Source organism: Natator depressus, chromosome 1 (genome assembly GCF_965152275.1).
Source record: "Natator depressus isolate rNatDep1 chromosome 1, rNatDep2.hap1, whole genome shotgun sequence".
NCBI classification, from domain to species: domain Eukaryota; kingdom Metazoa; phylum Chordata; order Testudines; family Cheloniidae; genus Natator; species Natator depressus.
Genome location: NC_134234.1, coordinates 105376568 through 105520746, shown reverse-complemented (window position 1 = coordinate 105520746; position 144179 = coordinate 105376568). Strand labels below are relative to the sequence as shown.

The following is a 144179-nucleotide window of genomic DNA, read 5'->3' as shown; positions in this document are numbered from 1 at the left end:
TAGACCCCAACATTTTGTATGTACAGTTGGGATTATGTTTTCTAATATGCATTACTTTGCATTTATCAACACTGAATTTCATCTGTCATTTTGTTGCCCAGTCACCTAGTTTTGTGAGATCCCTTTGTAACTCTTCACAGTCTGCTTTGGACTTAACTATCCAGCTCCACTAAAGTCAATGGGAGTCAGATCAAGGCCCTTACTGCTGGCTGTTTTTATGGCTCTGGAATTGTCTTTGATTGTTATATTGTTCTGTCTGTTGATCTGCTTTGCCTTTTCTAGAACATGAATGATCTCTACTACCATATAGGTGGAAGGCATTTACTCCATTTGATGTAGAGCCAAATTGCTGTAGAATCATAGAATCATATTGCTGTAGCATATGAGACTTTCCTAAAGCAGCTATTGACCTTTTAAAATACTTTTTGGGAGAGGGAGTAACCTACTTCTGATGGGTTAGGTACTAGTACAGTTGTTTAAAGTGGCTGCCCCCATGACCTAATGAATAATGATACATACCATGTGAGAGTTCCTGGCCCAAGAGACACTTGAAGATTTTAACAGTGAGGGCCCATCCTGGAGGTCTGTGGAAGTGATCTCCTCACAAGCTGGAGGACAGAGAGGAATAGGTACACTGAATTAGAATTAAATCTATTGAAAGCAATAGCACTGTTCTAAAATCAACCGAGTTGGATCCATTCAGACCAAGTCTGGACTGACCCATTGTTTTTTTAACTTCCACTCCAACTAGTCATAAATATAGTGAAGTTCTGAATCCAAATTTCCCCAAAGTTCATGGGAGTTCAGATCTGTTATTTGAGCTTGAGGTTCTCTACGTTTTGTATTAGAACTCATTTATCCAACCTAGCTTGATCAATGTGTGCCTAGTGTTTTGTCCATAAACAAAAATCTTGGTTATTGTTTTTAGAAAAAAAGCCAAGAAAAACTGAGCCATGTTTACAGGTATGACATGTTTCAGTGACCAAACATGGTATCTAGAGTCTTGAATTACACCATTTACAATAAAACCTTTCTTTTCAGTAAAAGTGAAAATACACCGTGTCAATTTTTGCATCAGAGAGTACTTAAAAATTTTGACCATGAAGCACAAACAGTTTGCATGGCATGCAAATTTCTTTCTGTAAATAAATTTAAATAAAACCTTTAAATCAATGTAGAGATTATGGCAAATTTATTTAATTATTTTCCATCAAGATTTAATTATCTTGTTGACAATTTTTTAAACCTGTTCTATACAAATAAAAAAGAATAATTTGTAGGTTAACATAAAATTTAATGAAGACTAAGGTCATTGTACAGCAGAACTTTCACTTAACAGCTCAAGGGAAATGTGGCACAAAATATACCAGAGAAGGAGTAGTGTATGTCTAAATGCTTTCATACTTGCTATTTTTATTCCACATAACACAATTTTCCCTTTTATAAACATGCTCATAGACTGATCCTGCATTTCTTAGGTACCTAAACTCCCATCAAAGTTAGTGGTGAATTTTGGGTAAACAAGAAGTGCAGGACCAGCTCTGCAATGTGCACCAGAGCTGGCAAATATAGAAGGAATGTTTATTTTTTCTGTACCAAATGGAAATCAGTTTTAACAGAGATTTAGATAAAATGTCTAGTCAGTAGTAGATTAAAAAGGCAAGCACACAGGGCTTGGAAAAAGTTAAAGGGAAAAATATTAGTGTCATCCCAAGGAAGTTAAAAGTGAGGAAGTTTTCTGGGGTCCGTGTATAATGTCATCTATTTAGTGTACATTGTCTTCTTTATATCTTTGTAGTGCATATTTGGACCCAGTCTTCCATTTCTTACTGCATCACGTAGAGCACTTGCACCAAATATAACTGATGGGACTATGTCGGATCTCTGTGGTACAAGATATACCTGGATGTGAACCACTATCAAGTGCCACCTAAAAAGGTTATTGCCATCCCCCTTTCTGCATTTTTTTAACATTTATTTTTGGAAAACAAGCTTTTCATAGAATCATAGAATATCAGGGTTGGAAGGGACCTCAGGAGGTCATCTAGTCCAACCCCCTGCTCAAAGCAGGACCAATCCCCAATTAAATCATCCCAGCCAGGGCTTTGTCAAGCCTGACCTTAAAAACTTCTAAGGAAGGAGATTCTACCACCTCCCTAGGTAACGCATTCCAGTGTTTCACCACCCTCCTAGTGAAAAAGTTTTTCCTAATATCCAACCTAAACCTCCCCCACTGCAACTTGAGACCATTACTCCTTGTCCTGTCATCTTCTACCACTGAGAATAGTCTAGAACCATCCTCTTTGGAACCACCTCTCAGGTAGTTGAAAGCAGCTATCAAATCCCCCCTCATTCTTCTCTTCTGCAGACTAAACAATCCCAGTTCCCTCAGCCTCTCCTCATAAGTCATGTGTTCCAGACCCCTAATCATTTTTGTTGCCCTTCGCTGGACTCTCTCCAATTTATCCACATCCTTCTTGTAGTGTGGGGCCCAAAACTGGACACAGTACTCCAGATGAGGCCTCACCAATGTCGAATAGAGGGGAACGATCACGTCCCTCGATCTGCTCGCTATGCCCCTACTTATACATCCCAAAATGCCATTGGCCTTCTTGGCAACAAGGGCACACTGCTGACTCATATCCAGCTTCTCGTCCACTGTAACCCCTAGGTCCTTTTCCGCAGAACTGCTGCCTAGCCATTCGGTCCCTAGTCTGTAGCTGTGCATTGGGTTCTTCCGTCCTAAGTGCAGGACCCTGCACTTATCCTTATTGAACCTCATCAGGTTTCTTTTGGCCCAATCCTCCAATTTGTCTAGGTCCCTCTGTATCCTATCTCTGCCCTCCAACGTATCTACCACTCCTCCCAGTTTAGTATCATCCGCAAATTTGCTAAGAGTGCAATCCACACCAACCTCCAGATCATTTATGAAGATATTGAACAAAACCGGCCCCAGGACCGACCCCTGGGGCACTCCACTTGACACCGGCTGCCAACTAGACATGGAGCCATTGATCACTACCCATTGAGCCCGACAATCTAGCCAACTTTCTACCCACCTTATAGTACATTCATCCAGCCCATACTTCTTTAACTTGCTGACAAGAATACTGTGGGAGACCGCGTCAAAAGCTTTGCTAAAGTCAAGAAACAATACATCCACTGCTTTCCCTTCATCCACAGAATCAGTAATCTCATCATAGAAGGCGATTAGATTAGTCAGGCATGACCTTCCCTTGGTGAATCCATGCTGACTGTTCCTGATCACTTTACTCTTTTGTAAGTGCTTCAGGATTGATTCCTTGAGGACCTGCTCCATGATTTTTCTGGGGACTGAGGTGAGGCTGACTGGCCTGTAGTTCCCAGGATCCTCCTTCTTCCCTTTTTTAAAGATTGGCACTACATTAGCCTTTTTTCAGTCATCCGGGACTTCCCCCGTTCGCCACGAGTTTTCAAAGATAATGGCCAATGGCTCTGCAATCACATCCGCCAATTCCTTTAGCACTCTCGGATGCAACTCGTCCGGCCCCATGGACTTGTGCACGTCCAGCTTTTCTAAATAGTCCCTAACCACCTCTTTCTCCACAGAGGGCTGGCCATCTACTCCCCATGTTGCGATGCCCAGCGCAGCAGTCTGGGAGCTGTCCTTGTTAGTGAAGACAGAGGCAAAAAAAGCATTGAGCACATTAGCTTTTTCCACATCCTCTGTCACTAGGTTGCCTCCCTCATTCAGTAAGGGGCCCACACTTTCCTTGGCTTTCTTCTTGTTGCCAACATACCTGAAGAAACCCTTCTTGTTACTCTTGACATCTCTTGCTAGCTGCAGCTCCAGGTGCGATTTGGCCCTCCTGATTTCATTCCTACATGCTCGAGCAATATTTTTATACTCTTCCCTGGTCATATGTCCAACCTTCCACTTCTTGTAAGCTTCTTTTTTATGTTTAAGATCCGCTAGGATTTCACCATTAAGCCAAGCTGGTCGCCTGCCATATTTACTATTCTTTCGACTCATCGAGATGGTTTGTCCCTGTAACCTCAACAGGGATTCCTTGAAATACAGCCAGCTCTCCTGGACTCCTTTCCCCTTCATGTTAGTCCCCCAGGGGATCCTACCCATCCGCTCCCTGAGGGAGTCAAAGTCTGCTTTCCTGAAGTCCAGGGTCCGTATCCTGCTGCTTATCTTTCTTCCCTGTGTCAGGATCCTGAACTCGACCATCTCATGGTCACTGCCTCCCAGATTCCCATCCACTTTTCCTTCCCCCACTAATTCTTCCCTGTTTGTGAGCAGTAGGTCAAGAAAAGCTCCCCCCCTAGTTGGCTCGTCTAGCACTTGCACCAGGAAATTGTCCCCTACGCTTTCCAAAAACTTCCTGGATTGTCTATGCACCACTGTATTGCTCTCCCAGCAAATATCAGGAAAATTAAAGTCACCCATGAGAACCAGGGCGTGCGATCTAGTAGCTTCTGTGAGTTGCCGGAAGAAAGCCTCATCCACCTCATCCCCCTGATCCGGTGGTCTATAGCAGACTCCCACCACTACATCACTCTTGTTGCTCACACTTCTAAACTTAATCCAGAGACACTCAGGTTTTTTTGCAGTTTCGTACTGGAGCTCTGAGCAGTCATACTGCTCCCTTACATACAGTGCTACTCCCCCACCTTTTCTGCCCTGCCTGTCCTTCCTGAACAGTTTATAACCATCCATGACAGTACTCCAGTCATGTGAGTTATCCCACCAAGTCTCTGTTATTCCAGTCACGTCATAATTCCCTGACATCACCAGGACCTCCAGTTCTCCCTGCTTGTTTCCAAGGCTTTGTGCATTCGTATATAAGCACTTGAGAGAACCTGCTGATCGCCTCTCATTCTCAGTGTGAGGCAGGAGCCCTCCCCTCACAGACGTTCCTGCCTGTGCTTCCTCCCGGTATCCCGTTTTCCCACTTACCTCAGGGCTTTTGTTGCATGGCTCTGGAGCTTGCAGCCTAAAATTAAGTTTTATTCTTCACTCCATTTATGCTGTATATGCACTTTCTGTGAATATTGTTACTGTAACTAATGAACCATGGCAACAGGAAAAGCAAAGTCAGAGTTGAAATTGCTTTTCCTGATGACTTTGATTTACTATGAAATTTGTACTGGGGCTAGAATGACACACAATTTGACTGGTAAATTTTAATTTACCAAGGGAAAAATAAGCAGTCTTTTTCTGACTTCTCAAAAATAAATGGGTCCATTTAACTACTTTTTAAAGGCCTCAAGGATTAAGAAGCTGAATTATTTCTATGAGCTCTTGAAATTGTGGAATATAAAATACATTAAAAGCTCATTTAATAACAAAAAACAGCCATCCCTGTTCATACTTAATAAGGCTCGTATAATGCCTTATTTATATGGAACTTCTTTAATTATAAGGTCATAGTTTTTGTGTTGTATACATCAAACAGAATATTCAATTTACATTATACCCTATTCTGAGAAATAAAAAGGAAACAGAATCCTTCTAAAAAAGGTTAATTTTCTGCCTGAATTAATATTAAAAGGACAACTGCAAAGCATTATCTCAGAATCAGTGAAGCTAGAAACAGAAAGAAAGCTATTAGCTCATCTAGGGACTGATCCACAGCCCACTGAAGTCAATACAGAGATGACACCCTCCCCCTGTGGATTTCACTGAACTTTGGATCAGGTCCCTAGTCTGTCCCCCTTGTCAGAGCAGATTTGTTCTCTACAATATATTTTCCAGCTTTTTGATGTAGATAATGAGGCCTGTTGTAGCTTTTGCTCTCCTTAAACATAACCCACCACATGCTCACAATTGGATTCCACATAACAGTCGTTACTAAAACGTACAGTGCCTAGATACACACATTTGCTCTGACTGGTTACTGGCAGTTTCTAAAAACAAAACTGCGTGCCACTAAAGGGCTCACAAACTATTTAGAGGGATCCTACCCTGTTCCTATACACTATGGATCTGAGCCAAAGCTCACCAGAGTCTTTTGATTTGATTCCCGTGGCCTTGGATGAGGCCTGTGGCAAATCTCCCCCCATCCAGCCTCCCCACTCCTTCTGAGGCTACTGCAGAATCACTCATCGTGAGAGCTTTGTGTTTGCATTCAACCTCAGTTTTCTCAAGCCAATCTCATCTCATAAACTTGTCCTATATATTTATGCCACCTTGAACAGACCCTGTGTTTAAGCTTCTGTGAAAATGTACCTCATATTTCTACTGTACGGAGGCCAGGCACACTAGCAGCCCTGGTGCTACTCAGGGATAGTTCCACTGCTACTCCTAGCCACTCTAACGGAGACAGGAGTAACTGGCGCAGAGAGGTGAAGGGTACTACATGCTCTTCAAGGGTGGAACAGAAGCCACACCCTTTGTGCACCCTGGAGTACAGGGAAGCATTCTGACCATTTCAGACACAATTACAAGAATCAGTCTCCTCCCCCAACACAAAGTAGTAATGTGAAATTTCACAGAATGCGTGCAAAAACTCCAGTTTATAGTTGGTCCTATATATAATGATCAGGAGTTGATCATGTTTCATAATTGTGTGGGAGGGGAGCATAGGAAAGTCTCAAACTCTTTCATAGGCCCATCCCCAAAATGCAAAAGGCATCTATGATCTTTCTCCTTCTTCCATCCTCCTGGAAGCTTTATTCCTTTTCAGAGATTTTCCTCCAGCTTGCAAAAATTTTTCTAACCATGTGGTACCGTCACAGGGTAGCTGGTCCCTGTGGATATGCTAAGCCCAGACCCCTGGATCAGAACACATTAGTTCAATCAGCCAAGTAAAGAGGGATGGACTACACCTGGAACTATAAAGGGCTGGTAGTGGGCAGTTGGAGGAGGAGGTGGCATTGATTGAGACAGACAGTGCACGAGGGAGGGAAAGCTGTACTGAAGTGGAGCTAACTCCTGAGGTGGATCCCCTGGTACAAAGATGCTCAGGAAGACAGAGAGGAAGCAACACTGGCCAAAGCTGGGAACCTGCCAGACACAGGTGACACATGAGTCTTTCATTTGGAGAGGCTACTCCCAGGAGCATTCCTCCTCCCGCTTCACCCCAAGGCCCTGTTACTTCTCCGCCTCTTCCCACCCTGCTCCACCTCTTCCCCCAAGGCCCTCCCTGCTGCTCACTCCTCTCCACCTACACCCCCTGTTGCTCGCCTTTAAGGGGAGGAGAGAGGAGGGGCATAACGGGGGGCAGGGCTATGGTCCAGGTGCCAGTGGGCCCCCATACACACATTTCTGGGGAACTTCCAGTGCTCCTGCTTCCAGGGCACAAAGGTGGCAGGCTGGCACACCTCCAAAGGGAGGTGATCTGCATCTAGCATTTGCCCCTTGCATGGCCGGTCTTTTTTATTTTGGGAAGGTTTAGCTTCCCCAGTCCTTTTATATGTACCACCCATGCTGACAGAAGCCCCTGAGAGGCTGGAACCTGAGGATAAGGACTGAGTTAAGACTGGTTTTCTGTTCGTTGACTTTCCTTTATTAAGAAAATCATCCTCCTTGAAAGAGACTGGGCATGGCAGCACATTCTTTGGAGATGGGGAGAGGCCTGGCTGGTGACAGGTATCCAGAAATGAACTCAACAAAATAGCTGGAGTTATTCCAGAGACAGATTACAGACCATTACCTGCTGGCTGTGCTATGGAATACTAAAATTAAAGATGGAAGGGACTTGCTAGATTATCCAGTTTCATCTGCTAGTAAATGAAGGATTCTTTCCTACAGTATGTTCTGTCCAGCCTAGTTGTGTGCTACACGCAAACTTCCTTTGGGAAAATTTTCCACATTCTAATGCGTCTTTCCTGTCAATAAGTTTTCCCAATAGCTTACATTCCCCCCTGGTTACTTCTAGTTATACCTTCATATACTGTTCTCAATTATTGCTCTAAACCCTTAGTATTACACCCTTCTATAATCTGTAGTTTGTCAAGATCTCCCTCCCATTGTCACAAAACAAGCGAATCGTTCATCTCAATCTTTCCTCAAATCAAGTTACCTGTCCCTTGAGCATTTCTTATTTTTCTCTAGACTCTTTATAGTGTCAGTCTCTTTCTGGTATCATTGTCCATAGAACTGAGTGGAATATTGCAGCTGCACAAGAGTTGCTTAGGAAAGGGAATATTACCTTCTTTGCCACACCACCTCCACTCTGTAGATGGTTAAATCAGCATAATATGCCCAAAATTGCATTGGCCTTTTTTCCCACCAAATCATCTTGAAAATCCATACATGTTTGCGGGCTATTATCTCTAGGTTTCAATACTGCTTTCCAGGTTTCTCAGTGAAACCCAGTGATACATGTTTTCCCAGCTCCCTCCCCCGAAATCCAGAAACTACTTGCTTTTGTTTTTCCAGGTTGAGTCCCTTGGTTTTTTATTCTCTCTCTAGGTTCCTGTTTTTATCTGTGCTCATTGTGTATTCAGCTCCTGCCAATGTAGTAACATCTATCAGTCTTATTAACATGCTGCTTATGGTTTCCGCTTCATTAATGAATATGTTAAATAAGACCAGTACTAACAGATTCCTCTGCTACTCCACTGGATACTTTCCCTCCAAGATAATAAACTGATATTTACCATTAATCTTAGTTTATAGTCTTAGTCCCCTAGATAGTATTGCTAATGTAGCCAATTTAATTTTTCAAGTAAGATTTTGTGCCAAATGCTTTCCTCACATATAGTGCCACTACTGTACAGAGGATACGTTCCACTAGCTCTTATTCAACTGTGTTCCCTCATTCTGAAAAACCCACTAAAATATTGTAATGGATCCTCAAAGGCAGTATGACGACTAAAGGGGAGATAAACAAGACCAGAAGCTCCCAGAAGTATTTGATGTGAGGGACATCAAATGCTTAGCAGTCAAAAGTATAAAGATGTTGAAGGCCAATCAATCCTCAGGCCCCGTCAAGCTGAGTTCAGTGTAGGGTGCAAGGGGTGGAGGCAAAGGAGGAGTTATACCTAGAGCTGTGAGAATAACCGAATTTTCTGTTTGGCCGAAACAAGAGCGGGGGAAATCATTTCAGTCTGAAAAAACATTGTTCGACCTGAAAGAAATTGTTTGGTTTCAGGTTTTTGTCTCCCTGCTTCCCCCTTGCCCCCCCCCTTTTTTTTTCTTTTTTTTTTTTTAATAAAAGGAAAGTTAAATTTGAAACAAAGTAATTTCAAATCAAAAGATGGAAAAAAATTAATTGACTTTACTTGTATTATTTCTCCTTCCCCCTGCCCCGACCAAAACAACTTGGCAAATATGATACAAATTTGCAAGATGTCTTGGCTGGCCCAAATGTGCATTTTTGGGGCAAAATTTTTTCCAGCTCTGATTATGCCACCTTTGTGCTCCTCTAATCCTAAGGGCTGATTCAGTCCCTAATGCAGGTTAATGCAGCCTTAGGGCCAGCTCTTAATGCCTCTCCCCAATGGCTAATCCACAGTCAGGGCTTCCAAGAACATCTTGTTAGGCATACTCAGAACCTGACCTGGCATCAGACACTCCAGTGTATTTCATTCTTTTATTTGCATTTTGGCTCCTGTACTAATAATTTGATACCATCCACCTTTTTTTAACTACTTCAATTCCTGTAACTTTAGATATAAAACAGAATCAAAATATTTTTTTCAGAATCATTTTATTTGTCAACGATACTTTGTTTCAATCCCTAACTTATCTGGCTGCTTTTCTTAGGACAGCTGATCACATGACTCATTTCATGCCGATTATGTTCTGGCTTTGGCCAGGTGGTGCTTTGACTTAGCAGCTGGGGCAATGTGTTTGAAGTCGCTTTTTAATTAGCAGAACTTCTGTTACTAGTATACCATGCACATCTTGCATATTGTGTATTAATATGAATAATCATAATTCAGTTCCTCATGTTAGCTCTGAAGTCTTCATTAACTTATATTAGTCAGTAGTAGTAAGTAGTTTTTTGTCCAAGTAAGTACCCTCCTAGCCTTTGCCATGGCCTCTCTGACATTAATGTTCTTGAATGAGTTATTTTCTTTGTATTTCAGTAGCTGTATAGTATCACAACGAATGGTTATGTCTGTTACTGACTTCATCCTAGACCACAACAAAATATCCTGTCCTTTGTTTGCACTTTGCAATACCTAGGTGACTGGTTATGTATCTCAGTGAGCATTTTGCATCTTCATGTCTGTAAATTATACCACAGCAAGAGGGCAGGTGTGGGCGAGGAACAGCTTTAGTAAAGATATATTGTAATTAGTCAGAATTTCTGGAAAGAGTTAATGAAACAGTATTTGAATGACAGACTTTGAAAAAAAAGGAGTACTTGTGGCACCTTAGAGACTAACAAATTTTTGCTCAAATAAATTTGTTAGTCTCTAAGGTGCCACAAGTCCTCCTTTTCTTTTTGCAAACACAGACTAACACGGCTGCTACTCTGAGACTTTTAAAAGACATTTCATTAAGTCCCTTGAGCAGCTGTACAGAAAACAACTGGTAAGAAGCAATGGCCCATAATAGATTAAAAACTGGTTAAGAGATAGGAAGTGAAGACTAGGAATTAATGGCCAATTATCACTGTAGAAAAAGGTTAATAGTAGGCTGACCCATGATCAGTACCAAGTCTGGATTTCTTCAATATCTTAATTATGAAGAGTGACCTCAAGACTCAGTAAGTAATGAATGAAGTGGACAGAATATGCTGACAACATTTTAACTAAAATATTAGTCAAGATTAAACAGGATTGTGAGGAACTCCAGCAGGAGCTAATGAAGCTGGGTAACTGGGCAATACGAAAGCAGATAAAAATGCAGAGAAATTCATATTAGAAGAAAAATCTTAGGGTACTTGTACATGCTGAGAGGTTCACAGTTAATCGTAACCTCTGATGGAGAGCTTAACATCTTTGGGAGCAACTCAGGGAAGATGCCTTTATGATGAAAAATTGCAATACAAGTATACAGAACAGATTGTGATACAGGAAAAGTTATATTATAAAAAATGACATAGCATTTTCTTCTTCTTTTGTTTACCACCTTGCTCATTTTAACCAACTTTATCTTACAAAAAGCACAGTAGAAATAGAAGAGGCCTAGACAGACAACAAAAGTGATGCAAAGGTTGGGCTTAGGACATTTATTTCCTGTGAGTGCTACCAGAGATATCTGAAGACAATGCATACCTTGAATAGACAGAGGTGATTTCAGTGACAAAAGGAGATACTTCTTCAGTGAGACTTGGGATTTCTGCCCCTGCAGTACACTCATCCCTTCCTGAGCTCACAAACAAGCTAGCGGTGCTTACAAATCAATTCCGGGTTTCATGTAACTGCAATGCACTAGCTACAGGGCTTCCTGACCTGACATTAAATAGTAATTTTAGTCAAATAACTAGAATGCTTACTCATCTTCCTATGTGTAGAGTACTTAGTAAATCACTAGCACTACTGAGATTGAAAAAAAAAATAGAGAGGACACTAAATTAACCGGACCATTGTTCTTGCCTAGAATGGCAGTCCAAATGCTCTAACTTTTTGCTTTTATTAATCTTTAATGTACCAATATTTTAGTGTGAAATTGAGTAATCAGCACTTGAGCAGAATTAACAGTGGCTCACAGAAGAAATTAATCAATGTGATACCTCATCATACCTCTTTACTCTAAATGCAATAACATTTCAACAAGATAGGATTAGACACAATTAGCTGAAGGTAAACACATTTGTACTCCCAGCATACTATTTCATATTTCATTAACAGTGCACCAATGCCTAGTAATAATTAGCCCTTGGGACTCCAAACTGAATCAATAGCTCCAATACCATAGAAGCAAAAGATAATAGCAACATCCGGATCATCCATGCTGTCCATAGAATACATGCTGCATGCATTTGCAGTTCAGCAAGGAAGACAGAGCCTTTAGGATCAAACTTTCAACCATGCCTCCACTGGTGAGCATGTAAAAATGGTTAACATTCATATGCCTCTGATAGCACTTGCAAATACCAGCACTCACTCGGAAAAAATTAAGATCAGCAGTAGCAGTAATTATCAAAATTTTTACCTGCCAGACCTATTTGTCCTAGTGGGCTTTACAAGTGCATTAGCGTTTTTCAAGTGTGCACACAAGTGTTTCCACCAGCAGAATGTGGATGTGGATATATGCACGTACAACTTTACATATCCACCTACATGGAACGTGGATGGAAGAGCACAGGTAGCAGGAGGGAAGAGTTCAGAGGAGTTCTGTGCGACATGACTAGGATGCTAGGTGCAGTGTAATGCTGACAAACCCTGGTTGTCAGTGGGTGGAATTGAATCTGGGACTTCTGGAGCTTAGTGCATGAGCCTCTACTGCATGAGCTAAAAGCCAACTGGCTGTTAGCTAAGCCTATAGAGCAAACTCATTTTATCTCTCTTTCTCTGAGTGGTGTCCGTGCCACTAGATGGGACAGAACACCACACCCAAGAGGTGTGTGGGTTACAGTAGCACCTCTGTAAAATGGTTCTTTTACAAGCATGGAGTGCTTGTGTTATTATGCAGAGCATTGTACATGGAACAAGGCACAAGTGGAGCCCAGGCGTTTACAGTTTTACACCTTAATGTCAACATCCTTAGGGCCTAACAGATTGTTTATTTTCAGTGACAGTTGATGCTTCAAACCATCTATGCGCACAAGAGTACCTAGTTGTTGAAGCTATTACAGGTAAAGACCTTGATTCAAAGCACTTAACAATGTGCTTTACTTTACACACATACTTAAGTCCCATTGACTTCTTTAAGTCCCATTGAAGTCAACTCATTGAAGTACTTGGCTGAATGCTTTGAAGGGGAGTATTAATTGCATGGTTATGACTGACTTCTGTTTTCCTCACGGGGACAAGCCAGAACATGACTGATAACCAAAACCACCAACTCGCCCCCTCTATCCCCCCCACATACATTTCCTATGTTCAGGGGTCAGCTGCTGCTGTCTAGCTGAGTATACAGATAGTTCACGGGAGAACAGCTGCCTGGGAGCCCACAATTCAGCTGTCAATGACACTTTTAGCAGTGCATTTTCCAAATAAATAAAGTGAGCTATATGCCAAAGTTAGAGTTTAATGTTATGACAGCGATGCAAGAAAGTGGTTGAATTTTCCCTCCCCTTTAAAGAAAAGGAATGCCTGTGCAGCAAGCGGAAAGCATTGTTGTGTTTCTGTATCATTTAATTTAGCTTTTGAAGCTTAGAGAAATGTAAGCCAATAGCCATAACCAAAACCAGTTTTTGTTTAAGGCCTGCCTGTATAACATAGCTGGAATTCTACTCTGCATTTTATTATCCTATGATTTCTCTTAAATGGTTCAATTATGGGAAGGACGATATCGAAGTTTCTGAATTCTCAGTGGAAAATTGTGGAATGAGGACTTCTCAAAGCATGCCAATAGCATTATGGGAAGACAAGTACATGGATCACCTCCAGGAACGATACCACAGCACAGCAGTCAACCTTCTTTTTATAGAAATTGCTTGAATTTTGTATATATTCCCACTCTGATAGATGCAACTTTTTATTATTCCTGTTGTAGTAGCACCCCATATGATGGGTGTTCTTCACACACCAGCAGCAAAAGAAAGGCACTTGCCCTGAACCAAAGCTACTTCAGGACAAGCTAGTCTAAGTGAGACAAGCCAATTAATTCAGCGCCATAATTTCGCCCATCATATCACTGAATCATCTTAAAGAGGAAAAAGGGTCCCTACATTATGAGCTTGTACTCCCAATCACTCATCTTCCATTTCAAAAGAGGCCCTGTTGGGCTATGTATACCTGTGAATGAACATGGGGTATTTTGAATCAGTTCTGTGCCATGTCCTATCCAAAATGGAGTGTAAAGTCAGTTTTTGACAGGAAAGGATTATCTTGTATTTACAGATAGTAATGTATAATAGAATCTAGTAGATTAATAAAGACCCTGGAGTGTCTAAGGGTATGTCTACACGGCAAGTTTCTGCACCACAAGTTAGACCACTTTTATTAAAACGCTGGAATTAAACCGCTGCGTGTCCACACTGTGCTCCTTGTGAAGCTGGAGCACATCCACATTAGCAGCTCTTGCAACGGCAAAGACAGCCGTGCATTGTGGTAGCTATCCACAGGGTGCTTTGGGAAGAGTTTGCAATGCCTCCTGGGGCAGGCAGATCATCACATGCTGCAGGTTTCCCAATCCCATTGTTCTATGAGCATCCCACTACATTGCCAGCTGCTTTTCAACTGAGGGGTGGGGTGGGGTGACAGGGAGTGTGTGTGTATGAAGGCAAGGAGAGAGACAGTGTGTTCTGGGGGACAGAGAGTGTGTCAGCAAGCTGTCTTGTAAGTTCAGACAGCAGCCGGAAGCAACCAGTCCTGAGGCAGGGGGAGGGGGAAACCCGGACATCAGCCCCCACCTCCCTCCCTGGGCTCTCTGCACAGCTCTCTCTCTCGCTTTCTTTCTCTCTCTCTCTCTCTCTCTCACACACACACACACACACAGAGAGATATACACACACCTCTGTGTTCAACAGCATGAGCATTCCACATTAATGGTTTGCTTTGTGTCCTGGAGCAGATCAGCACAGCACACAATGGCCGTTAGAAACAGTGCTTTGAAAGGGAAGAGGCGCCTGTCTCCAGGGCAGCCAAATTCAAAACAATGAGCAGAGCGGTCACTTGAGTCATTATGGGACAGCTCCGGAGGCCAATCAAGTGTTCATATTGGCAATAGAGCGCTGGAGCCTCTGCGCAAATAGCCTTACGACTCTCGTCAAGGTGGGTTTTTTGCAGTGTTGCAACTGCAGAGTTTCTGTGCACAAAGTGGCTTGGCAGTGTGTACACGTCTGTAGTTTGAGCGCAAAAAGCTGCTTTACCGCACAGAACCTTGCCAGTGTAGACAAGCCCTAATGAACTCTAGCTTATTTTTATCCCACTACTTAATTTCCTGATATAATTAAAAAAAACCTCTTAACTGGGAGGTGGTTAGATGTCCCATCATCCTGATTAAGTGCTTGACCTGATTAAGAAAAAAGATCATTTACAAATAAAACTCCAAAGAGACTTAGAAAAACATGGTATCCAAGTGACATGCTCTACATTTGCTCTTTTTCTTCTGTTAGTTTTAATATAGAAGTTGTTAGAGACTGAAACTTTTAATTCTACCCCAATTTAATAGATGGTTAAATATCACCACTTAAGCCCCCCCATAAGTAGCTGAATGCAGCTCCATTGAACAGAATGTTTACTAAACTCTCCTAGTTCACTGAGGCTCATTGTTAAAAGTGTGACGTTGATAACACTTGCAATTCGGTCCCAATAACTATGGCCCCAGTGCTCTTTATTTTGATTCCGTGAATTTGTGTGGGGTCAGACATCATGAATACAGCTAGTGCAGCTGCAGAAGAAAGCAAAGTTAGTCCTTTCATCTAACCCAGGCAGCTCTCTCACCTGGTTCTTCTCTCAGCCATGGCATACTAATTACAAGCAACTCTTCTTAAAGAAAGAGAAGCTTTCATCATCCCGTTGCCTGCTCACCTGACCCAACTACACCACCTGGCAAGCAGATAACTAGGAGCAGGTAGGGCTGAGCACAGCTCCCTTAAAAAGCCAGCCCAGCCCATAGGTGGTTTGGGTGCTAGCCTGGAAATCTAGATACCCTGGTGCAATTCCATGTTGTCAGAACAGTCATGTGTCACCTTGGGCAAGCCACTTGGATTCTCTAGCCCAGATTAAGGGGGTTAGGCTCCTTAATACTTTTGAGGCTCTGTTCCCCATCTATAAAATGACACTACCCTACCTCCCAGGAGTGTTGTGAGAAAAAATACATTAATGGTTGTGCATAGAGTTGAAGATTTTTCTACCAAAATTTCTAACCCCTACCCTCACCCCCCTCAAAAAAATGCCCTTTCTCCAGGACGGTTTTTCAGGTCCCGGATGGAATTCCTGGTCAAATCCAGAGAAGCCAATAGCCTTGTAGTCAGGGCACTCACCTTTGACATAGGAGACCCAGATTCAAGTCCCTGTTCCAAATCAGGCAGACCTGGGACTGAAACCTGGGTTTCCCATATCCTAAGTGAGTGTTCTAAGCAGCAGGCTCTTGGCTGGTCTGGAGTGAGGGTCTGTTTCATGGTTGGTTGGTTTGTTTCCAGCAAAAAAATAAAAAGGTCTCATTTTCATTCCAATGCAGAACAAAAATATTTTGAAACCTCAATTTTCTTTCACAAAATAGAAGTATTATTTTCCAGGCAACCCTAGCCCCAGTCTCTTAGCCCAGTCAGTCCCAAATTCCCCTTCCTGGTTCCTTGGCCAGTCTGTCTCTCCCCTTCTTTCCTCCACTCATTCCCAGTCGTAGTCTCCCTCTCCAGTCTCCTCATTAAATCTCACTGACACCTCCACCTCTAGATTCCCCGTCTCTCTGGCTCCTTGTTCCAGCCTCCCAGACAGTCCCAGTTCTCTCCCTGCACCCCACAACCTTGTTAAATCTATCTCCTCTTACTTCCCCTACTGGTTCCTAGTCCCAATCCCCTCACTTCTGCCTGGCTCTGCATCCAATCTCAGAGTCCCTCTCCCCCAAAACCAACTGGCTTCTAGTTCCCCTTCCATTTCCTCACCAGCTCCCAGTCTCCATGCCCAGCCACCAATGCCAGCCACTCCTCCCCACCCTCATCTGCGAGCCTCAGCCTCATGCCCAGCAAGTCTCAGTTTCTCTTCTCCTGCCCACCAGACACATCCCAATTTACAGCTTTATCCCCCTTCTGCATTCAACTGAGACAGTTTCCTCCCCCACACTGCCTGGGTGCCAGCAGGGGAGTCACTGAGAGGACAGTAGACACTGGCTCTCAGCTACAGTGCTCCACCCAGAGCAGCCACTGTAGGGAAAGTCTGGCTTTATCCCTGTAGCAGTTAGCACATGTGCAATCTGGTCAGAAGTAGGAGTTCTGCAGGAACAGAAAATGCTCAGTCAATCTGTGGGGATGGTACATAAGCAGTCTGGTCAGCACTAGAAGCTGTGAGAGACCTGAGCATGCTCAGTGAGGATGGAATCTTGGAAGATTTTAGCTGCTGAAGATCAAAGTACTCTCTACTGAGCATGTGTGAACTAACAATTTCCAAAAAAAAAAAAAAAAAAACAAACAAAAAAAAACAACCCAAAACAAAAAACAAACAAAAAAACCCATATTTAATGTGGCCAGATTTCACAGGGATGGCAAAACACACATCCCTTCCTTGACACAAAGGCCAATCTCCTGCAAAGGTTCAAAGATCCTAACCATGAGGGTGCAAGAGATGTTCAAAGAAAAGGTCTCAACTCTTTTCAACATGGACAAAATAATGTATTTTTCCATAGCCACGTTCTTGGAAATGGCTAAACCATTTTAACTCAGTTTTTCAAGAGAAATTCAGCCTGAGGCTAAGACCTGGAATCTAAAATTTCAGCCCAAAACAGTTAAGTTTGGCAAAGTTAGAAGCAACTGAACACAGGGTCCTATAATGGAAAGTGTCAGGCAACCTTAAGGATAGTGGTGGAACCTGTAATTAACTATTATGCCCCAAGTGAGAAACCACAAACCTTGTTTCCAACAAACGGGGAAAGTCATCACGTATGACAATGTTGGCATTGAGTCAAATCTAACTTTCAGTAGCATTTGCTGATGAACAAAGACTGAATGAGGATCTCCACCTTCTCCCGTGAGAATGGGTAGGCATTCAAGTATTTGAGAGAACAAGTTATTTTACTGCTTTTGGAATTTCTGGGTTTAACCCTAAACTTATAACCTTGGAGACCATTATACTCTATTTAACCTTAAAACAAATACAGAACAGGCAGTACTAGAGCTCTCTGTAGGAGAAATAGTGTTGTTCACTTTCCCCAGTTCATTAAGTTCTTAGCTTCTCTTCCAAGACTGTCAACAAGATTGCCAGTTAGTGCCAGTGGTTGTGGAGTTCCTGATGTGGCTGCCTACTCCTAGGTAATGGACCAAAACCAGTAACTCATTGCTCAAAAACAACTGACCAGACAGAAATGATTTTCAGTCTCCGTTTACCTTGATTAGGTTTGAACCAAGCAAGAAGTTACAGGCCTTTTAGCCTGTTATCAAGACCCTGAGCCATAAATAAAATGGGTATAAATCAGATGATTGAAATATGTTGCAATGTCTATTTTCTGGTAAGTAATGCTTTTGTGATAGTTGACTTAATCCCCAAGGACCAATACACACACAAACAATAGACACCATTTGCCACTATAGATACATATTTCCTTAAAAATAGTGTCCATATGTAGCTTATAAGTGCACAAAGGGTGATCCAAATGATAATTTGTGCTTTGTTTTAAAAAACATTTACTTGTTTAATATAGACCAACTACAAACAGCACGCACAGGTGTCTCCCATACATACAGAGGACTTGATTCTGCAAAGGTACTTACGTAGCCAGAGCGTGACGCTAGGTAAGCAGTGCCTGACCCTACAAGCTTAGTAAAATTAAGCCATCTTTCTCAGCAGCTGTGCCAATTTACAGTTTGGCAGAGCTCTTAAAGTGGCAAGAAATTTGATTTACTATTAGTAGTCCACTTCAGTTGTTTATACACTGTTTTAGAATTTTTAAAATAAAATATTTGCTTATGGCTTTTCTATACAACTGAGCAAGTGCAACAATGATTTACAAAGAAAATCAAGGGTATCAAAAGAAAAACCTTCCGTTTTAGGGTTCTCCATTTGACAGGCTCTTGATGAGAATAGCCTAAACAGAGGGGTATCCTACTGTCGGTACTAATTATAAATACATCGGGGGGGGGGGAATAAAGACAGTCCCTCTGGAGCATCACAAAAGGATTCTGGGGTCCAGAATCTAGCCCTGACAGTTTAACAGGCACATTAGTATCACCTACATAATTTAGTTAGGCATAAAGATACAAAGCTTACAAAGACAATAGCACTTTGAAAAAAACCATAAATACAAACCAAAGTCTGAGCAGCTTCAGCTGAAAGACTTCAGTCCAGATTCAAAAAAGGGACTTAGGTGCCTAAGTCCAAAAATTAGGTGTCATTGAGATGCTCAAAACCCCTGCTTGGCTGATGGCTAACTTTGTAGGTGTCCTGAATCCCTTTGTGCCTACATTTTTGTTTTGAAAGTTTCCTAGGTATCTAGGGTGAGATCCACAAAGGGACTTATGTGTTGCAGTTCTGAGCTTTATGGTGCTTAACTTTTAGGTGCTTGGAAAATCACAGGAACAACAGTGCAATCCCCAAAGCTTCACTTAGGTGCCTAGTCTCCCTACATAATGAATGGAGAGGGATAGGAAACAGACTGTGATCCACAAAAGCCAACTTGCTAGGCAGGGTGATGCCTATGCTAGCCAATGGGAGTTACTGACAAGAAGGGTGTGTCCTAAGCCCTGCCTCTCACTCAGAGATAGGCCCCCTAAATCTAGGCTGTAGGGAAGTGCTTATAACTCTACTTAGTGATCTACAAATGGGAATCAGCCACCTAGAGTCAGGAAGCTTAGAGGCCTAAGGCATTTCTTGCCCACCTTATAGCTTTTAGCCCAGTGGTTAGAACACACCCCAGGAATGGGTGAGAGTCAGGTGTGGTTCTTCCTTTTCTGCCAGCAAGGAAGAAAGCATTTGAAGATGGGTCTCCCATGTCTCAGGAGCATGCTCTAACCACTGAACTTTGGAATATTTTGATGTGGGGCTCCCTCAGTTGCTACTGTTAAAGCTATTCCAGTTAGGATTAAATAATGAAAAAGTCAGGGGAGCAAGAACCTGGGTCTCCTATCTTCTAGGTGAGTGCCCTAACCATCAGGCTATGGAGTCATTTGCATACCACCCCCTCCTCTGTCCAGCCCACCCACTATTTAAGTACTTATCCAAAGTGGAACAGCTTCAGTAGGAGAAACCTATGTCAGAACATCCTATAGCCCATTAGTTAGGGCACTTTCCTAAGAGGCAGGAAAACCCTTTTCACATCCTTTCTCCCCCTCGTGCAGAGAGGGGAATGGAACCTGTGTCTCCGACATCCTGGCTGAGTGCTCTAACCACTGGGCTAAAAGTAAGAAGAGGGGCAGCATTCTCACCTTCTTCTTTAGTATTTCTTCTAAGAAACACCTAAGAGATCTGACTCCAAGAAGAGGGAGATACCTAACTCCAGAAAATGGGCAGGGCTTAGGCTACACCCCTCTTATCAACATCTACTATTGGCTAGTTTAGGCAGGGAGACACTAGCACACCTGTTTTTATGGTTCCCATTCTCAGGTTACTCTCACTGTTCATCATATAGGGCGCCTGGACCCTTAACCCAATCTTTGTGGATTCCAGTGATTTTCTAAGTGCCTAAAAGTTAGGTGTCATTATGCTGAGCATTGCAATGCCTAAGTCCCTTTTGCAGATCCGGGCTGGCCTGCCTACCTTTTTGGCTTAAATAATTCTGTGAGAATTAGTTCCTGTGATTAGTGAACATAAGCAGAGCTTCACTGAGCTGTAAAGGGTACAGGAACTCTTCAATGGCCAGTGCAGAGGACTACAGTTATCACACTGGGTTTTCAGATTTGTAGCAAGCATGCAGAAGTTGAAGAAGGTACACTGAAGGCATACAGATTACTGCTCTGTATTTTCTAGAAGGGGGTGCGGGACTCAGAGCTGATGCTTGTAGATTTTTGTTCCTCTGACATCTGTATGATGTTTAAGTAATGACATTTACCTTTTTGGATGGTTTCCGAGAAGGAATGCATTGCTTATCTCTAAGGAAGAGTTCATAGAATCATAGAATCATAGAATATCAGGGTTGGAAGGGACCCCAGAAGGTCATCTAGTCCAACCCCCTGCTCGAAGCAGGACCAATTCCCAGTTAAATCATCCCAGCCAGGGCTTTGTCAAGCCTGACCTTAAAAACCTCTAAGGAAGGAGATTCTACCACCTCCCTAGGTAACGCATTCCAGTGTTTCACCACCCTCCTAGTGAAAAAGTTTTTCCTAATATCCAATCTAAACCTCCCCCATTGCAACTTGAGACCATTACTCCTCGTTCTGTCATCTGCTACCACTGAGAACAGTCTAGAGCCATCCTCTTTGGAACCCCCTTTCAGGTAGTTGAAAGCAGCTATCAAATCCCCCCTCATTCTTCTCTTCTGCAGACTAAACAATCCCAGCTCCCTCAGCCTCTCCTCATAAGTCATGTGCTCTAGACCCCTAATCATTTTTGTTGCCCTTCGCTGGACTCTCTCCAATTTATCCACATCCTTCTTGTAGTGTGGGACCCAAAACTGGACACAGTACTCCAGATGAGGCCTCACCAGTGTCGAATAGAGGGGAACGATCACGTCCCTCGATCTGCTCGCTATGCCCCTACTTATACATCCCAAAATGCCATTGGCCTTCTTGGCAACAAGGGCACACTGCTGACTCATATCCAGCTTCTCGTCCACTGTCACCCCTAGCTCCTTTCCGCAGAACTGCTGCCTAGCCATTCGGTCCCTAGTCTGTAGCGGTGCATTGGATTCTTCCATCCTAAGTGCAGGACCCTGCACTTATCCTTATTGAACCTCATCAGATTTCTTTTGGCCCAATCCTCCAATTTGTCTAGGTCCTTCTGTATCCTATCCCTCCCCTCCAGCGTATCTACCACTCCTCCCAGTTTAGTATCATCCGCAAATTTGCTGAGAGTGCAATCCACACCATCCGCCAGATCATTTATGAAGATATTGAACAAAACCGGCCCCAGGACTGACCCCTGGGGCACTCCACTTGACACCGGCTGCCAACTAGACATGGAGCCATTGATCACTACCCGTTGAGCCCGACAATCTAGCCAGCTTTCTACCCACCTTATAGTGCATTCATCCAGCCCATACTTCCTTAACTTGCTGACAAGAATACTGTGAGAGACCGTGTCAAAAGCTTTGCTAAAGTCAAGAAACAATACATCCACTGCTTTCCCTTCATCCACAGAACCAGTAATCTCATCATAAAAGGCGATTAGATTAGTCAGGCATGACCTTCCCTTGGTGAATCCATGCTGACTGTTCCTGATCACTTTCCTCTCATGTAAGTGCTTCAGGATTGATTCTTTGAGGACCTGCTCCATGATTTTTGAGTTGAGGAAGGATGTTAGTTTTGCAGACTGTGGCAGTCAATGAAGGCTGTTTAATTTTTCAGGACTGCGAGGCCAAGGGTTTGTGATATGACAGGTCTGTTAGCTCTGCGAATCCCATTTCTGTTGTGTGATATGTATTGCAGTATCTAGTGCCAGCAGAATGGAACACTTTATTGTGAATGAATACAGAATGCCTTGCGCTGGCACATTGCCTCTTACATAATGTTTGCATTTTTGTGGCTGAGGCTGTGTTTCTGTTTGAAACTTCAAACATACATATTTAAACATAGAAATAATAGTGGGGCCAAGCAAGCAGCTGGGTAGGTTTAAAATACTTTGCAATAGCTAAGGGTTGGAATGAGTCCTATGCATGACTTTCCTTATGAAAGTTTATTGTAACCTGTGCTGTGCAAAATGGCTATGTCCTATAGCTGAGCATGTCCTTTAGGAATTGGACAGTAGCTTAACTAGTTTAGGACAAAGGGATGCTAATCAAATTCTTTCCTTGTTTAAGAGGACACTTAACTACCCAGCTTCTTTCCCCCATCCCAAATCTGGGGTATTGAGCAATACTACTTATTTGCTTAGGGTAAGTAAAAGGAATCCTCACTTGGTATGGTGTGGAAAGATGAACCCTCTGTTTGGGCTGAGGAGCCACGCTTTGCTTCTTCAAAGTGCTGAGCAACTATGCTCAGCAAAACCTTTATTTTTCCCTTAAGAAATACATTGTAACTGTTCTGTCATGACAATACTGATGAAGATAAAAGCTTAATTTGTCAGATCTTTCATTGTGCCCTGTTTTCAGCCCAGTGATTTTTCAGTTACTTCTCCATTTGAGAAGATGACTACTGCCCTGTTTCCTGGCCATGGCCATTTCAAAATCTGGCATATATTTGCTCTTGTCTGTCTCTCCTTCTCTGTACTTGGTTTTGAGTACTTGTATGTATCAATTTGGACATAAGTGCTATTTCAAATCCAAATCCAAACCTTAATGCCTTGCAAAACATTGGATGAGGAAAAAAGAATGTTTTAACAGAGAGAGTTTTTATCATATTGTTCTCAACCTAAGCAGTAAAAGGAGGATTGATTAGGGAGCTTGCCTACCATATGGGAGACCTGGGTTCAATTACTTCCTCCCTCGTAGCCTTCTAGGCTGAGTCACTTAGAATTAGAGCCACACAGAGGGGACTTATTAAAGCCTAAGTGCCCTGTCTCCTTGTGGAATTCACAGCCCTGAGTTAGGTGCCTAGGCTACCCTTGCAGTGTAAGGGGAGAGTTAGTTCCCTAAGAATGGAATTTACAGAAGCCTGCAAGCTGAATGGGGAGCTACCTAGTCAGCAGGAGAGGCTGAAAGGGAGGCACCTCCTTCCACTCTGAACTCTCAGCTGTGAATCCTCTCCTGGGCTTAGGCACCTGAGCCGGGGAAGAGAGAAACAGGGTACCCTCCCCCCAACCATTTTATCCAATGGCCCAGTAGTTAGGAACTCACCTGAGAGGTGGGAGACCTGTTTTTCAAATCCCTGCTCTGATTTGGAGCAGGGACTTGAACCTAAGCCTCCCACCTTCCTGCTGAGTCCCCTAACCATGGGCTATGGAGTATTCTGCAGTGGGTTGTTCTCGATCTCTCCTGTTGAAGCTGTTCCATTTTGTATAAAATAATTAATACTTATTGGACAAGCAAGAGAGAGAGAAAAAGTGAGAGTGACTCTATAGCCTGGTGGATTGGGCATTCACCTGGGTTTGTGAGAGCCAGGCTCAAGTCCCTGCTCCAAAGCAGTGAGTGCCCTAATGACTGGGAAGGCTACTGGGAAACTGATATACCTAGACCCAAAAATTCCTGACCTGGTTACCATGGCTGTCTTTTTGCAGGTTAGGGATGTTGAGACCACACCTATGGGATGAGGGCCGTGCTGGTAAGATAGGCAAGGGAATGCTTAGCATGAGAATCCCGCTAGGACTTAGGCTTGAACTAAGGCAGCAAGCTGCTTAGCAGCATCAGTCCTTGGGTAGCTTTGCAAATGCTCAGCAACAGAAATTTAGATTCCATGGGGACTTTACTGGTGGGAAATGTAGGCACCTAGGAAATTTAGATGCCTACTGGGTTAGGTGGCAATTGAGCAGTGGTTCCATGAACATCTTAAATGTTGGACTTGATACCTTTGTGAATCTCTCTCGATTTCTTTTTCCTTCACTCTCCCATTTGTGTAATGAGGGTAACAGAGCTTCCCTACCTCACAGGAGCATTGTGAGAATAAAGCCATTAAAGACTGTGAGGTGCTCAAATACTACAATAAGGGGTGGCCATATATGTATCTAACATATGAGCACATTGTTACTTGCCACCATGTTAGTACCCTTGAGATAGGAGATCTATGAGTACTAGTCATCCTCCAGTGCTCTTGTTTGTATTGTCTCAGAATCAAACTCAAGACCTACATAAAGCAACCAGAAGAAATCATGAGACATCATGGACTTCAACTGGCAAGGTTGGAAAGAAATCCCATTTGTCCTTTAACAGGTTGCCGTCACCACAGCTTTGCCCATCCTCAAAGGTGTTTGCCTCCAGACCAAGCTGGATTGCAGCTTTGGGGTCCTGGCCTCCGCCTTAATTAAAAACCAACAAACAAAAACCATATATTGAAAATTTGCTAATTGTTTCCCTATATTTTGAAATGAAGCTCAAATTAATACAGATTTTATGTTTAGCCATTCTAGCCAACTGTATACATTCCTTTACCTTTCCTTTAACTCTTTGGAGCCTGTTCAGCTAGAAAGCTATGTGGTCTTGTCGGGCAGATGTGCTCTGTGATAACTTACTCAGTGTACATGCCCAAGGCATCTCCTGACATCATCTCCAAAAGACTAAGTCATAAGGGAGCAGGACTAGGTAGCTGTGAAAGGCCAATACCAGTTTTATCCAACTGCCACGGAGGACAAAGCATGCATTTACAGAAAGGAGCAGTTTCTGTGGCTGCTGTGCCACAGGAATACATGGAGTTTCCAGTGAGTAGGAACCATGGAAACAATTTTATTCATTCTGCTGATTTCTCATGAACAAAGGTACATGACAAGGTACATGAACGCAAGAAAAACTATTACAAAACTTATCAATAAATAATGAGCCGTACCTCACCCTGTCAGCCACTCAGTATCAAAAAGAATATGCCTCTTACTGCCTTCTACACTCCACTTCCCCTCTCAAAGCTTTTCTTTATTTTAATAGACCGGAATAGTTGACTATCTCAGTGCAGCTGTGGGAATAGTGTGCATTGACTGCTTTTAAAAAACCACCAGGGGGAAGCAAAAACCTTGTTTACCTTCTTCTCCCTTCCCAGCCACACAACTGGCCACAAACCAAACCAAACAAAAAACAAAAACAAAAAAACCTCAGTAATTAAAACCACTCATATACCATGGCAAATGAGTGCAGTATGATGGTACAGATTAAAACTGGTTGGAAAGTGGGAATTTTTCCTTTATAAAGTTTTGACTTTCTGTCCAAAAAAAAAAAAAAACAGCAACAAAAACCCCCCACTTTTTATGTTTTTGTTTTTTCAATGAAATGTCAAAATTTTCTGCAGAAAGTAGACACTTTGCATGCAAAATTTCATTTAGTCAAAAACCCGGTGGTCAGTGTGTGATGATGATGGGCCTGGAAGTGGTGCTGCCTAGTGGTTAGGTCATTATGTCCCTGCTGTCCCCTGTCTCTGGCATCCTTTGCCAGCAATCACCCCGATAGGTGTGTAGGTAGTGACTCAGTCCTCCAGCCAGGTCACCAATCGATTCCACTCCCTTATGAAGTAACAGAGTCCAACAAAATGTATATATCAGAGGTTCGCAAACTTGTTCCGCCGCTTGTGCAGGGAAAGCCCCTGGCAGGCCGGGCCGGTTTGTTTACCTGTCACATCCAGATTTGGCTGATCGCAGCTCCCTGTGACTGCGTTTCGCTGCTCCAGGCCAATGGGAGCTGCTAGAAGTGGCGCGGGCCAAGGGACGTACTGGCCGCCGCTTCCCGCAGCCCCCATTGGCCTGGAGCAGCAAACCACGGCCAGTTGTAGCCGCGATCGGCCGAACCTGCGGATGTGGCAGGTAAAGAAACCGGCCGGCCCGCCAGGGGCTTTCCCTGCACAAGCGGCGGAACAAGTTTGCGAACCACTGATATATATAGTCCACACCCACAAAAATCTTCAGCCCACCTCCACATCCCTGTGGTTCCACACCTTTCCTCAGGGCTCACAATGCCTCTACTCCCCCTTATCAATGTGGTGGGGTAGGGCTTGAAGAAGGGGTTTGTGCCTCCTTCGCCAGAGGGTGATTGTTAGTGGAGCCTGGGCATTCCCACTCCATGGGACTTCAGCCTAGAGCCCTACAGGAGACACCAGTAGCAAACACCCCAGGAGTGTTTTGAGGGTTCCAACCTGGCCCACTTCTTACCACTTACTTTCTCAGTCCAGGGCATGGCCAAAAGACTTGAAAATGATCCCACAGAAGTTAGAGTAAAAGGTTCCCTCCCCTTAGAGAAAGGCCAGTCCTTCCTCTAGGGTCTGAGGTAGCTGCCACTTGCAGACCTTTTCCCCCTCAGCCAGGACTCCTACTGTACCCTTACTCAGCAGCTCCCAAGATAGATGTGTCCTGTCTGGATCCTCCTGATTTTTTAAAAATTATATACTGCTAATTTTTTTCTAAAGAGAATTTTAGTTTTTAAAAAGGGTAAAATGAACACCTGTTAAAGTTTTAGATCAGGGATCAGCAAGCTTTGGCCTGTGGCCCGCCAGGGTAAGCCCCTTGGTGGGCTGGGCTGGTTTGTTTACCTGCCGCGTCTGCAGGTTCGGCTGATCACAGCTCCCACCGGCCGCAGTTCGCCACTCCAGGCCAATGAGGGCTGCGGGAAGTGGCGTGGGCCGAGGGAGGGGGTTGGCCGCCGCTTCCCGCAGCCCACATTGGTCTGGATTGGCGAACCGTGCCCAGTGGGAGCTGCGATCGACTGAACCTACAGAGGTAAACAAACCAGCCCAGTCCACCAGGGGGCTGAGCATGGTGGGCCGCGTGCCAAAGGTTGCCAATCCCTGGTCTAAAACTTTAACAGGTGTTCATTTTACCCTTTTTTAAAAGCTAAAATTCTCTTTAGAAAAAAATAAGCAATATATAATTTTTAAAAAAATCAAAGAGTCATTTTATAGGATTATTTTGGATTATTTGGCTATATTTATGAATGCATCACCAAATGGAAGGACTAGTAACTCTGAAAATAGATGCAGTATTAAGGTATAGAATAACTCATTAACTTTCTCTCACTCACACACACACACACTTTATCTTGTTATCATTACTATTTAATCTACATCAGTTTTTGTATTCATGTAGCACACTCAATTCCTAAAACTTCATCTACAGCATGGTGCAGTAAAAGTTTGCCATCTAGTGGCCATCCAGCACACACTTTGATCTTTAATGATCTTGTTTAAAAGTTTTTGGTTGTCAATTACTTCAAAACTCAGAAGTACATCTTGATATTTTTCACTACATAAGAACTTTTGTGAAAATATTTTCAAATATGAAGTATTTTTCCATAAAAAATTATTCAGGATGAAACAAAAACATCTTTTTTCTACCAAAACACATTGCTAACTAGCTCTGTGTTCTGTGCTGACAAACCGTGGGTATTTAGTTTTGCACTAAATGCAAACTAATGCATATTAGAAACATAATCCCAACTACACATATAAAATGATGAGGTTTAAATTACTTGTTACCACTCAAGAAAGAGATCTTGGAGTCATTGTGGATAGTTCTCTGAAAACATCCACTCAATATGCAGCAGCAGTCAAAAAAAAGCTAACAGAATGTTGGGAATCATTAGGAAAGGGATAGATAATAAGACAGAAAATATCATATTGCCGTTATATAAATCCATGGTACGCCCACATCTTGAATACTGTGTGCAGATCTGGTCCCCCTGTCTGAAAAAAATATATATTAGAATTGGAAAAGGTTCAGAAAAGGGCAACAAAAATGATTAGGGGTATGGAACAGCTTCCATATGAGGAGAGATTAATAAGACTGGAATTTTTCAGCTTGGAAAAAAGACGACTAAAGGGGGATATGATAGATGTCTGCAAAATCATGACTGATGTGGAGAAAGTAAATAAGGAAGTGTTATTTACCGTTTCTTATAACACAACAACTAGGGGTCACCAAATGAAGTTAATAGGCAGCAAGTTTAAAACAAACATAATGAAGTATTTTTTCACACAACATACAGTCAGTGTGTGGAACTCTTTGCCAGAGGATGTTGTAAAGGCCAAGATTATAACACGGTTTAAAAAAGAACTAGATAAGTTCATGGAGGATAGCTCCATCATTGGCTATTAGCCACGATGGGCAGGGATGGTATCCCGAGCCTCTGTTTGCCAGAAGCTGGGAATGGGAGACAGGGAATGGATCTCTTGATGATTACGTGTTCTGTTCATTCCCTCTGGGGCACCTGGCATTGGCCACTGTCGGAAGACAGGATACTGGGCTAGATGAACCTTTGGTCTGACCCAGTATGGCCATGCTTATGTTCTTATGTCACTACTACTGCAGTAATTCAGAGCTGTCATTTCCAGTGACAATGGCAACCAAGAGTTAAAACATGCCAAAATAGGATTTGCTTACATAGTGAGGCATGGAAAAAAGTGTCACACTCCCAGCCCTTGTTGTTCAATGGATCCTATAGGATCTTTCCCTGCTTCCAAGGCCTAGTCTCCTTCCTCTCTACTATGACCCTATTTCCCAGTTTCCCTCTGATGATAACAATTCTGCTTTTTCTGCTAAGCCCTCTCCTAGAACTGAGAGGGAGAAAAAAAGAACTCTTTTTTGGGACGTATTTGTCCACACCTGGTATTTACCACACTTTCCCACAGTTGAATGTCACTGTTATGTGAAGATAGTTTGTTAGGCATCCATCATTTATTTTTTAAGTTGGACAACATGGATTTCTCTGTCTAATCAAACATTCCCTTCCTCCCTCAAGGTATTGTAACCTATATATAACTACAAAGAACAATTCAGAAAGTACTCTATGAGTCTCCTAAGGGAATTATTAAATCTTCTTGTATTTTTTCCCTTTGAGCCCTGACCTTTCCATTTTTAAAAGAATCTTTTGCCGTTGCATGAATATAAAAATTATTTTCAGCCTCTAATGTAGTTTAAATACAAATTTAAAAATGTTAAATGTTATTAGTCCTCAGTTTTAAAATAGAGCAATAGTTACTTACATTGTAAGTTCTTCAGTTTATGAACTGTTATATATTGTTACATATTTTTACAGTGCCTAGAACAATGAGGTCCTTGCTTCTAGGTGCTATCATAAAACAAATAAATAATAATAATAATAATAATAATTAATAATGACAGCTGTGCTCCTTTTCTCAAAAGCTTTGTAAAATTCCTAGTATCTTGAGACTCAAGAGATGAGTCAATTCAAATATTACACACACGTTATCAAATTCTGAAGTGAAGGTAGCCCTTCCAATTAAATGAGAATGAGCCCTACTGTCACTAATTTTTAATCTGTATTAGTTGCAATTCACAATATGGCTAATTACATCCATAGCCCAGCATGATAATATGCATTAAAGTACTATTTGAAATAAAGAGCAGTATAAATAGGTTTTGCTTGTTGTTAGAAAGCTGAAGGAATATTCTTCAAGTCGGTTGTTTCTTAAAAATATTACTTTGTAAAATTAACTATTGCTTCACTTGCCCTGGAAGAGAGGGAAAATGGGACACAATTTTTACTACCACAAAGAATATTTAAATGTTTCAAATACTGAAAAAATGTTGTTAGAAAAAAATCATGTTGCCACAACTTCTATTGGCTGGAGCAGCGGCAGTGTGAGCACTAGGGCAGTGATTCGCAACCTTTCCAGACTACTGTACCTCTTTCAGGAGTCTGATTTTAGCCCCAGGCAGCAGGGCTTAAGCTTTGGCTTGAGCCCCAGGTGGCGCAGCTTGGGCTTGGGCTTCAACATCTATCTTAGCTTCATGGGGCCCCTGTTTGCACCCCCTAATGCCAGCCCTGCAGTTGCATCCCCTCTAAATCCATCCCATGATCCTCCTGGGGGTTGCCACCGCCCCATGTTAAGAAACACTGATATAGTATATAGAACAGTACAAACAAGTTATTGTCTGTATGAAATTTTAGTTTGTACTGACTTCACTAGTGCTTTTTATGTATCCTGTTTTAAAACTAGGCAAATATCTAGTTGAGTTGATGTACCCCCTGGAAGACCTCTGCATATCCCCAGGAGTACACATACCCCTGACTGAGAACCACTGGCCTAGGGTGACCCCATTACCCCACAGAATTAGATCATTCAACAGCATGAAATACTGTTTAGCTCATCCAAGCTGTCTCTCCGTTTGTCAATATTTCTGATACCTTAACTACTTTTCTAGTATGTGATAACAGAAAACATTCCACTCCTAGACAAGCCATATTCACCTTAGCTTCTGTTCATTCAGAGTTTAAACCAGTTCCACAGATCCTTATTTTGTTTTTCCCCAGCTTCCACATTTCCAGTGCATTTTTTAAACCCTCAACTCTCTGAGCAGTATTGTATGATGACACTTTGGCCAGGTCTTGTTCTTGGCATTCTCTTTCTCAGTGTGCTGAGTGTTGATTATGGGCCTTTGGATACTCCAGCTTGCTTCATTCAGGGGTTTTTTTTAAACCACACTTCTTTCTCTATATAAATACTTTCATTTTATTACACCACCCTTACCAAGAGCATGTGCAGGGATCGTGCCTTGGAGTAGCATAATGCATCCCAGGGCTCCCTGGAATGCTGAGGGTATACGCCTACTGATATAACCCTTATAAGATTGTACTCTCTCCTGTGTATCCAACAGTTCCAGTGCATGGTATGGGGGGTGGGGGGGACTGGGAAATGCCACATTTGGCATGTCTCATGCCCCTAGATTAGAAGAGAGCAAGTCCCTGTATTCAGGAGATCGTAGGAAATATACCCAGACACTAAGCAGGTGATATAGGAGGAGCTATGGGTGGAGAAGGCTCCTGGTACCATCTCCCCTCCCTTGCACACTTGTTCAGCAAAGAGGCATACCCTCATCCTAAATGTATGGATTTCACTAGATTTTTTAATTTCTTAAAGTTTGTTTTCTTAAACTTTAATAACCTTCCCTTTTGGGTAGCTGCCCCTATTAACAGGACACTTTCTGATACTTAGGAACCAACATAACAAGCGGTGCTATGGGTGTCAGCCCTTAGAAAAGAATAGTGAACAGAAAATGTGTCTCTCCTTATGCTCAAGAGTGCAAATATGGTGTAGGTCAAAAATTACACTCCTCCACCCAACCAAAACAACCTAGTTTTGTTGATCTTCAGGACACACTTTAATCTACCTTCCCAGGCTTTTCTGGGGAAATTGCTTTATTGGGGTATTGGGAAACTGGAAAACAGGAAGGATGACTTTCTGTATAAGAGATGGGGATGTTTATTGTGCATCTCAGTGGGGAAGAACTATGTTTGGGGGAGTGCTGGAACATTTATTGCTTTTAAACCACTGGCATATTTGTATTTATTACCAAGGGCTTGGGAGAGGTGCTGGGACAATTTGAAAGGGAGAACTAAAAATAAAATTAGGGGGCATGAGAGTGCAGACATGATATATGAGCAATGACTACATAGGTTAAAGATGGATGATGAATGACAAGTAGCAAAACAGGAGCCTTGAATAAAACCAGTGGGTGAAATCAATGAGAGTTTTGCCATTGAATTGAGTGAGGCCAGAATTTCACCCAATATGTCTGCAGTTTATAAGTGAAGTTTCTCGAGTCCCTCTGAAAAGGTCTGTAACAGTCCACAGCAGCAGATGACAAAAGGCTGTTCTGCACATCCTACCATTGTCTGCTTAAAACGACCTATTCTCCTGCCAGATATAGGAATGGGAAGGTGTTCACAAACAGCTATGTGCTTCAAGGGTAACTAAATTAGGTGAAAACTCAGAAGATTGGCAGGTAACTCAGTTTTTTCTCATTAGAGGAAATTCCCCTCATTTTAACAGCCAAATGTTCCTCCTTTTGAATATCCAGAAGAGATGAACCAGTCCACAAATTGACAAAGAAGGTATGCTGCGAGCTGCATAATCTGAATCTCTGATCTAGACAATTAAATTTGACATAAGTGTCTATCTTCCAAGGTCGGTGTGCAGACTCAACAGGGGTTAACTGATTATATGATGAATCTGCCACTCAGCTATTTTCATTTAAAAGAAATAACCACATAATTGTGCTACTTGGGAGAAGCCTCTTTGGTTTGCTTTATTGCCACAGGCTTGTGAGAGGAAAGCCGGTGCAAAGCATTTGTTTTGTTCTTGAGCAGGATGATAAATTCTGTAATACTGGTTATGGAATGTGATGAATTTGTAAAAGAGTGAGGAATGTACTGGGGACAATAAGAACCTTGAAACATTAAAACAAACTAGAGAATATTTGAGCTGTGATATGTCCAATAGCAATGTATTTACAAAAGACTGAAGAAAAGAAACTTTGTATTGGAGTCATTAAAATGGTAAAAATCTATTTCTAACACAAATTAACTTGAAAGACAATATTCTCTGTAGGGACCCAGGCTTAATCTAGTTTATTTGAAGGAAAGGCAAGTTATCAGAAAATGTAAGTTGATACTGGAGAATATTAAGTCCGATGCTTTACAAAAGTAATCCCCTTCATTATTAAACTTCAAAGCTAATATAAAATGAAAAGGCAACCATAGTGAAGATGAATTCTATAATAAAAATGAAACAGGTTTTGCTAGGAATTTCTCTTCCCCTGATAACATACCGACCAAAGAAATGCAACTCAGTTTTTAATGGAAACGAAGTCAGTCATGGGTTAACCAGTCATGGAAACGAAGTCAGTCATGGGAGAAGACGATGTGGCTCCTGAGGACAGCTCAATCTGAGGGTCATACCCATTGAAAACAAAACAAAATAGAAACGATAATAGAGCTTCTTTTATTTAGAGATCTCAGAACATCTTTTAAATATTAAGTAACCCTTGTGACAGTATTGATAATGCTCATTTTACAGAAGTGTAAATGGAAGACAACAACATAGTTCTCTTAAAGCAACCCAGCCTTAGGCCTCCACCCACAATATGATGAGGATTGCTGAAAATTGTATTCATCATATAAGAAAGTTCTACCAATCCCAAAGGACTGGACACATTACCTCCCAGGTTAATGAATATTTCAGATTTTACCCAAATACACGGTTACAGCCAATCCTTATTAACTAAACTAAAATGTATTAAAAAAGAAAAGAGAGAGAGTATTGGTTAAACGATCAGACACATACAGACATCAGTACAGTTCTGAGATCAGTTTCATAGCAGAGATGGTGAGCTTTGTAGGTGCAAAGACTTCTTTCAGAATTAGTCCATAGGTTATAGTCCAATGTCCATATTCAGGGTGATCCAGATGGTACTGGAGATTTTAGTCTTACTATTTAAGCTTCCCCTGCATGAAGCATCAAGCAGATCTGAGATAAAAAGGATCACGACCCAAAGGTTTTTATATAGTTCCAGGCCTTCTCTTGACAGCTCAGAGTCTTTAGGCAAACAATAGGCAATCATGGAGACTTTGAAGTAGGCCTATTTCCTAAGCATCACTGGTAATTAGCTACAGGAATTAACATAAGGCAATTGCCTATTTTCCACCATTCGCAGATGATTTGCCATACATTTCAAAGAGAGACGAATACAGTGATATCACTATGTTTACAGTTGGTTTAAATGTTAAGACTTCTTTTTGATCTCTGAATTAACAGAATGCAGCATAGACAGGGACTGTTTGATTACACTGTTAACCTCTAACTCTATACATGTAAACACACAAAAACACAAACATTATCTACCAATATGTCCCTAAAGGTTGAATCTGGGTCAATTAGCCTGAAAGCTGCTTAACCCTTTCTGGCCATGTGTCACAGACACCTATTGACTTCAGTAGGAATTTTGAAAGCTCATCACCCCTGAAAAATCATATTCTCATCTAATAATGAAGTATTATTGTTTGGATGCCAGAATGTCCAAAGGCCCTGGTCAGGATTGGAGACCGATTGTGCCAGACACTATAAAAAACACAGGTACACATGGCCCATGCCTCCAAAGTGTTTAAAAATCTATTTTTTAAAATATTTTACACTCACAAATTATTTCAGATGTTAAAAGATGATCTCCAGGTATTACATAACATCTGTTAATTCCAGGCAAGGGTCTAGTCCTCCACTCTGACTGAGGAGTACCTCACTGCATGTATAGTCCCACTGAAAGCAATGGGTGGGATTTGCACCCAAATCAGTTAGGAGCCCAAATCCCTTTGAAAACCAGTGGTACTTGTTCTTGTAAATCAGGTAGGTGCTTTTGAAAATCCCACCTTATGGCAATATTTGTGAAGTAAGGTGCTCCTTACTGAATCTGGCCTACTGTGTTTAATACAATTCTTTCTGCTTTCTTTCCACCATCCTGTGTTCTCAGCTATTCTTCCCTACCTCCAGTGTCTTTTACCTTCTTCCTCAATATTTCCTAGCCAGATCTGGTCTGACCTGCATACCCATCCATCACCACCAACTCTACTTCTGTGGTGGTCTTTTCAGGTCTTTTCAGGTCTTTTTCAGAAATGGTCTCAGATTCCTGCCATGGAAATAATGTTCTAGTTCATTAGTAAAAGGTCTGTTGTATTAATGCAGATTGTTTGCACTAACTAAAATAAAACTCTATTTACAAGTTTCTATGAGATGCATTCTAGATTAAATTTTACCTCAGATACTTAAATAACCAAGGCCCTTTTAAAAGTTCTAATAATAAATCTTGAATTTGGCAGATTACTTCGATCAGTATTTTCTCTCTCTTTGCTGCCTGAAAAAGGCAGCTTTCCCCAGGGTTATAGTTCAAGTCCCTACTCTGCCTCATTTGGAGTAGGGAATTGAGCCCAGATTGCTCACCTCCCACGTGAGTAACATTGGATTATTCTGGGGTGTCTGCCTTTTTCTCACTCTGATTTTTCACGAGAAAGGTCTGGGTTTTAGCTGCCAGGGCATGGGCTACTTAATTGGCTGACTTCAGAAGAGGGTTCACAGCTGAGAATCACCTATCTTGGGCCCATCAGACAAGTGCCTCAAGCCCAGATCCATAGGAGTTCAATGCCTCAATACCTTTAAAGAGCTGGGCTGAAGCCCCACCCATCTCCTAAGCATTTCCTACTGGATAGCACAGGCGCTCCATGCTCAGTGTGCTGGATTCTGAGGATCCCTTCTGTAGATGCCTCTCTCCCTATACAATGAGCAGGGAGCATGGGTGCCTAGCTTGGGGCTGAAGATTTCACTGGGTGGCAGGGTGCCTGGGCATTGCAATGCTTAAGTACCTTTGAGGATCTGGTCCTTTAGAGCCTAAGTCCAATTGACTTTCAATAGGACTTAGGAGCCTAAGTAACTTATAAGGTTTTGAAAAATTTACCCAATGCCTATTACAGGGATCGGCAACCTTTGGCACGCGGCCCACCAGGGTAAGGCCAGGTGGGTTTGTTTATCTGCCACGTCCGCAGGTTTGGCCGATCGCGGCTCCCACTGGCTGCGGTTTGCCTCTCCAGGCCGATGGGGGCTTTGGGAAGCGGCGGCCAGCACATCCCTCACCCCATGTAGCTTCCCACAGCCCCCATTGTCCTGGAGAGGTGAACCACAGCCAGTATCCTTTCCTATAGAAGAGCCTACAGAAAGGCAAACTGTGCACCTTTCACTGCTGTGCTGGTGGCAGAATACTGCAAGCCCATAAAAGAGGCATAGGCCCTCTAACTGTGCAGATATCTGGAGATCCATGGTGAGCTCCCACTGATCTCATTGTCATCTCCACATGGAAGGCCCAAGCCTCCATATTGATTCAAAAATACCCAGCCTCCTTAGAAATCACAACCCTTTGGGCTTTGCTTATGATCCACTCTCTTGGGGGAGGAGGGTTGAAATAATGCTGAAGGTGTCAGCATTCACTCTTACTGGGACTTCCAGTGCAAACTAGGGGCTTGCAGAGTGAAATTGCCAGAAAAAAAAGCTGTCAATAGCTCAGGCTGCCTTTTCCAGAGGCCAACTCCTACCCAAAATGTGCAGCTCCTTCATCACACTGGGTAAAGTAGAAGGGCATGGACATCTGCATGGTTCAAGTAAGGAAACTATGCTGCTTCTGGCTTGGTCCTACTCCTCTTATTTTAGCACTTGCTGTATATCTGATTGGCTGAGATTTGTGATACTTTTATTTCCTTTGTGTGATGGGTTCAGTCACAGAGACCCCCTTTGGGACTGTCACCTGACGTGCTGAAACTACCTCTGAGCCCATTTTCCCTGGCAGCTTGGGACTCCAGAAACCTGTCTTGTTGAGCCAGACACGCTATGTGCTGCAAACACAGATCAAGGTCTGAACCACGTCCCCAAAGCTGCAGTCTTTAAATGAAAACCACTAAGCAGGTACTCCTATCTCCAGTATCCAGACAGCCAGCTCCCAATGGGATCCAAACCCCAAATAAATCCATTTTACTCTGTATAAAGCTTATACAGGGTAAACTCATAAAATGTCCACCCTCTATCACACTGATAGAGAGATATGCACAGCTGTTTGCTCCCCCAGGTATTAATCACTTACTCTGGGTTCAATAATAAACAAAAGTGATTTTATTAAGAATAAAAAATAGGATTTAAGTGGTTTCAAGTAATAACAGACAGAACGAAGTAAGTCACCAAGTAAAATAAAGCAAAAACACGCAAGTCTAAACCTAATACATTAAGAAACTGAATATAGGTAAATCTTACCCTCAGAGATGTTCCAATAAGCTTCTTTCACAAACTAAAAAGAAAAGGAGTACTTGTGGCACCTTAGAGACTAACCAATTTATTTGAGCATAAGCTTTCATGAGCTACAGCTCACTTCATCGGATCACAAACTAGACTTCTTCTTAGTCTGGGGCCAATCCTTTCCCCTGGTACAGTTCTTGTTAGTTCTGGCAGGCTTCTTAGGTGAAAAGCAGGGGATTCCAGATGACTGGGACCCCTTTGTTCTGTTCCACCCCCTTTTTATAGCTTTGGCACAAGGCAGGAATCCTTTGTCTCTCTCTGGCTTCCCCCCATCCTTCTAAATGGGAAAGCATCATGTTAAAGATTGATTCCAGTATCATGTGACATGTTCATTTCATTCCCCACTGGCTGGCACACAGGTATACAGGAATGCTTACAAGTAAACAGAGAGATCTACAACCAATTGTCCTAGTTAATGGGGGCCATCAAGATTCCAAACCACCATTAATGACCCACACTTTGCATAACTACAATAGGACCTCAGAATTATATTGGTTTCAGAGCAGCAACCGTGTTAGTCTGTATCCGCAAAAAGAATTATATTGCATATTTGTAATTTCAGATACAAGAATGATACATTCATACAAATAGGATGGAACACACTCAGTAGATTATATACGCTTTGTAATGATACCTTACAAGAGACCTTACTCATAAAGCATATTCCAGTTACATAATATTTACACTTATAGCATATTTCCATAAACATATGGAGTGCAACATCACACTTTGCACCTAAGAAGAATGGGACTCTTACTGCTCAAGAAGTACAAATAAAGAGAAATGTAGAGAAAAAATGAATGGTATAGAACACCGAGGAAAAATAGAGACCCTGTTGTGCCTTGAAGGCTTGCCTAGTAATTTACAGTAATTGAGAAAGCTACAGAAATTGATTTCCTTGTGTAAATTGCTGTGCTCATAAATGTTTCCTCCTTTCTGTTGGGAAAACAGTGCATAAAAGCAGTCTGCAAGGGCCATTCAGCTGCATGAGAAGGAGGGTATTGTTCTTAGAACAATTGATGGAGTTGCTTTAAATCTAGCGACTGCCCCTACCAACTGCATGTTACTGTGACTCCCAGGATGCCTTGATATATCATAATCTGATTAAGGATCTATACCAGGACATCCTGGGATGAATAAACTGCAGGAGTCACAGTACGATGCAGTAGATATGGACAGTGTATGGATTTAGAGGAAACCCATCAATTAATAAAACATTAGCATTCTATAAACGGTGCCTGGATTCAGATGTTGATGTAAGGAAGTTAGCTGGGTTTCAGGAAACATCAATGGACATTGCTGACCCTGAGGAAAAGTGTGGCTCACCCACAGAACAAGGGATCTCGGACATTCATAGTGTGGACCACACTTCACAAGAGAAATTATTTTGTGTGATATCCTCCCTCCCATTGACAACTGCCTGGGCTACTTTCCTTCCAACTTGAAATCAGAGCATCCCAGTGGCAACTACAATTGCTTAGGTGTTCTGACCTGTTTGGGGAAAAAAATATCACACACTCTGTTTCTCTCTTCATTTCAGCTGGAAACGAGGGACAGTCCACCCTATGTAACCAGCTACCTCTCTGCAACCCACCACCAGCAATCTAAGGGCCCTGGGCCACAATGTGTGAAGCTCTGATGTAAAAAGCACACCATGGCACTGGCTAGCCTAGGAAAATGAGGTGTTCAGCAAATGTGTTGGCTAACATGTTTAATTAACACATTTTTACACTCTGAGCACCAAATATAGACACAAGCAAAAGTGTTTACAAATGGATTAGCTGATCCCAGTCATCACTACAGTACTACCAGCTAACACGTTTATAACACCGCTCTGTGTACATTAGGTGCTCAGTGGTGCTTAAAAAGAGGTGTTAATTAACTTGTGTTAGCTAACGTGTGCTTGTCTAGACATAAACTTTAAGTGCCAAACCCTGCAAACACGTAAACACATGTAACTTTACTCAAGTGACCAGTGGCACTGAAATCAAAATCTGACTTGAATTAAGTTTGTGAAGCTTTTAAAAAAAATCTTAAATATATCCTTTTTCCACTCTTTATTTTCCCTGCACCTTCTAGTTCTAGTCACTTTTCTTTAGCTTATGTTGCATTGCCTACATGCCTCGTGTCCAATATTTCACTGACCTTCTTATAATGCCTGTGAAAAATTGAGTTAATATGTCAATCATTCCTATTGGATATAAAGTAGAATTCACATTGAGGCAATTATGATGCCGGTCTCTTTACCCTGAGAAGCAGGGTAAAGCCCAGAGTGATAGATGGAGTATGGTTTTGTAGTTTGGGCAATGTACAGGAACCCTGAAGACCAGGGTCCAGTTGCTGCCACTGCCACAGACTTCCTTGGACAACTCATTATTGCTTTGTGCCTGAATTGTTCATGTGGGATTGTAAACTCTCAGGGGAATGACTGTGCCTTGCTGTGCCTGTGTACAGTGCCTAGCACGGTCAGCTGGGGCCTCTAGATCCTAATATAACATCACCAACAAGCTGTACTCAGGCTGACACCTCCAGTCAGGGTAATGATCGTGTGAATGCACCATCATTAGGCTAGAACAAAGAGCAAGTGGGAGTGCAAGTGATTATATGCAAATAAGATATAAAGGTGACAAATATTTTGAGTCTATAGCATCCAAATAATTTTTTCAGCTTTTAAAATAATGCAGAAAAAAAACAGGAACTGAAATCGTTTATCCAACTCAGCAATTATTATTGAGAATGAATTTGGAATGTGACATATCATGAGAGACTGTCATCTCTTCCTTGGGGGGCACAGCAGGGTAAACATGAAGGCAGACCTGAAATATATGTGAAGACCCTAGGGAGGCAAGATGACACAAGACACCTGAAGCCACAGGCTGTTTCTGACATGCTATCTGACAAAGCATCAAAAAGGGGAAGGGATATGATGGAAGAGAGTAGATATATAGATTATATACATTCTATAGATATGTAAGATATTTCTCTATCCTAAAATGGCTGTGAGTCTATGGGTGCCAGGAAAAGCCTCATGATCACGAGTGAGAAACAAATGTCAGATTCTCATCATCATTTCAAACCTAGAACCTTGGTGCTTTCCTGCTCCAACCTTATGCATTACATCTGGTTTGTGTCCAGTTCATGTCAGTAATTGTCACTTGTTTCTTATTCAGTATCAACCTGCTGTATAAGGAAGCTATCTATGAATACATTTCCTTTCTTAAAGCTGCCACTAATGTTTTCCTACTCAATCTCTGGGCACTTAGAATTTCTGTAACTGCTCTGCTAGCCTCTTTATTGGCACAAATCTGTCTGAAAACACCTCCTTCTGTCTTGGATGGTCTGTAATAATGGACAATCAAAGATCACCCTATTATTTTTACTTGAAACCAAATAGTGTTTACTGAATCAGTTAATACATATTTTTATTCACTGTTTTATCCATTTCACTCCTTTTGCAGATTTTATATTTCGCTTTCCCGTTTGTAAACCTTTCCTTGCCTCAACTCATTTAATCTCGCAGCCAATGTCTCGATTTAAGCAATTTATTCCAATTAGATCACACTTCTCATTCCACACTTGTGTCTAATTAAAGAATTGTGTTACTCGTATGCCTGGCATTTGTGTATAACACAATAGCCTTTTTGGGTTTCTCTGCCTCCCCTCCTACCCCTACCCACCTCTCTGGTACTTGCCACCTCCCCTTCCTTTCATCATGAAGCAACTGGTAATAATAAAATATTTGGTAGTAATAAAACTAACTTCATGTCTGGGAAGCTCCCCAAAAAAGAAAAAAATGCAACACCGTGCCTTTTCTGTTACTTGTTGCCGCAGTAGTCACTAAGTGTCTGCAGGGGGTTAATATGCTCTGCTTCCTGCATTATCGGGGGAGGAGGGGGTGAGAAGAACTGGAGCACGAAGACAAACGTTGCCATTCTGCACATCTCTATGTCACCAGCAGTGTATCCCAGTGGTCTAGTTTTAATCTAATTGTTCTATAAATAAATAATCAAAATATAGACAATAGTCATCTTCTCCGAAAAGGCAAATATGTGAGCAGATTAAACCATTATGTGTTGGGCTATAGCATCTGAGAATTTGACAGTAGTATTGTAGGGATGTGGCTTGCATTGCACTTGTTTGGCTGTAAGAGCCTGTTTGAAGGCTTTTTAACTCTAGTGTGAAAATTCATGACAGAAAGTAACTGACAGCCTGGAAAGCCCCAAAGAAATGTGTTAGTTGTAGATAATGCAAATAATACCCCTTATAACATTCAATAGGTGAGGAATCTGCTTTCTTTTCTCCTCTAATTTAAAAAAAATATTTGGGGGGAGACCAGGGAAGGGAATAGAGTGACTAGATGTCCCAATATTTGGAGCTTCGTCTTGTATAGGCGCCAATTACCTCCCCACTCCCATCCCAATTTTTCACACTTGCTGTTTGGTCACCCTAGAAGGGAAGGTTCAGAGGACTGGACTGATAAGAAGATGCAGATACTTTCACTTTTGGCCCAAGCCCACTGACTTGCTGCTTCCTGGCTTTATGCTAAATGAAATGGTGGGCTCAGAATTGTTCTTTGTGGACATGTGGCCACATCACATAATGGCTGCCATAATTGGTACTGATTGGCAATCTGCATAGAGAGACCAAAGACTAAACAAGCATAGACAATTGGTTTCTCTATCTCTCATCTCTGAGCTGTTAATTTCTGGTGGGGCAGGAGGTGGATTTCTTACTTCCCAACCCCAGTTACACTCCCTGTGCGAGGTCAGTTATCATTACAATTATTTGTATTGCAGTAGTAGGCTTGCCAACTTTCTAGTCACACAAAACCACACACCCTAGCCCCACTCCTACCCGAGGCCCCATCCCCCACTCACTACATTCCTCCTCCCTCGGTGGCTCACTCTCCCCCACCCTCACTCACTTTCACTGGGCTGGGGCAGGGAGTTGGGGTGCGGGACAGGGTGAGGGATCCGGCTTGGGATGTGGGCTCTGGGGTGGGGCTGGGGATGAGGGGTTTGAAGTGCAGGAGGGGGCTGGGACTGAGGGATTGAGAGTGTGGGATGGGGCTCTTGGTGCTGGCTCTGGAGTGGGGCCAGGGATGAGGGGTTTGGGGTGAAGGAAGGAGCTCCAGGCTGGGGGGTGGGGCTGAGGGATTTGGAGTGTGGGAGTGGGCTGCGGGTTGAGGCAGGGGGTTGGGGAGTAGGAGGGGGTGAGGGCTCTGGGGTGAGGCTGGGGATGAGGGGTTCAGGGTGTGGGAGGGGCTCTAGGCTGGGGTAGGGGGTTGGGATGCAGGAGGGATGAGGGCTCTGGGCTGGGGATGGGGATGAGGGGTTTGGGGTGCAGGAGGGTGCTCTGGGTTTGGGGGGACTCAGGTCTGGGGCAGGGGGTTGGGGCTAGAGTTTGGGGCGTGGGCTTACCTTGGGCAGATCCTGGTCAGTGGCGCAACAGGGGCACTAAGGGAGTCTGCCTGCTTGTCCTGGCACTGTGCTGCGCACACCCCGGAAGCAGCCAGCAGGTCCAGGTCCTAGGCAGGGGGCCAGGAGGCTCCACCTGCCACACTCGCCCACAGGTTCCTGGCCAACGGGAGTGCAGAGCCGGTGCTCGGGGCAGGGGCAGCGCGCAGAGCCCTGTCCCTCCTGCCCCCCGGACCCTTAGGAGCCGGACTTGCTGGCTGCTTCCGGGGCGCAGCGCGGTGCCAGCCAGGACAGGTAGGGACTAGCCTGCCTTAGCGCCGCAGCACCGCTGACTGGACTTTTAATGGCTCGGTCAGCAGTGCTGACCAGAGCTGCCAGGGTCCCTTTTTGACTGGGTGTTCCAGTCCAAAACCGGACACCTGGTCACCCTATGCAGGACAGCCTGAGGACCAAAACACGGATGGACAGATTCAAAGATTCCAAGGCCAGAAAGGAACCACTGTAATCATCTCGTCTTTCCTCCAGTATAACACAGGCCTTAGAACTTTCCTAAAATAATTCATAGAGTATATCTTTTAGAAAAAAACATCCCATCTTGATTTAAAAATTGTCAGTGATGAAGAAGCCACTACAATCCTTGGTAAATTGTTCCAGTGGTTCATTACTCTCACTGTTAAAATGTATTTATGCCTAACTTCCAGCCATTGTATCATGTTACACCTTTCTCTGCTAAATTGAAGAGCCATTATCAAAATTTGTTCCCCATGTAGATACTTATATTCTGTAATCAAGTCACCCTTTAATCTTCTCTGTTAAAATAAACACATTGAGGTCCTTGAGTCTATCACTGTAAGGCATGTTTTCTAATCCTTTAATGATTATCCTGGCTCTTCTCTGAACCCTCTCCAATTTATCAACATCATTCTTGAATTGTGGACACCAGAACAGGACACAATATTCCAGCAACGGTTGCACCAGTGCCAAATACAGATGTAAAATAACCTCGCTTCTCCTACTTGAGATTCCCCTGTTTTTCCATCAAGGATGGCATTAGCTTTTTTGGCCACAGTGTCATTCTGGGAACATATGTTCAGCTGATTATCCCATGTCCCCGAGACTGGACTGTGTGTAGCCCTGCCCTTCTGATCCTGTCGGTCATGTCAGAGATGGAATAAGGGCTTAAAAGCAGGAAGTTGCTGGGCAGCTCTGGGAGAGAGCAAATGGTGGCTCTGCAGCTCCCAAAGGAGACTCCTGGAAATCTTGAGGGCATCTGACCTCAAGAAGGCCATTTACCAGCCTCCATCCCCGTGGTTGCAAGGAGACAATGACACTGGTATTCTGGGATACCAGTAGGATAGGTTCAGCAAGCCCCAAGGTGAGCCATTAGAGCCAGTCCCACTACCCTGTACCTATTTTGGGATTAGGGAATCTGGGCCCACACTAAAGGGACTGGGGAGTGGGAGTAAAGAGCCCCACCCCCTTCAAACACAAACAGACTATTTAACTCAGTTTGTACCAGAGACACCTACTTATGCAGATGAGGGTGCCTTAAAGATTTTTCCTTGTCTATACAGTAGGAAGCACCCGTCGGCTGCTTGAGAACTGTGGCACTCCGCCCTTACCAAATCTTTTTCAGAGTCACTGCTTCCTAAGACAGCATCCCCATCCTGAATGAATGGCCTACGTTCTTCGTTCCTAGATTTATATATTTACAGTTAGTTGTGTTAAAACACATATTATTTGGCTGCACCCTGCTCCCAAATGATCCAGATTGCTCTAGATCAGCGACCTGTCCACTTCATTATTTACCTCTCCCCCAGTTTTTGTGTCATTGGCAAACTTCATCAGTGATGATTTTATGTTTTCTTCCAGGTCATTGTTAAAAATGTTATCTAGAGTATGGCCAAGAACCAATCCCTGTGGGACCCCATTAGAAACACACCCCTTGGTGATGATTATTCCCTATTTACAATTACATTTTGAGACATCAGTTAGCCAGTTTTAAACCCATTTAACGTGGGCCATGTTATAATTTTAACTTCATTCTAGTTTTTTAATCAAAATGTCATGAAGCACCAAGTCAGATGGGAGTAGCACAATGTAACAAGGTGATGATACTGGTCACCATGACAGGCAGGGATCACAGCTCACTTAGGGTTGCCAGGTGTCCAGTTTTCAACTGGAATGCCTGGTTGAAAATGGACCATGGCAGCTCTGGTCAGCACCGCTGACCCGGCCTTTAAAAGTCCGGTTGGTGGGGCTGGCAGGTTCCCTATCTGGCTCAGTGTGGCTCCCCGGAAGTGGCAACATGTTCCTCAGCTCCTAGGCATAGACACAGCCAGGGGGGCTCTGCACGCTGCCCCTGGCCTGAGCTCCGGCTCTGCAGCTCCCACTGGCCAGGAACTGCAGCCAATAGGAGCTGCAGGGGTGGTATCTGTGGGTGGAGGCAGTGCGCAGAGACTCCTGGCTGTACCTCCACCTAGGAGCTGAGTGACATGTCGCCCATTTCTGGGGAGCCTCCTGAGGTAAGCCCTACCTGGAGCTCACACCCCTCATACCCTCCTGCACCTCAACCACCTGTCCCAGCCCTGAGCCCACTCCTGCACCCAATCTCCCTCCCGAAGGCCGCACCCCAAACCAGAGCCCCCTCCAGGACTCAGACTCCCTACCAAAGCCTGCATCCAGCACCCCCTCCTGCACCCAAACTCCCTCCTGGAGCCCGCACCGCAACCCCCTGCCTCAGCCCAGAGCCACCTCCCACACTCCATACCCTTCAGCTCCACCCTCCAGCCCGGAGCCCCCTCCTGCACCCTAAACCCCTCATCCCTGGCCCACCCCAGAGCCTGCACCTCCAGCTGTAACCCTTACCCCCTCCCATACCCTAACCCTCTGCCCCAGCCTGGAGCCCCCTCCTGTACTCTGAACCACTCATTTCTGGCCCCACCTGGGAGTCTGCACCCCCAGCCAGAGTCCTCCCTCCCGTCCGCACCCCAGCCTCCTGGTCCAACCCAGTGAAAATGAGCTAGTGAGGGAAGGTGGGGGAGAGCGAGTGACAGAGGGAGGGGGGATGGAGTGAGCGGGAGGGCAGGGCCGTAGGGCAGGGGCGGGGCCTAGGGCAAGGGGTAGGGCAGGAGGCAGAGCAAGGGTGTTTGGTTTTGTGCAATTAGAAAGTTGGCAACCCTAAGCACACCAGCTGCTTTTATTCAGGTCTGCAAGCATGGTGAAAGACTGAGTTCTGCAGCATTTAAGCAGGCCACTAGTTAACTCAGGCCCTTGAGTGCACAGTGCAAGGGTAGCAGTTCTGCTCATCTTAGACTTCTTTACCCTAAGTTACTATTTAATGAAAAGTAAAATAGACCAATTATACAAGCCAATTTCCGTCTCTTGCCTAAAAAGGGGGTTGAAAAATCATCCTCTTTGTTAGAAAACAAAGACTAGACAGTTTAGGGAGCCTTCCAGTTCCTAGGTACAAGAATATTTTTAAATAGGCTTCCTTATCCTAGGTATTCCAGAAACGTGAATTTCCTTGTTGTGTTGCAGTCGGAGAGACACTCACCTATAAATTCAAATCAAGGTTGTATTGTGCTGTGGTTGGTAGGCAAAAGAGCAGCCACGGCTTGATGTGTGACACAGCTGCCCTCTAGTGGCCATGTGTCATGTGTACTGTACAGTTAAAACCACTAAATTGGGTAGCTCACCAACAAGCCCATAACTACGACTTGTGATGTGGTTCCCAAGATAAATAAGGTAGATGAGCCAATGTAGCTACGGTTCTGTTTAAAAATCTCTCTCTCTCCTATCCTTTCACTTATGTAAAGATTGGTGTAGGCGGGTTAAAGGAAGCAAGTGGAAACATGATCATGCAGGAAGCCAGCGGGAGAGAACAGAGACAGGGTAAGTCTGAGAGAAGTGGTGAAACAACAGAACCATAAATGGCAGCAGAATGATTAAAATCACAGTACCAAAGAGCAACTAAATAGGATTGGCAGTGCAGCTGGAACAGTCAGTTGGCAATGACAATCAGACCTGACTCCATGCCAGTGAGCCACTGCAGTCTGGTGAGAACAGCAGGTGATGGCAGAGAGTGATGGATTCAGACAATGTTTTCAAGGTGGTGATAGGGACGTGAAGAGATGCTGATGAATTGGTGCTGGGGACAAGGGAGAAGGGGCCGACAGGGTCCTGCATATGCCCCCTCCACCCTGCTTCTGTTGACCACTGTTGCTCTTCCTCCAGGGTTAGGATTGGAGGAAAATGTCCTGCTAGTGCTTCATCTTGTTGGATCATATTAAAGAAGTTCTGTATTAAAATCACAAATGAGTTTGATTCCCCATAGTTTAAATACCTGGGTATTACTAATTAAGAGGTCTCTTGGTTTTTGGTACTGTTTCTCTCCCTCTGTGTGTGAAACTTGCAAACTGCTAATTGTGTTAGTATATTCTAAGACAGAGTCTGTTCTCAAAGCAATTCTTTGTAACACCAACTACTCACACAGCGAGAGACTCAAAGCAATACTCTGTAACAACAGAAACAGCACCCAGAGACTCCCCGCCCTTTTGTTGTATTCATCTCGCTTTGTTAACAATGTGATTAAAATAGAGATAGAGGATGTATGTGGGTGGATGCTTGGTGTGGATAATAACTGAATGATCAGGGAGGTGCCAGCCTCAGAATCCAGTGTCTATCGGCTGAAGAAGGCGTCAAGTGGAAATAACCAGAGGACCCCCGGAGGGCAGACTGGAATCCACCCAACAGCCTCAAGAATGGGAGAACCAAAGAACAAGATAACATCTGGCAGCACGGAGCCATCAGGAATGTGCCATCTGCTGACTGATTCAGCAACAGTATGATGAAGCAATTCCCATAGACTGGCATAGGAAGAAATTCCTATAAAAATGGACTCTAGAAAGTGAGAACTTTGGGGTCTGATTCTGCAAACCAACTTCCAGGAGTATCAGATGAGCATCTGACAAGGCCCTGCTCCCTCCTCCTGTCCGTGCCACCTGGCCAGTGGCTTGGCATGAGCAACTCTAAGGCTGGTAACTATGATAACAACCTTGCAGAACTTGTGTGTGGTGTGTGTGTGTGTGTGTGAATAAATATGAAATTGAATGGAATGTTATAGCTATAGCTAACTGCTTACTATGATTCTTTCTGTATTCACAATAAATGTGGCATTTTGCCTTTTCCCTTTTAATAAGATCCTGCCGGTTTTTATTTTATTGGTATAACAATCTAATGGGAGAGGAAATGTCAGGGTGCAGTTACGTTCTTCTTGGGGAGAAGGAGAGGACAGGTAGGTATTCTTCTCACCATTTTAGAGATGAGAAGCTTGGAAACATAACTAAATTGACTTGCCCAATATCACAGGGTAAGTCTACAGCAGAGCTCAAAAATGAACCCAGAACTCCTGGCTCCCAGTCCTTAGTTCTAACTAGATAACTACCTCAAATATCAGTGAGTGCCACTGAATCCAAGCACCATTTGAATGCTGTGTTGTACATGTGCCTGGTTTACATCTTTCTAGTACCCGCAGGTGATTGTCATGCCCTATCTTAAGCTGTTTCTTGCACAAGTTATAAATACGTTGCTCTTTTATTCTCGCTTTATAAGTCAGTCCCTATTTGCTGCTCTTCTCTGAAATTGTGCCAGTTTGTCTACATCTTTCTGGTACTGATGTGCACAGAAAGGAATGCACTATCCTTGGTACAGTCTCATCAGACCCAGAAAGAGCAGCTCTCACCTATCTTCTTGCTCTGTGATGTGAAGAATCTGAATACAAACTCCCAAATCATGTTTTTTTGTTGCTGGCATATTTTACCACAAACTTGTAACTAATTCTCGTAGGCTCTGTAGGTCTGTTGGTATTAATGCTTACCCTGCCTTGCAGCTTCTTCCCCTCCCAGATGTATGAGTTTGCATTTTATTTCCAAAGTCAAACCTCAGTTTATTTCCTGTCCACATTTCTAACTTCTCTACAAGTATGTCTACACTGCAGCTGGCCTGTGCCAGCTGACTTGGGCGCGTGCAGCTCAGGCTAAGGGGCTGTTTAATTGCCGTGTAGATGTTCAGGCTCAGGCTGGAGCCTGGGCTCTACGAGCCTGTGTGGGGATAGGGCCCCGGAGCTCAGGCTGCAGCCCAAGCCGGAACATCTACATGGCAATCAAACTGCCCCTTAGCCTGAGCTGCATGAGTACCACAGGCTTTTAATTGCAGTGTAGCCATAATCTCTATCAGCCATAACATTCTCAATGACTGCAAAATCTTTTTATTGGCTTATTAGCATTATTGTGGTGTGAAAAATGTTTCTTTGGAGTCTGGACATTGACAATACCTTGACCAAGAAATCTGGACCTTGACAAAAAATAATTGACCACCCCTGCTCTACATTCTCCACTTATGCTAACTTCTCACCTAGATACGGAACAAAAATATTTAATAAAACCTAATCTAGTTGTATCCCAGAAGGCACCTGCTGCCATACTCCCTGTGCGTGAGATGCATCCAGCAGCATGGCAGCTGTCTAACACCCCTGCAGTTGTATAACTGCTATGGCTCCACTACACATGGTGAGGGAAGCTGCAAACTGAGTACATGGGAACACTGAACATAGCTCTGAATGGAGCAGAGGGACAGCCCAAGGAGGGATAAAACTGTAGCATCTGGGTCTGCAGTTGTACAGACCCAGTGGCGACAAAGCCCTGTTTATGGGGTTTCAGCCTCCCTTTCAGAGCAGGAACTAGAGTAGGGGCTGTGGACCTGATGTGCAAGAAAAAGACTCCAGCCCCCTCCATATTTTTCTGCACAAAATATATTTTCTCAAGCTTTGTGCAAGTTTGGGGGTGAATTTCACCCGAATGCATTTGGTTCTCTCCCCTTGGGGCCAAATGTAATTTATAGTAATGGAATTGTGGTATATATTTAGGACTCTCCTCTACCCTCAATCCAATGGCAGGTTTGTATGAAGATCAAGAGTAGAGTATGGCTTTCAGTAGTAATACAACTTTTAATTAGCATTTATACATGACTTTATTGACACATTCACCAACACTCAGTGGAAGAATAGTCTAGTCCTTAGACCACCACTTTCCTCTTTTTAATTCATCCTCCTTTTACTGTTACTATCCCTCTATAATTTCTTTCCCTGCAGCTATTCCTCATTCCTCTCCACGATGTGGGCTTCATGCCCTCATCAATGAGGCAGTGCTGCCATTAGAAGAGTTATCATTAAGAGTTAGAGTTAGCTTCCCTCCCATTTGGATGAACTTAGAGATGGAGGAGCCCACACCTTTCAGAGATTGGTTCAGGCTGGTGTCAAGCACAGGAAATCAACCACTATCAGTTCCCAGCCTGTTCATATCTGGAAGGTTTTCTTCACAACAATGAGGCTTAGAAACTTACTTTTTGTTATTAAATGAAAGCTGAGATTCTGTAGAATCTGACCATAGCATGCAGTCCATCGAAATATATCAAATGGACCAGGTATTTGACACCACAGCATGAAAATGTTAAGCGTGATATCTAGTCACAATGTGATATAGCAAGTGTGTAAAGGAACAATGAGTGGCATCAGATTGACACTCTCAGGGGTCATCAGAAAAGTTGGAACATTTAGGTCCATCACAGACGTCTGCCACTTGAGCTAATGCAGTAAAAGATAGCAGTAGGTTGTCATCTTCTATGTGGACCAGCACTGACACACACACTTTGCTAGAGCATTGTGGTGCTGACAGTTAGCCAGCTCAGATCAAAACCTCAAAGAAGTGTTAGGTGTACTAATTCACTTGTGCGTGGTTATCAAAGAGAAGTTAAGTGGGCTAGTAGACATAGGCCCATTCACTTGTGCTGATAGGAATCAAGAAAATGCCAAGAGGCATTATAATGGTATCAAGCCAATTCACCTGTCTGTTAGAATAGTTCAAATAAATGTTAGTGCTATTTTCTACACATATCTGTAACTTGATTTGCATTATATGTATACCCTATGCTTAATTAACCCTAGATCAGAGGTTTGTGTTAGCAGTAAGATGAGAATTTGCTTGATGTGTAAACTTCCTGAACGCTAATGAATGTTATCTGTATTGTTTTCACTTATCTATCCCTATCAGAATATAATGGCAGGCAACTGCATATGTGTATCACTGTAACTGGATTACTTGTCTATGCATAGGAAGTAAAATGTTAATTTCAAAACAAGTGGTCCTTCATATGGTGACCTGAGGTAAAAAACTCAAAAGGCACTCTTCATCAAAGGGAGAGCCTATGCTATGAGTACAAGCATTTGCTTGGCTGCTTTTCAGAGGAAACAGCTATAAAAGTGTGCCCTGGGGATGATCTGTTTCAGGGATTGGCAACCTTTGGCACATGGCCCATCAGGGAAATCTGCTGGCGGGCCTGGACAGTTTGTTTACCTGCAGTGTCCGCAGATTTGGCCAATCGCAGCTCCCCCTGGTCGCAGTTTGCCACTCCAGGCCAACGGGGGCTGTGGGAAGTGGTGCGGGGCAAGGGATATGCTAGCTCCTGGTCCCGCAGCCCCCATTGGCCTTGAACAGCGAACCGCAGCCAGTGGGAGCTGCGATCGGCCAAACCTGTGGACGCTGCAGGTAAACAAAGCATCCCGGCCTGCCAGTGGCTTTCCCTGACAGGCTGCATGCCAAAAGTTGCGATCCCTGATTAATTTGGATGCTGTCAGGGGGCATTCCAGATACAAGACAGAGGTCACCAAAGACATTTTGGGAAACCCTGAGAGACTTATGGAAACTAGCAGACATCACTGCTATCATTTTGGACTTACAAACTTGGACTCACTGTTATATATATTACCTGCTTTAACCTCTCAATATCTTTCATTTCTTAGCTAATCAATCTTTAGTTTAGTTTAGTAAAGAAATTGGCTTCACCATTGTCTTTGGTGATATCTGAAGTATACCTTGACCTGGGGTAAGTGGCTGGCCCTTTGTGGCTGGGAGTAACAAAGTGTGACAATTTTTGGTTTTAATAACCTTTCATCAAGTCCAGTTTGTGTGGGTGGTAATATAGGCTGGAGTGTCTAAGGCAACTGGCTGTGGCTCCATGGTAAACTAGTGCAGTGATCGAAGTGCACACATTTGTTGCTGGTTTGGTGAAATCTAATTATAGAATATACCACCAGTTTGGATGTATCTTCCCTGTTTTCTTGACAGTCTGACCTGAGATTGGCACTCTCATCTGTGACCCAATGCAGACTCTGTGACACGGGTTTCATAGACAGCAGAGGAATGGTGAAATTCAGGTATCTTGGGTTCTATTTGGGGGTCTGGAGGAAAGACAATTCTGCCCGTATTCCCTCCAGACTGTCTCTGTCCTATCTTTTCCCCACACTTGTCTTCCTGACGTCCCATTTTCCTCTCCTAAGCAGTCCTAGTGTCCACTCAGGCTTCTTATCCCAGTCCCAGTCTCCTTCCTCAGCAAGTCCTAGTCTCACCCCTGTGGATTTCTTCTCCCAATCCCATGTCCTTGCTCCCCAACCCCAGGTCAGTCTTCCCCACAACACCTATTTCCTCATCTGATTTCAATTTCCTCCAAAAGTTCACAGTCGATGCTAAAAACTGGGCTGACAATTGTTGTACATTTTTCAGTTTCATAGTTGCATGCAGATTATTTAGCAATTTCTCATATACTGTACATTAATATGTATGTTGAGGGTTCTACTCTTTGGTGATTCTCTTATTCTTTGCTGCTTTAACAATAAAACATTTGTGAAATTTAATATGGATGTGAGCAGTGTTTACGTTGACTTGTTTATGTTACTTCAGTACCTCCTGGATAATGATTTACTAATCACGATGGTCCTCATTACACTTGAGATATTTTGGGTCAAACTCTGCAGCATCGAGGCCCTGAGTAATGTCTCATGGACAAGAAGTTGTTTCAAAGCTGTAAGATATGTCTGTATAGCCATTGGTATTTTTATTCCTCTATTGCCTAAAATAACCTATATTTCTGGTAATTCACATGACAGTCACATCAGAAGTATGTCTGCTGGGTTTCCTGTTTTGGGCTGGCTCATCAGACTGAAGAAAAGGGCTAAAAAAAAAAAAAAAAGACTGAATTGACTGCTTCACTGTATTTCCATTTTTTTCAATTACATAAAAACAAAAAAGAGAACAGAGATAAGCCTAATGTTAAAGTGTAGAGTATCACAGGAGTTGAACTGCACCAAAAAAAGTGCCATCTCCATCCAATGATATTTTGGCCCTTCTCCGTGGTATTGTAAGTTGAAGTTCATCCCCTTCTTCTAATTTTGCAATGCCTGGAAAAGAATTTGGAATATCTTTAGATAGGTATTTTATATGTGGTAGTATCTTAATAGATTGCATTCAGAGTGTCTTTTGTATTACCTAAACACACATTATTTGCAATAAAAAAAAATAATACTGGGCCCAATCTTGCAATCTTTACGCAGGCAAAGCTCACATTTAAATTCACCTATGATTTTGACCTTACATTTGAATGTCATTCCGTAATGATTACATTCTGTTCTTAAAGAACTACTGCCACACTTCAGCAAAGTTACCATAAACATAATAAATGGCCTTGTATTAGTCATGTATTTCTTGTCCTCCAATTGGTGATTACTACAATATTTATATGCAAAGAATTTTTCCTTTCTAATTAGCTCCCTGCTACATGCGTCATTTAGCAATGGCACAATCCAGTGTCTGTCTCTCAGAACAGCTTTTATTGTGGTGATGCCATATACAATGAACTCTGGCATCAGTGAATATATCAGGCACTTGGGTACAGAAGAAAACATTCATAGAGAGAGCTTGCTAAACAACAATGATGGGAAAAGAAGTCTAGAGAAGTAAAAGCCATTAAAAGTGGTTTGGTAAAATATAGTCTGACAGGCTGCAACAATGGCTTTTTAAACCTTGCACAGGGGTTAGTATAACACACAAGTGTTTACAACAGACTGCTGGAGCTCTGCTAATATAAAAGTATTATTTTTGTCTTGGTGTGCATATCTTGATTTACTTGCATGCAACATTTCTGATGGGACTGTCAAACACACTCCGCATTGGCCTAACTCTGTTTGCACTTAAGTCAATGATGAGACTCCAGTAATCTTTATTAGGAGCAGAGAGTTAGGCTGATACTGACTGCTTCATCCTAAAGATGCTTAAATCCATATTTGATTGACTAAAGCAGAACACAGAGCCATAAAATGGCTATTGTAGTATCTACAGTAAACACAGATTTGGGCATCAAAGTATGAAAATTGGACTCTTTATGGAATTTCAATCATAATATATTGTTAATTGCACATAAACCAAAGTATGCCATACTTTCACTGGCAAGGTGATTTCTGAACCCATTACATTTTCACTATATGTAATCCTATATCACTGCAAATTACATTTGGTACAGCTTTACTATAAATAAAGAAGGGTAAAAACTCAGATATTTACCAGCAGTATAGCAAGAATTATTAGGATAAGAATGAGGCATGTTTTGGATACAACGAAATAATGTCACCAAACTGAGATCATCACCAAATACACGAGCCTTTTTCCTTTGAATTAGATGTCCCATAGCAAATGTTGTATCTGTATATAAAACCTGAAGAATAAAAAAGAAACAAACTTCAGACATACACTGTGAAGTTGTTAAGCACCCTAAGTCCAATATTAAAGTGAAATGAATATTCTTACCTGACCATATATGAAAAAGTAACCTGCTTCTTTGACCAATATTTTATTTCCTTGCTCTTCCAGAGCTGTTCCTCTTTTAAAGCTAAGAAGCCATGGAACAATGCTTGAGTCATCTAGAAGAGAGAGAGAGTAATTTCTGGTAAGAAAAAAATCAAAATTAGTTAGTTCCTTCTAGTTTCCTTTGGTCAAAAATCAACAGTGCTGACCTCTTGAAAAATAGCGGAGTTTAGAGAGGGGGATTTTCCAATTTAAATGGGGAGATTTGCGAGAATTATCCAGATCCAAAATTTTCATTATTTTTTGTAACTGGCATTGTATTAATCAGAATACTGCTTGTTAGTTATAACGCCTGGAGCTTGAGTAGAAAATACGTGAATACATGGAAGGCACGGTTACCTTTTTGCTGGATGTTACTTTTGCTATCAGCAATCAATTGCAGACAGGCCTGTAGCACTGAAAAGAAAAAATAAAAAAATAAAAACAAGACTCCTTTTGTAATGAAAGAAAACAAATGAGAGGAAGTAATTAAGAGAATGGTTTAAGATCTTGGGAGGTTAAAAAAAGTGACGAAGCATACTCATGAGGGAAATACTCTTATTCTCACTATGTGAAAGCAGGATCTCCCATTGCTTCTTGTGGCAGGTACTTGTCAGATGTGCAGAACAGCCATCAGATTTTCACATTAAAGGGTCCTGGAGAAATTCAGAGATCATGCAGCCAACCTTGAATACTATGATAAAACACTGGGCTTTCATCTGGGTTCCTAGTATACTTGAACAATGTTGTGTTAAGTCAGATGAGTTAGATGCTATTGGCTCCATTAGTTTAGTTACATTTCTAACTGAAACCCCACCAGACAATTCTCAGTTGTGATGGATGTCAGGCTTCCAAAAGATATTTTTTGTTGTATTTGCAGGAGTTCTTTAGTTTCACATAATATCAAAAGAAAATGCAAAGTGTGAATACGAATTCATTTCATATAACATCCCTAAAAAAGTAAGACTTCCCCATGTTCCAAAACAATAGGACTGTAGTGAAATTGCCCAATCAAGAAAGTGCTGATACAATGTTTGTAAGAGAAATTGTTGCAATTACAGCTATAAAACTTTTAGTACTTGTCAAAACTCATCCATTGCTTTAAAGCTTTGACATTGCATGCATTGGATAGAAATACAGGATACACATTTAGTTATAGAAAAATAAGAAATATTGTGTCAAGTGTCAGAGGGGTAGCCGTGTTAGTCTGGATCTGTAAAAGCGGCAAAGAGTCCTGTGGCACCTTATAGACTAACAGACGTATTGGAGCATGAGCTTTCGTGGGTGAATACCCACTGCGTCGGATGCCGGTATTGTGGTATTTTAAAGTGTTGGATCACAGCTAAATACAATTTAAGGCACCATAAAAAAAAATCTGCCACAGATAAGTGCCAGGAATCATAATAAAGGAGCCTATAAAGTTGCATTCACTAAGCACTGATCTCAGTTAAGCCTTATGCTTTACTGCTACTTCAAAGGATGAAAGTGTTAAACAAAAAATGTCTTCAGTACTGTCCAGAAAGTGGATGAACGTGCTAATCGAGTAATTTATCAGAAACGAAGAGAAGAAAATCCTAATTTGTTGAATCTCACTTCCCTGAAGCAGATAAACTCTGTGGGCAAATTCTGTCACCCTTACTCATACTGCTCCACAAGCAGTTCTATTTTTTTTTTTAAACTAATGTTAAGACCTGTGTTCCTTATGACTGAGCCATAGTAACTATTTACTGGCTCCCAAGCTGTGCAGTAGACTACACTGAAAATTTCTTTCTGATTTTTCAGAAAAATCAATCCCTTTTGCATATGTAACTTTCTTTTAAAAGAATGAGAAGAGATCTGGTGTCAGATGTGTGGTCGTGCGCCTATCACTGCTACTTCTGGTGATTTTTATAGCATTTCTTTTTTACTAAACTACACTGGGCCAGATACTCAGCTGGCATGAATCAGCCTAACTCCACTGACTTCAATTAAACCATGCTTATTGGCACCTGCTGAAGATATGGCCTTGTATTTTTATTACAACCACACGGCAAAACTACTCATCATTCCAGGCACTGCTAATAATTATTAAAGCAGTAATATCCTAAAGGTCTGATATCATCTGAGAAACTTTTTCATAAAAAGTACAAGTACCATGTCTATTATCACACAACATATTCCTAATTATAACTACTAAAGAAAACCATCTGTTTGTCTAATCTTTTTGTGTCTCTAGATGGCACTGATTATAGTCCTTGGAATATAATCCTTTACTTTGTATCAGGAGGAGACAAAAGATGATGTAGTTTTGTTCGCTGGTGCTAAAGCAAATGTGAACTGGCAAATTAAACGTCTTATTTAAAACCACAAATTAAAGCACAGCAGTGTCCAAGAAACCAAAGTCTAGTTCAGAACTACCAACAGCAAAAATTTTTTTAAACTTGTTCAAAATTCAGGAGCAACAGGCCCCGATTCAGCAAAATACTTTGCTTTGTTATCTTCAATGGGACTAGCCACATGTTTAAGTACTTTGCTGAATCAAGGCCATCGGGAGTAAGATTACTGCTTGTTAAATAGGAAATAAGGAAGAAAACTATTTTCTCTGGGGAATCAGTATGGTTCCTCAGCAAAACATTAGTTCTGATAGTCAATCTATTTCAAGAAGGAACCATGACTTACTCAGACTACAATGCCAAACACATACTATTTGTTAATTCTGTATTTGTGTGTGGAACTATTAAGAATAATGGATTGGAATGAATAAAAACACCCAAACCCTTATCTGAACACCCTAGACTCTGTGTAAATTCAGATCTGAGTTCTAACTTTCTGGGCCAAGCCCTTCTCTAATAATAAATGATAAATATAATAATAATAATTAATAATATTACAATGTGTATAAAGTTGTTTAAGCAAAAAGAAAAGGATCTGTGTGTATAAAGTTGTTTAAGCAATAAAAATGTTGGCATACTGTGGGGCCATGTGGGTACCCATAGCTCTCCAACACCACTTTCTACAAGCCATTACCCTCTGATCCCACTGAGGGTTACCAAGAGATACTACACCATTTGCTCAAGAAACTCCCTGAAAAAGCACAAGAACAAATCCGCACAGACACACCCCTGGAACCCCGACCAAGGGTATTCTATCTGCTACCCAAGATCCATAAACCTGGAAATCCTGGACGCCCCATCACCTCAGGCATTGGCACCCTGACACCAGGATTGTCTGGCTATGTAGACTCCCTCCTCAGGCCCTACGCTACCAGCACTCCCAGCTATCTTCGAGACACCACTGACTTCCTGAGGAAACTACAATCCACCGGTGATCTTCCTGAAAACACCATCCTGGCCACTATGGATGTAGAAGCCCTCTACACCAACATTCCACACATAGATGGACTACAAGCCATCAGGAACAGTATCCCCTATAATGTCATGGCAAATCTGGTGGCTGAACTTTGTGACTTTGTCCTCACCCATAACTATTTCACATTTGGGGACAAAGTATACCTTCAAATCAGCGGCACTGCTATGGGTACCCGCATGGCCCCACAGTATGCCAACATTTTTATGGCTGACTTAGAACAACGCTTCCTCAGCTCTCGTCCCCTAATGCCCCTACTCTACTTGCGCTGTATTGATGACATCTTCATCATCTGGACCCATGGAAAAGAAGCCCTTGAGGAATTCCACCATGATTTCAACGATTTCCATCCCACCATCAACCTCAGCCTGGACCAGTCCACACAAGAGATCCACTTCCTAGACACTACAGTTCTAATAAGCGATGGTCACATAAACACCACCCTATACCGGAAACCTACTGACTGCTATTCCTACCTACATGCCTCCAGCTTTCATCCAGACCACACCACACCACACGAAACATTGTCTGCAGCCAAGCTCTACGATACAACTGCATTTGCTCCAACCCCTCAGACAGAGACAAACACCTACAAGATCTCTATCAAGCATTTTTACAACTACAGTACCCACCTGCTGAAGTGAAGAAACAGATTGACAGAGCCAGAAGAGTACCCAGAAGTTGCCTACTACAGGACAGGCCCAACAAAGAAAATAACAGAACGCCACTCGCCATCACCTTCAGCCCCCAACTAAAACCTCTCCAATGCATCATCAAGGATCTACAACCTATCCTGAGGGATGACCCATCACTCTCACAGATCTTGGGAGACAGGCCAGTCCTTGCTTACAGACAGCCCCACAACCTGAAGCAAATACTCACCAGCAACCACACACCACACAACAAAAACACTAACCCAGGAACCTATCCTTGCAACAAAGCCCGTTGCCTACTGTGTCCACATATCTATTCAGGGGACACCATCATAGGGCCTAACCACATCAGCCACACCATCAGGGGCTCGTTCACCTGCACATCTACCAATGTGATATATGCCATCATGTGCCAGCAATGCCCCTCTGCCATGTACATTGGCCAAACTGGACAGTCTCTACGTAAAAGAATAAATGGACACAAATAAGAAGTCAAGAATTATAACATTCAAAAACCAGTTGAAGAACACTTCAATCTCTTTGGTCACTAGATTACAGACCTAAAAGTGGCAATTCTTCAACAAAAAAACTTCAAAAACAGACTCCAAGGAGAGACTGCTGAATTGGAATTAATTTGCAAACTGGATACAATTAACTTAGGCTTGAATAAAGACTGGGAGTGGATGTGTCATTACACAAAGTAAAACTATTTCCCCGTGTTTATTTCCCCCCCCCACACACACACACACTGTTCCTCAGACGTTCTTGTCAACTGCTGGAAATGGCCCACCTTGATTATCACTACAAAAGGTCCCCCCCCCCCCCCCCCCGGCTCTCCTGCTGGTAATAGCTTACCTTACCTGATCACTCTTGTTACAGTGTGTATGGTAACACCCATTGTTTCATGTTCTCTGTGCATATAAATCTCCCCACTGTATTTTCCACTGACTGCATCCGATGAAGTGAGCTGTAGCTCACGAAAGCTTATGCTCAAATAAATTTGTTAATCTTTAAGGTGCCACAAATCCTCCTTTTCTTTTTGCGGATACAGACTAACATGGCTGCTACTCTGAAAGTTGTTTAAGATCATCTAAAAACGTATTATAACAACTGAAGAAAGAAGATTAAATCATCATCATGATGACAGTATGCATTGCATTTGGAGTATTCAAAACTTGCATAATCTCCTGGGACCTCATACAGAAAAGAAGTGCTCTTCTTAGAAGACAAGTTTTTCTAACTTTTACACCTCCAGGGGAAAAAATTATAGAAACCAAGTTTCAGAATGTAATTTCTCTTCCCTGAGCTAAACGGATACTTCTGAATTTAGAGACTCCAGGTGTATTAACAAACCACAGACAGCACTTAAAGGGATGTGGCCTACCTATCTGAGCAATGCATGCTTATTTTCCAAAATACTAGGAAGGACTGTCCTGTGAGTCTAGTGCAAGCTGCTGCTCTAGCAACCTGTTTCTTACACGAGACTGCAGATGGGCTTATGTATACATCTATGCATGATCAGAGACTTCATATCGATATTATCATATCCCCTCCCATGCTGGTTTTATAAAATCCTATTTGCATAGTTACCCATGTCCTAATAAGTTGGGACCAACCTTCCAGTATATTAATTCTTGAAGAAATTTTCAAATGTGGGTGCCTAAAGTTAGGTACATATGTATGGATTATGGTGGTAATTAAAAGTGGCCTGAGGTGTCAAACTAACGAGTCCCATTGACACCAAATAGAGTTGGCAGAGTTCAGTAACTTTGAAAAACAAACTACTTATGTAGGTGCCTAAATATGGCATTAGGCACACAATTTAGGCATGCCTTAGGGTACCCAAGTTTGAAAACATTTGCATTAGTCCCCTAAGTATCTTTAGAGAAATGCTTGCTAAAAGGATTTCCATACATCCCTTCTTTCTTTCATGGCCCTCATATATTCTCCATGGACTTTCTGAAACATGCTTGAGTACTGTATAATTCTATATGAAGTGGGATTTTGTTTGTTTCTATCCCATTTTTCTTCCAGGAGCTGCTTGCTTTATTTTTCATCCATAGAAGGGAATGATGAAATATCCCTATATAATTCAATTGTGCATTTTTAAGACTGGTTTATCTGGCACTCAGTACTATAAATACTTCAGATACATAAACTAGTAAAGACAGCCTAATTCCTGTGTAAGGACAGGTTAGTTGTATTTAGGGGATGTGACTCAGATCTAACATATATCCCCAAAATATTTGTTGCAGTATCTTGATATTAATAGATTGACCATTACTGTGTTATGTTCCACATAATAAGTATATACATATTAAATTCACATAATAGAATGTGTCTCTTTTATAAGGAAGAGTTTACTTAGTGTAACTATTTTTGAGTTTCCAGTATTTCACATAATATGCATAGTATTGATTCATCCAGGCAGTAAATTGGATCCTTCATGCTAAACTGCATGTCCTGGATTAAATCTCTTCATGCCATTTGGTCGAGGAGGGGTTGCTTCCTCTTTGACTTACATTGCTGTCAGCAGAAACATAAAACAAACATTTTTTTCTTTTCCAGACCAGAAGTAGAACTTCTTGAGAACTGCACCCACCTTTCCATTCCATTTGCAAAAACACTGGGTATCCTCATGACCTGCTGGGGGCATTATGCTAGTCACTCTTTTTTCCCCCTTGAGGGATGGCAAGGAAAGATTGGCCAAGGCAGGGTGGGTTTTTTTCATTTTCCCCACAACAGTTCTGGAAACCAGTGGGGAAGGGCAGGAGGGTTAGGTTATAATTTGGGCTCTGTGTCTGTCCTGGAGGTTGCAGAAGTCATGGATTCCGTGACTTCTCTTGACCTCCATGACTTCTGCTGCAGGCATTGTGGCCGTTCCCAGGGCCGCCTGACCAGCTGGCCCTGGGGACAGCCACACCTGCCGCTGCTGAAGCTGCCCCGGAGCCAGTCACTGCTCCCTGGCTGCGGTCCTGGGGGCAGCAGTGGAGGGCAACTCCCAGCAGCTGCTGCTGCTGGACCCGCGTCGTCCCCCCAAAGACCAGCGGCCCCACAGCTAAGATTTAGTCAGGGGTATTTATAGTACAAGTCATGGACAGGTTATGGGTCATGAATTTTTGTTTATTGCCCATGACCTGTGCTGTCCATGACTTGTATTAAAAATACCCATGACTAAATTGTAGCCTTAGTTATAACGTTACAACTTAGCACACAAGACTCTTAGCAGATGTCCAGTGCAGGGCATCGTTATAGAAGGGATATGATTGTCAGACATGATAGATTGGAAAAGGACTGGAAAAAGGAATTCCTAAAGAGATCTGAGAGAGTGCGGTTAGGGCTCCTGTGTCTGGTACAGTGGGGAGCCAACCCCCTCCTTTCATAGCTCCCTTTTACCTCTACAAGCAAAGGGTGGCAAGGTCCCAGCTATGGGATGGCTGGGACCAGGATGAGCATTATGTGGAAATGATTAAGCAATGACGACAACCTGAACTGTACAATTTATTGCCAAGTACACCCAGATATTTTATATGAATACAGTTGTGGACTAATTAAACCACATTCATTACCACCTCTCTTTCTTCTGGCAAGCCTGGAATAGCTAGAGGAAACAGACAAAAGATGATAGCTTCCTATAGCTAACATTGAAGTTTGCATGCTGTTAATTATTTAGACGGGACACGGGCATCTGCCACAAAGGATCTTGCCAGTTGCGGGTGTGAATTTGCTGTCTTGTATGCCAGATTAGGCTATTGCACTGATGTTTGAATTATGTGGGAATTTTCTGTGGTTAAAGGGAGTCCCAAGCCTTTTGTTAGGGAAACTGAAGCAGGTGCTTTGTGACTTCTCAGTACACCACAGTAAATATTTGCTGTTAATTCATGGAATAACCACAAAAAAACTTTACCAAAGCTTAAATTGACAAGGGCTTGATTCTAATAGCCCTTATTTTTCTCTGGCATCAAAGTTATTCTTGAGTTGCACTGGTGGAAATGAGATCAGAGTCAGGCCCATACAGTACATGTGAATGAAACTTTGGCACACACAGAGACTAATAATTTGGCTCAGATAACCAAAAACCACCTTCTTGTTCCTGGACATCACTTTGCACGGATCTCCGGCATAAAACATGTTGGCACAAAATGAACAAATGTAACCATGGTGTTTAATATGGGGCTAGTTTCAGTTGTGCTGAAGACGCTATATTTTCCTCTGTCAGAAAGAAAGATACTCATTGCTCTTTAACAATAAAAAAGAAAGAAAAGTCCTGTCATGAATGGTTTGATGATTTTTCTGCCTGGGTGTTCATTACATGTACTCCTGGCAATAGTCTATTAACTCCCACTCAGTGCAGCAAGAGTTCTGACTTTGAGGGATAAGCATACCGCTATATTTGGAATTGTCGATAGAAACCATCTCTTTCCCATCTTCTTGGGCTTTAACTTTCAAAGGTACATATTGTACTAGCACCAATGATTATATATGATAAAAATATAATAGTATCCTCCAAAATAAACTTTAAAAAGACCATAATTGTGATGTGTTTATTTTTTTTCACACTTCATGCTAATCAAAACCCTACTATGTGGCCATTTTTACATGCAGAACTCTCAGCAAATGAAAAGAAGAGTATTAAGCAGGAGTTCCATGCAGGCAACAGCTTCTGGATTGGGTATATGGGATGAATGATGGTACATATATTTCAGGCATTTTAATTTAAGATATAAAAGAAAACTAAGTTTGAATAAAATATTTAACATCATTATCAAAACTAGATTCTTTATATTTAATTAAACTTAAAATACTGTCTTTTACCTAATGAAGAGAGATGCCAACAATAATATTTTAGATGACATTTTCTATCGATTATTAATTTTTATTAAACCAATGTAGTTATCTGTGAACTATGGTCAATAACCTCATAAGAGTTAAAGTAACACGTGAGACCATCAGAACTAAAATAGTCATAAAGATACTTTATGAATAAGTTGCTCTCTGAGGCCTTGAATTAGCAAAGCACTTAAGCACACGCTTAACCTTAAGCTCATGACTTCAAAATGAATTAAACAGAATCCGTAGGATCATTCAGCGCCTAGAAGGTGTGAGGACTTGAAGACTGAATCTGCAGTGACAACCATTTCCATGACTAAATGTGAGAGTATTCAGCACCATGAACACCACCATCCTTCCTGGTTACTCCAGCCCTATCTGCACACTATCTTCACTGTTTGTGAACCTCACTGGGCCAGAAAGTTTGATCCAGGGACATACAGTTTCGTAGTGAACACTGGTATAAGAATATTAAAGGAATTGGCACATGAAATTACAAGCCCATTAGCAAGAATTTTTAATGAATCTGTAAACTCAGGGGTTGTACAGCATGATTGGAGAATTGCATAACAGTTCCTATTTTTAAGAAAGGGGAAAAAAGGTGATCCGGGTAACTACAGCCCTGTTAGTTTGACATCTGTAGTACGCAAGGTCTTGGAAAAATTTTTGAAGGAGAAAGTAGTTAAGAACATTGAGGTCAATGGTAAATGGGACAAAATACAACATGGTTTTACAAAAGGTAGAGCATGCCAAACCAACCTGATTTCCTTCTTTGAGAAAGTAACAGATTTTTTAGACAAAGAAACGCAGTGGATCTAGATTTCAGTCAGGCGTTTGATACAGTGCCACATGGGGAATTATTAGTTAAATTGGAAAAGATGGGGATCAATACGAAAATTGAAAGGTGGATAAGGAATTGGTAAAGGGGAGACTACTGCAGGTCATACTGAAAAGTGAACTGTCAGGCTGGAGGGAGGTTATCAGTGGAGCTCCTCAGGGATCAGTTTTGGGACCAATCTTATTTAATCTTTTTATTACTGACCTCAGGACAAAAAGTGGGAGTGTGCTAATAAAGTTTGCGGATGACACGAAGCTGGGAGGTATTGCCAATTCAGAGAAGACCGGGATATCATACAGGAAGATCTGGATGACCTTGTAAACTGGAGTAATAAGTTTACAAGTACTCCTTTTCTTTTTGCGAATACAGACTAACACGGCTGCTACTCTGAAACCAGTAATAGGATGAACTTTAATAGTGAGAAGTGTAAGGTCATGCATTTAGGGATTAATAACAAGAATTTTAGTTATAAGCTGGGGGCGCATCAATTGGAAGTAACGGAGGAGGACGACGACGACCTTGGAGTATTGGTTGACCACAGGATGACTATGAGCTAATGTGATATGGCCATGAAAAAAGCTAATACAGTCTTGGGATGCATCAGGCGAGGTATTTCCAGTAGAGATAAGGAGGTGTTAGTACCATTATACAAGGCACTGGTGAGACCTCACCTGGAATACTGTGTGCAGTTCTGGTCTCCCATGTTTAACAAGGATGAATTCAAACTGGAACAGGTACAGAGAAGGGCTACTAGGTTGATTCGAGGAATGGAAAACCTGTCTTATGAAAGGAGACTCAAGGAGCTTGGCTTGTTTAGCCTAACCAAAAGAAGGCTGAGGGGAGATATGATTGCTCTCTATAAATACATCAGAGGGATAAATACCATTGAGGGAGAGAAATTATTTAAGCTCAGTACCAATGTGGACACAAGAACAAATGGATATTAACTGGTCATCAGGAAGTTTAGACTTGAAATTAGATGAAGGTTTCTAACCATCAGAGGAGTGAAGTTCTGGAACAGCCTTCCAAGGGAAGCAGTGGGGGCAAAAGATCTATCTGGCTTTAAGATTAAGCTTGATAAGTTTATGGAGGAGATGGTATGATGGCATAACATGATTTTGGCAATTAATTGCTCTTTAACAATTCATGGTAAATGGGCCCAATGGACTGTGATGGGGTGTTAGATGGGGTGGGATATGAGTTACTACAGAGAATTCTTTCCTGGGTATCTGGCTGGTGAATCATGCTCAGGGTTCAGCTGATCGCATATTTGGGGTTGGGAAGGAATTTTCCTCCAGGGCAGATTGGAAGAGGCCCTAAGGGTTTTTCGCCTTCCTCTGCAGCATGGGGCATGGGTCACTTGCTGGAGGATGCTCTGCACATTGAAGTCTTTAAACCATGATTTGAGGACTTCAATAGCTCAGACATAGGTGAGAGGTTTATTGCAGGAGTGGGTGGGTAAGATTCTGTGACCTGCATTGTGCAGGACATCAGACTAGAAGATCATAATGGTCCCTTTTGACCTTAATGTCTATGAGTCACTGCAACATTGTATGCAAGAGAGAAGAGGAACAATCCTATTATGAAGATCTGTCTCTCATTTTGGCCTCTGCCTCATTTTGACATGTGTCTCTAAAAGTTATTTGTTTTAAAGAAGTTCCTGCTGGAGACTATGCAGACCTTTGGGACTGAAAAAATGGACATAGTGACATTCCTGTGAGCCACAAAGGGACTTTAATATGCAAGGTTTTCAACTCACTTCACCAGTACTCTGTAACCTAAATTGTGGGGCCTCATTAGTGACACTTTTGTAGCGATAACTGACTTAGTAGAATTTCTTTTAAATCAATTTTCTCTTTATGTGATTCTTTCTATTTTCCATACTATGCCAATCAAAGGTTGTTTCATTTAAGCTAACTGAAACCGGATGTGAAGACTGGTAAATTGGAGATAATTATTGGCGGACACCTTGAAAAGAATAAACCTGAATTTTGACTTCAGAGGAGGCTGAGTAAGAGTAGGGATAACACAATTGCTCTCTCCAGATAACATTTGAAGAGGGACTGATAAAAGCCACCAGAGACACGTGGCTGAGAAAGCCGAATAAGACTGCAGAGTGCTAAGCCCAATTACATTTATCAAAGCTGGTATCTGACCCAGATAGGTGTTTTTATTGTATTTAAGTGTTAGGAATATAAGAATACTAAACATTTAGGCAAAACCAAAGATGTTAGCTCAGTGGCTCTAGTGGCTCTGCACTAAGTTTTCTCAAACTGTAGATTCTTTCTGCATAACATCTCTAAGAGACAGCCTTTCCTAGCCATCCACACTGCGAAACCTCGTCTCCTCATCTCGTGTCTTGACTACTTGACAAATGCAATCTTGCCCTAGTCGTATCCGTTCAGAATGCTGCTGCAAAGATAATTTTTCTAGCCTGTTGCTTTGACCAAGTCTCTCCACTGGTGCCCTTTCTCTATCACATCAAACATAAGTGACCTGACATCACTTTAAAGGCCCTTCACAGCCTACCTCCACTCTACCCTCATTTTGCATGTGTTATCAAAATATCGATTCCCACCTCTGATCGGCCAAAAGTGCCAGCCTCCAAGCTCAAGCGCCTTCATGCTTTTCTCCCATGCTGCCCCTCATGCTTGGGAGATTCTCCACAAAGAGACCTCAATATTCTCCACATTTTTCCTAAAACTTTCCTTTGCGATAATGCCTACCAAAGGCTTGACAAGGGTTAGGCTGCTGGTGTGCTGAGACCACTGCCTATCATGCTGACCAATACTGTCTCATTATTTCCTTGTGCTCCCCATCAGTCTGTCTCCATCTATTGTCTGTGTCTTATACTTCAATTGTAAGATGTTTGGGGCAGGGACTGCCCTTCTGTTCTGTACAGAGCCTAGCACAGTGGGATGCTGGTCTATGACTGGGGCTCCTAGGGACCATGGTAATACAAAGAAAAAATAATGATAATTTGCTTCTGTACTGTATTGAGGGTTTTAAACTAAGGGCCTGATCCAAAGTCTATTAAGTCAGCTGTCATAATCCCATTGAATTCAATAGGCTTTGGATTTGGTCCTCAGTGAATACAGTATTTTCTTTTTGGGGACTCAGGGGAAAGTAAGTGAATATACAGTAACTTGAACTTTAGCCTACTAAATGAAGTTTCAGTTAAATAAACATCTCACTTTACTTAAAATGTGTCTCTGACTGATAGTTTAAAGTCTGATTCAGGGTTGAGGTACACACAAACTGCTGATTTAACTAAATCAGTTACTGAATTAATCTAAATCAACATCCAGTCAAACTAATTTAAGAGAGTGTCCACATGAGGACTGCACTGATTTTTATCAATTTACAACCCCCCTTTAGTTAAATCAGTGTAATATAAGGAGGTAAATTGGGTCTTTATTAAAATAAAAAGCACATTGACTCTTTTGAAACTATAGGGAGAACTTTAGTGCTCTTCATGCACTTATATGCCTATTAATTTTATGGGCCATGAGTAAGGCTGCGAGTCTATCGTGGAGGTCACAGATTCCGTGACCTCTGTGATTTCTGCAGCAGCTGGTGCTGGCTCAGGGGATGCCCGAGCTGGGCAACCCCTGGGCCAGCAGCAGCAGCAGTTTGGGTGTGTGGGAGGGGGCTCAGGGCTAGGGGAGCAGGGGAGGCACTTACCTCAGGATGGGAGGCTCCCACTGGCATGGCCCTGCAGCTAGTAGGCGGCGGAGGGACCAGGAGAGACTCCGCGCCGCGTGCTGCCTGCACCTGCAGGTCCCGCCTCCGCAGCTCCCATTGGCTGTGGTTCTTAGCCAATGGGAGCTGCTGCAGCTGGCGCTTGTGCCCCTCCACTGCCTAGGAGCTGCAGGGACGCAGAGCCAGATAGGGAGCCCCTGCCAGCTCCGCCAACCCCGTCCCCCCCTCCCCACACCAGCAGGGATCCCAGGCCGCACACTGCGGCCTGACCATCCTCCCCAGCACTTGCGCCCCACCCCCAAGACCTTCCCTCCCGCAACGCTCTCCGCCCAAGTTTTAGTCACAGGTATTTTTAGTAAAAATCATGGACAGGTCACAGGCCGTGAATTTTTGTTTACTGCCTGTGACTTGTCCATGACTTTTACTAAGAATATCTGTAACTAAAATGTAGTCTTAGTCATGAGTAGACTTGGGAGAATAATAAAGCGTTGGTCTTTCATCAACAGAAAAACTAGTCCATTAAAATTATAACACAAGCAAAATGATTTCTAAAGAGTTTTAAAAGTTTTCTCTGAAGCCTCAAATAGACTTAAAGCCATGAGAGAGAGTTCTGACAAAATTTTTTTTGAAGTGCTACCTTTTCAACAGAAGCATTTATATTTTTTAAAGGGGAACATTTTGAGCAAGTCTGTTGGATTAGTCTATTGGATTCTTTTTGTTCTGCCTCTTTTGACAGGTACAAATTAGCTGTTCTCTGTGAAAACTTAAGACTTCCCCAAACAAAGCTATGAAGCTGTCTCGCCACTTCTCTCTTTTATGAGGAAACTGGTAAGTATTACCAGAAAAGTGACTTTATTATGATTTAAAAAGAGAAAAAAAATCTGAACTCAGTCGTGTGAATTTACTGCTCTGATCTGATTCACTATCAGAATCAGAGAGATGCTGGAGTTATTAGGAGGAGGTTGGGATCCATATCTAAAAACCTGCCAGAAGTTCAGTGCTCAGACAGTTGGCATTGGGCAGGGGATCACTATTCCCTTTGGGTGGTTATGTTTAGAGTTAACACCATTCATTCTACAATAATGGTGTACAACAACAGGGGACGTTGTGCTGCTGTTTCTTCCAGTTGAGAATGTGAGTCAAGCTCTGCTGTTTTCCTCACCTCCCAACCCCATCCCCTGTGTCTCTCCAGTATCCACACATCTTCCTCCCAGCAGTTCAACCCATCTTGTCACTTACTTATTTCTTCTCTGGGCAGAGCAGACCTTCTCCCTCTGCTTCTGCTTGCACTCCAGCCTCTCTTTTCATTACCTTCACCTGCCTCAGAAGCAGGCAGCCTGATTTCCTGACAATGACAAACAAGATTAGAGCAGGGAAAGGAGCTCCAAATACTCATCCCCGCCCTCCTCATCCTAGCAACAAAGAGCAGGTCTCAGAGGCCACTGCAACTCACCTGCCTGGCAGCAGCTTCTGATAACTGCAAGGAAGAAGAGGATAGGGTACCCTCTTTACTCGCATCCTGAGGCTGGGGTAGCGGAGCTCTTGCCTGGACTCTGTAGATCAGCTCGCTGCGGAGAGTGGCTAGTTCTGCTTTAAGTGTGAGAATGTGATAAAGACACACTGCTGCAAGAGAAGAGGACAGGAGCGTTGCAAGCCACAGGAATGTGACCGAGAGGAGTCCTTTGCTGCCCAAACCAGCACCAGGGAGAGCAGGAGGAGAGGAGGAGGTACCCTTCTGTTGGATGATGTGCATACAGTCCATGGATTTCATCTCTGCTCTTTCCTTACTAAAGCCAGAGGGAACATTCAGCTCTGGGGTGTAATCCATTTTGCCAGTTGCTGGCTGAAACTAAGGGCAGCCAAAATATCTGACCAAAACGCCCAGATCATTTCCTGTCATATGGAGCTGTTGATACAAACATTAAGTTTAATGTACAGGGTAAGTGTCTAAGATGCAGGCTCCCTTAGCTTTCTTCTTACTGCTCTGCATCTTGGCAAATTATTATTCTCTCTTCAGCTGCTTGCTCAATCTACCTTCCTCATTTCACTTTCAGCTATTCACTTTTTATGGCAACTTGCCCATTACCATCTCCTGTTATCTTTGTACCCAGACATGATTAAAACATCTGATACCATTTGTATCCTGAATCTTAGGTAACAGCGCAGAAGAGCTGTAAGACTCCCTGCCAAAATATTGTATCCTGTCACAACCTAACGCATAAAGTGGTCTCTAAAAATAGAAATATAAAGTAGTTCTCAAGAACACAGAATGTATGTCAGTGCATGAACTGACAGATTTTCTATCAGTATCCTAAAAACAGAAAAAAGTTTTCCAAGTACAGGTAGCAGAGCATTTCATTTTTCTGACTGTGGGAAGTTGCAGGCTCAATGGAGGGCCAGATGTTCCCAAAGAATTTGAGAACGACTTTTAATTACAATTTGTTTTATAAATTTACCGATTCTGCTGCAGAGTTCAAGCATTTGGACGTGGGATTAACCAAGGATTGATACAAAGAGGGTGGTAGAAAGGAAGTGTATGGAGAATTCCAAAAAGAGGAAGAACTTGTTCCAGCATGCATGCACTTTAGAAGGCAAAGATAATTCATGGAATTTAAACCTGTCTGCTTAATTTTACTTTGTAAACCTGTCTGCTTGGCTTTGGTCTCATCTCTTTCTATGGTCCTATTAATCCCTGCATCCCTCTGAACTTTTTGACAGAATCTTAAAATGGGCGTGATGGGAATTTAACTACAGTAGAACCTCAGAGTTACAGAATTACAAATTGACCAGTCAACCACACACCTCATTTGGAACCAGAAATATGCAATCAGGCAGCAGCAGAGCTCCCCCCTGCCCCCTGCCAAAAAAAGCAAATACAGTACAGTACTGTATTAAACATAAACTACTAAAGCATAAAGGGAAAGCAGCATTTTTCTTCTGCATAAAAGTTTCAAAGCTGTATTAAGTCAATGTTCAGTTGTAAACTTTTGAAAGAACATCCATAACATTTTGTTCAGAGTTACGAATATTTCAGAATTATATTTCAGAACACCCTCCATTCCCAAGGTGTATGTAACTGAAGTTCTACTGTAATTTACACTCCTGCCATCCCTTGCTTAATTCATCTAGAACAGGATGTTGCAGTACATCCCTTCAGCAACACAGACAATCTTGAAAATGTCAGACGTGTCCACCACTCTCTGCAGTGACTTCCCATAAGAGTTAAGTTCAAGGTCTCAGTCCTTATCTTCAAAGCACTCAACAGTCTGGGCCCATGACATCTAAGAGATCATCTGATGCTCCAGGATGAGGACTGTAGTAAACAGGAATTATGGAACTTTCTACTACAAGGGTAAAAATTGTCTGTGCAAGAACAAGGATCTTGGGGATGGTCTCAGACTGTGGAATGATCTCCTTCAAGAATGAAGGACCATCATAAACCTCACACCTTCTCACTCTAAGTGCAATGTATACTTTTTCAAACTTGCCTTCTCTAACAAATACATAACAGCATATACCACATATACTACACTGCACACACAAAGAGGTCTGAGTCACTAATGTTTATTTTTAAAAAATCTGCAAAACACTGAGGAAATTCCAGAGGACCGGAAAAAAAGGTAATGTGCCAATATTTAAAAAAGGTAAATGGGATAACCTGTGAAACTTTAGGCTGATTAGCCTGACATCAATGCCATGCAAAGTCAAGAAAAGACCAAATATGGGAAGTAAGATGACAATAGCATAATCAATGACATTAACAGGTTTAGCAAAATAGGTCTTGTCAAACAAACATTTTTGGTAAGATCACAAGTTTCGATGGTAAAAGTAACTGTGATGACTTCTGTAAAGCATTTGACATAATCCTGCATGACATTCTGATAAATTTAGCACTATACAAAATCATATTAATGAATTAAAAATTGGTTAACATAGATCCCAATAAGTAATTGTAAATGGGAAATTGTCATCCAATGGGGTTGTTTCTAGCAGAGTTTTAAAAGCAATCTGCTCTTGACTCACTAATAATCAATTTTTATAAATGATGTGGAAGAAAACAAAATAATTGCTGGTAAAGTTTCCAAATTACACTAAAATTGGTAGCATGATAAATTAAGATGGGCTCAGGTAATTTATACAGACTAATCTGGATCACTTGTTAAAGTGGGCTCATCTGAACAACCTGCATTTTAAAACACAAATAAATGCAAGATCATGTAGGAACAAAGAATGTAGGTCAGATGGGGCTATATCCTGGAAAGCAGTAACTCTGAAAAGGAAGGGTCATGGCAAATAATTAAGGCTAAGATTTAGTCACAGGTATTTTTGGTAAAAAAAGTCATAGACAGGTCACAGGCAGTAAATAAAAATTCATGGCCCATGATCTGTCCATGACTTTTACCCAAAATACCTGTAACTAAATCTCTACTTCTGGGGCCCCACTGCTCCAAGGGACCCCTGTTCTAGTACTGGGGGTTGACTACCCCCCAGACGCTGCTCCCAGGGACTGCTCTCTGGATGGCCTCCGGGCGCTCCTGGGGCCATTGCTCCAGCTGCCCTGGGACTGCTACTGCTCGGGAGGTCCCAGGGCACCCCCAGGACTGCTGCTCGGGCACTCCCCGGAGCCAGCCACACCGGCTGCTGTTCCGGCGGTCCCCAGAGCCAGCTGCTTGGGACTGCCTGACCAGTGGCTGGTGCGACTGGCCCCGGGGCAGCCAGCGGGACCACTGCTCAGGCACTTCCCAAGGCCGCCCAAGCAGCAGCTGGTGTGGCTGGCCCCAGGGCAGCCCCCAGGGCCAGCCGAGCGGAACCACTGCGCGGGTAGTCCCTGGGACCAGCCAGCACCAGCTGCTGCAGAAGTCACAGAGGTCACGGAATCTGTGACTTCCGCAACCTCCATGAAAGAATTGTAGTCTTACAAATGACTAACTGAACTTGAGCTCCCTATGTGATTCTGTATCTGAGAGAGCAAATTAATCCTTGAATGTATATTCAATGCATATCAAGTAATAGTAGGAAGGCAGTATTCTTGCTGTATATAAACATTAGCAAGACCACTACTGGAATGATGTGCCAACTTCTGGTTCCACAATTTAAAAAAAAATTGGAAATGGCTCAGAAAAGAGCTGTAAGAATGATTCAAGATCTGGAAAACATGCCTTATAGTGAGATGCTAAAATAGCTCAATCTATTTAGTTTATCTAAGAGAAGGGTAAGATGTGACTTGATCATGGTCTATTAATGCCTCAGTTGGGAAGAGATTTCTGATGGATTCAAAAAAGACATGAGATTCAATAGTTGGAAGTGTAAGTTAGACAAATTCAGACTAGAAAAAAGGCACAGATTTTTAACAGTGGGGGCAACTAGTTATGGAAACAACTCACCTAGAGATGCGATGGATTCCCCATCACTTGAAGTGGATCTCTTTCTGAGGCCTGGTCTACACTGCAGGGGGGGAGGGGGAAATCAATCTAAGTTACGCAACTGCAACGTACTTACATCTACTTACCACGGTGTCTTCACTGCCATAAATTGAAGGCTGATGCTCTCCCATCAACTCTGCCTGCGCCTCTTGCCCTGGTGGAGTACCGGAGTCGACGGGAGAGCGCTTGGCAGTCGATTTATCGCATCTAGACTTGATGCGATAAATCGACCCCCGCTGGATTGATCACTGCCCATCGATCCAGCGTGTAATGTAGACATGCCCTAAGAGATATGCTGTAGTTCAAACAGAAGTTGCAGGCTTGATGCTGAAATTACAGGGTGAGGGTTTTTTGGCCTCTGTCATGCAGAAGGTCAGACTAGATTACGATAATTGGCCCTTCTAACCTAAAAATCTACTAGGTATTATTGTCCCCAGTAAACAAATGGGGAAATGAGGCACAGACAGATTTACATGCCCAAGGTCCGACAGGAAATCTGTGGTTGAGTCAGGAACTGAACCCTTGATTTCTTGAGTTCCAGTCCAGTGCCCTAACCACAAAAGCGTTCTTCCTCTTTAAGGAATGAAAATTATTTCTCACAAAAAAGTTTTTAAAAAAGCACATCGAACTACAAGTCTCAAGAATAATGTCAGAGGAATATAAATATTTGAGAGATGGACAAGGGATAAATTCAGAGAATTTAAAACAAAATCTCATGGTTTTTAAAAAAAGTTAGGACAAATCCTTGGATGCCACTGTCCAGAATCTCTGTCCACCGAAGTCTGTGGTCTATGCTATAGGTGCATGTCCAGATGCAAAGTGCAGAATGGCTAACCAACTGACGGGTCAACATCGGATACTTCTAAACTAGCGTGAGAATGGCACTGTTTCCTATAACTGCTTAAAATGCCCCAAAACAAAGCAAGCTAACGTGCCCCAGTATACAAGACAGCATGGAGCACATAGAGGTGAATGCGAAGAATAGAGGAGTGAGCAGAGCTTCCATTTTCACAAACATATTATTCAAAGTCCTTTCTCTAACCCCCTCCCTTTCCAAAGTGGCCAGTCAGACTCTGTCTGATTGCAGACACTCTTATACAACAGCTCCCGATGAAAAGAGGTCACACTCACCTTGCCCCTACTTAAGCAGCAGCATGCTTAACCCTGGTCTACACTATGAGTTTAGGTCGAATGTAGCAGCGTTAGATCAATTTAACCCTGCACCCGTCCACACGACAGCCATTTTAGTCGACTTAAAGGGATCTTAAAATTGATTTCTGTACTCCTCCCCGACGAGGGGATTAGTGCTGAAATCGACATAGCCGGATCGAATTTGGAGTACTGTGGATGCAATTCGACGGTATTGGCCTCTGGGAGCTATCCCAGAGTGCTCCATTGTGACCACCCTGGCCAGTGCTTTCAACTCAGATGCACTAGCCAGGTACACAGGAAAAGTACCGGGAACTTTTGAATTTCATTTCCTGTTTGGCCAGCGTGGCAAGGTCATCAGCAGAGGTGACCATGCAGAACTCAACAGCACAGGTGACCATGCAGTCCCAGAATCACAAAAGAGCTCCAGCATGGACCGAATGGGAGGTACTGGATCTGATCGCTGTATGGGGAGACAAATCCATGCTATCAGAACTCCGTTCCAAAAGACAAAATGCCAAAATATTTGAAAAAGATCTCTAAGGGCATGAAGGACAGAGGCTATAACAGGGACCTGTGAAACTTAAGGAGCTCAGGCAAGCCTACCAAAAATCCAAAGAGGCAAACGGCCACTCTGGGTCAGACCCCCAGACATGCTGCTTCTATGATGAGCTGCATGCAATTCTAGGTGGTGCCCCTACCACTACCCCAGCCCTGTACGTGGACTCCTGCAAGAGGGGAGTCTCACGCAACAGGGATAAGGACTTTGGGGATGAGGAAGATGATGATGAGGAGGAGGATGAAACTGTTCTCCCCGACAGCCAGGAACCGTTTATCACCCTGGAGCCAATACCCTCCCAAGGTGGGCTCCGGGACCTTGAAGGCGGAGAAGGCATCTCTGGCGAGTATACCTTTGTAAATATAATACATGGTTTAAAAGCAAGCGTATTTAATGATTAATTTGCCCTGAAGACTTGGGATGCATTTGTGGCCAGTACAACTACTGGAAAAGTCTGTTAATGTGTCTGGGGATGGAGCGGAAATCCTCCAGGGACATCTCAATGAAGCTCTCCTGGAGGTACTCCCAAAGCCTTTGCAAAAGCTTTCTGGGGAGGGCAGCCTTATTCCGTCCTCCATGGTAGGACACTTTACCATGCCAGGCCAGTAGCATGTAGTCTGGAATCATTGCATAACAAAGCATGGCAGCATATGGTCCCAGTGTTTCCTGGCATTCAAGCAACATCCGTTCTTAATCTCTCTGTGTTATCCTCAGGAGAGTGATATCATTCATGGTTACTTGGTTGAAATAGGGGAATTTTATTAAGGGGACATTCAGAGGTGGCCATTCCTGCTGGGCTGTTTGCCTGTGGCTGAAAAGAAATCGTCCCCGCTTTTAGCCATGTGCTGGGGGGAGGCATGAAGCAATCATCCCAGAGAATTGGGTGTGTGTGTTGGGGCGGGGGGGACCTTGTACCGAAAGCACATGTACTATGTAATGTTAACAGCTTGGTTCACCATGAAAGAGTCTACCCATTGTTCTCTAAAATGCGTCTTTTTAAATACTACTCTCCCTTTTTTTCCTCCCGCAGCTGCAAATGTTTCAACGCTCCCCCTATCATCTCTGTCCCAGAGGCTAGCGCAGATAAGAAGGCGAAAAAAAACCACACTCGCGATGAAATGTTCGCTGAGCTCATGCAGTCCTCCCGTACTGAAAGAGCTCAGCAGAATGCGTGGAGGCAAGCAATGTCAAAGTCCAGGAAAGCACAAAATGAATGTGATGACAGGAGGGACGCGTGAGAGGAGAGGTGGCGGGAGCAAGAGGAGAGGTGGTGGGAGCATGATGAGGAGGTGGCGGGAGCATGATGAGGAGGTGGCAGGATGCAAAGCTGAGGCTACTGGAGGATCAAACTGATATGCTCTGGCATATGGTTGAGCTGCAGGAAAGGCACAGACCGCCGCTGCAGCTCCTGTGTAACCAACTGCCCTCCTCCCCAAGTTCCATAGCCTCCTCACCCAGATACCCAAGAATGCGGGGGCGGGGGTGGGGGGTGCCTCTGGGCACCCAACCACCCCACCCCAGAGGACTGCCCAAGCAACAGAAGGCTGGCATTCAATAAGTTTTGAAGTACAGTGTGGCCTTGTCCTTCCCTCCTCCCCTACCCTACCCGGTGCTTCCATCCTCCCCCACCCCTCCCGGGCTACCTTGGCAATTATCCCCCTATTTGTGTGATGGATTAATAAAGAATGTATGAATTTGAAACAACGACTTTATTGCCTCTGCAAGCGGTGATCAAAGGGGGGGAGGTTGGTTGATTTACAGGGAAGTAGAGTGAACCAAGAGGGCGGGTTTTCGTCAAGGAGAAACAAACAGAACTGCCACACCGTAGCCTGGCCAGTCATGAAACTGGGTTTCAAAGCTTCTCTGATGTGCAGCGCACCCTCCTGTGCTCTTCTAAATGCCCTGGTGTCTGGCTGCATGTAATTAGCAGCCAGGCGATTTGCCTCAACCTCCCACCCCACCATAAATGTCTCCCCCTTACTCTCACAGATATTGTGTAGCACACAGCAAGCAGTAATAACAATGGGAATATTGGTTTCACTGAGGTCTAACCGAGTCAGTAAACTGCACCAGCGGGCTTTTAAACGTCCAAATGCACATTCTATCACCATTCTGCACTTGCTCAGCCTATTGTTGAACAGCTCCTGACTACTGTCCAGGGTGTCTGTGTATGGCTTCATGAGCCAAGACATTAAGGGGTAGGCTGGGTCCCCAAGGATAACTATAGGCATTTCAACATCCCCAATGGTTATTTTCTGGTCTGGAAAGTAGGTCTCTTGCTGCAGCTGTTCAAACAGACCAGAGTTCCTGAAGATGCAAGCGTCATGTACCTTTCCCAGCCATCCCACGTTGATGTTGGTGAAACGTTTCTTGTGATCCACCAGTGCTTGCAGCACCACTGAAAAGTACCCCTTTCGGTTTATGTACTGGCTGCCAAGGTGGTCCAGTTCCAAGATAGGGATATGCGTTTCGTCTATTGCCCCACCACAGTTAGGGAATTCCATTTCAGCGAAGCCATCCAAAATGACCTACACATTTCCCAGAGTCACTACCCTTGATAGCAGTAGCTCAGTGATTGTGTTGGCTACTTGCATCACATCAGCCCCCACAGTAGATTTGCCCACTCCAAATTGATTCCCAACTGACCGGTAGCTGTCTGGGATTGCAAGCTTCCAGAGGGCTATCGCCACTTGCTTGTGAACTTTGAGGGCTGCTCTCATCTTGGTATTCCTGTACTTCAGGGCAGGGAAAAGCAAGTCACAAAGTTCCATGAAAGTGCCCTTATGCATGCGAAAGTTTCACAGCCATTGGGAATTATCCCAGACCTGCAACACTATGTGGTCCCACCAGTCTGTGCTCGTTTCCCGGGCCCAGAATTGATATTCCACTCCATGAACCTGCCCCATTGCTACCAGGATGTCCAAATTGCTGGGGCCCATACTTTGAGAGAAGTCTGTGTCCACGTCCTCATCACTCTCGTCACCGTGCTGCTGTTGCCTCCTCACCTGCTTTTGCAGGTTCTGGTTTCTGAACATACTGCAGGATAATGCACAAGGTGTTTACAATGCTCATAAGTGCCGTGGTGATCTGAGTGGGCTCCATGCTTGCCATGGTATGGCGTCTGCAGGAGAGCAGAGTTGCAATGGAAGTAGTGGCTGACAATGGATGCCATGAGAATAGATATTTATAGAGAACGATGAGAGGACCTGCAAGGTGGATTCATGAGAGAAGGAGAGCAGAGTTGCAGCGGAAGCAGGAGCCCATGACAGCCAACATGGAGAAATTAGCTATCGAGACAAGAGCAGGAGAGTAGAGTTGCCACGGAAGCGGTGGTTCGATGACGACAGTTAGCAGGCCCACTGCACCATCTGCTGAAAGCAGTATGGTGTTCGCATGGAAAAAAGGCACGAAATGATTGTCAACCGTTGCTTTCACGGAGGGAGGGGTGACTGATGACATGTACCCAAAACCACCCGCGATAATGTTTTTGCCCCATCAGGCATTGGAAGCTTAACCCAGACTTCCAATGGGTGGCGGACTGTGGGATAGCTACCCACAGTGCAACACTCTGAAAGTTGACGCTAGCCACGGTACTGTGCACGCACTCTGCAGACTTAATGCACTTAGTGGGGACACACACAATTGACTGTATAAAATCACTTCCTAAAAAATCGAGTTCTATAAATTCGACCTAATTTCGTAGTGTAGACATACCCTTAGACTCAGTCCTCTGAGATGAAGAGGAAATTTCCCGAGCACCTTCAGGTACCAGCATCTGGCCCACATGATACAGAGGGTTTGTTTTCACTACAGGGGTAAGTCGACCTAAGTTACGCTACCTCAGCTATGTGAATAACGTAGCTGGAGTCGACATAGCTGGGTTCGACTTACCCCAATTTCTTCACTGCACTGAGTCATCCGGAGATGCTCTCCGGTCGACTTCCTTTACTCTTCTCGGTGAGTTGGAGTACCAGGGTCGACTGAAGAGTACTCTGCCACCGATTTAGCGGGTATTCACTCGACCCACTAAATCGATCCCTGCTGCATTGATTGCAGCAGCATCACTCTCCAGGAAGCGAAGGCCAGCCCTTAAGAATCAGGAAATAAGAAGGAAGTCCCTGTCTCACACAGGGCCGAGCATGGCTATAGCTGTTCCTTCACTGTTATCTTGGCTATGTATGCAGTGTCTGGGGGCTGCACAGGCAATTAAAGTAAAATCACATAATGTAATTTTTTTAAGCTAGAAATAATTAAGCAGTACCCATTTTGGACAGGGGAAGAATAAGTGAAATACAGAGGCTTCCTCTCTAGCCAGCTTTAGAGAAAATATCTCCTTATGACCCTACTTAAATTATGTATTAAAATACAGCCTGAACAAACCCATTTAAAAGGCAGTACACGCCTTAGTATACAAGTCAAGAAATAGCGCAGCAAATTCACAATTGTCTCTTCACGGTATGTATTTCTTTTTGGGAAGTATAATACCGTTGCTTGGCTTATATGTTGCTGTCATAAATATAAAGGGAAGGGTTAACACCTTTAAAATCCCTCCTGGCCAGAGGAAAAACCCTTTCACCTGTAAAGGGTTAAGAAGCTAGGATAACCTCGCTGGCCAAAATGACCAATGAGGAGACGAGATACTTTCAAAGCTGGGGGTGGTGGGGAGAGAAACAAAGGCTCTCTCTGTCTGTGTGATGCTTTTGCCGGGAACAGAAAAGGAATGGAGTCTTAGAACTTAGTAAATAATCTAGCTAGATATTTGTTAGATTCTGTTTTGTTTAAATGGCTGATAAAATAGCTGTGCTGAATGGAAAGTATATTCCTGTTTTTGTGCCTTTTTGTAACTTAAGGTTTTGCCTAGAGGGATTCTCTATGTTTTGAATTTGATTACCCTCTAAGGTATTTACCATCCTGATTTTACAGAGGTGATTCTTTTACTTTTTTTCTTCAATTAAAATTTTTCTTTTAAGAACCTGATTGCTTTTCATTGTTCTTAAGATCCAAGGGTTTGGGTCTGTGTTCACCTATGCAAATTGGTGAGGATTTTTATCAAGCCTTCCCCAGGAAACGGGGTGTAGGGTTTGGGGAGGATTTTGGGGGGAAAACACGTTTCCAAGCGCGCTCTTTCCCGGTTATGTATCTGTTAGATGCTTGGTGGTGGCAGCAATAAACCCCAAGGGCAAAAGGTAAAATAGTTTGTACCTTGGGGAAGTTTTAACCTAAGCTGGTAAAAATAAGCTTAGGGGGTTTTCATGCAGGTCCCCACATCTGTACCCTAGAGTTCAGAGTGGGGAAGGAACCTTGACTGTTGCATTTTGAGTAATGTTATTTTTCTTCTATGATCCACCACAGACTCCACTCTTCCCCCCACCCCCCGCACAGTTTATCTTTTTCATATAGTTACTGTCTACATTTCCACTCTCACAAAATTCACACTGATGTCAGTAGCAATTTTGTCTGAGCAAGAACTGCAAGTTCAGGCCTTCACTCCATAGTGCACAAAAGTCATGTAAACTACATAGATGAGTAATTTACAACTACAGTTCCATTGAATGCTCTGTAAACCTGGTTATTTTAGATTGCCTTTTAAAGAGAACAGGAAATACTACAGGAAAGAAAAATGATAAGCAGAGGACTGTTTTATGAAGCAAACTGTAGAACAAGAAAAGATCAAGCCCCATACAGAAAGTAAAACAGGACCAAATAGAAATAAATGGGATTTATATTTTGAAGCCACCATCAGCAATCATTTCTTCTTTTTCCAGCATGCAATCAGAAAGAATTTAGAAAAGGGTCGCACTGCTTGAGCTGGGGAAGCATGAGAAAGACAAAGCTCATCTTGTACAGAATTCTGAATAGTTTGGTTACCCAGCAACATAACGTTACTGCCTTTCCCCACGTCCTTATGCAAAACACAACTAAACAAGCTTTGTACATCTGAGCTAAAATGAGTTGTGGTGATGAAGTTACAAGGAAGCCATCCCTCCTCAGCTGGAAGTGGGTGCTCTAGATATGCTCTAGGAATTATTTTGGGGCAAGTTTTAGGGCTTGTGTTATACAGGTCAGACTAGAAGATCACAATGGTACCTGATGACCTTGGAGTCTGAGTTCATGGGCTACAGTAGTAGTTAGGGTCTCTGCATACCCAGTAACAAGGGGAGCACAGGGCTAAGGATCTTAGTAGTATCAAGTCATAGTCTCATTTACACACAGCTAGCTCCGTCACTGAGCTGCTGCAGTCTTCACAGAACACAGAATACTATGCCCTTGGCACGACCTTTCACTTTCAAATTTTACAAACCAGTTGGCACACTGCATTGGGGTACAAAACCTGAAGTCTTTTCCTCCTTGAGATAGCAGGTGGAGTCTGCACTTTTCTTAGATTAGAGGCAATATACATCCACGGCTCTGTGTATAATGCAGTTGCAGGTGTCTATGCAAACGGATGCATATTTTTCCATTTTTAAGTTTCTTTATTATTGTGCTCCAGCACCTAAGCTTTTATTTAAAAGCTAAGCCTAAATCTTATGAGTGAAAAGATAATCTTCAAAATGTACAGCCAAAATAAACTCATGCTACACCATATGCAGAGCTTATACACAGCATGACAAAATAGCTCAGAGAAAGATGAACTGCTCCCATTAATCAACATTTTGGGAGGGGTGGGGGGAGGGAAGGGGAGAAGAGAACCTCAACTCTAGAGACAAGTTAAAGATCAATGTGGTTATTTCACAACTGTCTTTTCAGGAAGCACTGAATACTCATACTTTGAAAAATTAAAGCCCTTTAAAGATGTCTCAAGCGGGGCACAGAAAACTATTATATATGAACTGATTTCTATGAAATATATATAAAATCTCATTCTACTCAGGTTCTTGTTCCATGCAATCCAGCCACTTCTATTACACTGCATTTCTTAAGTTACATGGTTATTGATTTTTCATAGTTAAGACAAGTGTAGGTAAACTATTAACCTTTCAAAAATTAATGCCGAGCTCTTCTGGGCAGTGGCTACTTGCACCTGGATTACTTGCATGTGGAATATGCTTAATATTCAGGGAACTACTGTGCGTTGCATAGGGTTTAAAAACAAACAAAAAACCCACACATGACTTTTCCTTGCAATTTTCCCTTTTAAATTTCCTTTCTGAAGACTAAACAAACTAAAATTCTTTGTGACTGGAAGTTCAAATGGTGAATTTTAAATTCTGTCCTCTAGGTGTTTCAAAAGAAGGTGAAAGACATGCCATAACCCCTTTTATGATCCTGGAGAGGGTAATATTGAGTTTACAACTGTAAATAAAAGGGCAAGAAATCCCTCAGTTACTGAGTAATGGTGATGAACAAAACTCCAACAGAAGTTTTCACAGTCTTCTGCAGTTAAGTATGGGTTTGCCTATGACATAATATAGTTTTGCAAGCACATTGCAAAAGCCAAGTATGCTTATAGAAGCCTGCATAAAATCAAATATGCCACTGGCACATTTCAAATTTGTATCTCAGGATGATTAGGTAGTGGAGCTAGTGAAAGTTTTTGGGAGGACATTCTGAAATCTATACAGGATGTTTTCAACTTGTTTTCAATTCAGATTAAGGAACTAAATATTCAGACAATTTCAGTCTGAAAGAGGAAATATAAGGGGGCGGGGAGGAGAGGAAGTCTGAAAGACGTAAAGGTAAAAAAGGGTAGCAGAAGGTCACTGGTTATGAGCTGTACTCAGTCACTCTGAAAAGCTGAAACCAGGTTAGAGGTCCTAGAAATGGATGTTTGCAAATTTTTTTTTTGTATTAATCTACTAACCAACTTGTCAATTATATTTCTGTGCAGTAACAGAACATCTAATGTGGGTAATCTGTATTACATGTACATTGATTTGTTCTGTAAATAAAATTTTAAATATTTAACCTGCTGAACAGCAGCAGTTACCAGGCAATCCAAAAAACCCTAAATTCATTCTGAAGACAGATCACAAACTGGAACAAGACATTAATGGCACTTTTAATGTATCAATTTATTGCACGTCAGTACATAAAAATAGAATGTGTTTTGTAAAATCAATTTTATTGTAAAAACCAGACTAGAATGAAAGTGTTTGTAAAAACTGCAATGGTTAGCACATATACTGAAACATTTATGCTTAGTTGACAAAATACAGAAGTACTACTTTATAGGATACTTAAACTGAATACTAAAAAAAATTTAATGAAAATTCATTCCTTGAACATTCAATGACTGATTTTAAATTCAGAACATCAGCTTTATTTAGCTCCTGAATATGCTTTAGATATATAGGCTTTTCTCTTCTGCATGACTCTACTGTAAACTAGACGGACAGGACAGCATTATAAATTGTTCTAAACGGGACACACCAATCATAGTTTGATCCCGTCCTGTGCAGGAGGCATTAATTTTATTTTTGGCAAAGTGCCTCTTGCAAATTTGCACATCATTTTAAAAATGCACTTGAAGAAAGTGATTTATGAAATATAACTGGAGGTATACCTGAATCTCTCTGCTAACTGGAAGTGTCAAATCTTGTAAACTTGTCAAATCCTAGGATTTTAGGGTCAGAGAACTATTCACTTTTGCATTTGTCACCATAAGAACATCCAAGGTGACACTCCTAATTAGCCAGAAGAGTGAGAGTGAGTGTGTGTGACTGAATGCATCTACCCTTACAACTGGGAGATTGCCAACTATGTTTGTGCTGTATTTTTACCTGAGAATGGACATGAGGGCACCTATATTAGTCTTAGTCATTCCCACCCCCACCCCCGCTTTGAAAGCACAGCTTATATCTTTGCCTTTCACAGTTTCAGAACTAGATACTGGGAATGTAAACATGGGCCAATAGGAAGCTTTAAGTGTCTCCACTAATTACATTGAGAAAGAAAGTACTTTTGCGGGGGGGGGGGGGGGTATTTATCACAAGGACACTACTGGCACAGCTACTCTATTTTGAGACTCCAAATTCTTTTGAAGTCTATTATATATATATATATATATATATATATAGGCAGTTCCTACTCAAGCGTATATTACTATATCTTTAAACCTAAGAGTGACCCCTCTGTAAAGCCTGGATCCAGACTACTTAGTCCCTTCTCCCCAAACAAGTCTATGATTGGGAATCACACAAAATAAGAATATATACTGTTCACAGTTAAACACTTTATCTTACTGTTATTTTTTGCAAGAGGGAATATTCTACAGAGAGGAGTGCTGGCAAAGGTGCAATTGACCTAATTACCCTTCTATTTATTTTTCAAACACAAACGATGTAACAGCAGTAATACTTTAACCAAATGGCAGAGATTCTTCTCAATACCCAACCATAACAGCTGCTTCTCAAACCAAAAACTCAACAGCAAAACACCAGTTTGCCACTGTACAATTTGGAGCCAGAATGAGTGCATTGCTGTAGGCAAAAATCTTGACTTGTCAGATGTTCCAACAGGGAAGGATTCCCTCACATGGCAGGGGGGAATCATTCCCTACTTTTGTTACCAATAAATAATCCCACTGACAGCAGTGTGGCATTTACAGAAAACAGAACTTAAACCAATTTTGTTAAGCATTCCCTCCTCACCTGCCCCAGAGGGATTTCAAAGCAAAAGGGTACACTCCTGTTAGAGATTCAGTTTCTCATTCACACTGCCTAACATGACCCTATCCCTATACGGCACAGGAAAGGAGTCTGAACATGCGTATGTGGTTGAGGGGTCAGTATTCAGTTTAATAAATCCTATGGATATAGACACCTCATCCCTGGGATAAATATTCATCACAATGTGCAGGTTTTCAGATATATGACTTGAAATCCCACAGTGACTATGGTGAAAACATGGTTTGGTGATCAAGAGTGCATTGCTAAACAGTTCTAGTTTGTCATGATTTCCTCCCCCGACCAGTTGCCTTTCCAACTATGGGCCCCAATTCAACATTGCCTACTCAGATGATACAAGTGCATAAAGAGCCCTTTATGGCGTTAGAGTTTACACTAAAAATACACATTTATGTTCAGCTTTTGCTTTGGAAATCCATATTTTATATTGGGCATAATTTAATAACTGCAAGACATGACAACTTTTGAAGCAGCTATTTACTGAGCTGAATTTACAACCGTCAGCCACTAATCTGAATGAGTGGCTGCTACTATTAAAAGTTTTTTCTTTCAGAACAGCAATATTTGTCCCACTTACTCAGATATAATTTATTTATTCTATTTTCTGTAGGAATTTAGTCAGTTCCAAATCTGCAATGTAGCTGAAATAGCACAACACAAGAGCAAAATTTGTGAAAAATATACATGATCTGATAGGAATATACCAAGTAAATGAACATTATGATCCATTAAATCCTTTTAGCCGTTAAGAAGGTTGCCACTTCTACATCACACAGGAAAAGAAACATACCGCACAACACTGAAATAATTAGAAGAGACAAGGAAGTCAGACAAACTATAGCTAAGGACAGTTTATAACACTAGGCAGTTCTAATGCTGACTGCAGTCATTTTAAAGGACTTATGGCTGCAGTATTAAAAAAAAAAATACTTATCACCAAGATGGCAGCAATATAGGATGTCTTTATTAAGAAAAAAGAATAACCACTGTTGAAAACTATTTTCTCTAGTTGAGATATTTCACCCCCATGTCCATATTTAATTTGTTGGTAACGAATGCATCCGATGAAGTGAGTTGTAGCTCACGAAAGCTTATGCTCAAATAAATTTGTTAGTCTCTAAGGTGCCACAAGTCCTCCTTTTCTTTTTGCGAATACAGACTAACATGGCTGCTACTCTGATACATATCCATGTGTAATACCTGTACTCCCATATAATAAAGTAGTCATTAAGGCACTAGTTCAGGAATGCAGCTTTGTTCACTGAAGCTAACGGACCCTGAGCACGTGCTTAACCGCCACTCCGAAACAGGAATGGATTTAAGCATGTGCTGAAGTGCTTTCCTGAATTAGGGCTTAACAGTAATAGCAGAAAGGCTGAATAGAATTCAGCCTGAAACAGCAATGGTACACATTTTTGTATGGAAAACCTTTTTTCACAGATATCCTCAGTCTGGTAAAAAAAAAAAAAAAAGCTATTTGTTGAATAGGCAAACTGCGTATCATCTGGAGCAAATGAGTAATTAAACCTAGTACAAATATAGAATATACCTTGTCATGTTAACCGCGCTGATGACAGACAGCTTTGGTATAGTTGCTCAAGCAAGGATCCTCATTCTAGGAGGACAGTCACAATCAGGCTCTTATCTTATTATTCAACACTGTTGACATGAAAGTGGTCACCATTAACTCTTAATGTGACTGGAAGAAATTCACATTTTTGTTGATGGTACTTACAGTCAGTCTCCACACTATACAATAAACTTTAAATAAAAAAATCTGCAAACAGAAGGCTAAAAGAGTTAAAACAAGATGATCTATATTCTCTAGAACTTAACAAATCCTAAATCTGCTAAGTCTAAATGTTTATGTGGCTTTCTTATCCCTATCATAGAAACCGTACAAATCAAACTCTAATGTTTAAACAGACTACTTGTTTTAGAAGTGTATGTAGAGGGAGTACAGGCCTGTTTAATTTAATCAAATTTAAAATCAAATGTAAGTTTAACTGTATCACCCCACCTGCCACCTCTTCAACAAATAGCGTTGCTCTTTCTGCTATTCTGATCCACAACATGGGACACCCTACCTAAACTGATGATTCTATTGTGATGCCAACAAGAAATGACAACTAATAAAGGCTAAGTTGAAGAGCTGTGGACAAACAATAATAGTTTTGAAAGAGTTATATTTGGATGGTACATTTTTTCCCTCTCTTCATAGGTTGATTCTCTTCTCAGATAGCAGGCTGTACAAGGAAAAACATCTCTTGGCCTTTAGGCATGGACACTCAAATTTGAGAGCACTACTACAGTATAAAAAATTAAATTAATATAGAAAATTGGGTTTTCCTCTTAACCTTCAATTCGTAATAGAACATATATAACCATAAAAATAATCAGGATCGTATACCTATAGGTATACGCTGCCATTAATGCTATTTACATTACTTAGCATATCTTGCATAACACAGAAATTCAAGGAATAAAACACTATCATGCATGGTATACTTAAACTAAATCCTAGAAGAGAAATATTGTTATGGAACATATTTTGCTAATCATGATTGGCCAAATAGCTGATACATACAGCAGAGAATACTGAAGAGCCTTCTGTCATCTTAAACTAATGTAAATTGTAATAATGTAGTCACGAGAAGTTTGTAATAGCCTTCATTGAATATATTGAACAAGTGGAAGAATAAACATATCCAAAAAGTGTATGGGAAAGATCTGTAGAACTGTTCATTCATTTACAATGTTGCAAATGTAAACACTATCTGGATCATCATAATAAAGTATTAGACCTTTCCAAGTTTAATTTCACTCTTTAGGCAAGTACAGACATAATATACATTTAAAAATTGACATTCTTTTACAATTTTTCACAAATCAAGGTACAGTGCAGTTTTATCAGAAAAAAGGGAATATCAATTATATTATTGTTACGTTAGATGATGTTTTTGCCATTTCTTCAGGGGAGTGACTCTTTATTACTTCTTTGATGAACTGTTCAAGTGCAGTGAAATAACCCTGACACTGCCAAGTGTCATTATGAGTTCCCTCTGGAAATATGGCCAATCTCTTTGTCCGAGATGGGGATAATTCATAAAGCTGCTTCATCATAACTGGCGGAATTAACTGGTCAGATAGCCCAGAGATGAAAAGAGAAGGCATTCTGCACTGAGAGATTTTTCTGTAGGACAGGTATTGATTTTTGTAGCACCACAAAGGAAGATATCTCATTGGGAAGAAAGAAAACAAAGTGCTGGCCATATGTGGAATGCTAAGAAATGTGTTCTCCACCATTATGGCAGAAATCCTATGGGAATTTTCAGAAGCTAAATGAACAGCCACTGCTCCCCCCAAGGAACGGCCAAAGAGAAAGATTTTTGTTTTATCAAGGTCAGACCTAGTCATCACGTAGTCTAGCACAGCCTCAGAATCTAAGTATAGACCTTCTTCACTTGCTTCTCCTTCGCTTTTTCCATAACCTCTATAATCAACCAGCAGCAAGTTTACTTTCAGGTTTACCAGCATCAGCAAAGCATTTGGTAACCTGTGACCAATGTTGCCTGCGTTTCCATGAAAATAAATGATAGTAGGAGAATACACTGCATTGTCCCCAGTGTATCTCAACAGAATAAGATTGAGAAGAACTCCATCTTTGGTTTTGATGAAGATGTTTTCATGTGGTATACCGGTAGGCATAGGAACATAAAGGCGTGAAGAAGAGGGCTGTTCTGGGAAGTAAAGCAGTACATCCTGGAATTTATATAGTATACCTGCTATTGATACAAATATTAACATAAGTAAAGTAATGCCGCCATATAAATGAAAAGTTACTATCAAAGGTAAAAGAGAAATACGGCAGAGACCCCAAGACCATGATGCCAAAGCCAGTAGCCACCTTTCAACAAAGGACCAAAGCATCCATGACTTTTCCATTGCAGTAGTGAGTGATCTTTTAGTCCATATGTATCCTGCAAAAAACCCAAACATATGTACATAAATATCAAACATGGAAAACAGTCAAGCAAGCATTCATATTCCTGAAGGTTATTAGTAAACCATTGCATAAACAAAAGGTAACAACAAACTACTGTTTATTTAATCTTTTATATAACTAGATCACTTTAATCACTTCCCAAAGTTCAACTGTAATAATCAGCAGGGGCTTCTAGAAATTCACTTGCCATCGAAAACCACGGAATTCGTGTTTTTATACAGAATCTTTAGTTTTGTGAAAAAATAAAAACATACATTAGCTACAGTGGAACCCTGTTTATCTGAGCCTCCATTATCCGTATTAACTGAACCAGGGCTCTGAGCCCCAGGCAGCAGGGCTCAGGCTTCAGCTGACAGTGGGAGCTCCACTGCCTTGGGCTGAAGTTCTTTGCCCATTCGCCAGATTATCCAAATTTTTGATTATCTCATCTGGCCCCGGTGCCAATTAGATCAGATAAGCAGAGTTCCACTGTATATCAGTAAAAGACTGTGTTCAACGGATCCTATATATATTGTGGCTAGGAAAACTAAAGTTCAGCATTTCATTTTAATCGCGGAAAAAAGTGGATTTTTATGGGGTTTTTTTAAAGTCGTAGAATTTTTGGTTTTTTATCATGGAAAACTAGGATCTCTGATAATCAGTGAGAAGAGTAAAATAGGCTTTGCAACTCCTAGGAGAATTCTCTTTTGTTTTCATTTGAATACTACTTAGTACTAATAATCCCCTCAAATACTGTGGCTGACAACAACTTTATTCCCACCCAAATTGCAGAAGCAAGCATGGGCACAGATGGTGATTTGATCAGTTTGCAAAATTGCTTCCTGGGCATTAGCTCTAGGATCCAGAGATAAAAAAGGTATCACTCTTACTTCCATGCCTGTGACAAGTGTCTTCATTCTTTAACAATTTATACAGAAATATTCTCACAGACCAACTTCCCCAACCCCTTGCAAATGCCTGGCTGCAACTCTAGCCCTTAGTTACCTGAAAAAGTATTATAGCTGGATTAAGATGACCAGATGAAAAGGCACAATTGTGATGGATGCCTAATACTTGTCCCCACCACCCACCCATTTTGTACCTATGCTGCTTAATGCCACAGTTAGTCAGATTCAGTTTAAGATTTCTGCTATCAGCTTTCTAGCCATACTTCCTCCTGATTCATTTGTTACAGGTCATCAAGTGGGAAAGGTATTTAGGAGTACTTATATCATCATCCACGGTGATGACATCAGGTGGTTTTAATGTCCTACCAGGCTACTGAAAGAACAGTCAGTTGTTTGTACCTCCTTGTGATCAGTGGAAACAATACTGGTTCAGGATGCCAAAGCAAGTTCATGCTCCAATGAGAAAAGTACACCTAGAGATCAAAATGAGGGACATAGTGGTCAGTCCATGACATGGGAGTAAACTCTATCCCTCCAACTACTGAGCCCAATATATAAACCAGATCCGGAACATAGCCCACTATATGCATGGAGACAGATGCCAACTAGAAGAGTTATAGTAATCATGAGAAGTGGAATTAACCCTAAAGAGTCCTTATCTAATTACTAAAGACATCTAAGAAAGTCAGTCTGAGTGACTGTCAGCTCCAGATGGGACCCTGTTATGCTGCAAGGGTGATCATACATCAGCAACAAAACATGCTAGCTCCAACCCGAGGCTCATGCACTAGACAATCTTGGCTTTTGGACAGGATATCGTCCTTAGATATATCAGCATTCACTGAATTTCTCTCTCTAGACCACTCTAGTTTTATTCTTTTTTCCATGTGTGTTTATTCTTATTTCTAGCCTGAGTTCATCTGCAAATTTGCTTATGGATTTCACACCAAACACTCACTGAAAAAGAGACTAACAGATTTCAATTTCTGCACAGCCACTGAATCACAATACAAGAAACAACAGAACCACAAGAGTAGGCATAGAAAAAAATGTTAAGCACACTGACTGAAGGACCTGACTGAAAATACCCATGGTTTGGTATTCAAGTGCCAAGAACAGCAAGGATAATGACAAAGCAGGTGACTATGGCATGGCAGAAAGGCGGTGCTTTTACTCTGTGAGGAAGAAGACAAATGATTGCCCTTCAAATAAGAAGGAAAGGGACCCCAAAGACCTTTCTGATATAAGTCATTCACTGGTGAGGGAAATACCTGTGATCCAGTGCATGAGGTTACCATTATTAACTTCATCAGAAAAAACACAAAGAGGAACTGTCACAACATAAAGCAAATCTAAAGAATTTCTGGAAGTCATAAGAACGCTTGACTAAACTACATCAGACACCACACTTCACTACCTGAAGACTGACATTCACAAGTGAAACTTCACAGGATGGCAGGCATCCTTCTTGTTTCAATTGTGCATGCCTTCTTATTGTGATGGAAGAAGCTTTGCAACCCACTCAAAGTGCTGCGTACACCAGTCTGGGAGCTTCTTCTGTATGCTGTTACTTAAGTTGCATAAAACCTTTGTACCAAAGTGTATAATTGCCGTTGCAAAGAAAAGCTAGCCTGGCTCCTCCAACTAAAAGTCAAGAAAGAATATTTTAAGAATTTAATTTCATTAAATCAGGTTTGTGATGTAGCTAAAGTTTTACAGACCTGAAAAAACAATACTTTAAGCAAACAGTACTTTTGCTTAATCTGACAATAAGGAGGGGAGAAAAAAAAAAAAAAGAGACTGTACAACCATAAATCCATCTCTTTTCACGATCAGCTACTTGATAGGATATTATACCTATCTGTGTCCTTGAGTATCTGGTCATCAACATTGTGGCAGGGGGGATAGAAATCAATGGTTTTAAAAAAAAATATTTGTTTTTAATTTAAATTGGATTTTTTGATAAAATGCTTTTTGAGGAAAAAACCTATACATTATAGCTCAAAGATATTTTATCATGGAATAGAGATTATAAATTCTAATTCTATAGTATGAGACAATATATTCATGTAATGTTTAAGAAAAGTTTTGTAAGTGAGTTTTAATAGTTCATGGATTAGGGACCCAATTTTATGGGGCTCCAGGGGCTTCTGTATAGATTATTTAGGTTAATCTTTCTATCTACCCAATGGGACTCAGTGCTCAGTCTAGAAGATACCATCAGAGATGCTTAGTTTTGCAGTTCTCAAACTGTGGATTTATGTCTCTAGAAATAACATGCTTGTTAATGGCAAAAATGTTTTTAAATAAATAAATAAATAAATAAATAAATAAATAAATAAAGGTGAGAAACAACAGACCACAACCTTATTGTCCCTCTGCAAATTTGTGTATACAGAGTCAATCCCTTACCTCTCTCTAAAAGTGCGAAGTTTCAAAAAGTTCAATGAATAGAAGATTGTTGGGGGCAGAATAGATCTGGACAAGGAGAAGAAGTCTGGAGATAAATGTGAGAAGGGAGGGACAGGCAGTGGAAATAAATGTGAAACTGTTTGAGCAGAATATTCCAGAAGTCTTGAGTTCTGAGTGAACTCATCCGATGAAGTGAGCTGTAGCTCACGAAAGCTCATGCTCAAATAAATTGGTTAGTCTCTAAGGTGCAACAAGTACTCCTTTTCTTTTTGAGTTCTGAGTGTAGCCTTCATTGATTTGAGATCTACCATACCATTCTCACTAGAAGGGAAAACTTATAATGGCAGCAGGCCGTAAAAGAGACCCAGTTTGGGAATAAGAACCATTCAAGAAATATATGTTTGCTGATGATGTTTTAAAGAAAGTCACACCAGTGAACTGGTGGAAGTCACTTAAGCACTTGGATTCAGGGACTGTTGAAGTGATAATCTCACTTTTAACAGCAGTACCTTCTTCTACTGGTATAGAAAGAATATTTTCTTCCTTTCCAGAATACATAATGTTGTCATTTTAGTTAAATAAAAATTTAAATGTCTGTCTAGTGATGTTCTCCTCCTAATACAACACGGCAAGAAAATCTTCCAAATATTAATTAACCTGTTGAATTGGAGATAGTTCACCTCCCAATAACTTCATAAATATCTACTTCAATTACCTTTGGTAAATGAAATAACCAAACCATCATTCATTTTCTGATATAGCTGTAAAACTAATCTGAAAAGTTTTCAAAATAAATCACTTTAAAAATGTATAGTGTGTGCCTTCTAAAAATGAAACTACATCTATCTTTGAGTTGTGAAGACTATGTATTAAGGTTATAACAACCAACAAGAATGCATTTTTATGTAGAAATCCATTATTAAATTGAGGCTTCCTGACTAGTGATTTAAATCAGGATTTAAATCAAATCCACCCTGCATTTACAGCCAGTTGAATGCACAGTATTCTTCACCAGAATTACCTGAAACTTAACTGGTTCCATCACATATCCTATTATTGGTGCTCAGATTTACAGTCAGTCAGAATCATAGAAGATTAGGGTTGGAAGACACCTCAGGAGGTTATCTAGTCCAACCCCCTGCTCAAAGCAGGGCCAACACCAACTAAATCATCCCAGCCAGGGCTTTGTCAAACTGGGGTTAAAAATCTCTTAGGTTGGAGATTCCACCACTTCCCTAGGTAACCCATTCCAGTGCTTCACCACCCTACTAGTGAAATAGTTTTTCCTAATATCCAACCAAGACCTTCCCCACTGCAACTTGAGACCATTGTGCCTTCTTATCATAAAATATCAGGGTTGGAAGGGACCTCAGGACGTCATATAGTACAACCTCCTGCTCAAAGCAGGACCAATCCCCAATTTTTGCCCCAGATCCCTAAATGGCCCCCTCAAGGATTGAACTCACAACTTTGGGTTTAGCAGGCCAATGCTCAAACCACTGAGCTATCCCTTCTTCTGTCATCTGCCACCATTGAGAACAGCTTAGTTCCGTCCTCTTTGGAACCTCCCTTCAGGTAGTTGAAGGCTGCTATTAAATCCCCCCCCACTCTTCTCTTCTGCAGACTAAATAAGCCCTGTTCCCGCAGCCTCTCCTCATAAGCCATGTGCTCCAGCCCCCTAATCATTTTAGTTGCCCTCCGCTGGACTCTCTCCAATTTGTCCACATCCTATCTGTAGTGGGACGCCCAAAACTGGACGCAATACTCCAGATGTGGCCTCACCATTGCCCAATAGAGGGGAATAATCACTTCTTTGAATCTGCTGGCAATGTTCCTACTAATGCAGCCCAATATGCCGTTAGCTTTCTTGGCAACAAGGGCACACCGTTGACTCATATCCAGCTTCTTGTCCACTGTAATCCCCTGGTCCTTTTCTGCAGAACTGCTGCTTAGCCACTCGGTCCCTAGTCTGTAGCAGTGCATGGGATTCTTCCATCCTACATGCAGGACTCCGCACTTGTTCTTGTTGAACCTCATCAGATCTCTTTTGGCCCAATCCTCCAATTTGTCTAGGTCACTCTGGACCCTATCCTTACCCTCCAGCATATCTACCTCTCCCCACAGCTTAGTGTCATCCGCAAACTTGCTGAGGGTGCAACCCATCCCATCATCCAGATCATTAATGAAGATCTTGAACAAAACCGGCCCCAGGACCAACGCCTGGAGCACTCCGCTTGATACCGACTGTCAACTGGACATCAAGCCGTTGATCGCTACCCGTTGAGCCCGACGATCTAGCCAGCTTTCTAGCCACCTTATAATCCATTCATCCAATCCATACTTCCTTAACTTGCTGGCAAGAATACTGTGGGAGACCGTATCAAAGCTTTGCTAAAGTCAAAGTATATCACGCCCACCGCTTTCCCCATATCCACAGAGCCAGTTACCTCAGAAGCCTGAAGGAGATTGGACAGAAGAACAGTTTCAGACCCTCCACAATATTAATGCCACAAGAGTATAGGTGGAAGAGATATAATTAAATTCGTACCCAGACAGTCCAAATAAGAGAGTCCCATAGGATTTTTAATTTTCCTTCTCTCCCCCAAAACCATTTGAAAGAGTGTGCACGTGTGGTAATGAAGGTTCCATTTCTGAGCAAAATTGAAATTAAATCCGTTAGCTAATATGAACGTAAAATCATTTTAAAGAAAGCTACAAACAACATTTTCTTCAGAGAGCAGTACTGCCATCAAGCTGTAACACACCTTACTACAATATAAGCACATAATCTACTCTGATCTGCACAACAGAAGAAGAAACAGGCAAAGCTGGATTTCAATTAAAAGAGAAAGAGAAACCTACAAATCAGGAGCATCACCTGCTATGACACAAAGCGGGCAGTTGCCCCCCCGCTGACTTTGGACTTTGACAGTTAAGCAATAATTGCCTCACTTTTTTCCATTTGTGATGCTATTTGGAACAAAATGTTCTATTTGCTGACACAACTTTGCTTACCCCCCATTTCAGGCCAATGAGGGCTGCGGCACAGGCCGAGGGATGTGCTGGCCGCCACTTCCGGCAGTCCCCATTGGTTTGGAGTGGCAAACCATGGCCAGTGGGAGCTACAATCGGCCGAACCTCGCTGCAGGTAAACAAACCGGCCCAGCAGCAGCTTTCCCTGACAGGCCGCGTGCCAAAGGTTGCCAATCCCTGGCTTAGAGCTTCTCTACCTTTAACAATGTAGCTTTTAAAGGGTCATTTAAAGTCAGTTTAAAGTTTCTTGTTCAAAGAAATTTAAACATTCAAACAATATTATATAAAAGAAGCCAAATACATCCCACTTTTCTTATGCTAATAGATCATCTGAAGCCAACGAGGCTACCCTTCTGAAAAGAAGAAAGATTTGGCCCCAAATTCCAAATTTTTTGAGGGTAAAAGCAACTATAAATTTAAAGATTTTTTTTTAAAGTAGTGCTTTAGTGTTGGCCTTCTTTAATTGCTAGTGTTTTAGCTAAGAGTTGGACTAAACTGCTGTGTCCATGGGCCTGATCCTACAAGATGCCAAGCGGCCTCAAATTTAATCTTGCTTTTCTTGTTGCCATGTGAGAGAGCCTAATGAAATTTATGCTGAACACCTGCAAAGCTCATCTCGCAGGATTGAGACCATTTTTCTCTCTCTTTTTACGTTTATATTTTAATGACTTTTCAAATAGTACTATATTAACATTAAGATGAAGTACATCAAGTGTTAAAAAAATTCTCTAAAACATAATCAACATTTACTGAGACTGGTTTTTAAATCAGTTTACAGTAAAGTGTCTTAAGACCCAAGATAATTCAATGTTGAACGAGAGCACACTTGCTGCAGTTTTCCTGAGAGGTTTTAAAGTAACTGAATGCCACATATGAATTCCTCTTCAGGCCTGTGACTTTTCTGCATCCAGGCCTTTACGTTCGCTCTGTCAAATATCACAATTTTGCCTGGCCTACATTCAGAGCATGGGAAGGCTGGGTGGAGTGCATGTTTAAATACATGTTAAGTAATGCTAGCAAGTGCACTAGTATTACTGCTAAACCTCATTAATTCAGTGTGAATCCTTGAAAGATTCAAAGGACACCTATTAAATTACACTCCAAAAAGCTCAGTAATTCCACCCCACAGCAAAAACATGTCCTAAAACCCCTCTACTATTCTTAAATTTATTTACATTTTGAGAGAGGGGGGAGACGATTACACCTTAAAACTCCAATGACAGGTAGAATAAAAACACCATGCAATAATTATCTTGTAAACTTTACATTATACATAACCCCTGAAGATATAAAGCCCAATTCAGATTTTAAGTCTCAATTTCTGTTTCATCATACTCAGGGATCCCACAAAAATACTTTAAAAGAGGCTTGGGTGATAGTGGCGAGGACAAACAAAGCAAGGTCTATGAAAACAAAATAAACCTTGAAAATTACGCTTGATACCATCTCATTTTCTGAAGATAATTATTTTAATTATGAGGCTATCTGCATGGGGAAAATTTACAAAAAAACCTAATAGCTAAAGTCTTTGCAAGTAAAAGCAAAATATACTTTACCTAAAAGTAATCATCCTACTGTACAGCTGTTCAATCTTTTCAGTCAACATGTCAAAAGCCTCCCTCAATGGATACTCATGCGGGAATTCTGCGCCACAGTGCATGCGCATAATTCATGTGCCACACAATTTTTTATCCCCCCCGCCCCCTGCAGAAAATAACTTCTGTTGAGAAGTTGCTGCAGTTGTGCCTTTTGCCACCAGGGGTCGCTAGACCACAGAAGTGGCTCCAGGGCCCTAGCCAGCTGCCATAGGGAAGTGAAGAGGGCCAGGGCAGGAGACAGGGTATATGGAGGCGGTGGGGGTGGCAGACAGCGTGAGGCACATGAGGCTGCTGGGGGAGTCACAGATTAGGGTTAAGAAGGGTAGTGGGGGAGGACAGACTGGGACAGGGGATGAATGGGAACGGAGGTGCAGGGCCACATGGGAACGGGAGAGGGCGTGCAGGGCCATATGTGGGTGGCTGGGTGAGGGCACAGGGACACAAGGGGGAAGGGATGCAGGGCCACATGGGGAAAGGGTGTGGCTGAGTGGGGGCACAGGGACACATGGGTGTGATGGGTTCCCCCTTTGGGTGCCACCTGGAACTGGTACCACTAAGCCCCCGTCACCCACCAGCCTGGACTGTACTGCTCTGATCTACCTACCTGCCAAGCCTTCTCCCAGGCTCCAGCCTGCACTTTCACCAGCACACATACAGATAGAGACACACCCAGCTACAGTTACATGCAGACGCTGTGATCAGTTCTGCATGGGAAGGCTCTAGCTTAGGAACTTCTCAGCTACTCAGGCACGCACACCCCCCTCTGGCGTGTAAACCCAAAATTATACCATCTTGCGCTGCACAGAGAACTGTACAGCATAATCTCATGAAATTCAACCCCTTCCTCAACGTGGAGAGGAAATATAGAGCAGCTTTCTGCCCTGAGTTATGACTCCCACACACTAGCTTTTAGACAAAGCAAAAACAAGTTTATTAACTATAAAAAATAGATTTTAAGTGATCATAAGGGATAGCAAACATATCAAAGCAGATTACCTAGAAAATAAACAAAACATGCAAACTAAGCTTAATATACTAAAGAGATTATATATGAACAGCAGATCCTCACCCTAAGCGAAGATACCAGCAGGCTGCAGATTCTTAAAGGGAAGCTGCACTAATTTACAGTTTAAAATCCCCAGGTGTTCCATTCACAGGCTAAAAATCCCTTTAGGCTGGATCCAGCACTTCCCCCCAGTTCGGTCTCTCTGTTCCGTAGGTGTTTCCAAGAGTCTCTTTGGGTGGGGAGTCAGTGAAGAACCATGATGATGTCACTCCTCTGCCTTAAATAGCTTTTGCATACGATGGGAACACTTTGTCTCAAAGCTTGGTTCCCACGCCAATCAGTGGAAAAACACTGATACCCCAAGATGGAGTCCAGCACCAGGTCACCTGATCACACGTCCCTGTACGGTCACAGCACCAATAACTCTGAGGCTGTTTGTAGGGTCCTCAGTAAGGCCCTCAGGTGGGAGATAAGCTTATTTTAAGGCCTATTGTTTTCTCCTAAGGGCTCATTAACCTGAATGGGCCCTTCCAAACTAGCCATCTAAACTGACAGTTTTTTGCCTAGTGGGCATTCTCCATGTGTAAACACATTTGTAATATGGATAGTCTAGATTCCTAAAGTCAGATACGAAAATGATATATGCATACAAACAGGATAATCATATTCAGTAAATCATAACCTCTCATATGACCTATCTTGAATAAAATACATCAAAATTATGTCCTAATCATATCATAATAATATCTCTATGAAGAATATGGGGTGCAGTGTCACGATGGGGGAGGGGGTGCAGAGATACATGGGGATTGGGAGGGAGCTGGCTGAGGGGGTGTAGGGACACATGGTGAGAGCGGGGAGGGGGCACAAGGACACATGAGAATGGTGGTGGGGGTGCAGAGCCACATGGGGGTAGGGTGAGTGGGTGTCAGAGTAGGGGTTGAAGGAGACAGGGGGGAAGATGTACCTGACTGAATGGGAAAGGCTAGGGGTGCGCCAGGGTCTCCATGGGAGAGGCTCGCTAACAATCCCTCCCTGCCCTCCAAAAAATCTATTCCATATTTCTCCCATCCACATCCAACAATCCTCCAGGTTCACCCCCAGGCTGCTTCCCTGTCCCTCAGCCCCTCTGTTACCCCCGACTTCCGCAAGCCTTTGCACCGTTTCTCAGGGGGCACAAAATACAGTTCTGTATTGTACTTTAAATGAATTACTTAACGTTCTATATTTATATGAGTAAGGAATCTGTCAAAAATCATTTCCTCAATTTTTTTTGTCTTCTGTACTGTTACAGAGATACTTGCTGACAGGTATTTTGAAATACATGACCAAGAATAATTGAAACTGGTGTGATTATACTGTGTTATTTTGATAAATAAAATATGAAGAATTTTAAAATACCGTACACAGAATTTTTAAATTTTTAGCACAGACTTCCCCTAGGAGTAATAATGGAGCCAAATAGTTATTTCCTTCACGGTCTTCCAGACTCTAACATTCCCTTTCAAATACTAAATTTCAGCTAACCAATATTTCCTCCTTTCCCCAAATATGACAAATAGTCAAAATTTTCTTTAAGTACAACTACCTACAAGACATTATCCTTTTACAGTGTTTTCCATCTGTAAATCTGAGTGCCCTATGAAGGAAGGTAAGTATTGTCTTCATTTTACAGATATAAAAGCAAGGATACAGAGGAATAAGGTGACTTGTCCAAGGGTCACCGAATGGGTTACTGGAAGAGCTAAGACGACAACTCCAGACTCCTGGGCCACTGGATAAGAAACTGAATTATATGGTCTACACCTGCATCCTTCCCACTCCTGGATAAAATATTATCCCTTAATAACCATACTAAAAGTGGTTGCTTGTCATGGCCAAAAAAATCCAAGTTATTTTAGTTAAAGAGAGAAGTCATGGCCCACAATATTTCAAGTAATAGTACAGGGATCAGCAACCTTTGGCACATGGCCCGCCAGAGTAAGCCCCGGCGGGCCGGGCTGGTTTGTTTACCTTCTGCATCCACAGGTTTGGCCGATCGTGGCTCCCACTGGACACGGTTCGCCACTCCAGGCCAATGGGGGTTGCGGGAAGCGGTGGCCAGCACATTCCTCGCCCCGCGCCACTTCCCGCAGCCCCCATGGGCCTGGAGCAGCGAACCTGCAGATGTGGCAGGTAAACAAACCAGCCTGGCCCGCCAGGGGTCTTACCCTGGCGGGCCGCGTGCCAAAGGTTGCTGATCCCTGTAATAGTACATTGTTTCTCTTAGAAAACTATGACAAGAGTTAAATATCTTAATTTACCAAAAAATTCTTAAAACACACATATTCTATTACATTGGCCAAAACAGAGCCTGGGGTAACAGGAACAATAAAACATGTATCTAAAATTCACTTTTTTGTTATGGAAATCTCAGCTGACTGACATGCAGACCTCAAAATCAGTAATCCTTAATGAGCCTTCAAAACAATATCTTTGTGAATATGTTATGAGTTTCCTGAAGCCAACTGTTCTTGACTAGCAGTAAGTAGTAATGTCTAAGAGTTTAGTAACGCAAATAGAAAATACGTCTGAGATAAAAGCCAAATTAGACCTACTTACTTCCCTGCTGCAAATTAGTTTCTTAACACTCTACTGCTCTGTCCATCAACCTCAATTCTTGTATGCCAGAAAGTTCTCAAACATATAAAATACTATTTGGTTTTACTGAGGGGGAGAAAACCCCAATACATCTGAAGCTTTGAACAAATTACATACCATAAAACATATATAGTCCAGTGGTTCCCAAACTTGTTCCACCGCTTGTGCAGGGAAACGGGAGCTGCTGGAAGCAGCATGGGCTGAGGGACACACTGGCCACCGCTTCCAGCAGCTCCCGTTGGCCTGGAGCAGCAAACCGCGGCCACTGGGAGCCGCGATCGGCCGAACCTGCGGACGCGGCAGGTAAACAAACCGGCCCGGCCCGCCAGGGGCTTTCCCTGCACAAGCAGCGGAACAAGTTTGGGAACCACTGGTATAGTAAGTAGTGTATGTGTTGGATAGTTTATTAAAATTAAGCCATACAATAAATGTCAGGATCTTGTGAAATCGGCTACCTTAAAACATAAGTGAAAAGAAATAACTTAAGAATATTTAAAGTATAAATGCAGCACAAATCAGTAATTACCCAACTATTTAGTGAAATAGGTTGTCAACTAAACTGACCTACATATCTGACTTTTGATCACTTAATCTCTCAATCTTTCCTTAATAATAGATAGATAGATTTAATACATCCGGGAAAAGCATCTTGTGTCCCGCTGCTTTTCCTCCTCTCTCCTGCCGTGCCCCCCTCACACACACGCTCTGTCTACACGCTTCCTCCCGGTCTCTTGCGGGTTTCCCCGGGGTGACGCTCCAGTGGGCGCACAAAGGCAGGGAGAGCGGAGTTATCTGGTGACTCCGCATCCTTCTGGCCCAGGAGAAGGACCCCGACCGAGCCTCACGTGGGCGGGAGCGGAACGGGGACCGAACTGCCCTGCGGCCGAGACACTGGCCCGGCCCCGCCGCACGGGGGCTGCGAAGCCTCAGCTACCGACCCAGGGCGGCTCAGCCACGGCGGCCCCGACCGAGTCACCAGCGGAGCAGGGGGAGGGGTGGTGCTGGGTCCGCTCGGGGGAGCCTCGCTGGGCTCCGATCGGCGGGTCTCGGCAGGCGCCCGCCCACCACCAGGCACCCAACAGCCCGGGGGGGGGGGGGGGAGGAAGCCGGAGCCTCCCTCCTCCAGTGACAGCGCGGGGGAGGGGCCGGGGGCTCCCCAGCAGCAGGAAGACCCCCCGCGGCAGCTCCACGCTACCCTCGCGCCTCCCCGCGTGTGTCTCTCTCACTTGCTCAGACGCGCCGCGCTGCCGGGACCACTCCCAGGCTGAAATCGGGCTCGGCGGGACCCCCGCGCCTCATTCTCCTCTGCCGCTGGAGCTCGACCTCGCGTCGCGCTCGCTCAGGCCAAAGCCGGGACTTGCAACTTCAGCCACCGCCGCTTCCGGGAACGAAATCACCACCGCAGCCGCTTCCGCTTCCGGGGTAAGGGCATCACTGTGGCACCTCCCCCGACTTGATACTAGGAGAACGAACTATTGCGTAGGACGGGCAGAGGGAGGTAGAACGTCTCTTTCTTCCTGGGCTGAACCAACCCTCGGGGGCAGAGGAGGGCGTAAGAGCTCGTCCCGGCCAGGTCTGAACCATTGCGCGCGGGGAGGGGACCTCGACCTGGCGTCGTCGGGAAACTCCTTCCTCCCCCCCCCCCCCAGTCTTCTGAATGGGCGGCTCCGATGAACGAGTTTCCGGGGTGGTGCGTGGCGCCCTAGTGACGTGTGGTGGGGTAGGAGCTGGGCTCGTTGCCGGCCGTGGTGGTGGGTGAGTTGGGCTGAAGCGGCGGTGGGTCGGGATCTGCGCTTCCGTGGCCCTGGCGCTTCTTGCTCCGCTCCCCGCTGGGGCCGGGGGCTGTGCTGGGGCCGTTGTGACGCAGCTGCGTTACCCATACTGGCCGCTGGGTGGCACGTGCCTGGGCTGTGTCGGTTGAAGGCCCCCCTTCCCCCCCCGCGCGCCTCGCCTTCCCATCCCCCGCGAGGGCCGGGATCCCCCCCCCCCCGGCCGAGTCGCCCCTTTGGTAGGGGCCATGTGGTTCCTCCCCTACCAAGAACCCCACAGCTGGGGGGGGGTCCCCTTGACACTCCCCCCCATGCCAGGTCCGCCATCCCGCCCCTCCCCCCGCGGCAGGGGCTCTGTGTGCACCCTCCCCTCCCCCCAGTGGTGTTATCATTGTATTCTTGTTTGCAATAACTCTGGGTGTCAGAGTCTGTCGGTTTCAGAGCAGCAGCCCTGTCAGTCTATCCGCAAAAAAGAGCAGGAGGACTTGTGGCACCTGAGAGACTAACCAATTTATTTGAGCATAAGCTTTCGTGAGCGACAGCTCACTTCATCGGATGCAGCCTGTCCGGAGCATGAGCAGAGCTGGGGTGGGCGATTGTTCTGCTGGGAAGTGTTAATGATGCCAGCCTCTGGTTGTTCGCTGGGCAGACAACTTTTGATTTAAGCCCTGGCTGTGCTAAAAACTAGAGGGCAGTGGGTGTTGTGTGGATTCTGGTCACTGAGGCCTAGGACATTTTGAAATTGATTGGATGCAGCGTTACCTCACCCACTCAGCTTGATGGCATTTCTGCTAGTTTGTGTGTAATATCTTTATGGGACCAACTTCTGTTCATGAGAGAGAGACGTTTACTCGGAGCTCTTCTTCAAGTCTGTGTAAGCTCAAAAGCTTGTCTCTCATCAACATAAGCTAGTCCAGTAAATTATGTTATCTCACACACCTTGTCTCTCTAATATTCTGGTACCAACACAGCTATAACAACACTGTATACATCAACCTGAATGTAAGACCTTGCAAGCTTGGCTAATTATTATTGATTTGTGTTGCGGTGGATTGGGCCCCAAGGTGCTAAGTGCTGGACACGCAACACAGAAGGTGGTTCTTGTCCAAAGATTCTCAGGGTACGTCCACACGACAGATTAAGTCTGGGTCTGAGCCTGGGCTTAAGCAAAACTCCCCATGTGCACGCTGCAATTGTGGTAACCTAGAGCTCGGACCCAGGACCCTGCGGGGTTGGAGGGTCCGAGCCCATGTTAAGTCGGGACCTAGGGTCCAAGCCCTATTGGTTTTCTATGTACATGTGTCCCTGGCTTGACTCAGATCTCGGGAGTCCTCCAGGTGTATCCTGTGGTTCCTGGCAGCAGAGTGGCTGCGCTGCAGGTAGCCAGCACAGCGGGGCAGAAGCACCATTACTGCCTGACCACGTCCGCTCTCCCTTCCTTCTCTTCCCTCCATCTCCTCTTCTCTGCTGTGTGGAACTTGTCCAGGGCAGGGAGCAAAGTTTCAAAGTGAGAGTCAGCCTCCAGGGTGCTGGGGCTCATCCCTCCCTGGGCCAGGCTGAGCTTGGAGTTCTTCTGCTTTCCCTCCCTTGCAGGGCAGCAGATGGTTACTGCTTTGCTCTCTGGCCCTTGCTCCAGTGCTCCCTCAGCCTTCCTTAGGGCTGAGTGTGTGGGGGCACCCAGGATGTGTGCACTGTCAGGACTGTGAGTGGGTGCCAGCCCCAAAACTTGCCCGCAGTGGTGCCTGCAGCTCCAGCTCCTCTCTGAAGTACGTAGCTTGCCTGAAGTAGGGAACAAAATTGGCAGAAGGGAGGCAGGTCTTGACTTCTGGGATGTTGGGGGTCATCCCTCTCTGAGCTGCACTGAGCCAGAAGGTCTACTGCTCCCCCTCCCTGCAGGGCAGCACTTGATCCCCGTTCTGCTCTTTAGCCCTTGCTCCCGGGCTTTCCTTGCCCTCCCTGGGGCTGTGTGTGTAGGGAAACCCAGGCTGCATGCACTGTCAGGGTGATAGGTGGGAAGCAGCCCCAAAACTTCCCTGCAACCTCCTGGGGTACAGAGGGGTCAGGGATAAGTGATCCCCAAGGGGTGCTGGAGAACACTGCACCCCAAGCCCTGGGGATGCACTTAACTGTTGTGCAGTCGGCAGCAGCCAGGCTTGGTGGGGAGAGGGGTGTCTTTTTCCTCTGGTACCTTCATTTTTATGTCAAACTTCAAAACAAACAGGAATGAATGAATGAATGAACACACCTTCATTGAACATCCAGTTTTAAAAATTAAGAATTGCAAAGTTTCGTTTTAATAGTTGACAGGTCTGGAGACTGATGTCCTATTTATACTCAGAACAGGTGTACGTGGGGATTTTCATGCCAGTATGACTCAGCCTAGAGCTAGAGAACCCAATTCTCAGGTTAGATGATAGTTCAATATCAAGCCTTCTCAAACTGCAGTTGGTCTACTGACACAGCCACCAAAGGAGCTAATTATGTGGTTTATGTACTCGTGCTCCTTATAGGCAGGAGTCCCATCAATAGCAGCACCACCACAGTTAGGAAACAGAATGGGCAGTAGAGTTTTCCCACAATGCATGTGTTCCTAGGGCTAGAGTGTCAATACGGAGGAGGGGAGGCTCTGGATACTATGACTTGGGTCTGCGCACTTCAGTGTGGATGCCAGAGCCCTAGGTTTGAGCATGAGTCAGAAACTTCTTAATCTACGGTTAAAATGCAATGTCGATGCACAAGCCCCAGGTTCCCTGACACAGGTCAGCTGACTCAGGTCCCACTAACACTAGGCTTACATTGCTGTGTAGATCAGGGGTTCTCAAACGGCGTCGGGCCCCCTCAGGGGGTTGCGAGGTTATTACATGGGGGTCACGAGCTGTCAGCCTCCACCCTAAACCCCGCTCTGCCTCCAGCATTTATAATGTTAAATATATTGAAAAGTGTTTTTAATTTATAAGGGGGGTCGCACTCAGGGGCTTGCTATGTGAAAGGAGTCACCAATAAAAAAGTTTGAGAGCCACTGATGTAGATGTAGCCACAGCGTAAGACCAGAGACAATAGGCATACACACCAACAGACTGGGGTGTGTGTATATGTGTTTAATTTTAATAGTGTGTGATTGTAGTGCTCCAACTCCCTAACCACTTGTCCACTAGAAGAAGTAAAGAATAAAGTGCCAGAGTCCAAATTCCACTCCCCAAATAAATAACATCTTTAACTGCTATTAGTGTCCGCAAAAATAACAGAACCTAGCACATCTTGGCACTTTGAAAAATACAGAGCAGGGAGTGGATGTGAAGATTTCTGTCTCCCCTTCTCCAAAGTTGGGTTTTAGGTGATGGAATTAGGGGGCTTGGGTGCGAGACTTGGCAGGATGCATCATTTTCTGTTGGGCTGTGGCTTTTAGCCACACCTCAACTTGATCAATAGTAACTACCTAAGAACCATCTAATCATGTACTACTGAACTGCACTATATTTAAATCTGTCACAGAGATGTAAGACTGTGTAATCCATTACTGTCCCTTGAACCATCTGATACCTCAGTTTAATTGAAAATAAGAAATGATTCAATGTGATAGACAGTCCTATTATATGATACAAGATTTCCTCTCAAGTACGGGAGTCTGGATAGAAGAGAGGATGGTTTGGGGCTAAGGCTGGGTGGTAAGAGATCTTGGATCAATTTGGAGGTCTGCCACAGACTTCTGTATGTCCTTGGTTAATGGGACTTATGTTCCTAAGTGCCTCAGGATATGTCTACACTACAAGTGCAATGGCAGCACAGCTGTAAATGCTGCAGTTATACTGCTGTAGTGTTGACACTCACTTTAGTGACATGAGAGGTTTTTGTATTGCTGTAGGAAATTCTCCCCCTCGAGAGGTGGTAGGTAGGTTGATGGAAAAATTCTTCCGTCAACCTAGCTGCTTCTGCAGTGGGAGTTAGGTTATCCTAACTATGTCGAACAGAGCATGAAATTTTTTGATAGCCCTGAGCGATGTAGCTATGTTGACCTATGTTTTAGGTATAGACCAAGCCTTAGTAACTTTTGATAAAGGCACTTATGATCCTAAATCGCTTAGGCACTTTCAAACATTTTACCTGTAATCTCCTGATGCCCATCAGTAAAAATAGGATAATATTTCCTTTTTCCATCTTTTCACTGTATTGTCAATGTAAAATGTATTCTCTTCAGGGATTTACTGTGTGTATATATATATATTTTTTCCCCACAGAGTCTAGCACAAGGGGGCCCTGATTTCAGTTGGGGTTATGGGGTGGTGTTGTATATAGATTATGATGATGATAATAATGGTAGTTTAAACTAAATGTAGCAATATTTAATGATTCTTCTATGCAAAAGTAATTTTTAAAAATGTGCCTAATTCTTTTGAGAAATAGGGCAATTTGGTGGTATGTTTTCTTTCACTTGAAATATTTTTGTTTTATTTTTTTTATAGTGAAAAAGTGAATCCTGATGTCTTCCACACCTACTTCACAATCTTCCCCTAAACGAACGGTGGCATCAGTAGTTCCTTTTGCAGATCTGTGTTCAATTTTAGAACGAATACAGAAATGTAAATCCCGGCCAGAGAAAACCAAGTATTTTAAGGAATTTTTAGATTCATGGAGGAAATTTCATGATGCTCTTCATAAAAAAGAGAAAGATGTCACAGACTCTTTTTATCCAGCAATGCGACTTATTCTTCCGCAATTGGAAAGAGAGAGAATGGCTTATGGAATTAAAGAAACCATGCTTGCTAAGCTCTATATTGAACTGCTCAATTTACCCAAAGAAGGAAAAGATGCCCTAAAACTTTTAAATTATAGAACACCTACTGGCTCACATGGAGATGCTGGAGACTTTGCAATGATTGCCTATTTTGTATTGAAACCGAGGTGCCCAAAACAAGGCAGACTGACCATACAACAGGTGAATGAGCTGCTGGATTCAGTTGCTAGTAATAATGATGCCAAAAGGAAGGACCTAGTAAAGAAAAATATTCTTCAGTTAATAACTCAGAGCTCAGCACTTGAACAAAAGTGGCTGATCCGGATGATTATAAAGGATCTAAAACTTGGTGTTAGTCAGCAAACCATATTTTCCCTTTTCCATTCTGATGCTACTGAGTTATACAATGTCACAACTGACCTGGAGAAAGTTTGCAGACAACTGCATGACCCTTCTGTATCACTCAGTGATGTTTCCACCATGTTGTTTTCTGCCTTTAAACCTATGCTTGCTGCTATTGCTAATGTCCAGCAAATTGAGAAACAAATGAATCACCAGAGTTTCTACATAGAAACTAAACTAGATGGTGAACGTATGCAGATGCACAAAGATGGAGATGTATACAAGTATTTCTCCCGTAATGGGTTTGATTATACTCAGCAGTTTGGTGCTTCTCCCCTCGAAGGTTCATTAACTCCATTTATTCATAATGTGTTTAAAAATAATATACAAAACTGCATTCTTGATGGTGAAATGATGGCCTACAATCCCAATACACAAACTTTTATGCAGAAGGGAAACAAATTTGACATAAAAAGAATGGTAGATGATTCTGATCTGCAGACATGCTTTTGTGTGTTTGATGTATTAATGGTTAATGATCAGAAGTTAGGTCACGAGATACTAAGCAAAAGATATGAGATTCTAAATGAGCTGTTTACACCAATAACAGGCAGAATACACATAGTGCATAAAACACAGGCTAGCACCAGGAAAGAAGTAGTTGATGCTCTGAATGAAGCAATAGATAACAGAGAAGAAGGAATCATGATAAAAGATCCTATGTCCATTTACAAGCCAGACAAACGTGGGGAAGGCTGGTTAAAAATCAAACCAGAGTATGTCAATGGGCTCATGGATGAGCTAGACCTATTAATTATTGGTGGTTACTGGGGAAAAGGTTTGCGTGGTGGCATGATGTCTCATTTTTTGTGTGCTGTTGCTGAGACTTCCCCTCCTGGTGAAAAACCATCTGTCTTTCATTCTATTTGTCGTGTTGGTTCTGGTTACACTATGAAGGAGCTATACGATCTTGGTTTGAAATTGGCCAAACACTGGAAGCCTTACCATAAAAGAGATCCTCCTTGTAATATTTTATGTGGAACTGAGAAGCCTGAAGTTTACATCGAGCCTTGTAACTCAATCATAGTTCAGATTAAGGCAGCAGAGATTGTTAGTAGTGATATGTACAAAACTGATTGCACTTTGCGATTCCCTCGAATTGAGAAAATAAGAGAGGACAAAGAGTGGCATGAATGTATGACTTTGGATTTCTTAGAACAGCTCAGAGGTAAAGCATCAGGGAAGCTAGCATCTAAGCACCTTGATGTGGGTGATGATGAACCACAAGAAAAGAAACGGAAAACTGTACCAAAGGTAAAGAAAATAATTGGAATAATGGATCATTTTAAAGCCCCTGATCTTTCCAATGTAAATAAGATTTCTAATATATTTGAAGACTTTGAGTTTTGTGTTATGACTGGAACAGAAAACCATTCAAAATCTGAACTGGAAAGTAAAATAGCAGAAAGTGGTGGTAATGTGGTACAAAACCCTGGACCAGACACTTACTGTGTTATTGCAGGAATTGAGAATGTCAGAGTAAAAAATATTATATCTTCCAACAAGCATGATGTTGTGAGAGCAGAGTGGCTTTTACAGTGTTTTGAAACGAAAATATTTGTACCATGGCAGCCTGCCGTCATGATTCACATGTCTCCAGACACAAAACAACATTTTGCATGTGAGTATGATTGTTATGGTGACAGCTACACAGCAGATACAGAGGTGACCCAACTAAAGGAAGTATTCTCAAGAATTAATAATAAAAATGATGAGAAGATACCTCTGGACATGATTGCTGACTTAGAAGAACGTTATCTGTGGAATAGCTCTCCACTCAGTATGTTCAGGCAAAATACCATTTATCTGGACCTTTATGCTGTAGTTAATGACCCCAGTACCAAGACCCATGGAACAATGCTATCAATTAGGGCTTTGGAGCTCCGTTTTCATGGAGCAGAAATAGTCTCGCAGATAAAGGAGGGTGTGTCCCATGTAATTATGGGAGAAGATCATACCCATGTAAAAGAGATAAAAACACTTAGGAGAACATTTGAGAAAAAATTTAAAATCCTATCTGAGCGGTGGATAACAGAGTCAATAAAGGAGGGGAAGTTACAGAATGAAAATCCATACCTAATTTAAAGCAGGTTTTAACTAGAAGTAAAGGCATTCTGATGAACTTGGTGGATTTAAGATTTGGTGAGATCCTTCTGCATATTTCCAGGTGTATACCTAGCCTGTGGTTAAAGAGTAGCTCTAATTTTTATATATTGGAAAAGGAAAGGTAGCATCTCCTATGCTGGGGAAGGAGGGAAAGACTTCAGACTACGTTACACTGTGGGAGGAAATGTCCAGTGCTAAAAGAAATAATTACATGTTTTGTGTTTTACAAAGATCTCCCATAGGAGATTGTTTTATTTATAGCTATGAAGATAACCTTGTACTACTGACAACTCTTGCCTTTATTTAAATACTGGCTATTTTATACCCTTTGATCTTTCTGATGTGTGAGATTGAACTTTTAAATCACTAATATTTAAAGAGAGTGTGCTATTGAATAAAGAAATTAGTAAAAGCCTCTTAAACCAAAGCATTAACACAGTTAAATGTTTTATACAGCTCTACATTAATAATTGAATGATAGTACTATATAAATCTTAACATTCTGAAGTAGATATTCAACATATGTTTGAAAACTTTCAGAATCTATGCTGTGTGTAAATTTAGAGAAAGTGAGTTTCATGTATTTTAAGGATTTTTTTCAGTTTTTTAAAACAGATCTGTAGAACTTCCATTAAGTGTTAAACATAACATCAATCATATCTGTATAGTCATAGCTACCATTTTAAAAAAATATTTGTATATGCTCTAAAAGCTTTGAAATTTGCCATGCCTTCATTGTATCACAGCTGTAGTTATTTTTGTACTTAAAGGACCCAGTTTGCAACCCTTATTCATGTTAAGTAACACTTCAATTTCAATAAGACTACTTGTGGAAGTGCTACTGTGTGAGTAGACATTGTAGGCCCAGATCCAAAGATTTAGTTGAAGGGTGAATAAAATATCAGAGTAACTTGTATATTGAAAATATGCACATATTTAAAAACTTGAGTGAAATCCTGGCCCCATAAAAGTCAATGGCAAATTGCCTGTTGACCTCAGTGAAGTCAGGATTTCTCCCCTGATTTCAGCTTACCTTTCTATAAGTGATGATATATGGGTTACTTTAAGGTGTTCAGTAATATATAGCATTTTATTTCCAAATACACTTCAGTTTTAATCAAGACTTTGTATTGAATGATTGAAATAAAGATCTATATTTTTTATTCCAGTCTGAAATGTTATTTTAATGGGAAAATACTTCTCTAATTGCGGGAGGGGGAATACGTGAACATTTAGTGGCTGATCCTGCCCTATTAATGTAAATAAGACTTTAGCCATTAACTTTGATGGAATCATGATCAGGTGCCACATAACAGTATTTTACCATATGGATTTTTCAAGAACAGTTACATAAATAATTAGGAACTGTTAGGGGGCTTATTCCTTCACCCACGTACTTCCCTGGTCCTTCTCGCATGATCAGAGAGCAACAATACCCTAAGTCCAAAGGTGCAAACAATTTGATGTTTATTGGGGTGAACTTCCAGCGAGCGTGATTCCAGTTTCCTTCCTTAGTGTCCCCCTTCCCAGCTCTGACACCACAGAGCCTTATACTTGTGTCCTGTTCCCATTCCTGCCCTTAGCCAAACATGATTCCAATTTCCCCACCCCAATTCCCTGTTCCCATTCCCCGCCCCCACACACACCCACCCACTTCCTGATTGCAGACTATACAGTAAAACTTGAGTTCTGCTTAGCTATACCTTAACCAATCATTTTACTGAAATTTAACTAACCAATCCTAACATATTGTAACATGATTATGTAATCAATTATATCCCGCCACCTTAATTAGTTTACACCCAGCAAAATTAATTATACAGCAGACAGAAACAATCACGGAACCAGACAGAGATTATACAGACAAACAATGGGGAAATGGGGACTACAGTGATAGAACAAACACAGAAATGAGGATTTCACATCCCAGCTATTGATAAGTGAGTTCTTGCCAGACAGGATGCTATCAAACTAAGTTTCCTTTTACATTTTCTAGGCACTTCCCTTTCTCTGGAGGTGATAGGCATTATCAGGACAGGATTGTATTCCTAACAGCCCAATACACCTTATTTCAATGTGACTAGTTTGGAATGTGAGGTGGTGACCTGTCGCTTCCCAGCTTATGGCTGCCTCTGCTGCTTAGCCAAAGGCCTTAGCCTAAGAACAGGGCCTCAGACTGTGGTAAGAATACACCTAAATTCTTAGCGTAAAGGCCTTTACAGACAGGCCTGAATATCTATATCCTAACAGGAACATTATATCAAAGGCCAAATGGAAAGAAAGCAAGCTTCTCATTTTTACTTCCTTTTTATTAGTATAAACTTGAAGGGCTAACTTCACAAATTATTCTTTAGTCCATTTAGTTTTTTAAAATAAACATTCTAAACACCTATTTTTGTTATAATGTACTTTACCAGGTGAATCATTAAATTGTAGAATACATGAATCCATTGTTTTTGTGCACTAAAAATACTAAAAGACAATGGATTTATTAAAATGGAAAAATTGTATACTAGCAGAAAATAGATATACATAAGCAATTTTTAACCTGTCTTTCAAGAAAAATCTTTTGCCTTAATCCCAAGTATGATATACTACAAACAAAAAAGGGAGGAGTGTGGTTTTGAAGGTCAAAAATAAAACTTGGAACAATCTGCTGGCACATCTTCCATTGAGTTACTACTGGAAACATTATAATGTATATAGTATTCCAGACTGAATCACTGTTTGTTGGTTTCTTGACCCTATTAAGGGTTTATCTCTATATTCATTTCATACTCTTTGTTACGATGAAATACAAAGTGCAATAAAATCAGTTTAATCCTAATTGTAATTCACTTTCACCGAAGCTGCCTTCCACTTTCAAATTCTCAACCTGTTCCTCCCTATTTGTCAAAATGAAATCTAGAACAGTTTCTTCCCTAGTAGCTTTCTCCACCTTCTGAACTAAAAATATCTGAGGGCCATCAAGCCCCTAGAAATGGTTTATCACTCATTTGAAAGTGGTACTTTCAGAGGGAGACCTGGTAGAGGATTTTGATGCTGCTTAGGCTCAAGTATGGTACAAGAGCAAATTCTGGGTGTTTTAACAGGAGTGTTGTGATGTTTGAGGGTCACCCAGACCAGTAAGACATTCGGTCACTGCTAGCCTTGTAATTTTGGGTACTCTTATGCTATGCTACTATAGCTTAGACCTCTATTAATAGTAGCAAGCTTTCAAGCACAAAAGTCTAAGATGCTTCCACCTGCCTAGTTACTCCTTGCAGAATGACTCCAACAGCCCTTCTGGTCCTGAGTCTCCCCAAATCAAGCCCCCAAATTCTTAACTGCCAAACACTCTGATCTTTCCATTCTGCTTTGTCACCCCCTATGGCATGAAACCTGCTCCCAGTTATCCATCCACTTGGCGCTGCCCATCCGGGTTGTACAACAGAAACCTGCTTAGGATAAAAATAAAAAGTTTATTTAATAGAAAAATCATGCTTTTAAAGATGAAATAATAAGGAAAAGCAAACACAAGGTTCACAGAAAATAATAATAAAGGTGCACCCTATGTTAGCTAAATATAACAAGTTACCTATTGCCTTTTAACAGTTTCCAAGCCTGCTGTTTATCATAGAGGGCACGGTGCTAGCAGCTAACTGAGCTCAGGTCACGACCTCAAGGCAGTGTTAAGTGTCCCAATTCACTTATCTGTTCAATGTTAATGTTATTCCCTACATTTGTCTGTAACCTGCTGAATGCTATTTACATTGTATATGTATCCTGTCTGATGTGTACTAATGTGATTAAATTAACCTGTTGTTGCAAAGTCCTTTTTTGTGTCTGTATCCTATGCTTAATTAACCTTAAATCAAAGGATGTATTTGCATTTAGATGATTTAATTAATGCATGGAAACTATTGAAATGCTAATGTTATTGTCTTCATCTGTCTGAAACTTGTAGATTTACCTATAGAACATTTTACTTTTAGTAGTCTGAATGGCCATTACTAAATGCATTATCTTTGAATGGCCTATTGAATGTTAAACAATGAGGATCACAAACTGTCTGCATTTGCTATTCATCAAAGCCCATGCTGAGAAGATGCCTGTCAGCTTGCTAGCCTGTTTCAACTATAAAGAAAAGGAGTACATGTGGCACCTTAGAGACTAACAAATTTATTTGAGCATAAGCTTTCGTGAGCTACAGCTCACTTCATCGGATGCAAATGAGCTGTAGCTCATGAAAGCTTATGCTCAAATAAATTTGTTAGTCTCTAAGGTGCCACAAGTACTCCTTTTCTCTTTGCGGATACAGACTAACATGGCTGCTACTCTGAAACCAACTATAAAGAGGTAGCCTTGGGAGCAATCCTTACGTCTGATCCAGCTGAACGCTGACAGGGAGGCTTCAGGTGTCAAATAGAACATAAGAACAGCCTTACTGGGTCAGACCAAAGGTCTATCTAGCCCAGTATCCTGTCTTCCGACAGTGGCCAGTGCCAGGTGCCCCAGAGGGAATGAACAGAACAGGGAATCATCAAGTGATCCATCCCCTGTTGCCCATTCACAGCTTCTGGCAAACAGAGGCTAGGGACACCATCCCTGCCCATCCTGGCTAATAGTCATTGGTGGACCTATCGTCCATGAATGTATATAGTTCTTTTTTGAACCCTGTTATAGTCTTGACCTTCACAACATTCTCTGGCAAAGAATTCCACAGGTTGACTGTTCGTTGTGTGAAAAAATACTTTTTGTTTGTTTTTAAACCTGTTGCCTATTAATTTCATTTGGTGATCTTTAGTTCTTGTGTTATGAGGAGTAAATAACTCTTCCCTATTTAGTTTCTCCACATCAGTCATGATTTTGTAGACCTCTGTCATATCCCCTCTTAGTTGTCTTTTTTCCAAGCTAAGAATTCACAGTCTTATTAATCTCTCCTCATATGGCAGACATTCCATACCCCTAATCATTTTTGTTGCCCTTTTCTGAACCTTTTCCAATTCCAATACATCTTTTTTGAGATGTGACGACCACATCTTCATGCAGTATTCAAGATATGGGCGTACCATGGATTTATTAGAGGTAATATGATATTTTTCTATCTTGTTGTCTATCCCTTAATGATTCCCAACATTCTGTCCGCTTTTTTAATTGCCGCTGCACATTGAGTGGATGTTTTCAGAGAACTATCCACAATGACTCCAAGATCTCTTTCTTGAGTGGTAACAGCTGATTTAGACCCCATCATTTTATGTATATAGTTGGGATTCTGTTTTCCAATGTGCGTTACTTTGAATTTATCAACATTGAATTTCATCTGCCATTTTGTTGCCCAGTTACCTAGTTTTGATAGATCCTTTTGTAGCTCTTTGCAGTCTGTCTGGGACTTAATTACCTTGAGTAGTTTTGAATCATCTGCAGATTTTGCCACCTCACTGTTTACCCCCTTTTCCAGATCATTTATGAATATGTTGAATAGGACTGGGCCCAGTACAGACGCCTGGGGGACACCACTATTTATCGCTTTCCATTCTGAAAACTGACCATTTATTCCTATCCTTTGTTTCCTATTTTTTAACCAGTTACCAATCCTTGAGAGGACCTTCCCTCTTATCCCATGACTGCTTACTTTGCTTAAGAGCCTTTGGTGAGGGACCTTGTCAAAGGCTTTTTGAAAATCTAAATACATTGTATCTACTGGGTCGCCCTTGTCCACGTTTGCTGACCCCCTCAAAGAATTCAGGTAGATTGGTGAGGCATGATTTCCCTTTACAAAAAACATGTTGACTCTTCCCCAACAAATTAAGTTCATCTATGTGTCTGACAGTTCTGTTCTTTACTATAGTTTCAACCAGTTTGTCCGGTACGGAAGTCAGACTTACTGGCCTGTAATTGCCGGGGTCACTTCTGGTTCCCTTTTTAAAAATTGGCGTCACATTAGCTATCCTCCAGTCATTTGGTATAGAAGTTGATTTAAATGATAGGTTACAGACTACAGTTAGTAGTCCTGTAATTTCACATTTGAGTTCCTTCAGAACTTTTGGGTGAATACCATCCTGTCCTGGTGACTTATTATTGTAGTTTATCAATTTGTTCTAAAACCTCCTCTAACGACACCTTAATCTGGGACAGTTCTTCAGATTTGTCACCTAAAAAGATAGAGGTCCCAAAAAGCCATTTTTGGGAAGCCCTGAGAAAAGTTATGAAAAGACTCTGAGTCTGGCAGATTGTTACGTCTCTGCTTTTATTTTGAACCTACAAATGCTAATTCACCCGTAATGCATTTTATCTGCTTTAACCTTGCTAAAACTCTCATTACTTTTTCCTAATTAATAAATCTTTAGTTTTAGTTTACTATGGGATTGGCTACAGTGTTGTCTTTGGTGAGACCTGGAGTATATTTTGACCTGAGGTAACTGACTGGCCCTTTGAGGTTGGAAGTAACCTAATTTTGGTTTTAATAACCTTTCATCATAAATTCTAGTTTGTGTGGGTGGTAAAGAGAAGTTAAGAGAGCATAAAGGGACTGTCTGTGGCTCCATGGTAAAACCAAATTGTGATCCAGGAGAACACTTCTGTCTCTGGCTTGGTGAAATCTAATGATAGAATATACCACCAGTCTGGGGTGTCTGCCCTGATTTCTGACAATCTGAGATGAATCTGGCACTCTTAGCTGTGAGACACCCCAGGTACTGTTACAGAAGGAATCCAGTATTTCATGGACAGCACCCTGCTTAGATGCATGCCCTCCATTTTTGGATAGCCTTAGCTTCAAAATCCTTCCCTATTAAAAGAGCTTTCTTTTCTTTTCTTTCTTTTCTTTCATGGTTAGAGTTAATCCTTCCTTAGATTTCCAAGACTTGGGTTTTCTTTTCAGTTACAGTGTCCTTCCATTGACTTTAATGATCCACAATTGCCTTTCTATGGGTCTGACTGTGCTGGGTGCTTGGAGTTAATTTTGTGCAAATAACTAGCCTGGGAGGTGCCCCTCCCTGTCCGATTGCTGGGAGGTGATGTAGTTGCACTCTTGTAACAATTATAATGTTCTACACAGCTATACGTGCATAAATTCAAAACCATAATCTGTATATGCATCTCCTAATGACCATCAAGTTCAGAACATTACACACTTTCATAAAAGATTTTACTTGACATATTTATACACAATAACATTGTATATAACAAATTGATTCAATTGCTTATTCTTTGGACTTCAGATCCCTGTTCTCCCCTTAGGAAGTTTGGACCCTAATTGAGACATGGGAAGTAACTGTCCCATTCTCCTCAGTGCTGGTGAGGCCTCAGCTGGAGTACTGTGCCTATTTTTGGGTGCCACATTTTAAGAAAGATGTGGGCAAACTGGAGAGAGTCCACAGAAGGGCAACAAAAATGATAAAAGGCTTAGAAAACTGATTTATGAGGAAGGGCTTAAAAAACCTGGGTATGTTTAGGCTTGAGAAAAGTCTGATAAGTCTTCAGCTGCATTAAGGGCAGTTATAAAAAGGATGGTGACCTCCAGCATTTATAATAGTAGTAAATATATTAAAAAGTGTTTTTAATGTATAAGGGGGTCGCACTCAGAGGCTTGCCTTACATCAACCAAACTGTAGTGTAGACCAGCCCTCTGAGTATGATCATGAAAATACATTAGGTTGCAGCCTGCTGTGCATATACTTGTTGAAGTTACATGAGTTTGTGTAACGTTGGACAAATTCAACTTCATTGATAAATTGCTATGTGCTGCTCTTTGTTGTATTTAGTGACAACAACATAGTTTATCAATAGCATTTTAGTAGCTTTTGATGTGTTTATGTAACTGTAATTTACTGTCAGCGTAGTGATGATAAAAAAAAAAACCTTCCTGTTTTTAACCCAACCCTTCAGAAAGATATATTTGCAGAAAAAACGAAGAGGCAGGAAGAAACAGTGAGTCAACACAGGATACCATCTATTTTCTCACATAGTGTTCTGTATCCACATTACATGAAAAATGATCAGCTATTTAAATAAAAATATTAATCAGCTAGGTGGATTGAACTGTCCTTTTGCATAGGGGTCAATTAATGATTTAATTAATGATATTAGTAAAATTCCATTCCATTTTAGTTACTGAACTTGTTTTTGGGGGGTTTCTTTTTGCTTTGATCACGTCTACAGAACAAAAATGATTCATGTATATATCCTGATTAGCAAAATGATATATTTGCTGTATTTGTTTTAATACTTTGAAATTATCGTGGGGTGGTGAACTAACTGAAAGGAAAACCTATAACACAGATGAAGCTAAGCTATTTCCTTTGCCAGAACTATGCTGAGGAGAATCAAGTTCCAGGAGCCCAAAGTGCATGCACAATCGTATTTTGAACTCCTGCATAATCTCTAGTGAGTGGTGACTCATGTGGATAAAGTTTATTTTGTGTGCAGAGCTTGGAAGTATACTACCATGGGTTTTTTCCTAACCTGGCCCCTATCCTGCATGTGTAACCCACATACCTTCTGGGTGTGTGTTCTGTCCCATCTAGTGGCACTGAGACAACTTAGAGAGAGAGATAAACATGAGTCTCCTCTACAACCTTAGCCAGGAGGAAGTTGGCTTTTAGGTCATGCAGTAGAGGTTCATATACTAAGCTCCAGAGGTCCCAGGTTCGATCCCAATGGCTGGTGTCTGTTAGCGTTATGCATGCAAGCACCCATATATATGAATCAACTTCCAGGATTGGGGCCTCAGTTTCAACTACTGTGAACACTTTATAAGTTTGCACCATACCACATTTATTAATCACATGCTTAAATACCTTTCGATCCATGTCAAATCTTCAGTTATGTGCACAAAGAATCAGAACATATTTTATACACATTAATTCTTTGAGAATTAATTTTGTGATATAGAATTAAAGAGCAGAGGGAAATTAAATTAATGTGAGAAAAAGAATCAAAAGTTTGATTTCTGTCAGCACTCAAAGAATTGGATAAGATGTGTTATTATTTTCATGGAACTCCAGTATAATGAAAAAATTGCAGATCTTGAAGAGCTTTTCAGTTCCAGTGTTAATGTGGTTGACATGCTGTCCATTTGTGATGTTCGACCTCCATCTTGATAAGATCTTACAAATCTTGTATGTAACTTCAATATGAACTCTTTCAAAAGAAGAACTTAAAGGTCAGTTGGAAATTGCACTGTGAAGAAAAAAGTATGTTCACTAGAAGGAAATCAATAAAGTCACTTTAGAGACATTCTGGTTGGATCAACCAAGCACAAAACATCTGCGCTGGAGGTAACAGCTGTTGTACTACCACTGAACAGGATCATAAAATTTCACCCTCATTTGGCTTTGCTAATGAGTGAAAATGACCGCACTTAAGGAGCAGTCTATAATTATCAGTTATCACAGAAGCCTGATAGGAGAGGTGGAGTTTGTGTGCATAATTAAAATTACCCTCAAATTTGAAAATAATATAGAAATGAAAAGACATGTATAGCTGAAAGTGTTTCCTTTTAGATACAATTTATTTTGCAGCTAAACTGAGAAACTGTCATGAAGTATAACTTTCCATCTGTCCGTTCTATATAATTTCATTTTGTAATATAAGGTATAAAGACTAGGTGGGAGAGCACTTTTAATTTTAAGTTTGAATTGCAATTAGTTTCTACTTCCTTAAAATGAGTTTTTGGCAGTATAGTTTTTTAGAAAGTTTGTGATTTTTTTTGCACTAATTTCAAAAGTTTTTCATACAAAGAATGACAAAAAGATACAGGATGATTCAGCATGTTAACTTAGTATAGAATTTTTCTTTAAAAAATGAGACAGCTGATCAGTTCCTATGCGGGTCACTTGCTGGAGGATTCTCTGCACCTTGAAGTCTTTAAACCATGATTTGAGGACTTCAGTAGCTCAGACATAGGTGAGAGGTTTATTGCAGGAGTGGGTGGGTCAGATTCTGTGGCCTGCATTGTGCAGGAGGTCAGGCTAGATGATCATACTGGTCCCTTCTGACCTTAATATGAGTCTATAGCCACAGTTATAATGGTTTTATTGACAAAATAAATTTTACTCCTTCTTACTCCTGTTAACACTACAGTGATTTTTATTAATTTGTATTAATGTAGTGCCTAGGAGTCCTAGTCATGGACCAGGACCCCATTGTGTTGGGCACTGTACAAACACAGAACAAAGATTCGATTTTGACAAATAGGGAGGAACTGGTTGAGAATTTGAAAGTGGAAGGCAGCTTGGGTGAAAGTGATCATGGAAGGACTGATTCTAAGGAATGGTAAGAGGGGAAACAGCACAATAAAAAAAATGGATTTCAAGAAGGCAGACTTTAGAAGACTTAGGGAGTTGGTAAGTAAGATTCCTATGGAAAGCAAGTCTAAAGGGAAAAACTGTCCAAGAGAGTTGGAAGTTTTTCAAAGAGACTTTATTAAGGGCACAAGAGCAAACTATCCCACAGTGCAGGAAATATAGGAAGTATGGCAAGAGGTGACTCTGGCTTAACCAGAGGATCTTCAGTGATCTGAAACTCAGAAAAGACTCCAACAGAAAGTGGAAACTAGGTCAAATTATAAAAGATAAATATAAAGAAACAGCACACATATGTAGGGACAAAATTAGAAAGGCCACGGTACAAAACGAGATTAAACTAGCTAGAGACATAAAGGGTAACAAGAAAAGATTCTAAAAATTCATTAGAAGAAAGAAGAAACTAAGGACAGGATAGGCCCGTTACTCAGTCAGGATGGAAAAACAATAACAGAAAATGTGGAAATGGCAGAAGTGCTAAATGACCTTTTAGTTTCAGTTTTCACCAAAAAGTTTAATAACAATTGGACATCCAACTTAATGAATGCCAGTGAAAATGATGTAGGATCAGAGGCTAAAATAGGGAAAGAACAAGTTAAAAATTACTTAGACAAGTTAGATGTCTTCAAGTCACCAGGGCCTGATAAAATACATCCTAGAATACTCAAGATGCTGAGGAGATATCTGAGCTATTAGTGATTATCTTCGAAAAGTCATGGAAGCTGGGAGAGATTCCAGAGGACTGGAAAAGGGCAAATATAGTGGCAATCTATAAAAAGGGGAATAAGGACAACCCAGGAAATTATAGACAAGTCAGCTTGACTTCCGTATCCGGAAAGATAATAGAGCAAATAATTAAGCAGTCAATTTGTAAACACCTAGAAGATAATAAGGTGATAAGTAAAAGTCAGCATAGATTTGTCAAGAACAAACTATGTCAAACCAACTGTGACATTCTGTACCTCGGGGGAACAACCAGCACGCCTATGTTCATCCTTATAAAATGGTTGTGTGGTATCCAATGCATAGTTTGTCATGATGAGTGTCTTCGGAAGGCTCATGATGCACTGAGCATTGTTGTTATAGTAATGTTATAGGTTGTAATTTCATGTATATAGTTATGAGGCTGAAAATTTGTCTTCATGGCTTAAAACAGGCCCAGGCAAAACTCTCCAAGAGCAGAGGGGCAGTTCACACCTCATCAGGGCATGTATGGGACAAACCCAGCCCAGCCTCACAGGAACAAAGGACACTGGCGTAGGCAGCAAAAAAGGATCTGTTGGACTCTTGAGTGAGTCACCCCCCTTCCTTTGGTCAGTTTGGGACTACAATGAGGTAATGCTCACCTGACTCTGAAGGGGGAGGGGCAAAGCCAAGAGGGAAGAAAGGACATGATAAAAGGGAGAGACATTTGCCATGCTCTTCCTCTCTCTTGCACCTCCATCTACAGATATCACCACCAAGCAACTGAAGCGCTGATCAAAGGGGAGAGCCTGGCTGAAGGGCAACCAGCCACCATGTGGTGGGAAACATCTAAATTTGTAAGGGCACTGAAAGTGTTAAGATCAGCTTAGAATGCTTTTTGATTTTATTTCATTTGACCAAATCTGACTTGTTGTCCTTTGACTTATAATCACTTAAAATCTATCTTTGTAGTTAATACATTTGTTTGTTTATTCTACCTGAAGCAATGCATTTGGTTGAAGCATTTCAGAGATTCCCCTTGGGATAACAAGCCTGGTGCATATCAATTTCTTTGTTAAATATGACGAACTCATATAAGCTTGCAGCGTCCAGCGGGCATAACTGGACACTGCAAGACGGAGGTTCCTAGGGTTGTTTCTGGGACCAGAGATATTGGCTAGTGTCATTCGATTGCACAATCCAAGAAGCAGCTTACATGCCAGAGGCTGTGCGTGAACAGCCCAGGAGTGGGGGTTCTCACAGGAGAGCTGGGTAAGGCTGGCTCCCAGAGTCAAGGATTGGAGTGACCTAGCAGATCACTGATCCAGATAACACCAGGGGAATGTCACACTAACCTAATAGCTTTCTTTGACAGGGTAGCAAGCCTTGTGGATAGAGGGGAAGTGGCAGATGTGGCATGTCTTGACTTTAGTAAGGCTTTTGATACTGTCTCACATGTTCTTCTCATAAACAAACTAGGGAAATATGACCTAGACGGAGCTACTATAAGATGGGTGCATATGTAGTTGGAAAACTGTTCCCAGTGAGTAGTTATAAGTGGTTCTCAGTCATGCTGGAAGGGCATATAATTTGGGGTTCCTCAGGGATCAATTCTGGGTCTGGTTCTGTTCAATATCTTCATCAATATCTTAGATACCGGCATAGAGAGTACACTTATAAAGTTTGCGGACAATACCAAGCTGGGAGAGGTTGCAAAAGTGCTTTGGAGGCTAGGGTTAAAATTCAAAATGATCTAGATAAACTGAAGAAATGGTCTGAAATAATGAAGGATGAAATTCAATAAGGACAAATACGAAATACTCCACTTAGGAAGGAACAATCAGTTGGACACATACAAAACGGGCAATGACTGCCTAGGAAGGAGCACTGCTAAAAGGTATCTGGTGGTCATAGCGGATCACAAGCTCAGTATGAATCAACAGTCTAACACTGCTGCAAGAAAAGCAAACACCATTCTGGGAGGCATTAGCAAGACTGTTGCAAGCAAGACACGAGAAGTAATTATTCCACTCTACTCCACGCTGATTAGTCCTCAGTTGGAGTATTGTGTCCAGTTCTGGGTGCCACACTTCAGGAAAGATGTGAACAAATTGGAGAAAGTCCAAAGGAGAGCAACAAAAATGATTTAAGGTCTAGAAAATATGACCCATAAAGGAAGATTGAGAAAATTGGGTTTGTTTAGTCTAGAGAAGAGAAGACTGAGGGAGGCATGTTAACAGTTTATAAGTACATAAAAGGAATGAGGAGAGAGAAAAATTGTTTTCTTTAATCTCTGAGGATAGGACAAGAAGCAATGGGCTTAAATTGCAGCCAGGACGGTTTAGGTTGGACATTAGGAAAAACTTATTAACTGTCAGGATAGTTAAGCACTGGAATAAATTGCCTAGGAATGTTGTAGAATCTCCATCATTTGAGATTTTTAAGAGTAGGTTAGGCAATCATCTGTCAGGGATAGTCTAGATCAGGGGTTCCCAAACTTGGTTTGCAGCTTGTTCAGGGTAAGCCCCTGGCGGGCTGCGAGATGATTTGTTTACCTGAGTGTCCGCAGGTACGGCCACTCGCAGCTCCCAGTGCCACGATTCGCTGTTCCTGGCCAATATATATAAATATATATAAATAATTCTTGCAGGATTAATCACCATGTTAGTTCCCTAATTGTCATCAAGAACTTTTGGTTAGTGATGTACATCTGTCCGTTAGCTGTCTACCTTCTGAATGTGGAATGTCTATAGATAAGTGTGCAGCAGCATTTTCAGTAAGGGAAAATACACCACATGACTTAAAGTTTGAGTCCTGCAGAGGGTAATTCAGACCGTTCAAAATCTTATCCTTTTCCTTTCAGTAGTTGTCTCTGCAGAGCACTGTATCCATCAAAGGGCTGTACCCACTCAGGTTTCAGAGTAAGAGCCGTGTTAGTCTGTATTCGCAAACAGAAAAGGAGTACTTGTGGCACCTTAGAGACTAACCAATTTATTTGAGCATAAGCTTTTGTGAGCTACAGCTCACTTCATCGGATGCATACTGTGGAAAGTGTAGAAGATCTTTTTATACACACAAAGCATGAAAAAATACCTCCCCTCCACCCCACTCTCCTGCTGGTAATAGCTTATCTAAAGTGATCACTCTCCTTACAAGGTGTATGATAATCAAGTTGAGCCATTTCCAGCACAAATCCAAGTTTTCTCACCCCTGCCCCCACACACAAACCCACTCTCCTGCTGGTAATAGCTTATCTAAAGTGACCATTCTCCTTACAATGTGTATGATAATCAAGGTGGGCCATTTCCAGCACAAATCCAGGGTTTAACAAGAACGTCTGAGGAGGGGGCGGGGGGAGGAAAAAACAAGGGGAAATAGGTTACCTTGCATAATGACTTAACCACTCCCAGTCTCTATTCAAGCCTAAGTTAATTGTATCCAATTTGCAAATTAATTCCAATTCAGTAGTCTCTCGTTGGAGTCTCTTTTTGAAGGCTTTTTGTTTTAATATTGTGACCTTTAGGTCTGAGATCGAGTGACCAGAGAGATTGAAGTGTTCTCCGACTGATTTATGAATGTTATAATTCCTGACATCTGATTTGTGTCCATTTATTCTTTTACGTAGAGACTGTCCAGTTTGACCAATGTACATGGCAGAGGGGCATTGCTGGCACATTTCCGTTCTGCTTTGAACAAAGTGTAAAAAACATTGAATCTTAGAAGAATGCCTGGCCACGCTAACCCAGGGGGTATTTTCTCTATCTTTGATGAAACTTGAAAGGCAACTACCACAGCCATATCTCTTGGAACAATCACAGAGAAGAGCTACAAATGCTAAGCAGTGTGTGTCCTCCCTGAGCAGGTCATGCTAGAGTGTATTCAAGTCAACTTACTTGTGTAGATCAATATAATGGTTAGTTGTATACGTGTGTATTTAGATGTTTAAATTTCATGAAAACTAGTGGAATGGGCTTGTATTGTTTTTGCTTATCTGTTCCTGTCATAATGTAACTGCAAACATTTACGTAGTAAATAGCCTTGCAATTTAATTGCCCATCAAAGAAACCTTATGAAATGCTAATGAAGGACTTCATCAGAAAAGGTGCTAATTCCAAAACAAATGGCCTTTGTGGTGAGGACTTGAGGTCAGAGACTCAAAAGGCATTCCTCACTCCCATCAAAAGACAAAGCCCATGCCAGGGGAGACCCTGTCAGCTTTAACCCTGTCAGCCAGTTTTTTGTGAGAAGATATAAATTGGATTCATGGAAAGATCATTTATCTCTGACTGTTTGGACTCTTATAGGGAAGTGTGCCAGATGCAAAGCTGAGATTCCCAGATATCAGCTGGGTACCCCTGAAAAGACTTTGGGAACTAGCAATTTATTACATCACTGCCACCATTTCGACTTACAAATTGGGACTCACTTGTTATTATATTTTACCTGCTTTAACCTCTCGATAACTCATTCTTTTTTTCTTAGTTAAACAATTAGTTTACTAAAGAATTGGCTACCAGCGTTGTCTTTGGTGTAAGATTCAGAGTATCAATTCATCTGGGGTGACTGGTCCTTTGGGACTGGGAGCAACCTGAGGTGGTGTGATTTTTGGTTAATGTGACCATTATCACTAAGTTCTGTTTGTCTGGGTGGCAAGATAGACTAGGGAGTCTCAGAGGACTGTCTGTGACTCCATGGTAAGACTAAGATAGTGATCCAGGAGTTCACATTTGTTACTTGGAGAAATCTAATTATAGAACATACCACCAGTTTGGGGTGCTGCCTTGTTTTCTGACAGTCTGACCTGAGTTTGGCACTCACAGTTGTGAGCCACTTCAGACAGTGTGACACTGTGTATGGAATAAATCAGCTTTGCAGGGTTGTTGGGTTTTTTTAAGTCAGCAAATTTGACATTAAGCACAAAATAAAGCACAAAAAGCTGATATGTGAATGAGAGATAGGTCTGGCTTTGTCAAGCTTCGGAACAGAACATCTAGAAATCAGATTTGCTTCCCCCCATTTCATCTACTGCAGTGCATAGCCCTATATTCTCAATGCATCCAGATCTGTGTGCGCACACACAGGGATTCTTCTTTCATATAGGGCCCTACCAAATTCACGGTCCATTTTGCTCAATTTCACAGTTATACGTGAAATTGTAAATTTCATGATTGCAGCTATTTAAATCTGAAATTTCACAGTGTTCTAATTGTAGGGAGCCTGACCCAAAAAGGAGTTTTTGGGGGGGATCACAAGGTTATTCTAGGGGAGGTTGCGGTACTGCTACCCTTACTTTGGCACTGCTGCTGGTGGCGGCACTGCCTTCAGAGCTGGGCAGCTGAAGAGCGGTGGCTGCTGGATGGGAGCCCAGCTCTGAAGGCAGAGCCACTGTCAGCAGCAGTGCAGAAGTAAGGGTAGCATGGTATAGTATTGCCACCCTTACTTCTGCGCTGCTGCTGGTGGGGCGCTGCCTTCAGAGCTGATCACCCGGCCAACAACCGCCGCTCTCTGGCCGTCCAGCTCTGAAGGTAGTGAAGAAGTAAGGGTGGCAATATTGTGACCCCCCTGCAATCCTTTTTGGATCAGGACCCCCAATTTGAGAAATGTTGGTCTTCCCTGTGAAATCTGTATAGTTTAGGGGAAAAGCACGCAAGACCAGGGGGGAAACCAGATGTCACGGTCTGTGATATGTTTTTCATGTCTGTGATTTTGGTAGGGCCCTATTCTTATATAAAATATCTCAGAATTTAGCAGTATATAAGTATTCTATAACTTGCTGCAATGAGAGTTGCCTGGTGATTATATAATAAGAAATGCATTGAAATTGGTATTTGGAGGAGTGTTTGTACAACAGACTCAACATAAAAGAAGGATTCTAGGTGGACTCCTCCTGAAGGTTGAAACAACAGACTGGACTTCTACACAGAGTGCTTCCGCTGACGTGCACAGGCTGAAAGTGTGGAAAAGCAGCATCACTTGCCCCATAACCTCAGCTGTGCAGAACACAATGCTATCCACAGCCTCAGAAACAGCTCTGACATCATAATCAAAAAGGCTGACAAAGGAGGTGCTGTCGTCATCATGAATAGGTCAGAATATGAACAAGAGGCTGCTAGGCAGCTCTCCAACACCACATTCTACAAGCCATTACCCTCTGATCCCACTGAGGGTTACCAAGAGATACTACACCATTTGTTCAAGAAACTCCCTGAAAAAGCGCAAGAACAAATCCGCACAGACACACCCCTGGAACCCCGACCAGGGGTATTCTATCTGCTACCCAAGATCCATAAACCTGGAAATCCTGGACGCCCCATCATCTCAGGCATTGGCACCCTGACAACAGGATTGTCTGGCTATGTAGACTCCCTCCTCAGGCCCTACGCTACCAGCACTCCCAGCTATCTTCGAGACACCACTGACTTCTTGAGGAAACTACAATCCATCGGTGATCTTCCAGAAAACACCATCCTGGCCAATATGGATGTAGAAGCCCTCTACACCAACATTCCACACACAGATGGACCACAAGCTGTCAGGAACACTATCCCCGATAATGTCACGGCAAATCTGGTGGCTGAACTTTGTGACTTTGTCCTCACCCATAACTATTTCACATTTGGGGACAAAGTATACCTTCAAATCAGCGGCACTGCTATGGGTACCCGCATGGCCCCACAGTATGCCAACATTTTTATGGCTGACTTAGAACAACGCTTCCTCAGCTCTCGTCCCTAATGCCCCTACTCTACTTGCGCTATATTGATGACATCTTCATCATCTAGACCCATGGAAAAGAAGCCCTTGAGGAATTCCACCATGATTTCAACAATTTCCATCCCACCATCAACTTCAGCCTGGACCAGTCCACACAAGAGATCCACTTCCTGGACACTACTGTGCTAATAAGCGATGGTCACATAAACACCACCCTATACCAGAAACCTACTGACGCTATTCCTACCTACATGCCTCCAGCTTTCATCCAGACCACACCACACGATCCATTGTCTACAGCCAAGCTCTATGATACAACTGCATTTGCTCCAACCCCTCAGACAGAGACAAACACCTACAAGATCTCTTTCAAGCATTCTTACAACTACAATACCCACCTGCTGAAGTGAAAAAACAGATTGACAGAGTCAGAAGAGTACCCAGAAGTTGCCTACTACAGGACAGGCCCAACAAAGGAAATAACAGAACGCCACTAGCCATCACCTTCAGCCCCCAACTAAAACCTCTCCAACGCATCATCAAGGATCTATAACCTATCCTTAAGGATGACCCATCACTCTCACAGATCTTGGGAGACAGGCGAGTCCTTGCTAACAGACAGACCCCCAACCTGAAACAAATACTCACCAGCAACCACACACCACACAACAGAACCACTAACCCAGGAACCTATCCTTGCAACAAAGCCCGTTGCCAACTGTGTCCACATATCTATTCAGGGGACACCATCATAGGGCCTAATCACATCAGCCACACTATCAGAGGCTCGTTCACCTGCACATCTACCAATGTGATATATGCCATCATGTGCCAGCAATGCCCCTCTGCCATGTACATTGGTCAAACTGGACAGTCTCTACATAAAAGAATAAATGGACACAAATCAGATGTCAAGAATTATAACATTCATAAACCAGTCGGAGAACACTTCAATCTCTCTGGTCACTCGATCTCAGACCTAAAGGTCACAATATTAAAACAAAAAGCCTTCAAAAAGAGACTCCAACGAGAGACTACTGAATTGGAATTAATTTGCAAATTGGATACAATTAACTTAGGCTTGAATAGAGACTGGGAATGGATGTCTCATTACACAAAGTAAAACTATTTCCCCATATTTATTTCCCCCCACACACACACACCCCCACTGCTCCTCTGACGTTCCTGTTAACTGCTGGAAATGGCCCACCTTGATTATCATTACAAAAGGTTTTCTGTCCCCCCCCCACCCCCAGCTCTCCTGCTGGTAATAGCTCATCTTAAGTGATCACTCTCCTTACAGTGTGTATGATAACACCCATTTTTTCATGTTCTGTGTGTATATAAATCTCCTCACTGTATTTTCCACTGAATGCATCCGATGAAGTGAGCTGTAGCTCACGAAAGCTTATGCTCAAATAAATTTGTTTGTGTCTAAGGTGCCACTAATACTCCTTTTCTTTTTGCGAATACAGACTAACATGGCTGCTACTCTGAAAGCTAACATAAAAGGTATCCACCTTTTTGTACCCAAAGGATGCCAAATACTTCGCCTTTGGTATTCAGTGATTCCAAATTCCATGGAAGTGATAGACTACTTCTAACAGGAGAGAATTCTCTGGAACTGCTCAGGTAGAAGAGGGAGCTAAGATTGAGAGAGACTGGTGAGATGGTATCTATTTTAAGTATTTGTACCTTTTAGTCGCACAAACATCAACCCCCTGCAACAGGCCCAATGATCATGTATAGACTGAATCTAACTCAAGTATTTGTCACATCTATACAGCACAACATATCTGAGGCATCAAATAGGATGGGCCCATACTGCGCTGCCTCATCACTACGTATCAGTTATTTCATTTCACATTTTAGTTCCTTTGAAATTCTTTTGTTCTGGAGATTTAATGCACTCATTTTTCTCATGATGCTCTATAGTCGCTTCCTTAGAGACTTCAGAGCCAGATCCTGATGCATGCTCTGGCCCTTTTGTGCCACTTTAGGCATTATTATTATTAACCCACAAGAAGTACCACCAATACTCATTTTATGGCAATGGTGGGTATGGCGCTCTTATGTAAGGTAAGAATACTGATCTATAATTGTTTTATGAATACTGTATGTGATCTGGTCAGTAAGTTAGACTTTCCTGGATGACTGTATTCTTCTTTCGTATGGCTCGGGTAGGTAGCAACAACTACAAATTTATATCTAAGTTTGATAGCCAGCACATTGCCGCAGCAGTGAGCTGGTGAATGTCCTTCAGGTTCCCGGCAAAAAAACGAAGGGAACATTCAGATATGATGTTTTCTGTAGTTTGTGCCTGGTGAGCACAGTTGCGTACAAGTGTTTGCCTCATTTTCCATTTAAAGAGGGTTTGTTCACATCTCCCATGAGATGTCTTGATGCGATTCAATCTGCACCAGTCTTTCCAAGATAAATCAAAACCTGGTGGTTCCTCAACAGGATCAATGATGAGCTGTTTGTTTAGAGTGATCAAAATACTCCATGTGACTCTCCATTGAGCCTCAGCATCAAAGTTGGGAGTAAGGATCTTAATACTGCTCCATAGAGGGTTGCGGGATTTTAATCTTGTCTTTGGTGGGTTCTGCAGATCATGGTGCAGTGGGATCCTCGTATTTGCATTCACACGATTAAGAGAGCGAGATGTCTGAACAGCTTTTCTAATCTGTGGAAGCTGGATGTGTGATAGGACTGGGAGCCAGTCAACTGGAGTAGATTTGAGTATCCCTGACACTATGTGCATAGCATTATTGAGTTGAGTGTCAAGGAGTTTAGTGTCTATCAGACCACTCTGATGCACAATATTCGGCTGCAGATTATATCAGGGCAATTGCTGTAGTTCATAAGGTCCATGGTCTGGAGCCCCATGATGTTCCTGCCAATTTTCTGATAAGTGCTACATAAGATCTGACCTTATCGGGTGTGTTCTCGAGGTGTTGTCGAAAGGTCAAACTCCAGTCCAGTGTAACACCAAGATACTTTGGATTAGCTTCGTGGCTGACGCTCTTACCGCAGAACTGCACATCAAGTTTGGTATTAACCATTTTATTGTTCAGATGGAAAGCAGTCACCATGGGGTTTTTTGTATTAGGCCTAAATTTCCAGTATTGGAAATAATCAGCCATTGTGCTAAGATCTCAGGTTAGGGTGCAGCTGATGGTATGAAGGCTTGTATGTTGAACAGCGAGCACAATATCTTCTGCATACATGAATTTCCTTGACTTGGTCACTGGTGTATCTGTGGTGTACAGATTAAAAAATATTGGGGCCAGGACAGAGCCCTGAGGGATGCCCAAGTTAAGAGTTCTTGGTGTACTGATCCGGCCATTAAGGTGTACTTTAAAGTGGCGGTCCCCAGTCATTGCCTCCAAGAGGTGGATTGTTTGCCGGCAGTGAATGATGTGGGAGACCTTGAGGAGGAGGCCCTGTCTCCAGACAGTGTTGTACGCTGAGGACAGATCAAGAAGGGCGATTCCTGTCTTCAACTTATGTTGGAATCCTGCCTCAGTGTGGCTGGTAAGTGAAGCTAGTTGGTCACAGCAGTTCCTCTTCGGGCAAAATCGTGCCTGTTCCACTGGGACAATGTCTTCGATGATATCAGACAGACAGTGGAGCAGCGCCAGTTCCATGAGCTTGCTGGTGGTTGAGAGGAGAGAGATGGAGCTGAGTCCTTTGGGGTTTTCACAGGCTTCACTAGGGCAACCACTGTTGCCTGTCGCCAGCTTGTTGGCACTTCTCTGGTTCCATGCAGGCAGTAAAAAGTGCCGCCAGCCATTCCTGTCCCTGTCTCCCCAGATTCTTGAGAAACTCTGGAGGAATGCCATCAACCCCTGCAGCTTTCTAGCTTTTTGTTTCCAAAAGCGCAACATTGATCTCCTCAACAGAATATGGAGAGGAGAGTGGGGATTCCTCCGGGCATTGTTGAAGGTTTCTGCTGAGTTCCCGCTGGACCTTCTGGCGTGTAATCTTGTCTGCCGGCATCTTGCTGTTAGAAAGGAGAGGCAACAGCATTTGCTGTCACCTTTGCTGAGTGTTGCGTTACTGGCTGGAATCCTCTAGGTTGCAGCAAAAGAGCCCATGCCTTATGGCTCAAAATCAGGGCTTTCAACGGTTTCTTTCCATCTTTCCAGGTATGCCAAATTCAAGGACTCAAGCAGCGCAGTGGCGTTATTTGGGTTGCTCCTCTTTTCGTATTCCCTCAGGAGAGACTCGGATTCTTTTGTCCAGCAGGGGGTAAAAGCCTTGTGGTGACCACGCGGTATGTACTTCTTAGTGGTCGATTTTAGGATGTTTGTAAAACGACTGAAGTTTCTAAGTATCAGTTTGAGCTGCGGGATCCGAGATTCTGTTTCTGAAGTGTAGGTGGGCCAGTCAGCCTTGCGGAAATTCCAATGCGGCTTTGGCACAGACTGCAGAAGAGGCACTTCCAGGCCAATCTGGAGGATGATTGGGTGATGTTGGCTATGCAGAAAGTGACTCAGGATGGTTCTTGTTATGGCCAGTGGGACACCTGCACTATTACGGGTCACAAAACACTGGTCAGGGTTGTGATCCGTTGTCCACCTCACATCAGACCACACTGATGCACAATATTCGGCTGCAGATTTTCGGTCTGATTCGGATTCGGTCTGATTGTCACAGACCGAAAAGATCCAGATTGCTTCGGATCATAGAACAGGAGGAGGTCTTCAAGTGAGGCCCATTCTGTGATCTGCTTCCCAGCTGTGTCATTTGAGCAGTATCCCCAGTCTTCATGATGGCTGTTAAAGTCACCTATGTAGATGGCTGGATGAGGAAGGGAAGGTAAGATGGGATCAGGCCCCATGATGCTAGGTGGCTTGTATATATTTACTATAATAATGTCCCTAATTCTAACTACATTGATCTCTCTTCCAATGGTCGATGATTCTTCCAAAACTTCCAGATCCTCTAATCCATTTCGTATGTACACTGCTAACCCATGTTTTGGATGGTTGACATAGCCATAGAGATTTTGATATAGCCATAGATTTTATGTCTGGCAGCTTTATCTTCTTCATTCACACATGTTTCTTGGAGGGCCACAATATCAATGTGATGGTTTTTGAGGGTCCTCGAGAGGTAATCCACTTTTTCCCTGGACATCCCTTCTACATTAAGTTGATATATTTGGAGGACTGGCCCAACTGTTCTTTTTTGGTCCTGAAAGGGAGGTTTGAGGAAGCATAATCATTGCTACATTCACTGGGAGGTCAGTAAAATGATGTCCAGTGGCCAGTTGACGACATTGGTATGTTGGGGGATTTGCATAAAACACAGAGCACAAAAAAACACCAGCACTTAACAGAAGCAGCAAGTGAAGGTTGTCGCCTTGCTCCAGATGACTGTATTGATGTAGCTTAATAGGGGGTGGTGGATAAACAAGCAGGAAAGGAACACAATGATTCATAGATAGGAACATTCCAGTGCACACTTGAAGGTCAATGGGGAAAGCTACTCGCTTCAAGGCTCCTCTGTCCTGTTACAAGTTACAAGCTTTGTTTTGTAAGTGCTGGGAGTTAACAGATGAAAGGGTTGTAAACTGTTAAAGGGACTTGTTCTTTGAGAAAAGAGGTGATAAAAAAAAACTGAGCAGCTCCTGAATGAGACAGAGTGAACTGGTTTGTGAGTTAGGGGAAGAGACTGTCACCCAGATTCCAGAGCAGGGGTGGGCAAACTACAGCCCAAGGGCCAGATCCAGCCCACCAGCCATTTTAATCCGGCCCTCTAACCATGGCCAATGGGAGCTGCAGGGGCTGTGTCTGCGGAGTCAGATTGCAGTGTGCAGCAGAGCCGCCTGGGAGCGGGAGTGGTGAACATGCCACTGCTTCCAGGAGCCACTTGAGGTAAGTACCTCCCAGAACTGGCAGCCCTGAGCCTCTCCCCATGCCCCAACCTCCTGCCCCAGCCCTGATCCCCCTCCCACCACAAACCCCTCATCCCCAGACCCACCCCAGACCCAGCACCCCCAGCCGGAGGCCTCCCCCCCTGCACCTTACCCCCTGCCCCAGCCTGGCACCCCCTCCCGCACCCTGAACTCCTCATTTCTGGTCCCACCCCAGAGCCCACACCCCCCAGCCAGAACCCTCACCCCCTGCCATACCCCAACCCCAATTTCATGAGCATTCAGGGCCCACCATACAATTTCTATACCCAGATGTGGCCCTCAGGCCATAAAGTTTGCCCACCCCTGTCCTAGAGATCTTGGGGTGCTTGTAGGAAGCGTAGACCTTCCAGTCTCCTCATGTGGAACATACGAAGACATCTGGTAAGCTAGACGTGCATAGCTATAGGCTTTTAAGGCGTCTCTTCTCTGAAATGTTTTTATTCAAAGAAATACCTTGCTTTTGGAAAGACTGGTCACTAGGTGTCACTGATTACAGCTCACAGAAGGAAAAGAACTGCAGGTGCTGAACATAAATCAGGCCTGCTGAGATAATCATGATTAGTGCCCATGGACTGCAGCTCAAGCCTTGGTCTGAGACTGGAAGAATCGTATGATTCCATCACAAAGGAGGTGACGGTTTGAGACCTGATGGGAGGTGCACTCACAATGGGAACTATGACAATAGCTTTCTCTTAAATTACTGCTTTTTAAAAACAATTATTTGAATTGCTCTGAAGTGCACAAGACTAAACGAAGGACTTAAATAATCATATTGCTGTAATCTTTGTCTTTCTGTTCCTCAGCTCTGCTTCAGCATTTGCTGCCGTTGCTATTGTTCCATGTCTAACATTTAGATTCTAATACACTCGTCAGTGCAGGGCTAGGTCTTTCTCTCTCGTCTGTAAAAGTTGCAGCACAGTTTGAATGCTATAAAATACTAGTTGGTTTTAATTTTATATAATGGCCGGGAATTCAACAAAAGTCGTTAAAAGTGCTACAGCTCAAGGGTTTTAGGAAGTACAAATAACTATTTCTAGACATTCTAGCCCTTTGTGCCTTTGAAAATGTCCCCCTAAACAGTACAAAAAGACCATTGGGTAAGCAAATATTGTGGCTGAAAGAATAATATTAGAACTAGGGGCCACCAAATGAAATTAATGGGCAGCAGGTTTAAACCAAATAAAAGGAAGTTCTATCCAAATAGCCTTTTTTGCTTGTGGTTTTCTACATCTGTATCCATGATGTCTCTTTTAACATGTTTGATTATTGCAACTGAAAGATTGAGTATTAAAGTACAGTAGAACCCCATTTATCTGACCCTCCATCCTCCGGCTGTCTGTATTAACCGAACAACCAGCTCACCCAGGTCCAGAGGCGGGTGGTCTCTTCTGTGGCCACCAGATGGTGCTACAGCCTTGCACTTTCCTGTTCTCCAGATTTTCCAAATTTTTGATTATCCCATCTGGCCCCAGTGCCAATTAGATGAGATAAACGGAGTTCTGCTGTTCTTGCATTTGAGAAAAGAGTATTTCCTTAGTAATGGAGGCATCACCAATAAAGCAACATTGCACTTATAGTCATAATTGACCTTCTCTGGTTTTTCTTTACTTCAAATAGTCTGAAGTTGTGTATTGTTCTTTCTATTCATTCTTTATTACAAATCGTGCATTCTTTATGCTAAATCAGATACACTCAGAAAGTAATCAAAATCTTCCTGTTAGTTTGCTGAGAGCAGCTTCTCTGAATAACTCTTCTAGTGCCGTCTTTATTATATAGAAATCAGACAAAGAGAAAGAGACAATTCTTTAGCCAATTCCTTCTTAGGGCCCAAATCCTACAAAGCATTTAACCTGTGTTTAAAATTTAAGCATGTAAGTAGTCCCTTTGAAACCGTGGGACTAATCACATGTTTAAAGATGAGCATGTGCTTAAGCATCTGTAGGATTGGGACTTAATATTGAACTTAAAAAAAATAAACAACTTAAATTGTATAAAAGACAGTGTGATGGTCTGTACCCCTGTATTCAATCCTTGCACTCTCTTGTAATAATCCTTGTACAGAGCATGCTTTGTGAGGTATTTGAAAACTCATAATTTGCTGATTATTATTGTTCTAGTAATATATGTTTGGCAATATTGTACGTAAAGTTATAAGATTCCACTGTATGGTGTTACTAAAACATGTTCCAAGTCTGGGGAGTGACCAACCCAGTTTCTCAGAGACAAAGGGCAGGCTGATGCCTCAGCCAGGTGTAAACAAGGTCAAATGGGCCATCACCTGCTAAGTGGCTATTCACTGGCAGGAAAAGGGACATGGTTGAAAAATTTGCATGTTAGCAAAAAACAGCATGGGGTCCCCATCCACACAATCTGCCTGCTGCCATGTTCCCAGCTGAAGATGCTTCTCAAAGGAGAGAGAGGACTATAAAAAGGAGGGGCAGACACCCCAATGTATCTCTCCCTTTCTCTCTGCTTATGGCATTCATGACACCCAAAGAACAAAAGAAGCAGCGCTGGTCGGGCAAGAACCTGATTGAAAGATGTTCAGCCAGCAGAACTGCTGAAACATGGTGAGAGAGGCTTTGCTTTGGATTAACTCCAGTTTTTGTTAAATTAGGAATTAATTGCATTTAACTTTTATTTTTCTCTTAACCATTTCTGACTTTTATGCCTCATTACTTGTATTCACTTAAAATCTATCTCTTTATAGTTAATAGACTTGCTTTATTTTATCTAACCCAGTGGGTTTAAATTGAAGTGTTTGGGAAAATTCATTTGGGATAACAAGATTTGTGCATATTGTTTCTATTAATAAAACAATGGACTTTATATGTCCAGGAGAAGTCTGGGCAGGTCAAGATATATTACACTTCTGGGGGGAAAAGTCTGGGACTGGAAGTGTGTTGGGGTCACCCTGCAATAAACAAATCCAATGTGCGTCTGGCAGGCTGCAACTCACACGGACAAAGCTGGGAATAATTTACATGCTGGAGGCTGCTTGTGAGCAGGCCAGAAGTGGTTGCTAAAGCAGCAAAGTGGTGAGAAAGGCACCCCAGATTAGAGACAGGGGGACACAACCACTCATTAGTCTGGATCTTACCCTGGGTATGTCCCACAGGAATTATAGCATAGAACTTCTTTCACAATGAGGTGAGATTCCATGACTCCATGCTCACCCTCAGGAAAATGCATTTCAAAGTGGAACTGGACTATAAAGTGAGGGTCAAAAACACCCAAGCTTTCTCTCGCTCTTTCACCTAAGAAGACAAAAGAAACAGCCATTTTGACTATGGGAGAGATTCTGACCTGAAATTTGGTCAGCCCTGTTGCTGGGAGCATATGGTAAGAATTTTATCTTGAACCAAGTCTAGATTAAGTTTTAGCACTAGAAAGCATTTTATCTTTAATGCCTGGTACTTGTAATCACTTAAAACCTCTCGTTGTAGTTAAATAAACATGTTTTCTTCTTTAAACAAAACGAATCCAGTGTTTGTGGCTCAGCTGGACTGTGTGGTAACTCCATTAACAGTAGCAAACTGTTTGGATATTATTCCCTTAGAGGGCAACAGACCTAAAATGTCTGACCTGACCAGGAGAAGGCTGAACACAGGTTTTAGGGAAGATTCAGAACAGGTAGGTTGGGGTCACTCTGCAGGTACTAACCAAGGCTGCTGAGGTCAGTGTTGCTGGCAGGCAGCCGCTACACACAGAAACTCGGGTGTGACCTACATGCTGTTTGTGAGGAGTCCAGGTTGGGAGCTATAGCAACAAAGCATTGTGAGGCATTCCAGGTTGCAGGACTGGTGATGACACAGACCCTCACTGATCTAGATTCCACCCCAGAATGTCATACATGTAGACAGTTGTTTTAAAATCCTTCCTCTCCAAGAGTTTTGTTCCTGCTGCTAAAATATTTTGTTTTAATAAGGCTGTCTGATCACTGTAGCCCACTGGTCAGATCTCCTGAAGAAACGAACAGACCGACTGGGTAAGCATGGTGGATACAGAGGCTACTGTAGCCCAACACCTGGTGGCAAAAATCATGGGATTGTACTGTAAGAAAGGTAAAGGCATAAGACCTAACACCTGGGGAGAGGGGGGGAGGGAAGGGAGTGTAGGGTACACTCAGAGACCAGAAAGAGGACAGAGGTGTAGCTAGCCCTGCAACCATGAGTGGTCTACTTCAATTTGAAAGTTGAACAAATCATCAACTATTTTGCAGATAATTGTCTCAATGCCTGTACTTGCACCGCAAGGCCACTGTGACATGATTTGGCAATGATTAACTACTTATGGGTAGAGAGTGGTACTACAGAAAAGGATGTGGGGTTTATAGTGGATCACAAATTGAATCTGAGGGTGCTGTTATAGAAAAAGCAAATGTCATTGTGGTGTGTATTAAGAGTGTCATATTCAAGATGTGGAAGTAACTGTTCTGCTCTGCATGGCACAGGTGACGCCTCAGCTGGATATGGTGTCCAGCTTTGGGCACCACACTTTAAGAAAGATGTGAACAAAGTCCAGAGGTCGAGGGTCCAGAGGAGGTTAACAAAAATGATAAAAGTTTCAGAAAACAGGACCTATGTGGAAAGATTGGGCCTGTTTCTTCAAGAGAAGAGAACGCCTAATGGGGAACATACGTCTTCAAATATGTCAAAAAGTTGTCATGATGAGGAGAGTGATCAATTGTTCGTGTCCACTGAGGGTAGGACAAGAAATAATCAGCTTAGCTGGCAGCATGGGAGATTTATGTTAGATATTAAGAAAACTTTCTAATTATAAGGATAATTAAGCACTAGAACAAGTTACCAGGGAAGATTGTGGAATCCATGTGCTTGGAAGCTAATAAGAGGTTAGAGAACAGGGTTTAGCAATAAAATGCATATAGAGAATAATGAAAGAGCTCTCCAAAGTCGGGGCCTAAGAGACCGTAAGGACAGTGGAGATGTAAATGAAGAGAAAAGGGAAGTGCAAGAGAAAGAAGAATGAGAAGAGATTAAATTTTGGGGAGGCCCAGTTTGAAATGACAACTGGATTGCTGCTTGAGATATGGGATGGGATGCAGGGGAAAGAGGATAGCGGAGAAAAGAGGTGGATTATGGCCACCATCAGCATGGAAACCATAGACAAATGAAGCTGCGGCGGGAAAGAGAATGTAATGGGACAGATAGATGGCTTTGGGGAAAAATGGGAGGGAGGAGAAGCTAGTATAAGCAACACTTAGAAATTGCATAGGGTCTGATTGTTCCTGACTTTAGAACATGTGTGTGAGGGAAGGGGCAGAAAGACATGGGGAAATGGTTTTGTCCCATCTCTGCTAGCACTGGAACTGTTCTCTGAACCATCACAGGACAGCCTCTTGCTGAAAATTGTTGTTGGTCATGTGTCAGTCTCCTAGTGTAGAAAGAGCCAAAGAGACAGCAAATCCCACATCAGCCACAAAGCTGGACGTATTTTCAACAGGTACATAGAGATTGTGTTATACTATTAGTAAGGTGTACTTGTTTCTAGATGCGAGCTGAACAATATAGGTGAGAGAGAAGCAATTCTTTACACCTACTAGAGCTCAATCATTTTCTCTCACTTCTTTGGCATCCATATTTCCTAACTTATGTTTTCAATTCTCTCTCTCTCTCTCTCTCTCACACTCACACACACACACACACACACACACACACACACACACACACAACCCCTCTCCCTCCTCCTTACCCCCCCTCTTTCTCTGACCCTAAGCAGACTTAAGGAGCATATTCTCAGCTGGTGTAAAACAGCCTAGTTCCAGTGATTCCATTGGAGCTAGGCTGATGTATGCCAGCTGAGGAGCTAGTTGTGAAGGTGTGTACCAACTTCACACTGGGCCAGAAGGGATTAATGAGAGCTTGTGGGCTCAGACAGCCTCCTCTCCACTACACTCGGAGAAAGGAGTTTAAAAGGCAGAGCCCAGTTCAGATGGGGACTGACCAAGAAGGAGAGTGATTGGTGGCTCCCACTCAGTGAGAGAAGCCTGGCTGGAGTCAGGATGCTGAGTGGGACTGCTGGCAGACAGAGCCTCCCTGAAGGAAAGTAGGGCTGCAATTGGGAGCCCAAGGCAGTTGTGAAGGAGAGCGGGAGGAAATGAGTCTGCTAAGGGTTTTCCATGCTGCTGAAAGGGCCTGCAGGTAGCAGGTCTCAGGTAGCTGAGTCAGGGACTGTCCTGCCAGGCAAACAGAGAAACCTTTCTTGCATCAGAACCAGCTGGGTCGCAGAAAGTGCTAAGGAGCTCTGCAGTGACCCTTTGGAAGAGGCTGAAAGAGCAGCTGATATGCTATGAGCCTGGGAAGAGGTTATGGCAAAGGCCCATGACAGGGCAAGGTAGGAAGTGGACCAGGGAAGCAGCAAAGGGTCTGTGTAGTCAGGCTTATTAAATGGCCCCTGGATCAGAACCCAGTGGAGAAGGATGACGTGGGTTCCCCTGCCAGCACACTGAGGAAGGTAGAGCCAACCCCCCCAATGGGAGGTAAGGATTCTTAAAACCCCCTGACCCAGGGGTAAAGACTAATAAGCCAGTTGTCAGACCAAAGGCCTAATGTGATGTTTGTATTATTGATTCCACCTGGAAGGGTGGGGACTATGTGTGACCTGGTTGGATGGCCGAATTATATGAAGAAGCAAACCATGACAGGGCCAAAGCGTCTGTTAGCAGGTGCCAAAGAAGACCAGACCCAGCCACAAGGTGGGAAACCAGCTAGTGAGTTACATGCTTGTATTGATCAAAGAGCTTCTGTCATAAATAGAAAGGGAAGGGTAAACCCCTTTAAAATCCCTCCTGGCCAGAGGAAATCTCCTCTCACCTGTAAAGGGTTAAGAAGCTAAAGGTAACCTCGCTGGCACCTGACCAAAATGACCAATGAGGAGACAAGATACTTTCAAAAGCTGGTAGGAGGGAGAGAAACAAAGGGTTTGTGTGTCTGTCTACATTTTGTCTTTGCCGGAGATAGACCAGGAATGAAGCCTTAGAACTTTTAGTAAGTAATCTAGCTAGGTATGTGTTAGATTATGATTTCTTTAAATGGCTGAGAAAAGAATTGTGCTGAATAGAATAACTATTTCTGTCTGTGTATCTTTTTTGTAACTTAAGGTTTTTGCCTAGAGGGGTTCTCTATGTTTTGAATCTAATTACCCTGTAAGGTATTTACCATCCTGATTTTACAGGGGGGATTTCTTATTTCTAATTACTTCTATTTTTATTAAAAGTCTTTTTGTAAGAAAACTGAATGCTTTTTCATTGTTCTCAGATCCAGGGGTTTGGGTCTGTGGTCACCTATGCAAATTGGTGAGGCTTTTTATCCAACATTTCCCAGGAAAGGGAGGGTGCAAGTGTTGGGAGGATTGTTCATTGTTCTTAAGATCCAAGGGTCTGGGTCTGTAGTCACCTAGGCAAATTGGTGAGGCTTTTTACCAAACCTTGTCCAGGAAGTAGGGTGCAAGGTTTTTGGGAAGTATTTTGGGGGGAAAGACGTGTCCAAACAGCTCTTCCCCAGTAACCAGTATTTGTTTGGTGGTGGTAGCGGCCAATCCAAGGACAAAAGGGTGGAATATTTTGTACCTTGGGGAAGTTTTGACCTAAGCTGGTAAAGATAAGCTTAGGAGGTTTTTCATGCAGGTCCCCACATCTGTACCCTAGAGTTCAGAGTGGGGGAGGAAACTTGACAGCTTCTTTGTTCATAGTTGGGCACAAAAATACATAAGAGTGAAAACAGAAGAGCTTTCAATTAAAATAGACACAACTATGGAATCTTTTCTAGGCCACCATGGTATGTTTATAGGGGGAAAGCAAGTAATAAGTAAGGAAGTGAATCTAGATTTCTTGAAAAAAGCGGACTAATTCTCCTGTGAAGTGATTGGGTATTTTTTTATGTTAACAGCTATACATTTACATAGCAAACACTCTGAAACTGTTACCGGAAGGGCTTGGCTTGTTAAAAATAGCAACTAATTTTAAAGCAAATCTTATTTGAATTTGTCTATATTTAGTAATGGCTAACAAATGTTTAAACCAATGTCTAGTCAATTTAATGTCTGAAAGGAAGTTAATTCCGGAACTAGAATTTTAATCCAATAAACAAACAAACTGCGGATGATATGTACAGTTGACCAATAGAGCTCAACAGAAAAAAACACTTGGCTGAATAGATAATTAAATTAAATTCATGACATCTATCCTTGACATTATCAGTATTTTAAATGTCAAAGATTTGATGGCTGTACTGTGGCAGGCCTAAAGGTCAAAATTTGTGAAAGCAATTTTTGCTGCTTACAGAAGGTGGCAGTATGTGACATTAAAATATAATATCTGCTCTTAATAAAGACTGACGCTTAGTTAAAAAGAGTACGTACAATGAATGAAAGCTTGTGGGTTGAAAAAATTACACTTTTTTATAGTCAGTCAGTCAATTACTAGAATCTAAGTTCTATGCATTCAGTCCTCATCATTTTGAGGACACTTATCACGAGCCACAGGTAGGTTATTTTTGGTTTCAGAGTAGCAGCCGTGTTAGTCTGTATTCGCAAAAAGAAAAGGAATACTTGTGGCACCTTAGAGACTAACCAATTTATTTGAGCATAAGCTTTCGTGAGCTACAGCTCACTTCATCGGAGGTTATTATTAGGATTAACCTTGATAACACAACTCTTGTATAATGAAAAGAATTATGTATCTCAAATACTTGACAAAAGGGGTTTATATCATTTCCCCCATCTTACAGATGTGGAGATAAGCACAGAGAGGTACTGTGATTTGCTCACAGTCACCCAGTAGCAGAACTAGGAAGAGAACAGAGGTTTCCTGTGTCCTAATCCACTGCCCTATCCCCAAATCTAGTGCCAATGGATCTGAGATATACAGTACTTTTTCTCCAGGGGGAGGAAAGTCTCAGAGTGGAACAAACAATGAAGGAGAGTAATGAGGCCATGGCTGAAGAGACAGACTGACAACTCAGGGAACATGAGAGTGAGCATGCACATCTTGCAACAGAGTGAGGGATGAAGCACAGGCACAATGCATGGACACCCAGGGAACAAGTCTTGTTATGAGAGCCAAAGCCAAGCCCATCACTTAAATAACCCTGGAATATGTAGCAAAGACAGTGGCTGTGAAGTGATGATTTAAACAGCTAGTTTGGTTCAATATGGTCATTTAATCAGGGGCTAAATGGTACTAGACTTCTACCTCTAGAGATCCTTCCCCTCCCCATCTTCTACGTTACATTCAGGGAAGTGCCTGCTGAAGGACAATATGTCTCCGGGAAGAACTACACTTAAAATGAGAGTGAGAGGCGGCAGATATGTAAAGGGGAGAAGCGCTGCTGTCAACGTAGAGCTGTCTACACCGGGGTCAGGTCAGTTTAACTTCATTGCTCGGTGGGCGAGGGGTGTTACACCCCTGAGTGATGTAATTATACTGACCCAATTTCCTAGTGTAGGCCTGGCCTCAGTTTTCAATACTGTAGCTGTCTTGGTTTCAGGATATAAGAGAGACAAGGTGAGTGAGGTAATATCTTTTATTGAACCAAGTTCAGTTGGTGAGATAGACAAACTTTTGAGCTTACACAGAGCTCTTCTTCAGGTCTGGGAAAGTTATGAATTTAAGTTCCAAGGTTGTCTTTTGAAGTGTTGTGCAGGTTTCCTTTGAGAATGAGGACTGATTGATCATTCTATATCTGACCTCTTTGTGAAAAGCGTTCATCCAGGCAATGTGGTGTTTTTGTCTTTTATCATTTTCCTGTGTAAGTTCATGTGAGAGTGTAGTGATTGTCTGGTTTCACCCACATAGTAGTTGTTGGGGCTTTTAATATATTGGATGAGGTACATTACATGTTGTGATAAGCATGTCTAAGATCCATGGGTCTTGAAAGGTGTGTTTGATCATTGTAGCAGTGGAGATATGCCTGTAGGCTTTGCATTTGTTATGGCCTGGTCTGGTGCTCCTTTGAGTTAGGTGTCTTGGTCTGTGGGGAGCTTGCTGCTGCTGCTGCTCAGCTTGAGGAGGTTGTGGGTTGTTTGAAGGCCAGAAGAAGGGGTTTGGCAAAGACTTCTTTCAGGATGGGGTCCCATTTAATTATGGGTTGTAGTTTGTTGATACCCAGTATGGGTTCCAGTATGGGGTGGTAGGTGACAACTAAGGGTGTGCAGTCGGACAGGTTTTATTTCTGCATTGAAGCAGATTCTCTCAGGGTATTTGGGTGGCCTATTCCATGATGTGAACTACTTTTCCGGTGGAGTGTTGTGGTTTGTGTTGAAGGTGGTTTTGATTGTGTTAAGATGTATATCCTGGACTTTCTTCTCAGAGCATATGCTGTAGTATCTGTATGCCTGGCTGTAGATAACAGATTTCTCTTGCACTTTTTACACTCCCTGCTTTTTGTGAAGAGCTTGGTGTTAAAGCATAAATCTGTAGCAGACAGAGTTATAACCATCTGGCAATGTCTCGGCCATTTGTAGCTGCCACCTTCCTTCTCCATCATAATGTTTTGAAGGGGAAACGAGACTATAGCAACCCTTTCACCCAGCTATTTTTTTTTCATGGTGAACAGTCATGAGGAAGCAGAGTGAGATGGAAATCACAGGTTTACACAAAGATTGGAACACTGAAGACCTGTGAGGCCATGGATCTCTGTGACACTCAGAATCTACCCTCCAGAGTGTATTAATGGAATTACCATGTTAGCTTAGACACATTCACAGATTTTAACGCTAGAAAGGACCATTCTAGTCATTTAGTCCGATCTCCTGTGTAATACAGATAGCACCTTGCTGCTTCTACATGGTTTCACAAGATTGTAAAATCACTGGCTATATGTATTTGTAACTCATGGTATATTCATTTAACGATGGTACTTTTTGTTTTGTTCACTCAAATAGAAAAGCCAACTGGATTCATCGCTGTCCTACATGGGAAACGTGTTAAATTTGGAAATATAAAATGATGAGGCAGCCCAACAGAGTAGTTCAGTTGTCTGATATCTGGGTTGAAATTCTCCTTAATATGCAACATTAAGTCTTAGCTTTACAACATTAGTGGTTTTAGTTGAATCGCTGGTGAATGTTTGCCACCATGAAGCCACTACATTACTTGGCACAAATGTTAGCTCTTGTTTAAAAGTGTTGGAATGACAGGGTTATTATAGGTCAGGATTGGAAGAGCAAAACAGAAAGCTACCACAGTGACTGTCCAGCATTAGTCAAGGCTATCAGCTTCTAACTTCACAAGCACTGAAATTCAATCAAAACTTAAGAAGAGGTTGAGAGAATATAAATTATTTTTTTAAAAGACAAACAAACAAAAACCAGAATTGCCAGTTGCTATTTTTGTGAAGAATAAGCCCCCAACGTGATAGAGTGAAACTCCTCTCTGCTTTGAAATTAAGCACCCACAATGTTAGCTGCAAAGGAAGCACATTTTCCCCCTACAAGGGAAAATTCTGCTGTTCAAAACATATGGCATTTAAAGATCAAGAAGGCCTCTGAGGAAATAATTGCTTTACTGTTGGGTGTTCCTACATTTCAGATCACTGGGCACCCTGACATTAAATCGGTCAAAGGTCCTGTTGATCATTGCTAATGCACATTTGAGCTAGCGACCAAAAATGTTGAGAATAATCTAAGATCTTGTGAAAACTTCAAATTAAGAAGAAAACACAGTTGTGGGAGATGGGGAGGAAGTTGCTGTTTTATGTG

General features: G+C 42.4%; 3 protein-coding genes across 5 annotated transcripts; 1 reads left to right on the top strand and 2 right to left on the bottom strand.

Moving 5' to 3' along the window:
* Positions 1 to 49499: 49499 nt before the first annotated feature.
* On the bottom strand, positions 49500 to 88240 carry TNFSF13B (TNF superfamily member 13b). Its single transcript, XM_074963493.1, has 7 exons — positions 88168 to 88240; positions 68957 to 69409; positions 68743 to 68848; positions 54496 to 54552; positions 54100 to 54212; positions 53857 to 54007; positions 49500 to 52697 (listed from the first exon to the last, which is right to left on the bottom strand). Exons 2-7 carry the CDS (start codon positions 69329 to 69331, stop codon positions 52585 to 52587), a joined length of 915 nt encoding a protein of 304 aa, XP_074819594.1. The 5' UTR covers positions 69332 to 69409; positions 88168 to 88240; the 3' UTR covers positions 49500 to 52584.
* On the bottom strand, positions 83668 to 101391 carry ABHD13 (abhydrolase domain containing 13). 2 transcript variants are annotated; one of them, XM_074963471.1, is made up of 3 exons: positions 101069 to 101391; positions 89553 to 89626; positions 83668 to 88240 (listed from the first exon to the last, which is right to left on the bottom strand). In XM_074963471.1, the coding sequence occupies exon 3, from the start codon at positions 88203 to 88205 to the stop codon at positions 87192 to 87194; it is 1014 nt and encodes a 337-aa protein (XP_074819572.1). In that variant the 5' UTR covers positions 88206 to 88240; positions 89553 to 89626; positions 101069 to 101391; the 3' UTR covers positions 83668 to 87191. The 2 variants fall into 2 exon arrangements, with proteins under 2 accessions (XP_074819572.1, XP_074819581.1); XM_074963480.1 differs by lacking the exon at positions 89553 to 89626.
* On the top strand, positions 101274 to 110496 carry LIG4 (DNA ligase 4). 2 transcript variants are annotated; one of them, XM_074963457.1, is made up of 2 exons: positions 101274 to 101415; positions 106072 to 110496. In XM_074963457.1, the coding sequence occupies exon 2, from the start codon at positions 106089 to 106091 to the stop codon at positions 108828 to 108830; it is 2742 nt and encodes a 913-aa protein (XP_074819558.1). In that variant the 5' UTR covers positions 101274 to 101415; positions 106072 to 106088; the 3' UTR covers positions 108831 to 110496. The 2 variants fall into 2 exon arrangements, with proteins under 2 accessions (XP_074819558.1, XP_074819549.1); XM_074963448.1 differs by lacking the exon at positions 101274 to 101415 and adding an exon at positions 101502 to 101597.
* Positions 110497 to 144179: the final 33683 nt, after the last annotated feature.

What these genes read in the sequence shown, in the direction of transcription:
- TNFSF13B (XM_074963493.1), bottom strand. Translation starts at nt 69,331, where the DNA reads ATGGATTACACCCCAGAGCTGAATGTTCCCTCTGGCTTTAGTAAGGAA. An exon ending in TCTGCCCAGAGAAGAAATAA is followed by an intron (nt 54,553 to 68,742) that starts GTAAGTGACAAG and finishes TTTTCTTTTCAG; the next exon opens with TGCTACAGGCCTGTCTGCAA. An exon ending in AAGTAACATCCAGCAAAAAG is followed by an intron (nt 54,213 to 54,495) that starts GTAACCGTGCCT and finishes TCTCTCTTCTAG; the next exon opens with ATGACTCAAGCATTGTTCCA.
- ABHD13 (XM_074963471.1), bottom strand. Translation starts at nt 88,205, where the DNA reads ATGGAAAAGTCATGGATGCTTTGGTCCTTTGTTGAAAGGTGGCTACTG.
- LIG4 (XM_074963457.1), top strand. Translation starts at nt 106,089, where the DNA reads ATGTCTTCCACACCTACTTCACAATCTTCCCCTAAACGAACGGTGGCA.